The sequence below is a fragment of the Thalia democratica genome, chromosome 3 (genome assembly GCF_965202585.1).
Source record: "Thalia democratica chromosome 3, ktThaDemo2.hap1.1, whole genome shotgun sequence".
NCBI classification, from domain to species: domain Eukaryota; kingdom Metazoa; phylum Chordata; class Thaliacea; order Salpida; family Salpidae; genus Thalia; species Thalia democratica.
In genome coordinates, this window is record NC_139167.1 from 59758616 (window position 1) to 59902794 (window position 144179).

At 24.6% G+C, this 144179-nt stretch overlaps 2 protein-coding genes and 1 long non-coding RNA gene across 3 annotated transcripts; all 3 read left to right on the forward strand.

The window, feature by feature from the left end:
- Positions 1 to 18173: 18173 nt before the first annotated feature.
- Positions 18174 to 20830, forward strand: LOC145831429 (uncharacterized). Its single transcript, XR_014369673.1, has 4 exons — positions 18174 to 18315; positions 18719 to 18823; positions 19266 to 19364; positions 20590 to 20830. It is a non-coding gene; the product is annotated as an uncharacterized LOC145831429 (long non-coding RNA).
- Positions 20831 to 42301: 21471 nt separating this feature from the next.
- LOC145832713 (serine/threonine-protein kinase stk11-like) lies at positions 42302 to 77423 on the forward strand. The gene is made up of 10 exons (XM_082940026.1): positions 42302 to 42652; positions 43064 to 43310; positions 46746 to 46831; positions 46980 to 47097; positions 48229 to 48402; positions 62152 to 62284; positions 65186 to 65322; positions 65682 to 65867; positions 69045 to 69135; positions 76149 to 77423. The coding sequence occupies exons 1-10, from the start codon at positions 42328 to 42330 to the stop codon at positions 76566 to 76568; spliced, it is 1917 nt and encodes a 638-aa protein (XP_082796152.1). The 5' UTR covers positions 42302 to 42327; the 3' UTR covers positions 76569 to 77423.
- A 5252-nt stretch (positions 77424 to 82675) lies between these two features.
- On the forward strand, positions 82676 to 84769 carry LOC145832465 (leucine-rich melanocyte differentiation-associated protein-like). Its single transcript, XM_082939780.1, has 5 exons — positions 82676 to 82773; positions 83170 to 83380; positions 83732 to 83898; positions 84181 to 84293; positions 84597 to 84769. The coding sequence occupies exons 1-5, from the start codon at positions 82676 to 82678 to the stop codon at positions 84767 to 84769; spliced, it is 762 nt and encodes a 253-aa protein (XP_082795906.1).
- Positions 84770 to 144179: the final 59410 nt, after the last annotated feature.

Sequence of the window (144179 nt, forward strand, 5' to 3'; positions counted from 1 at the left end):
TGAAGGTTTAAATTAACATAGTTTGATTCTTATCAAAACTTGTATTGAATGTTTCTTTAAATAGATTAAATTGTATAGTTATAAAGTTTATTATAAGTAAATTATACATTATGTTTCATATGGTTTTATTAAATTTTTAAAAATTGTGTAATTATTTAAGATTTTTTATTAATTTATAGATGATCGTGTTGAAAACATATCGACCAGATAAGCTGAGTCAATTCTTCTGCATGTAAGTTGATTACTTTTATTTCAGGTTAAGTATTATTTTTTTAATTTTACTATTTTGAATAATTTTAAATTTTATTACTCAGATTCATGTCGTAGGTGATAGTTAGCAGTTAATTAATAGCTTTAAATTACAGCAAAACAAATAATTTATTATTACTTGCTTGTATGATATAATTTACTTCTTGAATTTTTCTCAAATGTTTATTACAAAGTAAAAGGCTACATTGGTCACGTTTAACTAAATATTTATGCCTTTAAGGTAGACTAATTCTATATTTATTGGGATGAAACTACAAGCTAATTTTATTTAAATATTATTAAGACAATTGTTTTTTTAGAGTTCAAGTGTTATTTCCAAACTTTCAGCCTACTTAAAGCATTTGTAAAACTTAGGCTAACTCAGGTTAGTTTGTCTTTGTAAAAATAAAGCTTTTCGTTTTTATTTTGAATGATATCATTTATAAATCTTACGTCATATACTTATAGAAATTCTACCTAGTAGCTAGCCTCACGCGATTGTGTAAAGTTCTATGTAAATAAGACAGCTTAGAGTAAAAAAATTGAGTTATTGCTAAATATTTATTTTAGCTCTAAATATTGAAGATATTTGTTGATATATTTCACTAGATAAACAACACTTTTGTTTCTTTTCATTTTTATAATTCCCTTTTTTAAATAACTTTTCTTGTATAAAAACATTAAAGATAAGCATACTCACTTTTTAACCTGCATACTAAAATTATAAACATTCATTTTTTTAGGCTTTAAAATGTTTTTCTACATATTTTGTAAAAGCAAATATTTACATTCATGATCTTTAGTATTAAACAGGAGATGCACTAAAACTTCTACCAGGGTTGTTTAAGAATCTTAGGTTTGTAAATTTTGAACTAAATAGTGACAAGTCTATTATTATTTTTTAAATATGTCTGGCCCGTAAATTATTTTTAAAGTTAAATTTTTCACCGTCAAAAATAAGAGGATGTCAATTTATCTAGTAAAAAATTTATGTGTTTGCATTACTTTATCATTAACTTACAGCTATAGTTGCCATAGTTTTTATCAACTTTTCCCTTATGTTAGTTTTGTTATAATAGTTGAAATGTTTTTTGTCAATAAAATTATAATATTTTTTGAAGTTCTGGGTATGTTTAAATGCAATCAAACATTCAAACAACTTTTTGTTAAGCTTTATAAAGACGTATTCGGATTTTTTTCTTTACATTTATACGAAAATATTTAAAACAGTTTACAATTATCAAAAGTTTGATGTCGTTACTATAAGCAAATTATAAAATTAAAGTAAAAATTGCTTTAGTTTAAATTAAAATTCAATGATGGCGAAAAACTAGTTAGAAGTCAGCACAAATTTTTTGCCAGGTTCATTCGTAAACACACCGATTTTCTTCGAATGCTTTTGACTTTGCTTGTGACGTAGCAAGAATTTTAGCCTTAAATTTTTTAAGTAGCTTGTATATATTGCTACTTACTTTGTAAAAACAATCAGTTCCTAAAATAAAGACAATTCCTTATCTACATGTTTTGGAGGGAGCAAAAAATATATGTCAAGACTTAATGCAAAGCTCTCTTGTTCCGTTAACTGTCGTTTAAAATAATAAAATACATTATATCTAACTAAAGTACTAAACTTTAGCAGCATCAATTTTTTCAATTTCTTACTATTGTCCTTCATTATTTTACTCTTTTGTTTAACTACAACTTCATTTACATAATTACTAAGTTTATCAAAGTCTTCTAAATTTATTTACTTGCGTATATCAAAATACTGAAAAAAGGTATTAAATCTAAGTTCTACTATTAAAGAGTTTAACAAAAGCTTTATCAATTACAAAAAATCGTATCATGATAATTTAAAACAAAAACAAAAGTAAGAAATTTAAATTAAAATATACTTGTGAACTATACTGCTTTACAGTTTTAGCAATACTTTTGTACTTTAAGTTTTGGTATCTGAGTAAATTAAAATACTGAAAAATTATATTAAATCAAAATTTTATTATTAAGTAGTTTTACAAAATCTTTGCCAAGCTAAAAAAAATACATATAATAGGTTAAAAAAAACACTATACAAAAGTCTTCTTAATATGTCTATCCTATAAGTCTACCTTATAAGTAGGATTAAAAGTATACAGGTGGTCTGATATTTAAGAGAAAAATCGGACAAAACTCGTGATAATTGGAAATAAAACTTGACTGAAACACCCATTGAGATAAACTGTATTAACTATAAGAGAAAACACTTAAAAGAGATCTTTCGTTTATTTAAAAAATTTCAATTAAACAGAATCTATTGAATTCATGAGCAGAATCGTGAATGTTTTAATAAACTATAAACTTAAAAAATTTTTTTTTTTTTTAATGAGATTCTTTTTAGTATATTTAAAACTTTTAAGTAAACTAACTGAAAGTATATTGTTTACAAATACTATTTTAAAAAGTAGAAGTAAATTAAGTAATAATAAAAAGAAAGTTAATAAATACTAAATTTAATTGATTCACTTAGGAATCGGTAGGCATTTGGTGGTCGCGGGCCAAATATAGAAAATAAAAATATTCGCGGCCGCAGACTTAGTTTCAGTTTTTGCCATACACTTAAACCTCACATTATCCTGGGAAAATAAACAAATTTACCAGTAATTTTTATTAAAAGCCCTTTGTTTTTGGTCTTTAGATTGAATTGGAGAATATCTAGTGTAAGTTTAAAAATTATTTTTTTTGCGGGCTACATTATTATGCTGCACTTTTATTTTCATGAGCCGCATCTGGGTAAAGCTTTTCTTGTAGGAAATCTTTAAAGCAACTTTTTTTGTTGTGCGGTTAAACTACTAGTACTTCATAATATGCAACTATATTTAACTGTCTTTGTTTGAGATAAGTACAAACTAAAACTATTCAACTATAATAACATAAGAAAATCTAATAGTTTCGAAATATATATAGTTACTTAAAATTGATAAAACTTTATAAAGTATGATAAAGCAAAACTAAATAGTCTACTTAGCAATTAATATGCTTTAACATTTAATTTTTGTATTTTTCATTATTTAATTGTCTCATTTCTAACAAAATACAAAAAACTTTTTTTTTCCCATCAACGATGTAAAACATACCTTTTTGTTTCCAAGGTTATACTTTAAATGTTTTGAGTCTCTTATAAAAATAACTTTTATTAAAAATATTTTTAATCTGTTTTGAGCAAGTAACTTGAAAATTTTATTCGATTTGTCTAAAAAGCTTACAATTAAAATTGCTACAACAGCTGTAACTTTTTAAATTTTGTTTTGAAAGTAAAATTATACTTTCTTCATTTTTCAACTTTCACAACTATCGAATCATATAGATGTCTACTTTACGGAATATTTTAATTAAAAATTTTTATAACACAGAAATATTTTAATAAAAAGATTTTGTTCGTGCTTAAATTATTTTGTAAAATACCGTAAAGTAATGTTATAAAAGCCACCTTATGATATAACTAAATTAGATGCGCCCAAACTATTAATCTTAAAAGTTTTAAGCAATTAAAAACTAAATAGTTTACTAACTTTACACTCTTACTCTTAAGTAATTCTAAAAAAAAAAGAGTCAAATATTGTTAGAAATTATAATCAAGAAGTTATATATTTCTACAACATATACAAATAGTTATCTAATAAAAGTATACTTATGATAACATCAATTATAGTTTAAAATAAAAACTTGCAATAGATACATATAAGGATTATAAGACAGTGAGACTTTAAAATCAAGGTATTGATAGCAGTTTAAAATACAAGTAGTTTGTTGGAGACTACATTAAAACAAGTAAACTCTCTGCTCTTGATCATCGAGTTCTAAATCAGCATTGAACTTCAATTGATTGAAAGAGTAAGCAGTAATACTTTTTCTACAGATTGGACACTCTTTTTTAACACTCTTCAAAATTTTATCAGCACATTTACAACACAACGGATGTCCACAGGATAAAACGACAATATGAAGGTCTTCATCTAGGATCTCTTTGTAGTTATTTAGACAGACAGAGCATTGATTGTCTTGAAAGAACTTTAAAACTGAACTGCTTTCTTCAATGTTTTTCAACTTTTCATTAACTTCAGACTGAGAAAGATAATCCACTGGTGAGTCTAGGTTATTATTGCTGTTTTGATTAACATTACATGAAAAATGAGGATCCACTGGGAACACAGTAACATCCATTGATTTTTTACCATTACCAGTTAAATCGTTTTCTTTTAGTTTCTGGAAACCTTGTGCGATTTCAGATTTCAAACGCTCCAAATTTATGATGCCCAAATATGTCGGAGAAAAAGTTTGCTCGAAAAACTTGATGAGATCAAGAACGCTTCGCTCTTCATTTTCGTTGTACACATTGACTGAAACAAGCTCCAGATCATTGAAGTTTACATCGTCCGACTTGATCTCCAATGTATCCCAGGATCCTTTGTAGCTCCATCTTTTGATTGTAATTTTTTCTAAAGTGTTCGGCATTGTTTTTAATACGTTTTATACTGTTACAAATGAAAAATAAAAAATTTAAGATTGTAAAAGTAGCTGAGACATGCAATTTTTAATTTTTTTTAAATGTTTAATTTTTATGTAGAAGAAACACTGTATTGTTTATAAATATAAATATTTTATAGTCGGAACAAATTTCATTGAAAGTAAATAAAAGGTATAATTATTTAACATTAAGCTTTGTTATTATTGCTATCAAAGTCTAATTATATTAACAATCAAAAAAACTGTTTATAAACTATACATGAGTGAGTTTACGATAAAAGCACAGCCTGTTATACTTATACTTATAATAAAGGTAGCTAAATATGAAACTACAACTTATTTATTTGTATGATAGAACTAGCGCTTGAAAAAACTATTTTATTAAAAAGCACAAAATAAAACATAATTTAAAGCAAAACTAGTTTTTTTCCTTTTTTCTAAATTTAATGAACTCTTTCATTTTAGTTTTATAATTATTCGCTTTTTTGTTTGTTTTAATCAAAACTAAAACTACAGGCTAGGTGAAACATTCTTGATGAAAAGTTTAGTAAAAAAGCATGAAGGCAAATAACACTTTTCATAATCAATTTCCATTTAAAAATTTTCTGATTAAATTTTATGTGTATTCAGACTATTTTCAAGAGCTTTTAAAAAATACTAGCTTTATTTTTTATAAGTAAAATATAAAATTTAATTAAGTTTAATTATAAACTATTGCAAATTTAAATATTATTTATTTTGTAAACTAAACGTTCGTTTAATTCTGGCCAATGATTAATAAGTTCTAAATTTTTCTTGGCCTAAAACTACTTTTCGAGATTTATTGTTGAAAACTATCAAGAATTAAAAATATAATACTTTGTACTTTTTGAAAAAGTCAAACAAGTTGTTAAACTTCGTTTTTAATTTGATAACAATATTTTTAATTTTACAAAATTAGTATTTATATAGTTGTTGCCGCAGCTTATAATAATTTTTATACTATAAACACAATTATTGTATATACTAATTACTCACAGTTTAAGAATACCAGCATAAAAACGGTTTTAAGTTAAGTTTTCAAATAATTCAGTACTAGAAGTTACTTTAAAGCACATCCACTAAGATGAAAAAAAATATTAATTAAATTCAACTATACGTTTTTCTAAATGTTTATGTTTTGAAATAAACGAATTCCATCAAGTTAATTTCAACTACTGTGCTTTTAGTATAGAATATCTGAATTTATATTGTAACAAGTACTTAGTGAAACTAATCATAATTAGTTCTATTGTTTATATTTAATGCAAGTTCTTTATAAATATTAAGTGATATCAAGTATATTAAAAAGCTAAACATTCGAAAACTTATTTTAATTTCTTTAAGTATACTGATCTATCTTGGATAAAAGTCGGTCAACGTCTAATCTTTAAATTATTATAATAAAAAGACTAAACTTAATGTCAATAAATATCTAAGGAGATAAATTGATACCATTAGAATAAACTGTGAAAGCGAGCTAAGTTACGGCTAATTCTATTCTAAACTCCATATAGTTTGACTTATTCGCTTATCTTCTATTAAACATGATTGATGATAAAGTTGTATCAAATGCTGCAGGAGTATTTTTCTACAACAAACTTTCAATCAAAAATTGCAGCCTATGTCTGCAAATTGAGGCCTATTCTATATGCTTAAAATAGGAGCTTGTTATGAAGTTTTAAACTAAATTTTATAACAGCAGTTGAAAATACTTAAAGCTTTTAAGATTTAATAATTTGAACTAGACCTTGATATAATCTAGAAATTGACTAAGTTATGCTTGTTTAAGCTTCTATGTTAAACAGACTACAGTTTATTGTACAGACGATAAACAGGTATTAATAGTTATACCTAATTATTTATAACTACTAAGCTAGTATAGAAATTGTAGCGATGAAGTTTAATTTTATTATCAAAGATGATCTATTAAAAATACTTTTTAATTTTTTGTATTTGCATATAATATTCATACTCAAACTATTAATCGCATGTATCTGATAAATTTATAGTTTTAATAAAATACTAGTTTATAATACAAACGGTATACACAAACACATGTTAATAACATTTATGTTTTTTATTCTAAGTAAATTTTCTTTTTGCTTCATTTGATTCAGTTTTACTGTTTTTTTAATATTTTATATCTGCTAATGTACGCTTTGATAAAATTAAAATTCTGTAAAAACCTGAGTAAATAGCATTAGCTAACAATACTAATAGCTTGTACTTTTAGAAAAACGAAATATTCTGTCGAATTAGATCAGAATTTTTTTTAAATTTATTTTAATAAAAATGACAATAGTTACATGCATTATTTTTATCATAGTTTTTTAAGCTATTTAAGTACAATTTAAACGTAATTTATATGTTTAAATTAAATTTTAACTAAAGAAGATACTCAATACAATGTTTAATTATTTGGTCATATAATAAACGATAGCTTTTTACAGCTGTTTCATATATGAGATATATATGTCTTATATAAATATTTCATAGAAGCCTGAGAAAAGTTTTAGTTTATTAGACATAATATGCAGAATTTTAGAATTCCAAAAGCTTATAAGTATTGCGAGGTAGAAATAATGAATGTTTTTGAGCAGTAAGTTGAGTTAAAAAATACGCTGCTTTTCGTTTTGTTGTTAGTTTACGAACTTATGGATTATGAAAAAGTTTGAGTAATTGTATCTCATATATGAAACGGCTGTAAAAAACTGTTGGTTATTATATAGTTAAATATTTAGTTCCAACTTTACTGTCAAACACTATTGACCAAAACTTCAAAAAGAACTATAAATAAATGAAATATATATATACATATATATATGTATGTATATTAATACAACATAGCGTTTTAATTATACTAACTTTTCACTGTTCTGTTAGACAGAACAGCTCTTTATTTAATTTATTACAATAGTATCTTAAAAAATAAATCAAATTGTACATAAAACTAAGCAAAATATATAAGGATTGTTACGTCACTAAACAAGTCATTTAAAATATAAGAAACACAAAGTTTGCAAAAACATTCAAAACTATTTAAATTAAAAGCTTGAAAAATGTTAAACATCTAACTATATAAAATTTTAAAGACAAAAATCGGTAAACGGTTCCTGGAAATAGTTAGCCGAAACTTTAGCCCAACGCCTTCATAGAAAAAATTTTCAATAGGCTTGTGCATGCCTAATATGAAGAGCCAGATAATGTCTCATTATCGCAAAATGGTAAAAGATAAGGCAGAAGAACAAAAGCAATACAACTACGGATATAGATACACGGTAGATACCAATTGTTTATTTACAAATTTTATCTATAGAGCGACGGTAATAACATCAGAGAAAAGTAAGCAGTATGTTGACTCATTAGGTTTATCATTCAAAAGTATGTGTACACGGCATAAATGTACTTTTAACAACAGTAAACACAAAATAAAACTACGCTTTCGAAATATACTTGGGGTTTGAAAGACTTAAATAAAGAGATTAGTACTAACTGGGAAATTTTAGCACAAACAACATAAAATTTAATTTAAAACATGGCTGCACTTTCTGCAATATAATAAATACGCAATCTCAAAATTAAACTCAAATATAGCTTTAAATAAACGAAATGAACAAATTAGTAATTTAAAACAGTTTTCAAGCATTTATTTTATATAATTTTGAACGTTTATGCAAACTTAGTGTGTCTGATATTTTCTAATGACTTAATTAGTGACGTAACAACCATTAAAGTTTTTTTCTTAATTACATGTACATTTTGGTTTATGTTTTAAGCTACTAAAATAATCAATAAATCAGTCAATAAATCTAATTCAAAAAATCTAAAAGTAAAATAATCATTTTGGTCTAGATAGAATCATATCACACTCAACTAATTTTCCATTAACAAACACTTGTGACCATAACTTGCTTTCACTAAAAATTAAAATTGAAAATAAAATAGTACCTATTGCTAAAAAAGTCTCATATGACTATAAAAAAGCAGATTTTGAAAGCATCAATGATTTCCTGTCAAAAATTAATTGGACCTCTTTATTTAAAAATTCAGAAAATCTCCAGCATTTCTACGATCAATTCATCAGCTCAATCCAAATCTCAATCAAACGTTTTGTTCCAATTTTTTCTAAAAATAACAAAAGTAAAAAATATCCATCTCATATTAAAAAGTTATTAAAAGAAAAAGCGAATCTATACAAAAAAAGTAAGACAAATAAATCACTTTTGATAAAATACAAAAACAAGTCTAAAGAATATCAATTAGCTGTTAAAAAATACAACTTTGAATATGAAAACAAATTCTGCAAAAACCCAAATTTAAAAAAGTTTTATAGCTACGTGAAATCTAAACTTAAGTTAAATAATTCCATACATCTCTTATATGATAATGATAAAAACAAAACAGTAACCTCAGATTTTGAAATAGCAACACTTTTTAACATAAATTTTCAAAAAGTTTTTAAAAAAGACGAGAGTTACCAGTCTTTTAAGCTACCCCAAAAGAATTGTAGTAAGATGCAAAATTTTTTCATAACCTATGAAGACATTATAAGTTCAATTAACCACTTAAAAGATAAAATCATAAGAACGCCAGAAAACATTCCACCCTATTATATCAAGCATGTTATCCAATCAATAATATTTCCACTTTCATTAATATTTAATTGCTCTCTAGAACTATCTGATGTTCCTAAACAATGGAAAACATCTTTTATTATTCCTGTGCACAAGAAAGGTAATATACACGATGCATTAAATTACAGACCAATATCTCTAACAAGTGGCTTTTCAAGAATTTATGAACATATTGTATCTGTAAAAATTCTCAATCACCTCTTTGATAACAAATTATTAACTAACAAACAGTTTGGTTTTGTTCCAAACCGCTCATCAACCATTCAACTGTTAACATGCTTACATTCTTGGTTAGTTCCTTATCTCAAAAATGAATTTACTAAAGTAGTTTATACGGATATTCAAAAAGCCTTTGATTCAGTATCACACAAAAGATTATTAAAAATTTTAAATCAGTATGGGCTACATGAAAGCTTAATTGATTGGTTTGATAACTTTTTAAATAATAGATCACAAAGAGTACTCATCAATAATACGCTTTCTGACTCTTTAACAATCTACAGTGGAGTACCACAAGGTGGTGTAGTTGGTCCCCTTCTCTTTTTAATTTATATTAATGATATTTGTTCAAACATTGATATTAAAAGTGAGTTAAGCTTATTTGCAGATGATGCCAAAATCTTTAGTCAGTCAAATACTTCATTACAACTATCTTTAGATAATATTTACATATGGTTAAAAACAAGAAAACTAAACTTAAATCCTAGCAAATGTAAAATTCTAACCATTAACAAAAAAGAATCTTCTCCAACTGACCTCTTAATCAATAACATCAAGTTACCAGAAATTAAAGTTTTTAAAGATTTAGGAATTTATATTTCCAAAGATTTGAAATGGAATGAACATATCAACTATTTATATAAGATTGCAAAAACTACATGTTATCAAATATTGAAAAGTTTTAAAACTAATTCTGCTTCAATTCTGACAAAACTATTTAAAACATACGTTCGCCCTAAACTTGAGTTTAGTACCCAAATTTGGTCACCCCATTTAAAAAAGGATATTAACAAAATTGAATTTGTGCAAAGGAGTTTTACCCGTCATATTTGTAATCGTTGCAACATATCTTACACGTCATATAATGATAGAATGATTAAATTTGGATTGAAATCACTGGAATATAGAAGATGGGAATTTGATTTATTAATTCTTTACAAAATTATCAATGGCAAATATAAAAGTTTTTTTAACCAGTTTTTTAATTTTTCCCAAAATAAATATCAACTAAGAGGAAATAATTTGAAAATAAAATGTAAACATGATTTTCAAAACAGTCAGTGGCAAGGCGCATTTTTTCACAGAGCAAAAGCTATGTGGAACAGACTACCTCAGGATATAGTATCTTGTGAGAGGGTAGAACAATTTCGTTTAAAGCTAAAAAGATTTGACTTAAATACGATAAATACCAGTAAAATTAACTAATTTTCCACTGTAACAAAAGGAAAAATATTCGTTTCCCTACGCCTCCCCCCTACAAACTATTAGTTTACTTATATATTTTGTAGTTATGAATATTGTTTTATAAGCCATGATTTTAGACAAACTTCTTTACTGTGTATACTAAGTAATATATAAATTTGAATTTTTTGAACTGAATTTTCAATTTAGTTCATTTGTTTATCATATTGTGTTTAACTTTGTGTTTCCATTTAAATTATGTTTGTATATATATATATGTATAATTTATCTTAAAGTTTTGAATATAAGTTTATTTTCTTTTTCTCTTTTTGTGTGTCCTGTTTAAGTGGCTCAGGTTTTGATGCCTGAGTCCAACATTGCACAATAAACAATATATATAATATAATAAAAATAAAGTAGACCAGTTTTTTTTAACTTTTCTTTGCATTGCTGTTAATAAGTATGCGTATAACTTGAATATTAAGTGATACAAATCTATTTATAAACTTTTTTTCTTAACATTTCTTTGTAAAACAAACTCTATGAAAATAAATACAAAACTTCTAAAGTTTTTTATGATTTATAACTTATAAAGTAAAAAGCTAACAAGACTCTTGTTTAAACTGTAGTAAGTATTAAAGTGATCATAGGTTTTATGTTTTTTCTCATACTTTAAATAAATCACAATAAAACGAATAAAACAGAACTATTTCAAGAGACAGTAAGCAAATATTAATTTAGCTAACATATGTTAATTTATTTACAGATGAATCACAATAGTATGACCAGATTCATCAGGTCGATTTCCAAATCTTATCCGAAACCGATTTGTCTAAGCATGTTTAGGAACCCCTGTTGTGAATTGTAAAGTTAATAAATTTAAAAACAATGTTTAAATTTCTCAGCTTACCTTTAAGCTTTTTTTATTCTACTACCACATTTTTAAGTTTAAATGATTAAGTAAATAGTTCGATAATACTCGAACTAGTATGTTGTAAGAATTTCTTGCTCTAAAGCTTAATTAGTTTGTATTTTGGATAATTCTTTTTGTCTTAGTGGGATAATGTATCTACTAATCATTTTTTATAGTAGATAATCTTTAGGGTCAATATTTTTTAAGCAGCTGTTCAAAGTTTCAAACTTGGGTGTTATTTTATTCAACGCTAGTAATAGTAACAAGATCTTAACGGTTTATATCACTAAAGATTATCTGCAGCTTAAAAGCTACTTTAACAAATAGAAAAAAAATTGTTTATCAAAATACAAATCAACAGTACAAATTTTAAATGTACTAACAGTGAATTATATCATTTCTAAAATGTACAACAATCAATTAGTTTACTGTGAAATATTTTAAAAATTTAATGAAATGTAAGTTATGTATCTGGAAAGACCATACTGTAAGCTACTAAACAACTAATAACTAGCTTTTATTCATACTTAATTGAAAATTTGTTATTTAAAGTTTGTTTACTAAGTGAGGACTTATACGTAAATGTAAGGTTTAATATAATTAAAGTATATATTGAGGAAACGATTAATCTACTTATTACAATTTTTCCACTTATAAAACGAAAGAGTTATTTTCCAAGAACTTAAATTGGTTTTGTTACTTATTTTTATCTAATCTATTTTTTTTTGATTTTAGTTTATTAATTGTAATTTTTTAAATGTTGCAAATTATAAGATTATTTAATTTTACTGTTTAGTAAAAAGCTTGGAAAACTCGAAAATTAAAAGTAGTTTCTACACTTAAGTTTATTCAAAATTATAATGAAATATTGTGTATAATAATGCTAAAAACTACATTATAAATCTTACTTTGTTCTCATCTGAATACTAAATTGAGTTTTAATAGTTCAGTACAAAACACTACATACCGATCGTTTCACAAGAATACAATTACTTTATTTTGTAAATGTTTGTAAAGAGTTTGGAATTATTCATCACTTAAAAGTTTTGACAAATATATTTTCAAAATCACTTATAATTATACTATTTACTAAATTTACATAAAAACTGGGTTTCCATTATTTGTTTTTCTATAACAATATCTATGTTCTATCTATACATATAACTTTATATTGGTAAAGCTATAATTACTTTCTAAATTGATAAAAAATGAAGTTTAGATTAGAGTAGGTGATAGTTTTTAACGGCTAACCAGATTTTATACAATAGAGTTCTTAGTTAAGTTTATTTAAAATGTTTCGCAGGCCGTATAATGTTCACTATGTATAAACAAAAGTTAAAATAAAACAGATTTATAAAGCTAAATTGTATTAAAATGATTATTTAACTAGCAATACTGTTTACTGAAATAAAAAAGGTCACATTTTAAAGAACTTTTAGTAAAATATAATCTTACTTATTTTGCCAAACTTGAAATTTAAAAAAATTAAGCGTTTTATATATTTCTGTCTGGCTTGACGAATTTAGAACGTGGAAAATACACGTCATCAGCATATCTTAAATACTATAAGTTTAAGCATCTTCTAATAAAATATAATTGAAAAATTATCTTTCAAATACTATTATGTTTTTACAGTTTACACATAGCACTTATAAAAGATAATTTAAATTACAAAATCTAAAAAACTTAAAAGTTTACTTTAAAACAGCTAGCTTATAAATGCATAATGAAACCTTTAGCATGTTAAACTGACTGGTTTATGGCTTATTTTGTACTGACTAACAAAAAGACTCTATGTACAGCAATGTTTAATCGAAACAAAAAAAATTCAAAGTTGTTACTTAAATAATTTTTAAACTTATACGCACAAAATACAACTTAATTACAACTTTAACGTTACCTTATATAAATACAATAATGTTGACTACAATGATTAGAGATACTGTTCAAGTTTTTCAGATTTGTTATTTAAAAATACAAAGCCAAGTAACTGCATACTACAAAACTTTTTTTCAAATAAGAGAAAAAGCATGTGAGTTTATGTTGTTGAGATTTTTTTCTCTAATTCGACTTAAAGTAAATTTCAAAGAATAGATTTTCAATAACTAAACTTGAAAAATAAAAAAATAAGTTTAAAGAATTTGGTAGTTTTCTAGTCTAATTAAGTTTTATTACTCGTTTTGTTATAAACAAAACGTTTTGTGTATACACTGTAAAATCAGTAAAATTTATTTTAATAAATTTAAATTTTATTTATAACAGGTGGAGATTCATTATGGACTAAACCTGTTTCAAGAAAAATAAAGTATTCTGTTTCCCAGTTCATCTTAACGCAATATATTTAGTCGTTTTTATTTTTATTTCGATTTCTTTATGTTTAGCTCCATGAATAGTTCTGTAAACATGTGTTAAGCATGTATTACTAAATTTTAAACATCGTTAATAAAATACGAAAAACTAAAGTAAAAGGTTTAGACTTTGTTAATTTTAATTTGAATTATTTGTACAAAAATGTTAAAGACATTGTTTCTATTTTTATTCATGCTAATTAGAAATTTTTTTAGAAACCGTTCATTAAGTATCATTGATTTAGCTTATTTAAATCCTAATAAATAAAGGTAAAGTATTCTTCGGGTATTTAATTATTAAACAGTACACCAAAAATAGTTTAGCTTTTACTAAAACTTTTAGCAGTGTATAAGTAATTTTTAAGGATTATTAGTTGTGTTAAGATTAAAATTGACAAATTAGTTAATAAAACTGCCGTAAGCAAAATAATTTTATTCAAATTTGCTTTTGAGACAACTGTATTTAATAAGAGAGTTCATTCATATCTATCAAACAAATGTTAACAGTTTTTAAGAATAAAATATTTATAAAGTAACAAATATTTCACTATACTTATGTTTGTTAGTTTTAACATACTTGAAATATTACTAAAACGAGTTTGAACTAGTATGGTATGTTGGTTTTTATTTAAAATTAGTTAAACCAGGTTACTAGTACTGTGTCGAAGCCATTTATTCTTTAATATTAAAAAAACTAAACCTCTAACACCATCTCTAATAAATAACATAAAAAAAATCATTTAAAAACCGACAGAGTAGAATAGTAAAATAAGTAATAAAAATTTTTTCGAAACCTAAAATTTGTCTTACTCAATTTGATTCAATATAAATTGACGCTTTTATTAATGCTTTAACGTAGTACAACATTCAAAAAAAACAATTACTACATGTAATACAAAACTTGTGTGTGAAAGTTCTTAATTCTTACACCAACTAAACAATTCGATTCATTTATGTAACAGTGCAAGTTAACAATTTATTATTTGAGTGGTCGAAAATAAATATATTAAGTATTAACAGTTTAAAAAAATAAACAATTGACCTTGGTATGAAATAATATTCTTCGTATTTACTGAACAAGCTACGCAGTTTTTTAACAAGAATCTGATCTGATTTTCGAGGTTGTATTAAAATTTCAAGGAATTAAACAATTTATCATCTAGTTATGTTTTATATGATTCGACGATTAACATTTAGAGTAAATACGTTTGTAAATGTTAATTGAAATACTAATTACAGTTTCTTATGTAACGTAATCGAAAGAAAAACAATTTGATAAACTTTTACGTAAATAGCACAAACACTTTTTAAGAACTTTTTTGAAAAATACAGTCTAAGTATTGATGTTTAATTACTTTTGAATTACGTTGATGATTTCCTAAACTGTGGTATAAATAGAAGAAAAACAAAATTAAATAAAATTTATAATACTGTTTTATGCTTCTTATATACGGAAAACAATTGTTACTTATTGTTTAGTTTAAACCTTACTTCCAAACCTAATTAATATAGTTCAAGCCGTTAACTGTTGTCTTAGAATTAGTTTAACTTAAAATAAATAGATAATTATGTCTATAAAGTTGTATTTTTCTATAAGTTTTAAACAACATACTGTTTGTACTTATCTTTAATTTTTAGCTGTATAATAAAGCTTTAAAAATCATGGTTTGTGAGCTCTGGTAGTTTTTTTTTTATTTCCTTACCAGAAAATGTCGAAAAAATTATTAACAATAAACTACTTTACATTTACTGGAAGTAGTTTATTTAATTAAATAGAAAAACCCTTCATAAATAGTTTGTTTTGTTATTTGCTGTATAGTGGAATAACCAAAAACATTAAAACGATTTTAATTGTTAGATACTGATTAAGATTCTAGTTAATTCAAAAACTACTAACATATAAATTTTTTAGTGTTTTAAAAACAATTACAATATTTTAGCTCATAAGTTATATAAATATTTTAATCAAAAAATTTCTTAAATTAAACTAAATCAACAAATTTATTTTGACATAATTGATAGTTTTTAGAAAACATATTGTATCATTATACACTTTTAAAAAAAGCGTTCAAACTGTAGTAAATGTAAGTCTAATCGAATTAACCATATTAACAAAAAACATTTGAGACAGACCCACAGAGTTTTTTGTTTAAAATTATAAGTAGCCAGGCAAACATTGTTTAAATTGTGTATAGTATTTCATAAAAAAAAATCGAATACTGTACAAAAGTTTTTTTTAGGCAAACTAATAAAATCAAAATACGTATTGACTGCAATTAGCAACAAAACGGTAAAAGTTTCATTTAAAACTCTTTTACTTAAATATTAGTGCTTAAAAATTTTTCAGCGAATAAAATTTCAAATTTTAGTTAAACTGTCAAAAAAATTTCCCTTTGAAAGAATGTACTTTCGTTTTTTATTAAACCTTTAACTTCATTCAGGAACTAAACAAGAAATTTTTTTAGCTTGCCACAAACATTTTTGGCTTTTAAAAATGTACAATATAGGTTGTTTTTAAGTAAAGAAAGCTTATAAATCTTCTATTTTTCCATTGGTTGACGATTACATAAATATTTCCTGACAACTAACAGTAGACATATAAAAAAATTCAAATATTTTAATTGATCGCCCGTTTTACCAAAACTACTTTCGTTTATTGTTAAAGGATTTAAAAGATTTTGACTTCTAAACAAAGCTTTTTGTCATTTCTAAAGAAGTTTTAGTTTTTATATCTTTTAATGGATAAAAAAGTACGTTTGTTTATTTAACTACAAAAACTTTTAAACCCTCTAGCTTAACACAAAAAAGCCATTGCACAAATATTTTGCTGCAATCAAACGCAGATAAGCCTCAAGCATGCTGATTGATCAATCACAAAAAATCCCCTTTTAAAGGAAACTACTTTCGTTTACCGCAAGTTCAATACCGCAGGTGCTCTTACTTGAAGTTTGAGTAAATGATTTTTTCAAGTGCACTTATAATCATCCAGGAGGGAAATTTTCCAAATGATGTAGGTTTAACAAAATGATGTACTTGACAAAAATCTCTAATTTACACTTTAGTAACGATTTCATAGAGGCAAAACTTTTAATAAACCATTTATTACGAAAATAATAGGCTTTTTTATTTATTTACTTATTTACCAGTAAAGAATATTACGAAATATAAAAGAATTATACGATTCCTAATAGTTTGTTTTATCATAATATTGACTGCTGAATGTTATCAAATTTTATCACCAAAACGTGAAGAACTCGTAACATGAAAATTTAAATTCTATTTTAATCAGTCTTGAGTAAAATGCAGCATTATCTAGTTTTTATGGAACAATTCTACATATAAATACTTAGATAGAGAAAACTGTAAAATTACAAGTAGGTTAATAAACTTTTATTAACTTTTACATACTTAACTTAATTTACTCAAAAGCTTCCTGAAATTTTGCATATGCCATTTTTTTAAAACAAACAACTTTAAATTGCTAATAAAGCTGTTTATTTAAACGTCGTTGAAATCTAAACTGCATTTGGCTTTTTTTCCAACTTTTAAACTAACTGTTTTATTTAAAATTGTTTTTATACACTAAGTTAGCACAAAAACTTTACTAATGCAATAAAATGCAGATCAGTTTTAGTGATACATTGTGAAATGTATATCAGTTTTTGTTTTACCGAAAAAATAACAGCTGAAATTTAAAAAACAGGCTTATTACCTTTTAAAACTAAAAGAGTTGAAATGTTTTTGTCACAAAAAACTTTATCTTAAAGAACAAAAAGATGGTGTTTTTTTGGTTTCAACGAAGCATTGTATGTTAGACTCTAACAAATAACTACTGGATTTTTCAAAAAATCCAAAAAACATGTTATATGTTAAGGGTAACCAGCAGTCTAGCACTTGTATAACTATCATTAACTTTAAAGTACGTACGTAATAATAACACCATAATACGTGTACAAATCACATAATTACACTTAAACTTTCGTCAAACTCAACCAAAACTTCAACAACTTCCCTCATCATGTGATGTACGTCATCTGTTTGAAGAAAGTCAATCAACCGTTTAAATACGTTCAAATATCAGGAAGCAATATGTCTCGTGACTGCAGCGAAAGAAAAAAAAGGTTGAAGTATAAATCGCGTTGCGTTGCAGAGGTTTTCACATTTTGCAAAGTTGTTGCTACTGTTTGAAAGATGAAGTTTTCAGTTCTTTTGTTGGTAGGACTCGTTGCCTTGCTGATGCTTCAGAGTAAGTTTTAAACAGATTATTTTATTTAGTATTAAGTTGATAACATGCTATATTAACATACACAGCTGACTTTTGTAGGTATTACTTTTTAAAAATTAAATAACTGTGTGTACTTGATTATGTATTTAGTATATATAGTTATTGTATTTAGTATATAAAAAATAAACCTTTAAAGCATTGTACGTAAAATAATCTTTACCAAAATCATTCATGAATTTAACTTTTGTAAACTTAATGGAAAACCACTTTACTAATTAAATATTTGCATTTCGATTTTAATTTGAAAATTTTATAATGTTTTTAATTGTATGCTACTTAAACATGATAATATACATTATATCTCAGCTTTGAACAAATCCACCTTCAATAGTTGTTAAAACCAGTTCAATGTTTTTTTTTGCAGCCACCGAAGCCAGATCGAGGTCGGCTAAAAACAGATGGTGCAAGACCAAGTCGAACGGACAACTGAAGTACACGTGCAGTAAGCTCAGGAGCCAAAAAGCGAGAAGTCAGTGACGTAATAATAAGATATGACGTAATGTTTACTCGTATATGACGCAGTAACGTTTGCTGGTATCAAAATTTGCTGTGATTTTGAAAAGAACTTACGTCATGCTAGATCTTAAAAAATCTTGTTTTGATATTGTTGTAAATTTATTATTAGTACATACCGTTACAAAGTGTAGCGTGTAGTTACATAGCGTGTTATTCTTTGAGTTTTTTTTTATTGAGTTTTTTTGAATGAGTTTTTTTCTTTTGTCAGCTTTCTGAGCTCTTTCTCTCTTTCTGGAAAAAAAAATTAACAAGTTTATTCAAAAATAAAAGCGATAAAAATTAAATAAAGCACAGTCTTTATTCTACTTGTTCATAATCATACCTTTGATTGTAAAAACTTACACTGCAACAAAAAATTTACCATGACAAGTATCATAAATAACTGTTTATTGCAGTGAGATGCAGAATACAACAAAGAAGCTGCGGCAAAACAAGTCTGATGTTTGAAGAAAATCCTGCGAATGAGTACAGGCCAAACGACCAATAATACACAGGTTTCTTCATTTTCATAATTGTCATTTTTACTCGGCGTTACGTCACACTACAGTGCTTGTTTTGCTGATGTGTGTTACATAGTTATTATTTAAGCACAACACGGTTTCAGCTAAAAGCGAGTATAATATTTATCATTGTAAAATTATTACTGCTATTATTACTATTATTAACATTGCTTTATTATTATAACTATCAACATTTATCATTATTATTAAAATTACTGCTATTATTACTATTATTACTATTATTAAGATTTTTAACAATATTAATGTTAATATACTATTATCATTTAGTATTGTTATTAATATCATCGTTGTTATTATTATTACTTATTATTATTTTTATTTTTGTTATTATTATTATACATAATTTTTAGATTTTTTCTTTAAGAACTGACGAGGTCTTTGACCGAAATTTACTTTGCGTAATAAAGTCTTGAAACAATAAATGTAAAAATATAGCGATATAATTATCTTCTAAAGTTAAATCAAAGTTTATAATTTACTTACAATTAGTGCAACGTTCGTGAACCAATATTTGTATGGCTTAAAAACTACAACTATAATAACAAAGTTGTAATATTCCAACTACTTGAGTAAATGTGCAAAAGAAGTATGTACACGAACTAAAGCTTTTAAATTTTAGAAATTTGTTTAGAAGTAAATTTAAACTACATAACTTTTAATTTTTTAAGTTTCAACCTAGTGTAGCAGTATATATTTATTTTTAGTAGAAACACTTCATTGTTTAATAATTTAATAACTACTATTAGCAACTAAAACACACTTTTACAATTTGTTTAAGTATTTTTATTTTGTATCAACAGTCATATATATAATGTTTTATACCTTAAAAATTTACAATGCGTAACAGTATAACGAAAATACATTGTTATTAGTTTAAAAATACCAATTTAGAAAGCATTAAAGGTGTAGGCGTTAAGTTTATAAGAACAATTTTTTTTTAGTTTAAGCTTGTATAGGTTTATCATTTTAATCAATATGCTATCATAAAAGTTATTGAAAACGTCGTTTAGCTTTCGTTTAAACTTGAAGTTATCATACGTTTAAGAAAAATTAACTTATGTTTTTAAATTTTTATTTTATTTTTTTATTGATATAAGACTTAGTAAATAAGTATACTACATTCGTATAGGTACTAAAATAAAAAAAAACTTGTTATTTATACGGTTTTTCAACTTAACTAATATTATTTTTGTTTCAGGTTTTTTGTCAAGAAAAGAAACCGTCATTTATGAACTACTTTTTTGTGTTCACTTTTTTGTTACTCTTATGACTTGCGTGTCCTAGTTGAACTTATAAACAGTTTTGTTTTTCAATTAGTTTTAATAAACTTAATTTTTCAAAGCTTGTGTTACTGTTCATTCACAGTAAACTTGCTTATTTGTATTATTCATAAACTCATTAGTACGCCTTCAAAATTTTTAATAAAACAAATTATTCAACTTTTTTGATTTATTGTATAAATTATATAGATGCTATTAGTATTCCACTTATGTATATAAATATTATAAGCTAACCATACCATTTCTTGTAAGAAACTGTTTTTTTTTATAACTAAATATTAAGTACTATTGAGGTTTACTCTTTCGCTAAAGATTCATATACAACAGTAACTTTGATTGGTAACAAAAATAAGTACATATACTTCTATAGAATAGTTATCAGTACACATATAATCCAAAAAAAAAAAAATAATTAAAAATAAGTAATTTTAAAGCATAGGATAAAAAATATGCAAAATATTGTTTTACAAAAGTCTTGCAGTTTTGAATATAATAAAATAACGTAGATGAAAATCTTAATATGTAAAGTATATTTGACGCATATGATTTTACTAGCATTCTTAATTCTATATTTTATTGTATTGAAAAATCTTGCCATTAGTTTAGAGCAGCGGTTCTTAACATCATTTTCATACTTTACCCTTTTCTGGAAGCTATTACCAAATTAACCCCTAAATATACAAGGCATTGTTTATTTATTAAATTTCTTAAGATTTTTTGAAACTTGTAATTTTAACTCATAAAGATTTTAAAAATCTAAGAGTTTTTTAACTAAAAAAAAAATTTCAGTACTTACTTATAAATAAAAAAGATATTTAAAAAACATTAATTAAATTTACTCGTAGTAGAGAAAATTTACCCCCTTAAACAATGTGTTTACCTCCAGGTTAAGAATTGCTGGATAGATTATTTAACATTTTTTGCACCGACTCTTACTTAACTTTTAACTTTTTTTTTTACTTATGAGCCCTTATCGACCAAAACTTGGTTTAATTTTGAGGGTCTACTACTGTTGAAATTAATAATTAAAAAGTACACAGACGAATAAGTTTTATTAACAAAGTTGTTTACGGTGTGTAGGGCGTGTAAAGAAAAGTATAAGGTATTTGTTTATAATGTTTAACAGGGGAGTTAGTCTCAATATAAAATTTATGCTTGTATAAAGTAAGTATTACGCAAGTAATGACCCCTTTTTTTTAAAGTTTTATAACAATACAGTTGAACATTTAAAACACGCATTATCAAGTATTAATAAAACTTAAATTAAACTTCTCAGTATGTCTAGATTTTAAAATTTATGTGACTTTTTTACAAACTGCTTGAAAATTATATACTTTGTTTGATGGTTTGTCGAATAAATTTGATAAAAATTTTTTGATGTTTTTCAACTCAAAAATGTCAGTTACTCTCTTGAGTCATGTTATTTCCTAAAATGAAAGTTTGCTAACTCATACATGTAGTTTTCGTTTAATATTGACTACTTAATAACTCAAAAAAGCAAGTGTATGTGTTATTGATTAGTACAAAAGTTATTCGATATTTAAGTTAATACTTTGATTCGACTTTGAATAAAATATACTAATTGAGTAATTTTATCTTTTATTAGGAGTGTATAAGATTTTCGCAAAGTATTAAACACTACTTCAGTTACAATTATTAAATTTTGATTTAAGCCTTTAAGTGTAGGATTTTGGTTATTAACGTTTGTAAATAAAACAAAAGGTTTTATATTACAATTTAACTTTGGTGTTTAAAAAATCTAATAGACTTAGTGAATTGCTACTGTTTAACTCTTTATTTAGGTTTTATAAACTCTTAACACGTTTTTGTGGTAATTTTTTTTGTGTAGAAACAATTCGTTTGTAAAAACTGCCAGTTTTACTCAAATTCATTGTAAAAGTTACTCATTGCTATTATGTTTTTCAAAATTTTTTTTTTCTAACAAAAAATAAAAGGAAAAGACAACTTACTGTTCATCCCATCAAATAATTATGAAATAGCTGAAAAAAAAAACTTGACAAACAATTAAATTTAACATTTTTTATAAAAGAATGATTTTAGATATTTAGTTAGTTTAGTAAATCAAGTGGAATCCAGCTAACGAAAGGTAAAACTGCGGCCCGCCAGCATAAAAATACGGTCCGCTAAATCAAATTTTGATACTTTCACTAGATTAGGGTTCGGAAAACTGCAACTCATGAAGAGTAAGGCATGTATCGACCCACAAAAGATACAAGCTGCCGCCCGCGAAAAAAATGTATAATTTTCACTATTATTTCAGGTTTAAAACAAAAAATGATACAAAAGTTCATAAGTGAAATTAAGGGGAAACTTGAAATTCACACTAAATATTCTGTGTTTTTAAGCAAGGGGCAAAAAAAAGTCTTTTATATGAACTAGACAATTGAGTAATCTTCGTGAATTAATTGAAATGCTGAAGCCCAGGCTTGGTAAAAAGCAGGGTTTCTCAGAGTGGGGGGGGGGGGGGTCATGAGCTGTAAAGGGGCCATAGAATGACCACAAGGTCATAATTTTAAACTTTCACTAGATATTCTAATTGTTGATGATGAAGAGCTTAGAACTGAAAAAAGATCTTAGGCTTTTTTAATGGTAGTTTTTTTTAATAATTTAGTTGGAAGGGGCCATAGCTTTTTTTAATTCAGTTTAGGGGGCTTTTTGAAAAAGAAGTTTGGTAAATCCTTTTTTAGAGTTTTAAAAAATCCCTGGCAGTAGGTTTTAATTTTTTAATGAAATAATATATTGTATGTAACAGTATTTTATAAACAAAACTAAATTAATGTTATCACAAATTAAATGAACATTAATATAGAGAATTTAATTGTTTACAAAAAGTAGGAATGCATCTAGTGTTGATTTATGTTTTTAGTTTTATTAAGGTTAAAATTAATGTTTATTAAATAAATTAGTTTATAACAAATGTGTAAGTGTTTAAGTTTAAGTTGTTTTGGGTAAGTAAATGTGAAGAACAATGGTGTAATGCTTATGTGTTTATTCTAAAAAAGAGTAACAGCTCAGCAATTTAGGGGTAAAATATAATAATAAGTTGTTTTTTTTTACTTTTATATATCTAGTCAACTATTGTTTCTAAACTATGAAAAAAATGTAACAATTAATGATTTTAGCTTATCAGATATTTTTTAGTGCTAACTTTAAATATATCGATTGTTTATATCGCACATAAAGCATAGGCTATCAGTTTTTTAAAATACGATAGCATTAAACTGCACATGCTAAATTAAGCTTAAATTACTTTAAGTTCGCATTAGATTTGTCCTAATTCTGATGATATGTTATTTCAAAAGTTATCAGTTTTGGTGTTTTTATTTTCTGTTAAATTAAACTATTTGAAGTTTGATTGTTTATAGAAAAAAACTTGTTATCTTAATTCTAACGTGTTTAGACTGAACATTTGTAGTTTCAAATTAATTAATACGCAATAAAAGTAAACAGTATAAAACGTTTTTAGTGTAATTATACTTCTGAAAACTGTTTTAAACTACAAAACTAATACGGAATAAAAAAAGCTTGATGCCTAAAATGTTATTCTTAGTAAAACTAAATTAAATTAAACTGTCTTAATGCTTTTCTGTGTTAAACTGTATTAAAATATTTAACCTTAATAAAAAGATATAAGTTGATTTGCAAGTAGTTATTTTTACTGTTTAGTTACATTAAGAATTATCTTTTTTACACAACTTAAATCAATTAAGAAAAAATAAACAAAATAAGAGTTTCTAACAATGATAAAGCATTTAAAAAGTTAATTTTAGTTTTAACAAAATGTATCTTTGTTTTGTTGGTTTGTTTATAAGAGTTACTGCTTTTCATTACTTTTCTACAAAGAAAAACAAGCATAGCAGTTTGAAAAGTAATAAAACTGCTTTTAATGTCAAAAAAGTAGAAAGTATGGTGCGAAGAAGCCAATCAATGCTGTGAAATGTGTAAAAAAGGATTAGAAAAATAGCAAAGGGTCGCTGATGGAATGTTATGTTAATAATGATAAAATCTGTACAAACATGGCCTAAAGCAGGGGTCGGCAAACTGCGGCCCTTTAAGTAAAAATCTGCGGCCCGCGAGCTCCTTTTCAGCAAAAAATATACATTTTAAAAACAAGAAAATTCATATTTTTTGTGATAAAAATTTACATTTAGGCTCTTAAATTAATAAATACTCTTTATTAGTGGTCTAACATTATCAATTTATATATTTTTGATCTTAAGTAATATTTTTCTACTGATTACTACAATTTTTTTAGATAAATGCGGCCCTTAAAGGTTTTTTTCTAAATAGTGCGGCCCGCGAGCAAATTTTTCTAAGAAAATTGGCCCGCGAGTCACATGAGGCTGCCGACCCCTGGCCTAAAGTCTGCTTGTAATGCAAAAAGTAGATGAAGATGATGACTACAAAAATAAAAGTAATTGTGAAAACAGCAAATCAGATTATGATTTGTCAACTTCGAAATAATTAACTGCAATGGTTAAAAATGATAAACATCTATTAATTAGGATTTTTAAGGAACATTTCAACAAAAAAAAACTCGAGTCAAGTCAGACCACTAGACGAAAAATCACAAAAAAATTGAAGCTAAACATTCCAAGTTGAGTTTACTGGGATTACTCTTATTTCAGCAGAAACTACTACGAACTGCCGTTATAGCAATAATAAAGTAAGCTGTGAAGTAAAATTCCAAGTTCATCAAAAAATCATACTATCCGATATCTTTTAGGAGTAAAGTTTTAAATAAGAGTTTGCCAAATTTTTTCAAAAGGCTCCTTTAAAGAAATTTAAAAATTATGACCCCCTTAAACAAGATTTCTCAACAAACTACCATTAAAACCGCCGAAGCCCTTTTTTCCCCTTCATCATTAACTCTAGATTACCTGTGTAAGTTTTAAATTGTGGCCTTGCGGCTCCCCTTTTGCAGCTTGTGACTCCCTAAATCTCCTTTTTTTTCATAATACCTAATATAAGTTTCAAAACTACGATTAAAAACGCCTAAGACCTTTATTTTTATGGCGCAGTTTAGGAAATCCTGGTTAAAATTATATACTGAAATTTAAAAACACATAAAAGCAACATCAGTAACTTATAAAATATTTACCGAAAGAAATAATACTTTTTCATATAAGTAATTACTATTATAGGAAGGTTTTTGAACGTATTAAAATACCATTTGCAACTTAATATCTATAGACCATTCATTTTGTGTTATATTTTATTACACAAAGATTTTCAAAGCTATACGAGTTTCATTCTCAAAAGATTTTAGTTACTGAACAGCATAAAAATAACTTTAAATTATAACGTATAAATAAATTCAAATAAATACAAAATTTAGAGATTGAGCAAGTAAAACTAAAGGTATGTTTATTAATAGATTAAACACAACATTAATATTAAACCGGCCTACACCAGCAAAAAAGTTTTTGACTACTTCAGCAACAAAAGTAAATGCTCGGAAGTATTTCACGCAAATGTTATTTATAAATACACCTGCTCTGCAGATCAGAGTATCTCTTGCGTTAAAGAAACATCATGGCAAATATTCCGACAAATTACAGACCACTGCGGAACAGATAAAAACAGCGCAATATTTGAACATCTTTTTAATTGCACATCCTGTCAAAACGCTGACATATCCTAATTTAAATACGCAAATAGCATTAAATGGAAAATCAAAATTATTAGCAATCTATCAATAAACATACCTTTAGTTTTACTTGTTTAATCTCTAAATTTTGTACTTATTTGAATTTATTCATACGTCATAATTTAAAGTTATTTTTTAAGCTGTTCAGTAACCAAATTTTTTTCAAATTTCATTTAAAATTTATCACTTGAGAATGAAACTCGTATAGTTTTGAAAAGCCTTGTGTAATAAAATATAAAACAAAGTTAATAATCTATTGATATTAAGTTGCAAATGGTATATAAATAAGTAATTATCTTCTTAACAAAACTCCTTTAAAACCTCCATACATATGTATTTATAGTACATATATTTATTTTTATTTCAGATAAACTTTAAAGAAAAATATATAATTTGAGTTTCAAACTTATACTACATCGTTGTAAGTTTTTAAATACTACAACTTTCATTAAAAAGTCAAAATATGAATAATCACAAGTTTATTTTAAGTAATAAACATTAATAGTTAACTTAAGTATGTGAAACAGCCTCTAACAAAATTAAATTAAAATATTTCATTATTTATACATATAAGTGAAATAATAAACAAAACTAAAATGGTAGATAAACTTCCATAATATGACTAAATTAAAAGAAGTAAAATTTGCTTTTAGTAGTTTGAACATACTTTATACTTTTGAAAACCATTACAAATTTTTAAACTGAAAGTAAACTATTCAATTCAAAGTCAACATAACTACTGAAAAGCATTTTGATTGCAAGTTTAAGTTGGTATAGACACCTATGTTGTTTTTCACGTAATACTGCAGCTGTAAGGTTAAAGTTTCTAACGGTTAGCAAAACAATATGAATACAGTAATCACAAATGAAAAAACCTGATACAGTTCAAAATCATATTGTACAGAAAACTCAAATTCTGAAAATTACTTTGAAAAACACTGTAGAGTTGTAGATGCGCTTATGAGTTTTTTAAATAAAAATTAGGTTGTACTATTGCTTAAAATACTACCTTAATTAAAATTATCAAAAACTAGGAAAATATTCATTTTTTTTAGCTTTTAAAAATGAAAAAATAAGCTTGTAATTTAGTAATAATATAGCAATAAGCAAGTTTATAAATTTATACTAGTTTTTATTCGAGTTTTTCTTAAAATTTTTCCCCGATCTCGCGTAAAAAGTAATTGATGCTTTCTTTGTCAAATTTCGCTCCGTTTCTCCTATAAATGATAAAATATCAAAGTAATCTTTAGACAATATTACTTTAAACATAATGTTAGTGAACACTAGTCTAGAATTGAAAATAAGAAAGTATTTCGATATATGTAAAAGTTGTTGTCATTTAATAATAACGCTCTAAGAAAAATGTGACCACTCACTCTGATAACAAGAAAAAAACCACCAGAAAATTCTTTCCGGTGACTTCAAAGGTAATAGTATTATAATTATCAAGTGAAAATATCGGAGTACCATCAATGTGAGAGTTCCACTTCTATTATTTTAATCAAATTATTAATAAATAATGACAAATACATAAGCTAAATTTAGGTATAAGGCTATATAGTTAATTACCAATAAAAGTAAACTTTTATAAAGCTTGAAAACGAAATTACAAAACTAAAACTAAAAGTTCGAGATCAAGTTTTAGTAGAAACTTATGGATAAGAAACGTTCTGTTTGTTGTTTAAGTTTGAATATAAATTAAAACTAATAACTTTTAAACACACTTAACTTATACACTTTCTTTTATTTGGTGTGAAAGTGGCAGTTCTAATTATGTTTTAATAACAAATTTTTTATTACTTGTTTATTAAAAGCTTTATTAAGTAAAAATTTCACACAAACTCTATAACTAAAAAATAAAAGCGGTTGTTAATAATGTTAAAAAACAAGTAACTTTAAAAAAATTTAAGTCACACTAACTCTTTGGTTTTCTTTTAATAAAAGCTATTCATAATTATCAAGCGAGTGGTAAAAGTTTAACAAGTAAAGACTAAAAACTCTGTACAGTTTTTATCTAAAACTGTTCAAGGTAACCAAATTTACCATAAATTTTTTAAAAATACATAGTGCTAACCTCTCTGCTTATCACAGCATAAACTTCACAGATGCTAGGACCGTTACCAACCCCATAAACTAGAAAATTTGCACTATACACGCTTAGATCACCGGAGTAAACTTGCTCAGGTTCTTGCGCAGAGTAGGAGCCGTTCCCGTTGACTTCGGCATAACTTTTCACCTTTTATATAAACAAAATAGATCACTGTGATTACAAAAAATAATAAAAATTGCCTACTTTAAATTAACCTAGCTTTTGACTAAAATTATTCATTGTTTTTATTAATGTGTTCGAAACATTTGAAGTTTCGAGTTTTCTATATAAAATATGGCAAGCAAAATGTTTGCGCTTTCTGTTTAAAACTAATAGAAAACTCGAGACTAAAAATACAACTTTGTTGAACTTTGATAGTAAAAATTTCTTTTTAAGAAAACTCTAGTAACGTTGATATATTAAGCATTTAAATAAATCTACAACTAAATTCGCGATAAAAAAAATAAATGCTTTTCTTAAATTGTGAGAACTAAAACAAACAAACAATTACTAAATAATATTTTACACAGATTTAAACTTAGTAAATGTTTAATTAGTTTTCAAAATAATAATAGAATTCGGTCAAGTATACACGTTTTTTAACAATAAAAAAACAAAAAAGCTTAAATACAAGCGTAACGCATGCAAAAAATATTTGGCAAAAATTTTATTTATAGTTGTAATTATAAAGACGAAGTCTATTTACAACAGCATGACTTGTTAAATATAATTTTTTGTTCAACTTTTCTTTTTTTATAATTTACTTTAAAATATTAAAATAAGCAATAAATTAAAGTACCATTAATTCGGCAACTGTAAAATTTTTATTTTGATTTGAATCTCCAACCCATAAAAGGGCCATGAACGGGTGACTTTTTATTGTTGTGAATGCAGCATTTAATCTGGCACGCTGTTAATTTTAAACTTTGGTTAATCGTGTATTAAGTATAAACGTACATGAAGTACGAACTTGTTTATTTGTTCTCATAATAAACTTATTTGGAAGCAATATGTTTAGATAGTTTTCATACAGTATATTATATTTATTTGTCATACAAGCTTGTTTATTTATTGTATTATAATATATAACTTATAGTGTTAAAAAACGTTTGTATGAAACAGATGATAAACAATTATATAGATATTTGTTCCCTTATATATAACCTGTAGAGTTTTCCATATTCGACTTCTCGTTCATAAAACAATTCACGAAATGCATTGTGTCTAACATTAAATCCTACCTTTAAAAAACAAATTTTACTAAACTCAAGTAAAGTAAATTTAAAACCCTAATCATACTAACAAAATTTTCGTGCTCACCTCGTCCACGCCGTAATACATACCTTCGCCAAAGACTTCAATAAAGTTAATTGCATCTGGAGAATCATATTTGTATTTATAGCTTGCAAAGTGCCGATCGCTCTCGTACATTTCCCAAATATCCGAGTTCAATGCATCACGTTTTATAAGCTCCAAAGTACGAGATGCATTAACTGTGTTTTTTAGTAAATCGTTTTAAGTTTTTTAGTTCTTTTATTAATGCAACAGACATCTGTTTTTGTATTTGTTCACATTTACTTTGTCAAAGTTCTACAGTTATGTAGTAAAAAGATTCTAAAAATATTTTTATCCATTCTAACCGCATTTAAAAGGTTGTGAATGAAGGGACGGCACGAGACGTGACCTGATGCAAGTTCTATTTACAGTTCCAACATCAGAAAAGCCAAAATTACAAGACAAAATTGTGCTTTCATTATGACGTAATGACAACGTTGAGTTTAAATTTGTTATAGCTTCTAAATGGCATTCTGCATAAAAAAAAAACGTGTTTATTCTACTTTAATATGTCTAATTTTGTATTGTTATAAGTTATTAGTAAACTTTAAAAATTAACTGGTATTTATTTTTTTTTACTGACTTATTGCTGTACGAGTGATCATTTAAATAGTATTTCATTACACAATTTATCGAGATTTACTGAAGATAGTTATTTACAATAAGTACCAGTAGTGTTAAAAATAGCTATTTACTGATTACAAAAAGCTTACTCAGGTACTGAATTTACTATATATTCTTTTATTTTAAGTTTAATAAATAGTAGTGAAGTTTATTAGTTAAACATAAAACGGTTTGTATAAATAAATACTTCTAGCCAATAAAATAAGTTATGAAAACTGAGGGTTTAAATTTTACTGTGCATATTTTATTCAATCGTTTGCTGTTCTCATTCTTTTTTAACACTATTTTTATAAACTTAAAAATTGATCATATCAACTAAATCATCAGACCACAAGCCTTCGGTGGACTGAGACCATTTACGTCCTTATTGAAACGGGTCCGATTGTAGCGTTAAGGTGTTTCCCCTAATACTTGCTGAGTCAGCAATCAGCAATATTTTAAAGAATTTTTTAACTTTAATCTTATCTCACCCAACTTACCCAAACATATTAAATATTAATCAATTTTTTTTAATAATAAAATTTAGTAAATGTTAGGGGAAACACCTTAAAGTTTTAATAAAACCTGTTGAAGTGTCGACGAAACTCGTCGGTCAGTTGCAATGGACTTCAGGTTTTTTTGTTGCGACTGACTGATGAGTCCTGATAAGAACGAAACCTCAGTCTCAGTCTACCGTAGGTTTGTGGTCTGATGATCGAATTGTTATGATCAAATCTTTAAAACAGGGGTTGGTAAACTGCGACCCGCGGGCCAAATGCGGCCCTTGAAGACAAAATATGTGGCCCGCGAGGTACATTTCACTTAAAAACATACTTTTTTAAAACAATAGAAAAAAAAAATTAGTGATAAAAACTTGCAACTGTGGTTTAATTTAAGTAATTATGCATTACTAGTGCTCTTTTATAGTTTTTATTGTCACATTTTTTTAGTTTAAATTAGTATTTTTGTAATAATTATTACAACAATTTTCTAAAATGTGCGGCACGCGAAGACTTTTTTCTGCATAGTGTGGCCTGCGAGCAAATTTTTGTAAAATAAATTGGCCCGCTACTTATATAAGGCTGCCTACCCCTGCTTTAAAGGTAAGTTGAGCTTGTCTCACGGCTTGTGAAAGTCAAGAACTATGCTACTTTCGCCGATGTTGACTTTTTAGTACTAAGCTTATATCATTTACAGCGTATATATCACATATCATAGGTATTAAGATGTCACAAAGCTAATTAGTTGATTGCTTACCAGATTGTTCTTCGATGTAGAGTGCTTGCTGTTTAATAAGTTTACTTTGTTCAGCTAAGGCTTTAGTCATGGTGTTCATTTTTTTCGACTGTTCTTCATTTACTTTTATTTGATCATCCAAATTTTTTGACACATTTTTTAATTGGAGCGATTGCTCTTTGATGAAAACCACAAATCTCTCGTTTAAAACTTCTATCTCCCTTCTGTTGCTTTCTCCTTTGTCTCCCTTTACTCCTTCTTGCCCCTTGAACCCCTTTTCTCCCTTCGGTCCCCTTGGTCCCTTCTTTCCCCTGAGTCCTTTCTTTCGTCTGGGTCCCATCTTTCCCCTGACAACAGGGTACGGGTGGTTGGGGACGGTTTGACTCGTTGTTATGGGTCGGTAGGATATGGGGCCGGATTCGCAGACAACTCGGAGACCGGATGGCGTGGTTTGACCAGAAATGCAAGCGGCGAAGCTCACGAGCCACCAAGCGGTTAAAAAAATCATTTTGAAATAAAAACTGAATATGTGAAAGTTTAAAATTTGTTTGGTAAACATACGATTTGAGGAAAATGAAGTATGCATTAAATGTGCTGTTATTTAACTTATTTTTTTTCCTACTTCTAACTTTTTAAACTGTTAGCTTAAGCGGTTATTGCATAGAGGTTTTTTTTAACCTCTTTTTTTAAAGTGTTTTGGGTGATGTAAATTAAATGTATAAATAAAAGAAAACGTTACAAGTGTTCTGTTTTTTGAATTAAAACTACTTTACTTCTTTTAACTGCTTAAACTATCATATTTAAGTCGAGTTTTAGCTCTTTTTAGTTGTTTAATTGTTTATTAAAACAAGTTTTATTTTTCAAATAAGTGTTTGAATTATTGGCTGGATGTTAAGAAGTGACTGGTAGAAACTTAACACCGTTGTAAGAAAAACCACAAACTAAAAAAAAGGCTTCATAATAAATACTTTTTAAAAAATAATGTAAGACTAGTTTTCCAATTCTTGTAAGCCGTTAATTAGTAAACCATTACTACGGTCAAAAAGTTTGCAAACGCCTCAACTACACTGATGTAATAGTTGATATGTTTATTGAAATTGCAAATAGGCTAAATTATTAATATAATCTTCAAAATAAATAGATTTTACAAGAGTTTTACTATAAAAATAATTCTTTTAAAAACAATTTATTTTAAGAATAAACTAATTTAGTTTACTTCAACGCTTACAGAAACTTTTTACTATATACTAGAACCGTGCAAGTTTTTTGTTTCTTATTAAAATCTAAAATCTTGATAAAATATAGGTTTTTAGTTTTATCTTTAACTTAAGACTGCTTAAACGTTGATTTAAAACTTCTAACAAAACTTCTTAAAAATTCACTAAATCAACTTCTTCTGATTGACTTTACTAACAAAACAATTTTTCTTCTAAACAAATATAAAAAATAAGAAACAAATACCGTTTTGGAAAAAAAAAGTGAATCTTGTGAAACAACCTCTGTTTTATAGTAAAATAAACTTTTGAAGTAGCTGTAAAAAGTCAAGTTCTAGGTAAGTTTTGTAATTTATAGGTCATTAATTGACCAATTCCAATAACTTTAATACAAAGTAATGCATACTTTAAAAGAATTACCCTTAGTTTGACTTTTACTACTAGTAATTTTTGTCGAAAAGAATATATATTGTAAAACTTGTATTAAATATGTTTAATAAAGTGTATCAATAAACGATTATTTATTTGATACTTCCCTATCAGTATATTATTTGAAATGATTTTAAATTGATAATTCTCGTGTAAAGCCTTCTACTAAACTTCTAACGGCTCTTTTTACTGATAGTTTATTTATTTTTAAACAAAAAGATTTATAGTTTAATTTAAATTATTTTTGTCTGTAAACATTATTGTTTTGAATTTATACTAAAAACATAAGATATTTTTGAAATATTGAATTTATTATACTTGCATTATGTATATTAGCATTAAAAATAACATATTATATGTTTTTGATTGAACCTTTTTTTTAATAAGGAAAAATATTTCAAAACTACAATAAGATAGTTAAGGTAAAGCTTCTTTAAAATAGTGCTTCTTTTAGTTTTAAAATTTTTAGTATTTCATGTTAATAAATTTTTTTTTATTTTAAGTTAAACTTTAAAAACTCTAATTTCAAAATTAAGCAAAGTTTTTAAAATTTATAAATAAATTAGTTATTATTATTTTTATAAGCTCAGTTATATTCCTAATTTGTACTACTTAAACTGCTTTTTTCAATGTTTTTGAAAACTAGGGCATTTTTTAGGTCATAAACCTGTTTCATACTAAAACTATCTTTAAGTTTTCTGAATAACAATGAAGTTCAAGGAATTTCTATTTTTTGTTAGTTCAGGAAATTATAAAAGTTTAATAGGTATAATTGAGTGTTTCCCTACATTTATGTGCTTCAAAAAAATTATCACTAAAACAAAACTTGACATATAACTTAAGCATCTTCTGAAAAAAAATCATACATTATAACATTAATCAAACGATCGATTAACTTCAAAATTTAGTTTTTTTACTACCTAAAAAATACCAAGTTGTAAGTAAACAAGTTTATTGAAATGTTTGCGTGGTAAATTTCGAGGTTAAACAAATATAAAGTGTATTTTAAGTTCTCTATCTGTTTTAATATTTTTTTCACTTACACTAATAATTTTTTTAATTTTTTAATTTGTAAACAGACCAAAAGTGATCCTGCAGCATTCAACAACGCTCTGGTCAGCCAAAAACTTTAAAGTAATTTTAATATTTTTTTCAAAAAAATTATTGCAACTTCCAGTGCCAATTGTGTTTTTTATTAAAAAAGTAAACAAGCAGCTAATTATAAACATTAGACTGCTAAAATTTTTCACAATTAAAAATAGTTGGTTTTTAATGCATTGCTAACTACATGAAAAATTTTTTTATAAGTTGAAATATGTTTTTGTATATACCTTTTTATAAAATATAATATACTCTTAAGAATAAACTTTGATTAAATTAAAAATACTTTACTAAAATACTAAACTTACTTTTTTCCTCATATTAACTTGTTAGAAAGTGGTTTTGAAACATATGAAAAGAAAACGAGTTATACAAAAAAACGAACTAGATAAAATTAATACATTTTTTTGTTTGTGGTTAGTTGTAGAGTACTTGGTTTATTTTAAATCTATTTTTTCTACATAATAAATACTTTATTTCATCCTAAACAATCTCTTTATTGTTTTAGAATCCCCTTATTTATTTTTTTCAAGATTAATTTTATTTAATCACGACAAAAGTACAATTTCAACAAGTTAATTTTTTTTATTTAGAATAACAAAAACACAATCGTAACAGAAAAAATTACTAAAAAACTTAGTTCATAAGAAGTAAGTTTATATGACAAACTGGAACAAAGGAAGGTTATGTATAAAATTTATTAACAGTAATATACTATATAGTAATCAATTATTAAAAAATTATACATTAAACTAAAACAAATACATTTATATAACTTACTGTGATAAGTATTAATCTGGTTTCTAAAACTGAAGCTGTTAAGATAGAATATCCTTAAATATTACTTAACAACAAGGTAACTCCTAAAAAATTAATCAACTAATTCGTGGAGCTTGAAAATTTCTTGTTAATAAATTAAAAAAGAAAAATTATTATTAATTAATATATAAATATTCACATTGAGCAAATGCTAAACATTCTTTTTTAATAATTTTTTTTGTGTAAAACCTTGCTTTACAAGAATCCTTAACTCACAATTCTTGTAAATTACCTCATTTTAATTCAAATTGAAAATTGTAATTGTTTAATCTAAAACACAAAGACTATTTAAAAACAACGTTTCAGACACCAAATTTATCATAATAATAATACCACGACACTCGCTAGCTTTATGATATAGGTGTGAAGTTTTTATGACGTCACACTCTGGTTGTGAATGCAGCTATTTACCATGTACACTACTGAACACTTGCTACAACACCTCATATACTGTACATTGCAGCAAATATTGTAAATTTTCTGATTCTACTTGTAACAAGTTTTCAAACATTACTACATAATTGCTACAGTATTTCACGTATTTTTGAACAAAAAGAAATTGTTGCGCAGAAATTGTAAACTTTCTATTAAACTTTGACTGTATTTGTAGAAAATTTCAAAATATGCCGTAGCTGTTCATACGTGTTTGTTGTGTTTGGCTACAAGTGATAAGACAGGTGAATACTGTTTAAAGGCGTAAGTTTTGATGTTGTTTAAGAATTTTTAGAGAGTTGAATTTTCGTTTTGGGTTGTTTGTGTTTGTAAACAACTATATTATTTGTAGTTTACGTTTTATAAAAAGATTGCTTAAGATTGTGCATAAAATCTTAAGATGTTTGAATAACTATTGAATATACAAGTAAATATTTAAATAAAATGCGTTAGGAAAGTTCATTAAAAAAAAGGTTATGAATTAATTTTTGAAACTATGTTGGTGTGAAATATATTTAAGTTTACAGTAACTGTTTACACACTTAAGCAAGTAAATTATAATTAAAATAAGATAACTTTATACGGCTTGAAACTAAAAACAAACGAACTACAAACATAAAGCCACATGAAATATTGTAAGGTACTATACTAGATAACTAATTATTATATTAAATACAAAATATAAACTAACTGCAAGCATGTATAAAATAACAATACAGACTGTAAGGTATATTTATAAAATTAATATTATATAAGACCAGGGGTCGGCTAACTGCGGCCCGTGGGCCAAATGCAGCTCTTAAAGCAAAAATCTGCGGCCTGCGAGGTACTTTTCAGCTAAAAATGTACTTTTTTAAAACAATAAAAATAAAAAGTGTGTAATAAAAACTTAAAATTAGGCTTTTAGTTCAATAAATACTGTTTACTAGTGCTTTATTATTGCTTGTTTTGTAATATTTTTGGTTTAAAACTGTATTTTTATAAAAAGCGCGGCCTGCGAGCAATTCTTTTCAATGAAAATTGGCTCGCGTGTCACTAAAGGCTGTCGACCCTTGTATTAGACTAACTGCAAGCACTTATGAAATGACAGAAATACTTTTACTTAAATATTTTAAATAAACGATTAAATATATAAACAAATTAATAATTAAACTAACTGCAAGAATTTATGAAACCACAAAACAGATTACAACCTAAATAAAAAAAAAAAGTATTAATTAGACTAATACAAGCATTTATAAAATCACAAAACAGATTATAATCAAAATATAATAAATAAATAACAAAATGTATCAATTAAACTAACTGCAGGTTTAGCTTTACTAACTGCAGATAAGTTTACTAACTGTAGTTTAAAAAATCTAGTTTATGTATTATTTGCACATTTGCTTTGTGTAGTCAATATATCAAGGTGGCCACTAATTTTTTAGAAATTTTTACAGGTTTTTGAATATCTTCCAGGTTTTCGAAAGTAAACTTTTTAAGGTCTTTTTAGCTTAAAATTAAATTCAAGGTAAAAAATAAATTAAATAGTATAAAAAAATTTAATAGATACTGTAAAGCTACTTTGAGTGTTTTTATTGATAAAAAAGTTATTTGATGTCAACAATTTTTTTTATTATGTAGTATTTACTATTTTATTGATAAAAAATAAAATTTATAAAATATTTTTAATTTAATTGTAAAAATATAAAAACTTCTCTTAAAACTCAAGTTTTTAACAGAATAAACATAATTCTTCAATAAAACAAACTTTTTTTGTTTGTTTCACCATAAAACCATTTTTTGAAAAAAAAAGCTAAACAATATCTGATATTCAAAATAGTACAAACTCAATTTATTTTTAACATAAACTTTAAATAATTCTTACAAGTTTCGAAGATTAAAATGTTAAATAATTTTTAACATCAAGAATTTTGTCGAAGAAACTCTTATTAAACAACCTATGTCCTATACTACTTAGATTTCATATATCGTAAATACAAAATAGAAAGTATTTTTGTAAGCTAAACTTCAGTCTGAAGCGAAAATTTAATGTTTATAATTAATAATATATAATTTTTTATTGCTTTCTTCTTATTTTTTTCTGAAACTAGATTACTATTTTTCATGAAAAAAAAGTAAACAAGTTTATTTATACCAGTTAATATATTTCTTAAAGTTTTTTTTATGTTACAAAATTTTGTTGAAGTAAATTGATAACAATTTAGACAGTTTATACAACGCAAAAACTAATATTGGTTTTTTATGATCAAAAATAGCAGTAAATTAGTGCTAAAAACATGAATGGGATAGTTTTTTTGTTTTAATTGTTAACTAACGTTTGACAAATACTGGTCAGTTTATATTTCTAATTCTTTTGTGTTTTTATCAAGTATGATAGATAAATTCTGTTTTATTTTTGTTACTGGTAAAAGTATTTCAAAGTTACGAAGTTTTTATAAATAATCAGAAACTTTTTTTAATAGTGCTGTTTACTTCTTGTGCTTAAATATCTACTGTTATTTATAAAACCTCAAGTTTAGCTTTCCTTGAGATTTTGGTTTCTTGGACTAATATGGTGAAATTCGAATTGTAAGAATACAAATTTTGCTGAGAGAATTCCAAAACAAACAACATTCATTATTATGAATAAACTGCTGAGTAAGAAAGTTTAAAATGCTCTTCTCTCTTAGCTGTCTGCATTAAAAGTTTATAAAAGAAATCAACATATCCAGTTTTATGGTGTTTTATATAAGCTCAGCCAATCTGTAAAAATATGCTTGAATGATTTTACTCGGTGTAAAAAATTATAATGGTATTAGTTTTTAAATAAACCTCCTCTAACACTTAAATAAATCCTTTTACTACCATTGGTTTGTTTAAAAAGTTTGAAAAGCTAAAGTAATCTGAAAATTAACCAAAAAATTTTTGTAAATCATAAACTAAGTTGTTTGAATGAGGAAGACTTAAAAAACAAAATTACTGTCATTTCTTATTTTAATTCATTATGAAATTTTTCAGTTTTTTTATAGCAGCACCATCAACTTCAGAGTTTTTTAACAAAATTTTTTCCACAGTGCTCATATTATGTTGAAAACTTCCTGTTAAAATGGATTTAAATAAATCACAAATTATACATATTTTTAAAATTAAGTAGAAAATTACTCATAAGCCATTTTTTCAAAGTTATTAAGTTTTGTACTATGTTTATTTTTATTTTTTTGTAATTTTACTTATTAATTGAGACTTTAAAAACAACTGCAAAGGATTTTTACTTTAAAGTAAAAACAATAATAATAGGTGTAAAAAGTTTCAATGCTAAATGTAACTTTTTAGATTTTAGATATCTATAACCTTTCTCTAGTATTTAAAGTTTGATCATTTCAAAAAAAATATCTATCAAAGTTAAATCATTAGTTGCATGTAAGTATATCATAATATTTATCAAGTGGGAACACAGGTTTGATTTGAAAATTTTGACAATTTTAAAAACAAACCTTATTTTTGACAATTTAATGTTCATACAATTTAATAAACTTATATAGATATTGTTGAAGACCATCTATTTTAAGAAAATTAGTTTAATATTGATGCTTTGCCACTAAAATTATTGAAACTTTCCACTGCAATTTCCTCTTATAAGAAGTCAGTCAATGTTGCAAACACTCACTTGTTTAAAATCTAAACATTTGAAAGTACAAAATATAAGAATTTTTTTCTTATTGTTTATTTAGGCTTTTTCATAAGGAAGTTATAAAAAAATTAGTTTTATTTTTTTTTACAGTTATATAAAAGTAGACATGAGTATATTTTCCAAGTAAAAATTTCATTTCAGATTTGTATAATATGCACTAAAATACACAACAGAAAATTAGACATTTAAATTGCAAAATGAGATAAATCAACAACCATACCTTTTTCTTTAGCATTACAAAGTTACAAGTTTTGTTTAAGCTCATCCATTTATATTCAATGTTTAATAATAATATATGTCTTACATGTTATTAATTTAGAATACTTGTTATATATTTTGTATGGCTTTACAAAAGCTTTACTTTTAAAAGTGGTTTTCAAAACGTCATTCATTATAAGTTTTTTAGAATGTTTTAGTTTTAATTTTTTCTAAAACTGTGATAAAACTTTTTGAGTGTTCATGTACCAATGTAAATGTTTTTTAATTTTAACTAAATTTAAGTTTGATTTTTATATAGTGAAATTATTTTACAGAATTTTAGTTTGCACTTGATCTTGATTTATCTAACTAATTTTTTATTATAAGGCAAACTATCTATTAAGGTAATTTAATGTAAAAACATTTAAATAAAGTTTTCAACTAGTTTCAAATGTTGTCTTAAACACACTTATGATGATCATATCAAAGCAAAACAGTTAAGTGTTGCTTAAAATTTGAACTTTACTAATAATTTTAATAAATTAATTCTTTAAAGCAAAAAAAGGATTTAGTTGTATTAAAAGTTTTTTCAAATAAAAGTTTCAATTTTAGAATAAAGTTTTAGACTAAAACTTTTATTAGAACTAATCTATTAGTTTTACTAACATGTCTAACTTTAATTTACTAACCTTTTAGTATTAATAGTTATTCAAAAATAGTTTATAAAACTTTCAAATTAATTACTTCATGACTTAAAGTTTTAGGTATAAATCTATCTATTTAAAAACAATCTTTTTTTTGTAAAAATATATTTTAATTTTTATAAAAATTATCAAATAAATTCTTTTCTTTCTGAATCTTAATTTTTAGTACATATTATCATTTTTCATTTTTAATCCCTAGTTTAAAAATTAAGTCCATAAAGTTTAAAAAGATAAAAATAAAAGTAGATTATTTTTTGTATAAGTTTGTTTTTCTTTGTAGAAAACTCATTCATAAAACAGTAATAAAAATTAGAAGTACTTATAAAACAAGATTCAGTGTTTAAAAAGACAATAATTAAACATATGTTATATAACCCTTTGAAATTAAATTGTTAATCAGTTTAGATTCTCAAGTAGGTAAAGACAAGTCCAAAGTTAACAGTTTGCAGAATCAATTTTACATATTTGAATGAATTAGTCAAAAATCTTCTTAGGCATTGACCCTTTTACTGATTTAAATTCTATACTGTTGTAAATGTTCACTGTCTAAAATTATATGTTTTCACTGAGTTAATTGTGATTGCAAGTCTCATATGAGTCAATGTTTTTATTTATTTATTCTACAGAGTTTTTTTGAATTTTTTTATATAAGTTGCACTGAGACTACATTGAGTGGGTAAGACAGGTTTTTATATCTATTTTACATATTTTTTAAAACCTAGCTACTTGCTTAGTATAACAGCTTTTTTTAGTTGTAAGCAAATTTTGAGATATAAACCTAAAAGGTTCAATGGTTTTTAAAGAGCAAAACATCAGTGCTAGTTACTTAAAATTAAAAATTAAATTATAAAATAAAATTATTTTATTTTGTATTTTAAATGAATTATTTTTAAACTTCATAGAATAATGTTTTTAAAATTATAATTAAATTCTTCAATGAATTTAAAACCTTTTTATAAAGGTTTTCATATATTACCTCAGCTATAGCTTTTAAATAATATTTTAAAAATATTGATTTAATTAGTGCAGGATCTCCTATAATATAAAGTTTTTTTTTTAAATCATTTGATAGAATAAATGTTTGCTTCTATCATAAATAAATAAAAATTTTTAAAAAGAACAGTTTCTTTTTTCAATATAAGCTTAATATGGCATATTGGAAAACTTTTATTATTAATACACTTAACTTATTTTTTAAATCATCATGTTTTGTATGTGTTGCAATTTTTTTAAACTCTATTCTAGATTCTCTACTAAACCTGATGTTTAAAGTCAGTTTTCTAGTTTTTATGTTTTATGAAAGTTTAACAAATTAAAAACAAAATCAGAAAATGCATAGTTTTTTTTTGCAAAAACCTCAAAAAAATTGATAAAACTATGTTCAAACTAACTAAACAAAAATTTGAAGTATAGTTTTTAAATTAAAACAGCTTTTAAGTTGAAAAGTAGTTTCTAAATGTAATTAGTTTTATAAACTTTAAATAAAATTTAGTACTGATTGTTCAGCAACCGAAGTAATTAGAATATAATTTATGTTAGTTTTGAAAACTTAAATAATGAATAATAAAATTTTCCTAAAGTTCTTGTTAAAATAACTTACTAGATATTGTACTAAACCTAAGAATTGTTTTTACTACTTTTTAATAGTTTCTAGTTATGCAGACTCATTTAAATTTTATAGTGATTCTAACAATAACTATTGTTTTATAAAAGTAACAAAAAATATCTTGTGTCTCATTAAACTCAATTATTGTTTCATAAAATTATATTTTTAACTATAATGAGAATAAATACTATCTATTTTATGAAAAGTAAAATTTATACTGCAAATGTTAAACATGAATCAAGTAGTTGTACTTTTAATGAAAAAATGTTGAAAATACTTAGTGTTTTGCAAACTTGTGTTTGAAGTAAAATTATATTTAAAAGATCTTTCTGTAAAAAAATATTAGTTTAAGGTTCAAATGTATACCAATGCTTATATTTTGCCTCAAATTTCTCAAACATTGGTATACATTTATAATTTGATAACAATAATGTTACTAAGAATTCTAACTATGACTTAACTAATCATTTTGTAAAACCAAGTAGCTCATGATAAATTTTTCGTGCCAGATAATTAATAACTAATATTTTAAATCATAATAATATGACTGAGGAAGCAATACCAACATCATTCAATATCGGCAACCCCACCTTCCAAATGGTGGAAGCCGCCAATATTGACCAAATTGAGTTCAATGAACTGGCCAATCAGACATCTTTGTTCAGTCAACCAACCAATGATGCGCCAGTATTTGCAAGCAGCAGGATACCCTACATTGAAGATGAGCAGTTTAGAAATGAGATGGGAGTTGTTGAAGAGGGGACCAATAATATATCTCTCTTCAAGCATCCTGGTGACAGAATAGCAACAATATTGGTTGATGATGATATGCAAACAAATAGTGGGAGATCAAAGTTTAAATCTACTGGTGAGTAAACTTTAAACGTAAAGGTTTATTTGGTTTCATTGAATGTTGAGAACAAACACCAACCAAATAAAGGTAAACATTTAAATATTGTTGTTCAATTATGGTGAATTTTAAGCTTTTTGAAAATTACTTAAACATCCAGCAGTAGTATATGTTTATAAACTTTTGTAATTGTTACTTGTTCTCAATTTTCATTTTATGTGTTACAAAAATATTGTAATTGTTGTTAAACAAAAATTTTGTAATAAAAGTACATAGGTTTCTTAAGTTCAAATTTATCAAATTTTTTAGTTCATAAACAAAAGTACAGTTATAAGTAATCGACTTAAGCCAATCAACCAATGTTCATCTAAAAGTAACATGAAAAAAAATCAATTTGTTCAAAATTCCACATTTTTTATAACTCAACAGAAAAACAAATACCAACAATTGAGATATCTGCCGAGTCTTCTAACCACCACAACATACAACAAAACAACTCACCCAATCACAACCTCTCAATTGGCAGTCCGGCCAATCAGAGGACGTTGTTTCAGATGGGCGGCTCTGATGACGACGAGTACAGACCGGACGTGGATGAGGAGCAGAACTTTGACGGGGACTTCAACGGTGAGGAGTTCATGTGGAACCCTGATCTCAACTCTGGATTGTTTACAAGGTTTTTTTTAGATTAATATTCTGTTAAGTATTAATTTTTTTTGCTTATTGTGTTACATTTTTGTGAGTGTATACACAGGTTTTGGTTGCATTTAAAGTTTATAAGGTTTTTTTTAACCATTACACTCATGTTATTGTTTTTAAATAAGCTTAATATTCAACTTTATTTGAAAGCTGAAAGTCTAATTAATAGCAATTGAAATTACTCAATTTTGAGATAAAGTCAAGTTTGTAAAAAATTGATTCAAGGAATATTTAAAATGGCCATTTTACTGGGAGTACAAATTAAAAATCACGAAATCTGTCGCCTAGGTTTTTTGATGCTAAAGACATCAAATTTTCTGGAAACATTTTCTTTGATTCCAAAAGTAAGCATTTCAAACTGTAAAATATTTACATATTAAACAGCAATTAGTAAACAGTTTAATGATCTTAGTTTGTAAAGCAATAAAAAAAGGTTTTTGTCAAACATCAATAAAAGTTTTATATTAAAAGGCATTACAGTGTAATTATTGCACAAGCACAAATGACATCAAAGTATTTTTTTTCATGTATAAATAAAATAAATAAAGTTTGCAGCTTTATTTTTTGTTTGTCATGTTTGCACTTATGTTGTAAAAAGTTGTTTGAAATTTTGTTTGCATATTAACACTGTAGGAATTTTGAAGACATGGAATTTCACAACATTTTATGTTTGTGCAAATCTTTTGGTGAGTAGGTCAAAAAGTGTTTTGATTTACTCATAGCATATCTCAGACTTATTTTAACAAAGTTGCATTAGTAACAGTTTTATAAACCCAGAATAAATTGGTATTGTTTTGACATAACCTTAAAGTACTTTGAAAGTGTTATCCCAGTATACTAAGGGCATAAAGGGGATGAATCACTTTTTTCAGAATTTTGTCTTATTTCGTTAAGTTTTAACTAAGCTACAAGTTGCTTTATACAGATTTTTAAAATTCAAAATAATTTTTGAGGTATAGCCGGTCAAAGTAGAAGACTACAATAGGTTTCTTTTGGGAGGCGCAAACTAAAAAGGCAAAAAAAAAAGACTTTTTCACTAAAAATAAATCTCCTTCTCTGTTTTTTAAAATAATTAACTCAAAATTTTAGGAAATGTTCCTTGCAATATTTAGAAAATTCTGTTCGAACAAAATTTGTAGAAATTAAAGAATAAAGATTTTATGCAAAAAAAAAAGTTGTAATTATCTCAAAAAACGTAGGTGGAGATAGATTTTTAGTGACTTCAAGTTATTTACGCCTCCCATAGGAAGCCTGTTGTAGTCTTCGAATTTGACCAGCTTTATCTCAAAATCTAATTTAAAATTTAAAAATATGTAAAAAGCAACTTTTAGCTTACTTAAAACTGAACAAAATAAGATCGAATTGTAAAAAAATTGATTTACCCCCATTGCCCCTTAAAATTTGGTTTAATCTGCTAATGATTCTAATGTTAGTTTCTGAATTTACTTTTATAAATTCATAATTTATAATTTTCACAATCTTTCATTCTAAATAATGAAATAAATAATGTAAAAATAAACCTTATTTTCGTTAATAACACCTAATTGATGAAATATAACTTTGTTGAAAAGTTATTATGTCTGATTAAAAATATTTTTTTGATTGAAATTCTAAAAAAAAATTTAATACTGACATGGTAGTTAATAAATCATTTTATATTGATGAATCTATGATTTTTTTTTAGTTCCTATAAAGTTCAAGTAGTTTTCGAAACTTTTATCTAGTTTTTAATATGTCTAACCTTTGGTCTTTAAATAAAACGTATTTTATATTTGTTTTAAACACACAAGTTTCAAATGTTTTAAAGTGGTCATAGTTTACTTGTTCTATTAAATCTTGTTTGCCAAAAGTCTTAAGATTAAATATTTTTGAAGTTGTGTTTGTTTGTTTTATTTTGTTTGTTTTGAACTTGTTTTTAAGTTTGCTCAAGGAGTGTAAGAATGTATAAGTTTAAAACTTTTATATTAATTTAACAGTTTAATTTAAATTAATAAAAAAAATTAACAATTGATGAACCATAATATTTAACCTAAAATGAGCTCAAAACACTTTTTAGGTCATTTTATGAGATAATTTCTTTGTTTTTGTAATACTAAACTATTTTTAAGCATAAACTTTTGTATATAAAAAAAGGAATATGTATTTTGTTTGTAGTTTGATTTTTCTGCAACTAATTTAACAAGTTTTATGTTTTAATTGTTTCTATTTTTTAACTTACTTAATTTAACTTAGCATATTTTTACAATAAACTTTTGTCTTTACGTAGCTAAAATATTCACATAGACTTTTGAATGTTGATGTAACTGCCTAAGTATTTTTTTTAAACATAGAAAACACGTTTAACAGTTCATATTTTTTTACAAAACATAATTGCATATATAACATTTTAATAGTTAATATATGTGTAATTAATATATAAGTTCTATGCATTTGCTTGCGCGTATGTTTTCACATGTTATGTAGGTCATCACTTGTGTTCAAAGCAACATTTTCTCCTGACAAATTAATTAAAGCACTGATGTTTACTAGGAAGCAGCTCATATGCTAACCTATCAAATTTGATAAATTATAGTTTGTCTACCTACTATCTTAACTGTTTTTGTTGATTTTTTTCCAAGGGTGCAGCTACTTTTATTGGAAGATAAGTGTCCAATAAATTTTTAAAACTTGTATTGTTTATCTACATGATAATTTACTTTTTTAAATTTAGTTGAACACTTGTGAAGAAAATTAAAAGTAAATGATATATGGTAAAAGCTATGTTTTGTTTATTTTTCTTATTAAGAACTCAAATGTCTGAACCTAAGGAGCTAAAGGTAAATGATTCAATTTAAATACTGTTTTGTTTTTAGTTTTATACAATTAACTAATAGATGTCTTTTTTTGTTTGTTATAATTAATTTATAATTTAATATTATGTTCTAATAAAGTTTATATGTTTCCTTCGATAGCAACTACTAGTGAAATAAAAATGTAATTTTGTTATTTCTTGTAATTGATTTATAATTTAAAAGAGCAGTTTAATAGAATTTCAACGGTTCCTTCAATAGTTACTACTACTTAAGTTCTATTAATTATTCAAAATTAACTTAGTTTTTTTTAATTTAGTTTGCAAAATCCGCTTATAGTTGATTACTTTTTTTCTTGTACTAACTCCTTGTCAAAATAAACGTATTAATTATCAAGCTTGATTGTTAATACGCGGAACATTTTGTTTTGACTCAGTTAAATTTAATTTCAATCTTCTACTTGATCTTAATTGGTTACGTTGATAAAAAAATAAATACAATTACTGAAATATAAGATAAGCAAATATCTACAATTCAAACTGTCCTTGTCTAAACATAGACGAAATATATTACGTTTAAGTTAAGAAAACAAACGTTTTTCAATTAAAATATTTTTTTTACAGAGTCGATTCAGAAGAAATAATCTTTTCTGCACCAAAACGAGCAAAAATATACGGGAAATATTTGTTCGGAGAACTGCTCGGAGAAGGTTTTTAATATATTTGTTTTCACTAAACTATGTTTGAAATGTTTTTCATACAAACTTTAATTTTACAAGTTTATTTTTAGCACGATAAACTCTTATAAAAAAGGTATTATTGAAATATAATTAATAATAATTTTTTTTTTACTCCCAGGTTCTTATGGTAAAGTCAAGGAGGTTCTTGACACGGAGACTTTGTGTAGGAGGGCGATCAAAATTATTAAAAAGAGAAAATTGAGAAGAATTCCAAACGGTGAAGCCAATGTCAAAAAGTTTGTTACTTTTTTATTTCAAATGTAATACCATTAAAAACATTACAAAGTAGATAATAACAAGTTTTATTGTGTTCATGTTGTATTTTTAATGTAAGCATTAATGGTTACTTAATCCATTAACACGATAAAATACAAATATTTTTTTATTTATTTTATTTTCTATTGAAAGTTTAAAAAATGTATGAGCTTCATTAAAAACATCAGATAATTAGATTTTACTTAAATCTACTGGAATTTATAATATCTCGAAGCAAACTTGAATCAATTAATGTTTACAACTTAGTAAAAATCGATTATTACTGCACTGGTTAAAAGGTTTACTAGCATATTTTTACAGCTGCTCTGTAAACCTTTAGATTTTTTTAATAAATTTTTAGATTATAATTTATATAAAATAAGCACTTAAGTTATAAAAAAAAAGGAATTTAAATAAACATTGAAAATATATACACATATATTTTGAAAACATACTTACTACAAAGCTTTTAAACCATTATTGTATTTACTTGAAATAAAATTTTAATTACATTATCAAGTAAGGCCGAAACTTACGAACATTTTTAATTTAAGTCTATTTGGGTCTTTAATATTTCTGCGCAAGTGTTCCATATATTTTGACAGTAAACACTCAATCAATTGTAAGTACAATGTACTTAGCAGGCTTTCCCAAAATGAGTGGTATTGCGCCGTATGGGGGATTTTTGATCAGAATTTTATGTTTAGTTAATTGTCGAAAAAGTATGTAATAAAACAGTGGAGAGGCGTTTTTTTGATGTTTTTGCCAAAATTGGATTATGAAAATTAGTTTGAATAAACCCTTTTATATAATATCTTCAAAGTTTCTACAACAATGTATCTTTTAAACCACTTGACACAATGTTAAAAAGTCATTTGCATTTAAGTTACATTACAGAAAAATAGAATATGAATGTATAACAAAAATTTCAAAGAACAAAATAATTCTTTTAGCTCCTTGTTTTAATTTGTTATGACTATGTACTGCCCTTCAATTTTAAGGCACTTATACAAAAACTACGTTTCCAACTGAGAAATAGAATTACCTCGCAAGTTGCAACACAATAACGAATGTTACTGTACAATGATAACATAACAAAATAAATATCGCAGAGAAATCGAACTACTTCGCAAACTTCAACACAACAACGTTATCTCGTTGGTCGATACGATGTACAATGAGGAGAAGCAGAAGTTGTACATGATAATGGAGTACTGCGTCACAAACCTGCAGGATATGCTGGACGGAAGCAAGAACAAAAAGTTCCCTGAATGGCAGGCACACAGGTTGGTTGGTGTTTTGTATCAAGTATCTTTAATGTCTAATAGTCACAACAACACATTAATAGGTTGCTTAATTGGTTAAATAAAAGCTTGTCTGACAGGCAGGTTTGTTGGTGTTTAGATTTAATTTGCTGATATGTTGTCTATTTTTATCATTTATTAGTAAGCTCATATGTTTGTTGGTTTACAATTTTTTATTAGTTTCAAGTGTTTGTAGTTTTTATATGTTTTTATGTTTAACCGACAGGGTTACTGTATATATAATTTGTTCATAAACAACATAGATATATTTTGTAAGGCTCGCGGGTTTGTTGATAAATTCATATTTTTTATTATCCAGTAATCTTCCTTTATTCTACCAACATATGTTTCTGTGTGTCAACGAATCAACACACAGAAACATATGTTGGTAGAATAAAGGAAGATTACTGTATAATTTGTTTTTATTTATTTATATTCCAGTGAAGTTACTTTACTAGGATCTTTTATTAGCAAACAATTAAAACTATATTTTGAACAGTTATTTTTTATTATCATGTTGTTATTAAACTGTATTTATTTTTATCAATATGCTAATTTTCATGGCAAAAAAAGGCTCATTTGTTTGCTGTTTTGTAATTAATATGAGTGCAGGGTTTCCACTTTACCTGGAATCCTGTAAAAACCTGGAATTTAGGAAATTTTGAAAAAAACCTGGAATTTTAACAATTTTCACATTTTCAGTAGTGAAATTTCAATTTGACTTAAAACATCTATCAGATAAATAAATAAAAATGTCATCATCAAAAATTTTTTTTATTAAAAAACATATTTAAAGTAGCTGTACAGTATCTTTTCAATGTATTTATACTATTTAAAACAGTTTCTTACCTTAAACTTAACTTTAAACTAAAAATAGACCCAAGAATGTGTATTTTTAAAAATCTGGAAGAAATTTGGAATTCTGGAATAATTTTTGAGAAAACGAGTTGCAACCCTGTGAGTGGCTAGGGTTTGTTAAAATGTTGTTAATTTTGGTAGTAATTTCCTACGTTTGTTAATGTTTATCTATTTACTTTGCTTTTCTGTGAAAATGTTATTGAATTGTGCTTAAAAAACTTATAAGAGATATGTAAAAGTTGTTTATGAAAGTAACAATTTTATGAAATTATTAGACTAAAACTTGATAAACATTGATTATATGTAAAAGTAGTTGATACAACTAGTACCTGCTTTTTATTTAAAACATGTAGATAAATACAATAAGACTTGTCTTAAATAAGATTCCAATTCAAATGCTAATCTAATTAATCAATTTCTCTGTTTTCATTAAAAACAACTTTATATTGATTTTGCTAATTGAATTAATCTAGTCTATCGAAACGTCTGTAATTTTTTTTAAATTGTTCATGAAAGCTACCAGACTATAAACTTTTAATTATTAATTATGTTGATTTTACTAAAACAAGTTGTAAAATATAAGCTCACTTAATGTTTAAAAATTCACATGAGTTTCCAATTACATTGTTTTTGGCTGATATCTGACAAAGTTAATTAATTTTTTGGCGGTAAATTTTTAGATTGTTGTTGATTAAGTACTTTTGTATTTTTAAATTTTGTCTTATCTGTTTTGTAAAAAAAAAAACTATGTTTAGAACCATGGGTTAAGTAATATTTTCGTTTGTTTTTAATAAAACTTGAATTATATAATGTCTGTTTGTTTTTAAATGTCACCAGATATTTGTATATACGCAGAGTTTGGCTATATGTTTGACGTATATGGCTATATTATAACGTTATAGAAATAATATCGAAGCTTTTAGTTTCCATTGTTTTGCTTCATTCTGCCTATAGAGTGAATATTTAATAAGGTTGTACGAATATTTTAACATTTTCAATTTTTTTGAATTTTGACATTTTTTTAATTTTGTTAACTTAATTTCAATTATTTATATAATTTTATTAATTTATGTAATTTAAGTTTTTAACAACATAAAATACTTAACATTTATTGGAATACGTTTTATTTTAGTCTGTATCGTGATAGTTATCATAACACGTTCTACACTAATTAAAAACTCAAAAAAAATTTCTACGTACTAGAAAAAAGTATAAAAGTTTACGTTATTAAAAAGTTTATTTCTTAATGCACAGATGACATAAACATATTTTTTTGAGTTTCAGTTAAAAGGAAAATATAATTTTAAAAGAAATGTTTATAACGTCACTGAATCCATTTTACGTCAATTTTGTATACAAATAAACATTCATTGGATTACAAAAATAAAATAAATATCACTTTTACTTAAAAAGCTTAATTTTACTTTTTACAGTCAGCTAAAGTAAATTTTAGTGTTTTTTATAGAGCTATGCTGTATTTAGCTATTTAGTAAGTCAGTTAGGTTCGATAAAATTTTCTTATTCCTCAACAACGCTAAACAACGAAACTAAATTAAGTCTGAAATGTATTTTTAAATATTTTAAACATTTTAAAAGTAAAAATGCTTTTATGTTTTACTTTATTAATTAAATTTCGAAAAGACTTTTGTATATTTTAATTGAAAACAAATCTTTGTTCTCTAAAGTTTTTAATGCACAACATTCCTATAATAAACAATTTGTTCCACATTGAAATTAAGTATTGCTGAGAAAAAATTTTGAAGATTAGATAAAGTCTAATTTTTTAAATAGTATAGTTTAAATTTTTCCATGGAAATTAATTTTTGCTTCATATAAATTGATTGAAGTAAATTTGAGAATGTAAGATTATACATTTGTTAAAATGAAACTAAATTTAAAAGCGCAAAAAAAAAAGAGTTTAAAACATACTTAATTGAAATTTGTATTCCATTTAACGTTATTTTTTAACAAAAAGTATGGCTAATACTGAAAACTCATTGTAAAAAGGAAGCTTTTACTGAAAACACATTGTAAAAAAAACTTTTTTAAATTTGAATTTACTTTTACAAGAATAGGAATTTTTTTTTACTAAAAGTTACTGTTCAAAAAATTATGGTAGTAAGTATTGCTTTGTTTTAAATCTATTGAACTATATAAAAGTTGTGGTAAAAGCTTTAAGTTTTATTATTTTTTTTTAACTTTGCATAAAGTTTCCATTAAAAATGCATAAATCGTTTCTTATGTGTATTTGAATCATAAAACCTATAAACTTATTGTATAAACTTAAATAATATAACTTTATTATTAAATTTTATAGTTTATTCTTTAAAGTTTATGTTTCAAAATATACAAATTTTAACTTTTAAAAGTAAAATAAACCTTTTAGGAAAACACTAATTGAAGTTTATTAGTCTCTTTTTACATTAACTATTAATATTGTTTCATACTTCCTAAGTAATATGAGTAACCCTTGAAAAATAATCTTATAAATTTATGAAAATAATATTTTTCAAAGTACAAAAGGAATTTCAAATTCTATTATTTCTACCTAATAAGTTGTTTTAATGTTTATTTTTATTTTATCAAACTGCTTTAAAAAGTTTCAATTGTATTGTAATATTGTCAATAGATAGCATAGACAGGAAAATTTTGTTGGATTATAAGAATTCATTTATTAAAAGTAGCATTAAATACTTAAATATAAAGTCATTATATATATTTATCTTCTGATTTAAATAAATTTAGAAATAATTCAATCCAGTAGTACATATTTAATATATACATAATTTTAAAAGATTCAAGATAATAAAAAGTTGTTGTAACGTGTTTGAAATAGTCAAAATGGAAACTATATGTATTTTAAATACCTACCCTTTGTAGGCAAAAAGAATTTGATTATAGTGTCGCTTTATTTACTTGGTACTCATTTCGGTGTTTATATGATTCTGTTTAATAAGCTCTAATATAGTGTTAAATTATATACATTTTTATGTAGCACTTAATCCCCATAACAAACTCCATCTAGTTTGTATGTAAATTGTGCAGTTGTTAACAAAATCATACTAAAAGCATTGACATTTCCAAACTCCATGTTTCATAAGCTTGCCACTACACAAAATTTTCAAAACTTTACAAAGTTTCGTAACTTTCATACACACACAAGTTTCTTATGTAAACCTTGCACTTGTTAGATATTCCTCCCTTCAAAAAGATCGATAAACTGCAATCAATAAAAAGTGTCTGCTTCTTGAAACTTCATAAAGTTTAAATGCACCTTAATGATACAATTACAAAGCTTGAAAAAGTTAACTGGTATTTAAAAATATAAGTTTTTAGAGCTTTATGGTTGATTAAAATTTATCTGTCAACGTTTTTTGGGAATTTAAAAATTAAAGCAGATACACAGTAAAGTTTTCTTTAATTCTCATTTTTATATTGACTTTTTATTTACATTTTCAAGTTATTATAACATTATCAGAATTTTAACTCTCGTTGTTGATTGAACTTTTTTAATTAAACTTGATTTACTTAGTATTACAAGTCACTTTTTTAAAACAAAACATTAAAAAAACAGTATTTTTACACAAAAACACTTTAGAGTACTTATGTACATTAACTGAGTCAATTTTATTTTTTAATAATGAAGGGTATCATTTTTCAGGATGTATTTTCTAGGTTTAATTATTTAAATGACGCATACTATAATTGTTTTGACTCATACATACTGTCTATTATAAGTTTTATTTATGTTCTTACAAAGTATTTACTTAAAATTTTTCGCATTTATTATTTATGTATGATAAATGTGAATTATTAAGTTTAAATAAGTTTTAGACATGTTTGCAATGTTTGTAGTTGTTTTATATAGTATGTTTGAAAACTTATCTCAAATGTTGTGGCAATTTTGATTGGTGTAAAATTTTAAATTATTTAAACGCTGGAAAGTACGTAAGTGTTTTTTATGTGCGTCAATATAATTTTCGAAAATGAAATTTAATTATAATTGCAAAACTTATGTGTAACGTGGGTTTATTTAACTTTTCAGAACTTTTAAAATATTTTGTGTCTTTTTTTGTGTCAAAAAAATTATTTCTATAATTATAATCACTAATTATAAGTAAAGTAACTTTTTTTTGCAATTTAGGATAAAGTTTCAAATTGATAAAATATACTTTATACTTAATGTTTTAATTAAAAAAAATTGAAATTGAACAGTTTAAAAAAAATCCAAAAAAGTTATCATCAATTAGTTTTTTTAAGCCTCAACTTATCTTTTTAGAAATACTTGAGATCTATCATATGAAAAACATACAATATATTTTTTTTTACTTTTGAGTTTTTATTTAAATTTTCCAGCCAATGTCTTGAAATACGTTATCATTTAAACTATATTAAACTGGTTTATCTATAAAACATCAGATAACAATTAAGTAATTGTTTAATTTTAACTCACATACAATTTATCTGTATATACAGTTAATTTTAATTAAAAAAAATTTCAGTTTCCTCTTTAAGCACTTTTGTAATGTTAACTATTTTTTGTACGAGTTATCAGTATTTTTTAATAGCAACTAATTTTGTTTACTGATGTATTACATATTTAGTTGAGTTTTATTGAAGAGTATTGTAAATTTTTTGTATATTTGTTTTATTTATATATCTTACTACAAAGAAGTTATACTTGAAAAAATTAACTCAACTAGTCTTAATAATATTTGCCTTAAACATATTCTTTGCTTATCTTTGATTTAAAGGTAATAAAGTTTTCACAAACTTTACAAAAAAAGGTTTAAACTTGTGTTGGTTTAAAATATAAAAGTGGTTGATACCTTACTACATTTTTACTTAAAAAAATCACTAGTATAAGGACATGTAAGGACATAATTACTAACACAACATTTTGCATGATTATGCAATTAACTTAACAAAATTACAAAAACCATACATTTAAACTAAGATTTAGTACTTTAGGGAGTTATATCTTCAGAGAATATTACGTAAAAGCCCAAAACCACTTAAACCAATATAAAAAGGTTAATATCAGTTAACACCTAGTAAACCATTTATTACACCCAAGTAAAGTACAAACTACTTTTATTCTATTTCAAAAATATTAAATGACACGAATATGTCTTAAAATAGAAAAAAATATATTTTTTACAAATTTTCATTAGCTTTATAGGTATTATAAACTTAATTTTAATTTTATTTTAATTTTTTTATAAGAACATTTTGTTAATTTTGTTTTAGTTTTGTGGTTTTATCTGTACTGATCAATAATAAATAAATTTTTACCCATCAAAAATTTTATTTTATATGGTTATATAATATATAAGTGTTAAATATGAGAAAAAACCTAATATGTGTAACTTTATTCCTATACAATATCAAAATAAAAATCGATAATAAAAAGTTTTGCAAGTATCAATAAAGTAAAAAACTGAACGTTATTGGAATTAGTACAACAATAGAGTCTTCAGTTTTGTTGGTTTAAAAATCTTTGATAGTTATCAATGATAAAGCAAAATATTTTTTTGTTTAAAGTCTTTTGTTTATTTTTAATAGGCTTTGTCGTTTTCTATTAAGTAGAATACACATAATGTCATTCAATACTACTCAAAATCACAAAGTTTTCTACAATTACAATGCTTTGATTTAGTTCAAACAAAAACTTATCATTAAATACTAAATTACAAATTTAAAGTTGCAATTATAACAGCATCGTGTTCGAAAATATATATTTTGTTTCCTTTTATCCAAAATAAGTTAAAACGTAAACAACTTAAAAAGTTTTATTGCTTTGACCATCTTTTGAAATGTTTCAAGCTAAAAAAGATTGTTTTTATCTCACTAAACAAAGGTGTAACGATAACAACTTTCAAGATATGAATAATTTGCCAATTGCAGAATATCTGCAAATGTGCTGCAATCACAGTTGCTGCAATTTACTTTAATTTAGCAGTCTGGCTTTAAACTAACCACTTATTAACTGTTAACACTTTTGGTTAAAATGAAATTATTCCAAGTTTATTTGTAAAAACATTTTTTGAGCTTAATAACTTAGTTTTTTATATTACTTGGAAAAATAAAAACTATTCATATTCTAAACTTTTGGTATTGTTTTTTATGGTAAATTTAAAATTTTCTGCCATTAGATTAGACAAAACAGCTCTATTACAATTAGTAAATTTGTATGAAAAATAAAATTGAATTTCTCTATTTTACTTTCAAAAAAACTGATAATTTTGTCATAAAAGCTTTATAAAACTTATAAACTTAAAGTGTATTTTAATATATATTGTATTTATAATTAAACTAACTTTTTTATTTTATTTAAATTAGATTTTTATAATTATCTTTTTTGTTATAAAATTTGTTTACATAATATGTAAATAATTAAACAACAACTCCCTTAAACTAAAATTTCTGTTTTTTTTTAATACTAGTATGATCTTTCTTTTATTTTTGTAAATGTCTAAATAAAAGCAAGTATTCTTTTTAAAAAAGTTTGAGCTAATTTTATAAACTAAACCAAAATCTAGATTATTTTTTGGATTTTTCACTACAAACTATTGTTATTCCAGGTAATATCTGTACAATTTAGTTTAAATTAGTTAAGTTTTTTATGTTAAGTTCTTTTATCATTTGCTAAAAAGTAAAACGTTATATAAAAAAGTGACTAAAACAATTTGTTCTTTATATATTTTTCATGTAAGTAAACAGAAATTTGTTTTCTTATTGAACATTTAAAATTATAAATTTTTATTTATGCCAACATAAATAGATAAATATGTTTTAAAGGTGTTTTTTAAAATTTCAACTAAAAATGTAAAAAAATGATTTTTTTTTTTTTTCAAAACTCACGTAAAACGTCACTAATATTCAAATGCATTGTTTCCCACTTGCACTTGAAGCGCTTTTGATGCTTTGTATGAGCTTAACCTTTAGGAGCTTTCGAAAACCGCGCAGCTGTCTGGGTTAAATACCACTTGCATTATACGTCTGATGTGCAATACATAGTTTGCTCTCTGCTTGAGTGCTATAGTTACTGTTTGATTATTGTTTTGATGTTTTTGAACAATTTTGACTATGCTGTCCCTTTTTGTTGACACCGTTATGGTATTTAATTAAAGTACTTTAATTGATTGTTTGATTTTTTTATACCACGTGCAATACAGTTAATTTAAATAAATATGATTTTTTAAGTTAAATATAGTTTATCTGATTTTAATCAAATTCATTTGTTATCTTTTGATGGGATTTTGTAATTAATTTTATGGTAACGTATTTTAGTTTTTGATTCACTGAAGTACTAGTCTTTCTTATTTGCATTTTTGTTTAACTTTTTAATTACTGTCAGAAATTTCAAGTGACTAACTAATTTATATGATATTTAGATATGTTTTTATGTTTGTGTGTGTTCTCCTCTTAAAAGTTGTTTTAAAGTATTATACAGTTTAAGATAAAATGTAAAATAAGTATTCAATTCAAGCGTTAGTTAATTTTTTTTAATTTAAAACTAACCAAAATACTTATATTTTATTTGCCTATTGATTTCACACTTTGTATTGATTAAGTTTTTAATGAATTTAATTAAAAAATACCATTCTCTTAAACACTTTAAAAAAATCTGAGTTCACAGACTGGCATAAATTAACCTTCCCTACGTTAGAACATAACAGCTGATAGAACAAAATGTCAAATAAATTAGTTTGGCACATTCTAGGGTGTCTGTTAACGCCAAGCTATTAATATATATAAATTTGCATCCATGCTGATATTTACATATTATGATTTGACAATTCACACCATAACTGCCAAATATTAGTTTTTATTCATTTATAAGTTGTAAATACTTTGTTTCTTACATTTTAATATTCACGGTAAACTCATATAACTGATATCTACTAGTTTTGACTTAAAATTTGACAATTTATAGACCTTAGGTCAGTATATATCAATTTAAGTTTTTATGTTTTTTGCCCGTCTTAAAATTGTAAGCCTACTAAAACTATTAGCTAAAGCGTAATTACATTACAAATTTTTTTTATAAAAAATAAGAATATAATGCAACTGCTGCTGAAATTTATTCATCTACTCATTACTTTGCAGGCAAAGTTTCTGTTAACACTGTCTTGGTTAACATTTTTCTTTATAGTTGACGCAAGTTCACACCATTTAAAGTGAAACTTGTGCTTTGACTGTAAGTAGACAAAAAAAATCTTAGTGATATATACTTTTTTTTTTTATACTTTGTTGATTTTTTTTCTTAAATTAAACATTTTTTTCTGTTTCAAACAATCTAAGCAGTAAAATAATCATTTAAAGTAGAATAATAAAGTAAAAATGTTTCTATTTAACTTATTTCAAATTTTTACAATAGTGTGCTGTTTTTAAATTACAACTTATACATTTGAAAATTTACAAATAACTCTGTCTGTTAAGAGCTTAACAATAAAAAAGCTTTTGTGACTTTTTTAAATGTCAAAGTTGACTTTTTGCAGACATACTGTCTGCTAGAGTAAAGCCAGATATGTTATATGTGTATTAACTATTAAAATGAGATTCAAAAAAATATCAAAATTTGAGTTATAAAAGTTTAAGATATTAAAAAAAAATTACGCATTTAAAATAATGTTTTGTAATAAGCACCAGAATTAAAATAGTTATGTAATATATAGTTTGAAGTTACATGTGTTTATATAAATTACCTTATGTTAAAAACTGTCTGTTAAGACAATATTAATGTTTTTTACGCATATTATATTTGTTGTTTAACTAATATAATATAACGTTGGCTGAATGTATTTACATTTTATATACTTTTAAGAACTTGGTATATTTAAATTAAGTTAATATTGGATTTTTTGCTAGCAAGTAGTTAAGGCTAGACTAAATATTGAAACAAGTTTTTCCATATATTATCTTTTTAATTTACGTATTAAATGTAGTTCATTTTGTTTGTTATTCTCTGTCAAAAGCATATGTTGTATAATATATTGGTATTATTTTTTTTTCTCAAACATAAAATTTAACATATGCTAAAATAGAATATTAAATTATTTAGTTGGCACCTTTTATTATGTCTCTGTTAACGCTATTCCAATAATATACATTATTTTTTGATAAATTTATTTCATTTTGGCTGGAGTTTTGTTGAATATTTGGGATAATGTTGTTTTCAATGCCAATCTTCGCAACAAGATAGAAAGTAAATTTATTGTGCTTAATTTTTTGTATTTTTTTACGTAAGGTGTTTATAGGTTTGGAAATAAGTAATATTGAAAATGAAACTTAATCATAAATTCAAGTTATGCATTTATTTTGTATTTATAAGTTTCGTTGTATTTTTTACAGTTTATTTAGTACAAATGTACAAACTAAAGTTTTCAATTTCTTCAAAATTGCAGTAACTTTATTTTTTAACGTTTAGTTAATTATTTTATAATTTTTTAATGTTTAAGTATTTTATTTTCTACAGTGTGTCTAAAGTTGTAGAAAATTTTCATTTTAAATTTTGGAAATGACATACTTTTGAAATTGTACTTTTCTTAAAACACAAGTACTTTCCGGTATTCCAATTTTCCAGTAAAAATTCATGCATTTTAAGAAGATGCAGACACAACATATTTTTCGTGTAATTGTGAGGAAAATCCATAAACACAACTTTCACCTTTAAAATTGATCCCTTAATAAGTGTGTGCGTTTTTAGTGTGAAAGGCTTGCACCTTTCTGTAATTGTATCCTTTGGGTGTTTCATCTGAAGTTCATTTTTTATTCTGTGTTAAATAGTTTTTCAAAAAAAGTTTATCTTAATCGTAGTTTTGCAAGCTTTATTTTTATCTTATTAGGCTTCTATGTTGAAAAAGAGTTGATCTGTATCTAATATAGTATTGAAATTTTTAATAATTTGTGTAGTTAGTTATCAATTATATAATATCCGCTTCTGGTTTAATGCACATGTTTTAGAAAAAAGTTTAATTACTAAAGGAAAATGTTAACACAAATACTTAAAATATTTATTATTGCTAACATATAGAATAATACATACATTAATTTTGTGATCTACCACTTTAAAAATGTTTTACAAGTGTCATACTGATAAAAACGTTTATTAAATAAATAAACTAAGCAACTGACATCACAGTATTATAACAACTTTTGAAAAAATAGCAAAATAAGTTCAATGTGGTTTGTATAATATTGTTTGCATACGTTGGAATTTTGTTTGTAGCATTTACAACTTACAACGCTAATAAAACAACTATAAGTATCTTGTATATAAATACATTCGTGTATTATTTTTTTGGTAGACAAAATTATATATTTTGTAATGTCTCCATATGCAACTTTCTAAATACTAAAAAGTATAAGTCACTTGTATATCACTAATTGTTATTTTTAATACTTATATCTTTTTTGATAAAGTTACAGAGCATATAATTTAAAAAATATTTGTAAAGCTAATTATTTACTTCAGTTGTTAAAATTTAAATTATATCAAATTTAATAACACTCTTTTTTACGAGTTATGAAGTTAAAGTTATATAAGTTTCTAAACCTTGGTCAATATTGATTCATTATTTTTTCTTAAAATGTTGATTTTGAAAATAAACTTTGTTCCACATTAAAAATCGCTGAGAAACTGTACATAAAGTTCATGTAGAAATTAACTTAAAGTTTTTGAAGAAAAACATGATACGCTTTTTTGACAAAACGTATTTTAAACTATATCTAGGTCAGTTGTTATTTAAACTCGCAAATTCATGCCGAATTTAGTATGTAAACAGTTACAATGCATTTATAACTTTATGCAAACATAATTTGTGATAAAAATAGTTTATAATGTAGGTAAGTGGCTCTTGTGAATAAGTATGATTTGTTGTTTTTCCCTTGCTAGTTTAAACATCAAGTTACTTTGTAGTTTTAAAAGCTTTATTAAAAAGATTTTTCCTATGTATGTACATAATAAGAAAATCTTATTTATTAACAGCAATAAATTTGAAATATAAGTTGTTTTGCAAAAAGCTTAACTTATTTTATTATTATATTACTATAAAAATAACCAAATAACTTAAAAAGAATACGGTATATTAATTTATTTGGATGACCTATATAAAACAGTTAAAATGTTATTATATGTAAATTTGATTACTTTTAAATGACCATAAAAAATTCTCATATAAATTATCTTGTTTTTAATCTGGAATTAGGTGTTATAAACTCCCACTATTTGTTTTGTTCCCACATAAAGTATTCATTTTTGTTGATGTTTGGTTATTTTATTGCTTTTAGTCAACTTATTTGATACTTAGATACGTTTTTCTGCATTACAACATAGTTTCGGTAAACTAAGTAACTTAAAGCATTACTTAATCATTTTATTAATTAGAGAGTGTGCTTATTATTGAAAAATGTTTCTGCACATACTTATTGCAAATAAGTAGGTTTTTTCATTAAGTTCCTAGTTAAAATATTTTTTTGATGTGTTTTTTATAAATAGTATTTTGCATGTCTATTTTTTGATAAAACAACATTTTAATAAATTAAGCAATTTGAACAAAGCTTTAATATTACAACTTAATTAGGCAAATATAACTTTTTTTAACACCTACCTATACCAAATTAGCTATTTCTTATTGAACTTATTAGCTTATACTAGCAACAAAGTTCAAGTTATTTTGTTTCTATTCATAAACTCCAGACAGTATTTTCGTGATGTAGAAGTTTTTGTTCATACTTTTACATAAACAAGTTTGTTTATAAAGCACCCCTTAACATTTATTTTGTTTTATGTGAATAATTTTATGACTTACAGTTGAACTAAAGTTTATTATTTGTATTTATTTTAAATATGAAGTATTCTTAAAAGCATATATTATTTATTGATAAGTATACTTCTAGTATTAAGTTATATGTCGATATGGGCAGACTTATTTAAAAACGTTAAATAAAATCATTAAAAAACGCTTATAGTTTAATTGGATTTTCTGTTATCTGTTGTTCAATAAAAAATTACTAAATTAAACGTTTCTTTTTGGCTACTAATATTTTTTTATTTCTTTTGTTTTTTATGAAGTATTCTTGGCATAAATTTTTCCTGATGTATTAGCCAAAATGGATTTCAATTTTTTTGTGATATACGTTGAGTTTTTACTATTTAAAAACAGACTTTTTTTCTTTTAATATTGAAAAGTACAAGTTTATTAAAACTAAATGTGTTAAAGTATTTATTAGCTCATTAGTTTTTATTTCCAAACTTTTGAGTATTTCAGTTTAGAAAAGTTATAGAATAATATTTTATACTACTGCTTCCACAACAACTTTTTATTTCCAAAAACTTCTAATTTAACTCCTTACAAGTTTGTGTGTGTTTTAATAAATTCTGAGTATAAACAACCTGTTGTTTTTTAACAATAACTTCGTGCATTTAATCACACGTTTGAAGTGCTTGTTTCACGATATACTTGATAAAAATGTTCTTTTATGATTTATTCCCTTTTTCACAAAAGCTTAATAGAAATTACTTGTTAATTAACAAACAAATCTATATACAGTAACCTCGTACAACTATTCTTTAACAAAAGGGTTGATCATGCCAGTTCGATCATCAGACCACAAGTTTCAGTAGACTGAGACCGGTTTCGTCCTTATTAGGACTCATCAGTCAGTCCGAAACTTGTGGTCTGATGATCGAATTGGCATGATCAACCCTTTTGTTAAACTTGAGCTTGTATCACGGCAAACGAAAGTCCAGGTTTCTGCTCTGCTGACTTTCGCCGATGTTTTTGTTGATTGATACAACTATTCTTGTGTCAATAGTTTGACAGCTTATTATTATAATATTTAAATTCAATATAGTTAATTTCACAGTTACTTTGTGCAACTGATAACCGGGTTGGAGTATTTGCACAGCAGGCACGTTGTGCACAAGGATATAAAGCCTGCTAACTTGCTGCTGAATACTGATGAAACTCTGAAAATATCAGATCTCGGGGTGGCTGAGGTAAGATTGTATTGTATATATATATATATATAAAATAAGGTTATTATTCAAACTTGAACACTTTCTACTGAGCCCACTTGAGGGGTTATATATATGTAACAATTCTGTTATTTTCTGGAAGATCTGTTCTGTTTAACAGATTAGTGAAACAATTGTACTTGTTAAACGTTGTGTTTTATTAATATATTTTATAAATACTGACTTGAAAGAACATCATTTAGTTTTACTTGACTTATTTTCTACTATTGTTTTTTCCATTTCGTTAGGGAAATAATTTCTATGTTAACTAAATATATATTATTGTTAAGAGCATTTACTAATAAATTATAACACATATAGAATTATAGAGTCTGTAAAATAAATTCTTGAAAGAATAAATTCATTATTTTTCTTCTAGTAGTTGAGATCTCTTTTTTTGCTTTCTTTAAACCAAAGCATATAATATGTAAACTTATTAAAACTTTAAAGTTTTGCTTGTTGTTTAAAATGTTGTTTTTTAATTGTAGTTTTATTAAACATATTTATTTATAAATGTTTCATTTAAAATTTTTAAATTACTATTTTAACTGTTTGTTTAATGTAATTAAAAAACGTTTTCTACTAAAAACCGTTTTTAATACATTGTAAGATACAATTAAAACAGTTGTATAAATTTACAAATTAAAGTCTTGTTTACAACTTGTTGGTAAAATTTGGTTCAAATTGTGGCATTAAAACTGTCATTTTAAATTTACTACATCTAAAATTACCACATACTGTATACGGAAAAGGTTTGGTTAAACTTTTTAACTGGTTTTATGGTAAATTTATTTTGATCTATCACATGATAGAGATGTTAGATAAGAATCTAAAACTTAATTAATTTTTGTGTAATTCATTAAATTAATAACTTAATCTTTACTGTCGCAATAGTAAGTATTTTGTAAGTTATTTTTGTTACAGTGATTGTTACTTTATAAGTAGCTTAATAAAATAAAACTTTGTGAAGTCATTTCTATGGTCATTAATCTTTTTTTGTCAATTTTTATTAATTTTAATTTACGTTATAAACTATTTCATTGAATTTATATGACGTTTGACTGGTCATGTGAATTAAGGTTTCAATTTTTAATCATCTTATTTTTCTTAAATCCTTATAATGAATTACTGGGTATAATTTTAATTTTATAGTAAGTTGAACTAAAAGCTTTCATGAAACTTCATAAAATATAAATATGCTGATAGAAGTAGATTGAAGCGAATTTCACGTAAAACTTGTTTAAATATTCATGCTGGCGCGTCAATGGAAAACGGATTTGTTTTTTTTTTCTGAGTCAAAAACCTGATTAACCTATTGAAAGAAATCGATTTGTGTGTAAAAGTTTCATAGAAAGAAATCGATGAGGTTTTTTGAAAGGTTTTCGAAAACAACAACAACCACTGGTTATAAAAGCAAACGTTCTGAAATCTCAACTGATAAAATACAATATATTTTTAAACATAGACAAACAATTGTATCATATTTTTTTGGCAAAAATATAAAATGCGTATAAAAAATACAAATTATAAGACACGACAAAACAAGGTTTTTTTAATGCAAGCTTGTTCAAGTTAAAAAAAAAGAGTTAGTTATTTGTATATTGTTTAGTTAAGAAAATACTATATTAACTATACTATATTATAGTATTAGTGAAGTTTGATATAAAATCATGTTTTGTTTTAATGTAACTGATACATCATGCATACATATTTAAAGCTTTCATCTTGCTTTTATATATAAAAACAAAAATTAAAAACGCTTTATAATAAAAAACGTTGATTTCTAAAACTTATATATATATGATTATTTATTTGTATATGTAATTTTATCCCTTTTCTCATAGCAATTCTTAGCATATAATTCATACCCTGAAAGCGATATAGACCATTTTTAAAATAGTCAAAAGTCTTAAAAAGTTAAAATTATGGAAAGTTGCTTAAAAGTTTTTAAAGAGTAAAAAAGCTTCAATGTTTTTAAAAACTTAATGAATTTTTAAAACAGTTATAAAACTGCTCTAAAAGTATCGATAAAAAAATATTTAATGTAAAAATGTTTATACGATTTAGTATTTAATTTTAATTTTTGTGATCTAAGCATCTAGTTACAAATGATCTGAATATAGATACTAAAAATACAAAATATAAGTTCTTTCTGTTTATTTGAATAGTTTGGTTGCAGCGTTTAAAATTGATTATTTTATAAAATTTATTCAATAAATCGCTTAAGGAAATCACGAGATGAAATTTTTGTTAAGTCATTTATGTGGTCATTAATCTCACTTTGTTGGTTTTATGTTGGTTTCAAATCGATTTATAAGCTGAATCATTAAAGCCTGTCATATGAGTTTAGTTTTCAATTTATAGTCATCTGTTCAATATTATATGTGAATTCGGTTTCACAAAAAAAAATCCTTTACTATAAGATATTTACAATAAAGAAAATATTTTTAATGTTATGTTATTTTTCACAAATCATTATGTTTGTGAATAGTGTTATTTCAAATAAAGTATAAGTAATATTGCCATAGAATATATGAAACATGAGATATGTAATGTAAAATATTCTGAAATATATAATAAAATTTATTTATATCAACATATAAAAGACGTGTATATGAAATAAGGTGCATATTATATCATTATTATATTGTATTATCACAATATTTGTAACAAATAATAAGAATAAGTAATATTAATAATATTCACACAGGTGTTAGATATGAACAAACAAGGAGATACTTGTTACACTTCCTAATAACTTTAAAAAAAATAAAAAATATTAACAATATTTCACAGGCATTAGACATGTACAAACAAGGAGATACTTGCTACACTTCCTAATAACTTTAAAAAAAAAAAAAAATATTAATAATATTCACACAGGCTTTAGACATGTACAAACAAGGAGATACTTGTTACACTTCCCAAGGTACACCAGCATTCCAAGCACCCGAAATTGCCAACGGTGAAAATTCCTTCTCCGGCTTCAAAGTCGATGTTTGGTCCTCCGGTGTTACACTGTTGGTTGTTTTTGTTTAAAAAATCATGGTCTACCCTGTGGTATATGTATTTTTTGAAAGTACGTAGAAAATAGCAACAGTACACAACTGCTTGTATGAATTTAAATTATATATCATATATATTGACTGAGTCGTTTGAAAGTATTAAGCAAAACTCAGTTGAGATGATATGATTTGTTGGTGTTTGTCAACATTTACTTTTTATAATATAGTTAATTTAGATAAAGTCAATTTAAAGTAGCTTCTCATTAATAAATAAAAAAAACTATTAAAATCCGCATACAGCAACTAATTTTAGTGCTTAAAGTCAAAAAATACCTATTAAACTATTGTCAAAAGTTAATTAAAACGATTTACAGGTACAATTTCACCACCGGTAATTACCCATTTGACGGAGCGAACATATACAAGTTGTTCGAGTGCATAAGCAAGGGCAAGTACACGATACCGAGCAAATTGGACAGCAAACTGCAGGACATCATCAGGAATATGCTCATGTACAAGGCGGACAAGCGGTACAATGTGCAGCAGATCAAACAACATCAGTTAGTTTTGTTTATTACTGTTAATCAATCTAATACTTTTAAAATATTGTCTTAGTTGGTTGTTGAATATACAACAGATCAAACAACATCAGTTAGTTTTAATTATTACTACTAATTTATTTAATACTTTTAGAATATTGTCTTAGTTGGTTGTACAATGTGCAGCAAATCAAACAACATCAGTTGGTAGTGTTTTATATTATGAAAATTTATATAAAACTTGTAATTAGTTTGATAAAATTCAGAGTCAAAGTAGAGTTGTTGTTATGTCATCGTAAAAAACAAAAAAAAATTAAGGCTAATGAAGAGTTACGTAAATTATAAGATAAACTAGGGGTGGACAACGCATGACCTGTGAATAGTTAAAAAAACTTACAGCAAGCAAATAAGATTATATCAGGTTTTTACAAATTTGCGCTGAATTTGGTTTTGGTACACATTAGTGATATTTTTCATAAAATTGAATTGTTAAAGATATTATTAGTATTTTTAGTTTGGTTTTTAAATTACGCGGCCTGCAAAGAACTTTTATGGTAAATATGACTCCACGACTTTATAAGTTGCCCATTCCTATATTAGTCCCAAGTTAAAAAAAAATATCACATATCTGCACAATTATAATTTAGTAGTAAACGTTTTATCTATATTTAAATTAAACCATTTTAAAAATTTTTGTTATTATGTAGTTTAATATATTATTACCGTTTGTGTTTGTTAAATAAGTTATATAATTTGGAATACAGTTGATGGCAAGATGAACAACTTTATACAGTGCTAATTGTTTGTTTGAATAAGATTTAGGAAAACTTGTGTGAATGTAATTTATATTTGCATATGGCGTTACTAAACCACTTTACATTATGTTAAGAATTACTATATACTTTTTGATCTAGTACAATTTTTAAGTACTTATGATAACAAACTAATTTATATACTATTTGCAACTTATTATAACAAATTACTCATTTTATTTTATATTTAATTTCACAAAGCTTTTCAATACTATACTAGTTTCATTTTCAAGTTGTAATAGTTAAATGACTTGAAAACAATTTGGTTAGTAAAACAGTTTAAAAAATAAGTCTAAATTATGACGTATGAATAAGTTCAAATAAATACAAATTTTAGATTTTAGCAAGTAAAACTAAAGTAAAGATATGTTAAATAATAAGTTGTTAATAATTTTGCTTATCTATTTAATGCTATTTGCGTATTTAACTTAGGTCGCTCTTCCTCAATCAATATTGATTCCAGGCTGTAGAGTTCGCTTTGTTTGCATCGTTTCAAAACTTTAAAGTTACGAACTATGTCAGAGTTTTGACAGTGTGTGCAATTAAAAAGTGTTGAAATATTGCACTGTTTTTATCTGTTCCGCAGTCGTTGAAATAAAATATAAATTAAAATGAGTAATCTGATAATAATAAGTTGCAAATGGTATATAAATTAGTTTAAAAACCTTCGCATAATAGTACTTATAATAAACTAAATTATGTTAAAAATTAATTTAAACAAAGAAAAATCTGGTTTATTTTAGATAAAATAGTTGCCATAAAGTATTTATAAAGAAAGTTATTTTGTTAAGAATAATTATTTTCTCAAAAATATTTCAGTTGATTAATATTTATTAAAAAAACGAGGCTTTTATAAAATATCCAAGTATTTTTAGATGTTTCTATTCTCTTAAGCTTTATTTAAATAAATTCTATATATTATAAAAACATCTATATTTGTTCATTTTACAAAAAAAATACATATCACAGTGCTGTTTTTGAAAATAATTTCTCCTGTAAACATTTTATTTTATTACGTTAATATTCTCTTATCAGTGTTATCTATTAGGTTTATTGCTTCATTTTTATTTAAAATAACATTTTTATACAAAAACGCATTCTTAATTTATACAGCTGATTTAAATAAAGTTTTTAGTATATTTTTTGTTTGATAGTAAACAAATATAAATTAATTAAAAATTAAAAACTCTAAGTTGAGCAAGGTTCTAGATATTTTAAATTATTTATCTATCTTATGATAAATATTTCTCAATAAACAAAATTTCCCTAAAAAATTTTTTTAATATAAATTACAAAAATCACTAGACAAATATAATAAAAGAACGTACAAAATTTTTTTTGTTTCGTTTAAAATTCATATACAATATTGTTTTATTGTCAAAGGTAAAAATATTACTTTCTCTTATTTAAATGGATTAAAAATAATAACTTTTTTACAATTGTATTTCAATATTAATAGTTCAAAGTAGTATAAGTAATGTCAAATAATATCTGAAGTATAAAACCTTCTTAAAATATTATATTTAAACTATTTTTTAAGTTGCAAAAATTCATTTAAATAATTATTTAATTATAACTTTCATCAATTTCTAACAATATCTTAAAAAAAAATTGCGTAGTACTTTATATTTACTTAAGTATTTGGAGTTTATATGTTTGTCTTAATTTTTTTTTGTAAAGAAAATATCCGGAGTTTTTGTTAAAAAAGTACAACTAAATCTTATGTTTTTAAAAATACTATAAACAATTATTTTAATTTTGTATCTATTAATTGATGACTTAATTTACCATGAAGTTTATTTGTAGCATTGAAAGAATTGCGAAATGTATTGAAATATATGTGTGTGTAATACTTTAAAACAAACAATTACTTGAAAGTAATCATTTCTATTTGTTTTGCTTTTATTTTCAATTTTTTTATCTGTATGTTACTTATAAACTGAAACTTTTAAAATTTCAATAAAAGCACTTGTATAATTTATTTTATCAGCTGATGAATTTAGTTATCCAGCTGACTTTTCAGGAAAACTGTATTTTCAAGATAACATTTTTTAGTAATTCTAAACTCATTAAATAACATTTTTGAAATTGTAGTTTGTGTACTATATAAATTTTTGAAATTGAAATTTACTATAAAAGGTATTTCTAATTTAAAATGTTTTAATTTGTAATAGAAAAAAGGTTTTAGGATAGGTATGTGTTCAAAATAGTTTACATTATCAAATAGTTCTTTTATTAGAGCTTTTGCAAGAACAAATTTGTTAGTATTCTCACTAAACATACCAATACTGCTTTTGTCTAAGTTAAATATTTTTGTTTTATACTGCTGAGTTTTTATTTTGACAAAGATGTAAACCTATGTTTGAATATCAAATTATATCTACAGTTGGTTTCGTCGGAAGTTAGCGAGGTTGCAGCCTGCGGTACCAATTCCTGAAAGTTCCTGTAAAGATATGACTGTTATTCCTTATCTACAGGTACGTAAATTAATATGTATGTATAAGTTTGTTTATTAAACCTGAAAGTTCCTGTAAAGATATGATTGTTATTCCTTATTTGCAAGTAAGTAATATTAATATGTTTCTTTGTGATTGTTTACTATTTGCAAGTGTGCATTGTTCCAAAAAATGTGTTTTTGTATTGGGTTTTAAAAAGAGTTTCCGCCAGTGGTGTACTCAAAAATAATATTAAGAGTAATTAAATATTAATCATAAGCAAGTTGTGAAAGTTTGTCAATATACTTTTTTGTAGTCCTTGAACTTTTCTGATTTATTGAATTTTATCTCTTTCGTTATTTAGTATTTTTTGTGAAGTCGATTAAGTATCTGTTTGAAATTAAATATGAAGTAAGGGTGATAAAATATTTTAAACTTTTACAGTTTAGTTTATAGTAAGTAAATTCTTCCGTAATATGATTACATGTATAGTTGTATTAATTACCATTAATCATACACAACAACTATTTATATAAATACTTTATTAGCTTTAAGTACTTATATCAATCTGTATTTATTTTACTACTTAAGCATTTTGTTGTTACAGTTGAAATCACAAAATTGTTATGAATAAAATATTCAGTTGGTTTTAACTTCAAATATCAGGATGTGTATGTTTTTATAGTATTTACTATCTACTTACTAAATTTTTATGAATATGTTTACTGACAAGTTTCGTTTTTACAAAATATGAAAATATTTCAAGATATATGTTTAAATGAAAAAGTGTTTAAGTTTTTCATTAAAGCTGTAATTTAACATAAAGTATAGCGAACATATGATATTTCTAATTTGTGATAGAGAAAGCAATATCAATAAAAACTAGAAGTATCTAATAAATAATTAAATGAATCATGCACGTAATTTAATAAGCAGTTCTTATATACTTTTATTGACCTGGTCAAATTTTATTATTTTACATAGATTAAGAAATATTCACTATTTTTTTATGTTTCTAATTTCTACATAATTATTTTAAACTGTATTTGTCAAATTGGCTTTATTTAAATGTTATTTTTTATTCAGTGACACTTTATCAATGAAACACTATTTCTTTATTAAAATGTTTCATTCTGATTTAAAGTAATTATAAGAATAATAAATAATTTAAGTAATAAGAAGACAATAGAATAAATTTGACTCAGCACATAATCTAACTTAACTACCAACTTTGCCTTATTATAAGAATTACTCAAAAATATTATTGATTAAGTTTTGCTGGACTTAAATTGATTTATTATTTCCAAGACTCCTTTAAGAGAGCCACTCGTTGCTTTAAAACTATTGATAAAGTCAAAAAAGAATATTTTTTAATGTTTCTCTAATTAAAAAAGCTTCTAAAACTAGTGATAAATATTTAGTCTAAATAATTAGTTATACAGATTTTCTTTTTTAAACTACGTTAAATAATCATTTAGCATTAGTTTAATTAGATTTGAAAATACTAAAAACCACATATTTAGCTTTTTAAAGTTATAAACATTAATTAACAATATTGTGTCCTGAAGTATTTGGATTTATCTTAGACTCTTATTTCAAAATTTCATCAAAATATTATGTTTAATACAAATTAAAAAATTGTACTCAGTTTTCAATTTGTTTTTAACTAAATTACCCTTTTTTATGCTCACTTATTTTTTAATAATTTATCTACTTAAAACACATTTTATTTTCAAGTATTTAATCGTTGCATTAAAATTAGAAATAAGCTTAAGATAAAAGCAAACGCATGTACTATAATACACGTGCCAACTCATTCATACTCATTACGAATATAATAACCAACAAATTAAATATAAAATGACCAATAAATAAATGACCACATAATAATATTATATGTTGCTTATGACTAACATGTAATAGTTTTAATTCACAATCATAAGATTGACCATTGTGGTTTATAATCCAAACTTGAAGCGTAAAGTCTTATTCTATTTAATACTAGACATGGGTTCAAATTGAATTGTGAAACTTTTGAAATTTTTAAGCAAGTTATTGTCAAAGTGTAACAAAATATAAGTAACATAAAAACAACAGTCTAATATTAGTTTCACTAGCCTTGCATGTTTTAATAAACTAGTTACAAGCAGAAATACCAAACGGTTTAAACTTACTGACCACAGTACTTTAGATAATCTCTAACGTATGTATACACCACAAGGCTTTGTTTAATTAATTTGTACATCCATGCACATATTGCGAAATCAAGCTACTAATTTGAACATGATTTTAATGATTGTACTTATGTGAGTATTTAATTATTTTATGGATGTACAATTTGCTAAGTTGAGTGAAGTTTTTAATTTGATATAAGTTAATCACTAGTTCAAGTTAAAATTTGAGATCAACTGTTATTTCCAGCATTTTTGTAAATATTTTTTTCGTATTGTGCTAGGTTAAGTAATATTTTCAAACTCAATTTAAGTTTTAGGGAAATCTACTAACTTACTACCACTTAGAGTAGAAACTTAAAATATTACTTTATATTCAATAAAAAATTTAAATTGAAAACAAGTATAAATGTAAACACACATATCTAATACAAAAATTGATATGTAATAAAATAAGCTACTGTTAAATTGTTCCACATTTACTATTGTTTCAGCCCAAATTAAAAAGTCTAACAAAAACTTGAGTTTATATCACATCATTTGCATATATGTAGGACCAGAGTAATTTATAATCCTTTTACATTTCCACGCATATTATCACGTCATAATCATCCACGTTCTGACGTCATATAGGAACGCAGACGCAGCACGATATGGTGATTAATTAGTTGGCGCTTTGTTTAGCCAGCCACGTTATATTAAGGATATAATACTGCACTGTGTTTTAATATGGTGCTTTTTATTAAGTGCCAAGTATTGAGCTTCTAGTTTTCAGATGTAACAATATCTAATAAATTATATTAATTTTGTTTTCTCATAAACCTTTGTTTGCGTCTACTGGCACATAGTTAAGTTATTAGGTTCAAGCGTTTAAACTTCTTTATAAATTCTTTCGCAATCCTTTAAAAATTATTACAAAACCTTCTTAAAATCTTAGTAGCCAATGGATAGATTTAAATAAATGCCAGTAAAATCTTAGGAAAAGAATTAAGTCAATGATATATGGGTGCATTTGTTGGCAAACTCTATTAAAATGTAAACATATCATTCCCTGGGCAAAAAAAAAATTTTCTGTTATTGGCAGAGATTGTGACTCACGAAACCTTTGTTTTGTTGTTTTCCCTTTCAAGTTCACGCAGCTACGTATCGATGCTTGTTTTTGACCTTTGCTTTTAAAACTTAAACCCTGTCACAAAAATTGAATTTACTTCTCTCGAACTTTAACTATTTATGTGGTATAACGAAAAGCAGTATAAACAGATCTCACTTTTATAAATTTCTATCTAACAACCAATAAGCTGTCTTTTTTACTTTATATTCGATTATTTTTTAATCCGATTGATTAAGAACATTTAAGTGCTTAAATATTTTTACCAATTTGTTATTCCTTTTAGAGGTGAATAAAAATATATCATTTTGCACGTGGTCCTTCAAAATAAAGTTTGCATCAAAAAATTTATCAACTACGCGTCATGACGTTGATATTATGACGTAATAATATATCATGTGGAAGTGTGTGCATGAGTTTATAATACTTTAAATGTAGTTCTGTTTCAAGTTGAATGTATTTAATTCATTAAAAAAAGCACAGATTTTAAATCATAAAAAAGATTAATCTTTTAAAGTTTTGAATGTAAAAAAATGTGATGTTAAATCATCCAAACCTTTTTAAAGGATTTTATGTAGTATCATAACAAAATTTTGAAACGGAATTACATTGCAGTTCAGACATGCTATATACTTTAATATGCTTATATATAAATTGCTTATACATTTTAGTACTGTAGTTTTAGTGTTAAATTTAAGTACTTTTCTCAAGTAAATATAATACTTTGATGAGTTTAGATTTTATTATTTAAGTTTGCTGCTAAAAAGCTTAAGTCTTTATTTCGATGACCTAAGAACTAGATTGTTACTTAAACAATTCTTAGATCAAAAATGTGTGAAATTTGTAAAAATATGTTTGACGTAGTTACTTGATAAGTAGGTGCAAAACTATGTTTTTACTAAGTTTTTACTAGTAGGTATTAGATATTGAAACAAAGTAAACTAATTCAGATTAAAATAAACCTATGGCTAACTAGTGTAATTTATACATTTTCTCAATTCGTTAAGGTCAATAATGCACACGTAACAATACAACGATTTATAAATAAATCTGATTAAAGAATCGTGTTTTGTACTTTGTTTCTTAGTATTTATAATTTTTAAAGTTTTATTGTCAAACTTAAGTTAAAAATTAATTATATATTTAAAACACTAATTTTATAAAAATTGACTGCTGAAGGTTTAAAACAAAAAGTTTTTTCATATTGTATTAACTTAAAACTTGGTTTTTTTATTGGGTTTCATTGATTCTTTTCTGTATAAACTAATAGTACAACTACATTTAATTTTTACAAGGTTTGTTAAGTTTTGTTTAAGTGAAAAGTATAGCACATTAATATGAAAGTTTAAAACAAATTTAGAAATAAAATACAAACATAATTTAACTTCAACTTACAGTGTTTGCTTTTACTTATTCCAGTTTTTGTTTACAGTAACCTCTCGCTTATTTACGCACATTGTGTCCACAGAAAAAATGCGTAAAGATATGAGAGATCGTAAAGATACGAGAGGTACCGAATATACATACTATAATTGCTGTTTTTTGATATTGCTTCTAGTTAAAAGCAGACTGAGGAATTTTCCAGTTTAAACAATTTGTTTACTTTATTTACAAACATGAAAAAAAAAAGTTAAAGTTATACATATATTAAAAAAAAAGGTTTTAAATGTATGTAAAATAATAATACTTCTAGAAAAAATTTACTTATTTTAATTAAAAGTAGACTTTTGCTTTATCTTTATATAAGTGACTTATTTGAAACTTAACATTTATGTTTTATTCTACTTAGCAAATTAAATTTATATTTAAGCATTTGTTTACAATTAAGAAATGGTTTGGTGTCTATATTAAAATTTATTTCTATAGTCTTTTCAGGTCTGCCAATTTACCTGGAAAAACCTGGAATTTGACAATTTAGGCAAAAATAACCTGGATTTGAAAAATTTAAAATAAAAACCTGGAACTTTGATCAAAAAACCTGGGATTTTTAACAATTTTAACATTTTCAGTAGTGAAATTTCGATTTGACACAAAAAATATATCATATAAATAAATTTTTTTTGTCATCATAAAACATTTTTTATTAAAAAACACATTTAAAGTAAGTTAACAGTATCTTTTCAATGTTTTTAAACATTTAACAGTTTCTTATATAGAATTTTATTTAAAACTAAAAATAGAGCTAAAAATGTGTACTTTTAAAAACCTGGAAAAAATTTTGAAAAAAAGAGTGGCAACTCTATCTTTTAAAATTATATGCATTTGGTGCTATAATAGATTTCTTTTTTTGAATAAAAACATAAGTAAAATAGTTAAAAAAAAGTTGTTTATGTTACTAAAACTTTTTTTATTTGACCTTTGCCCACATAAGGATAAACTTGTCTAGCATTGTATTAAAGATATATCAACTAAATGTTTACCAATAAGTCATGGAACAAAAATTTAAAAGGTCTAAAGATACATAAAGATTGAGCAAGAATTTAATAGAATATTTAAAATTAAAAATATACAATGAACCTATTTTGTGCAATACTAAAAAGAAAATTTTTTATTTAATTTTTCAAAATTCTAAAATGCGTAACTAAACGAGAGTGCGTAACGCCACGAGTGCGTAAAGATGCGAGAGGTTACTGTATATATATTTTAATTTTAAAACTTTACAAAAAGTTTCATGGTTGTCTAACGAATGTAGCTAAGTTTAATTGAGTTTTGTACCACTAAGTCTTTTTATTAGTAACTGGTACTTGCAGATCACAAGTTAATTTAAAATGGATTAAATATGATACCCTGCAAACTGATGTAACGCTAATGTGTATGAGCCGCTTGATTTTTTTCAATTGTGCTTTACATATTTCTTTTTGAAATGAGGAAATTTAATTGCACCTTTAAGTATCGTTGGATTAACCTCTACACCGAATCTTTTCTCTATTCGAAAATTCTCTATTTATTATTATTTATTTATTTATTAAAAAATATTTCGAAAATTCTCTATTTTTTATAGCTTTTGTGTTTATAAAGCTAAACTTTAGAAAAATTACTCTTTAAATTGTAGATTATCAAGTATAAATTGAAGCATTCATTTAAATATTTTTTTCAAAAGTTAACTTAATTCAAGCAAGTCTAAACTAAGTTTTTAGGAAGCTGAACAAAAAAGCTTTCACTTATTGATTTTGTTGGTGTTTTATTGGGTTAGGTAGTAAATATACTGCGTTCAAATGCTTAATAAAAGCTTGTTTATCGAAAATAATCGGTTTAAATCGTTTTAAGTTCTTTTGTTGCTTTGAATTTTGTTGTTTAAACAGCAAAAAAAAATGCTTTTGTAAAAATGCTTACTAGTTTTTCAAAAGACTTAAAATTGTTTTTTATAAAATTGTTTCAATTTAAGTTAAAAATCTGTCCATTTTTCTTGTGTAAATAAGTTGGAACTTTTTATAAAACTTTACACTTTTAATTCAACATAATAATTTTTTAAAATATAATAGTTAACAATAAATTAAGTTGAAGTTTTTATAAATGTTTTACTAAACTTATCAATAACACTTTTTCAAGTTTAAGTTCAAGTTTGCGGTAGTTATAAAGTTTATACATTTACGTATAACTACTAAATTACTTTTTTATTTAAAAACATTTTTATGTAAGTGTCAAAAAGTATACTGTCTTGTTTGTGACATCAAAATTTTTTAACCAGTTGTAAAAAACTGTGTGCAAGTTCAAAAAACTACGTGAGGCTGTATTATGAATAGTAAACTAATTTGTAAAATTTTATCTATCAACAGGAGCTTCACGGTGGCAACATGGAACCCCAGCAACAACAACATGCAGGCCCCATAGAAAACCACCCCCACCCTAGCAACCGACCCCACGACTACTTTCATCCCAACACCGAAGGCTTGATGCCCCCTCCCAAAAAAATTCCCCCACAACAAAACTCGCGGAAACCGTTCAAAATAAACTTCCCCAACATTTCCGCCCCAAATGTGGCCAGAACTCTCTCTTTGCGGAAAACCCCGAACCACAACCCCCAGAAAGGTTCTCTGAGGTCATTACCAAGCAACGGCGACCACGGCGACTTGAAAAAGTTGCGGGGGCAGAGTGTTCCGGTGATTCCCCGCGATAAGAAGTTGGATACCAACAGTCAGAGCAGTGGCAGGAAAAGTAGGAGTTCCAGTTTCAGACAGAATTGCGTCATTTCGTAGTTGGAAATGATAAAAAAAAAACAGTTTTCTTTTAAACTCTTGAATAGTTAACAATAAATTTACATAAAAAAAATATTTATATATGATAAAGTTGATAATTGTTTGTATCAAAACAAAAAATACAACAGTTTCCAGCAAAGTTTTAAGTACTATGAATTCGGTAGCAATTTAAAAACACCCCTTTTTTGTATAAATATATTCTATATTAGTTTATATTGTTTTGTTAAGTTTAATATAATAGCTTTAAAAAGTAACTAGTTGAGGTATAACAAATGATCGGTCTACTATTTCCTTACTTATATCTTTTTGTATTTGTGGTTAAGCTTAATTTTGAAATCAGTTAAAGTTTTTATTTTATTCGTTTGAATTGATAGCAATTATTTTGAATAAGTTTGTGTCATTTCAAGGGTTTACAGTTTGTTTATAAATCCTCTTTTTTATAAGATAACCATCTCAATAATATTTGTTTAATAAAGTATATGTAATATTGTTTTAAATAGTATTTATTTTAGTTAGAAAAATTTTGTTCAAAACAAATTTGTTAAAATTTAGTACAAGGACTTATAAGTTTTATGTAGCTATAGAACCTAGGTTATAGATACAAGTAGATTTAAATATTATATTTCAAATGTGTTTTAGTTTCATAGTTCCATATAAAACTTGGTGATACAATGTTTGTAATGAATATATGTAGTTTAGGACATTTTATTTGTTTTAAGTAACTCTTAAACTTCTTAAAAGTAATACATTGCTGTTTATTTTTTAAGTAAGTGAGTTTCCCTAAATAAGTTACAGCGTTTTTCAAAAGTTAAAAAACAAAAAGGTTTGCATATTCCTTTTTTTGTAAATATAAAGTATTACGTAAAATAAGTATGTTTTATGCATAACACTTCTGAAGGTTAAATAAAATCTTAGAAAGTTTTTTTATAAAACTGCACAAGTTTTATTTTTTTTGAATTTCAATTCGGCTACATTAAAGTTTAGCTGGTTAAATATTTATTATTTTAATTTCTGCCAACATTTTCAATATCCAAAACTTTTTGGTAAAATATTAAGAAAACAAACGACTGCATTTTTGAAACTTGGTTTTACTTTTAGTGCCAAAATTTTTTGAACTCATAAAGTGTTTTGTTATTTTTTGTATACATTTTTAAACATTTTGTTGCTCAAAATTACATCTGATTTTTTATCAAAAATGTTTAGTTTCTACAAAACAAGTTTTCAATACACATATTTTTATTTTTTTTTACAAATAGTTTTGATCAAATTTTGAGCGATTTTACTTTTTCTTTTTATTTTTCAAACTCCGTTCAAACTTAAAATTAGTTATAAATTCAGCATTTTATTTTTGTAATGGTTTTTTTCAAACTTCATTGTAAAAATTTGGCATACAATACGTTTTTCTTATTGAAATTTTTAACTTTTTAAGTCGGTTTTTGTTTTAATTACTTTTTTTTAGTTTGATACTATACATTTTCTTTTCGAATATTTTAATATTAGTTCGAAAACGTTTTAATTTTGATGATTGAAATTTTTTTTTGGTTCTAAAGTCGATTGTTTTAATTAAAGTCTGATCTAGAAACCTAGCTAAAATTATTATTTTATACTTGCATTTAAAACCTTTTTTCTCATTCAAGTTGGATAACACTTTTTTTACAACTAAAAGGTCAGTTTATACACAAAGTATTCAAATTTTTTTAGTAAATTGAATTTAGCTGCTAAAGCTTTATTTTCATCGGTGCTTAGGTAATTTTGCGTTTTGTTTTTATAATTTTTATTTCTGCGTTGTATTTTTGAAATTTTTCAAAGTTCACAAGGTTGTTTTAAACGATTAAAAAATTTGTACATGAATAAGTTTATTTTGTTAAAATATAAATTCAAGTTAACAAGTTTAATCTGTCTTTTTACTTTGATTTTTTCATATTTATTTAAAGAGATTATTAGGTTGTTTTTGTTTACTTTTTGTTATTTAGTTTTATATACGTATCAATAAACTTGTTTTTTGAATTTGCCTGGAATATTTAGATAGCTTATCAAAAACAGATAAATTTTTTTATGTTTATATAAACTTTAATTCTTTCGATTTATTTCTAATGATTTTATTTAAAAAAATAGATTATTTTAGTCTTGTATATAAAAAAACTTGCAATTGAATACTTACTATGTATAAACCTAGTTATTTATTTAAAACTCTAATTGAAATATCAACTAAATATAAGTATAGTAAAAAAAACTAGGTATACTTTGTATAAATATCGAGTTGAAGAACTATTCTGATGTGTGTTTGAATTTATTTCAAGCTATATAAAGATTTTCAAAGAAAAAAGTGTTACAGATTTTAATATAACAAACATCAAATAAATTGTAAGGTTCTAATTAAAACTGTTGAATAGTTATCTGGATAAAATCCAAAATAAAACTTAACTCAAACAAAACATTTTGCAAGTTTTTAATTAGAGTTTTAAGGTAATTACCCTTTTGATTTTTGGCAAAAAATTAAACCAAATAAATTATTAATAGAAAGTTCAGTTTCTCTACTTAAGTAAAATTTTTAAACACTGTATATCTGTCTAATGTGTAATATTACGAAAATATTTTCTACTTAAAAAAATAGACTGTTACTTGTTTTTTTTCTAACTAACACAGTAAAAATTTAATATTCATAAGTAAAAAATTATACTAAGCCAAATTTTACTTAAAAAATACTTTTAGGATCTGAAAAAATCATCTTTATAACAAAACTAATAATATATTAGCTGGAATTTTAGTAACTTTAAAAATTTAAACTAAGTATGCAAACGTACAATTTACATATGTTTATTGTAATTACTTTTTTGTAGATTTATACAAACCCTGCTAAATTTATTAACCCAATTAAGATAAAATTGTTAAATATAAGACTTAATTTTTTGAAATCAATAGTTTTAGTGATGATATAATTTCGCATAAAAAATTGTATTAGTTATATATAACTGAAAAAAAACCAAATTAAAAAAAACAATATAAAAAAGGTAGTTTTAAACTTGTTCAAAATACTTAAAGCTAAGTTTTAGGATGTGTAAATATGATAATTCAAATTTCTACTGAAATATATTTTAGTTTCAACCTAATAGACAAATGTCGAGAAGCTCAACTTATTAATAAAAGTTGTTTTGATATAATAAGTACCAAACTTATTTTTAGATAATTAAGTAAAAAAACCTTTATAAAAGAATTGACCAAAGTTAAATACAAAATTAAACAAAAATTTTGAACTTATTAACTTATTAGAAAATACTAAATGTTTAAAAGATGTGATGTACTAGAACGTATAAAAAAATAGTTTTGAATTAAATGTTATATATAAAGCTTTCTTAGTGTAAGGATCTTCAAATTTCTAACAACAAAACAGTTTACAATTAATGAGAACAATAAAAAAAGAACAGTTTACATTTAGTTACACAGAGTCTAAGTATGTAGTAAAGTATCATGTTTTCTTTTCACTTCAATAACAAAAGGTGCAAGAAAAACTACTTAAGAATGTTTTAATTCTGGCACATTATGTTTAATGAGCATATTTTATGATAACTTTTTAAATACATAGAAGTTACATATATGATAAAAAATTAAATTCTTTCCTATTTAGTTTTCAATTTAGTTTACTAATATTATTTTATTTGTTATCATTAAGTTATTTTGTGTGTCTCTCTAAAAACTTTATTACTTGTATCTAACTTTATCTGTTTTTATTCTTTTCTAAAGTTTTGCTATTGGTAAAAAGTTTGTGACAAGCTACTTGAAAATATCTTTGTTTTTTCAAACACAGCGTTTCTCATTTATTTCTTAACTTTAAAAGAAGATAGCGCTTTTTAGGAGAAATAAAACAGCTTTACAAACTAAAATTAATTACTTTTCTAAGTTATAACAAGAGAAAACCTACTATAGAAGTAAACTTTGAGCATAGTTGCCAGATTTCAAACAATTAAAAGATACATATTTTAAAATAAATATACGTTTGATATAGCATTCTGATTCTGGCTACTCGTTTTTGGACTTGTTTAGTTTTTGTACAAACTAGCAATTTCGGAAGTATAGCTTTTTATTAAAAATAAATTTCTACTATATCAAGTTTTTTATGCAAGTAAATAGTTTATTCACCAAAAAATGGCTCAAATTCCTTGTCAAAGGACCTGGTGTACGAAATAACTATTCGGTTGTCAAGTCGTACACACGTATACACTTTTATGTTTTATCCAAGACAGATAATAACTTTTTGACAAAACTGCTTCTATAACGGGTTTGCAACACTTACTTCAATAGTATTTGTGACCCAGATTTTTTAGAAGAAAGTCTTCTTGGACACCATTAATTTTCAAAGTTAATTTAAAAAATAGTAATAATAAAACTGTGAAAAACTGTCGTTCTTTAAACCCATAATTTGAACCATAATTAAATCAAAAATGTATTCGTAAATATTTTTAGTACAAAACCCAATAAGTTTAAAGTTTTTTTTTAAGCTAGATACTTTGTCACTGATTTGGCCGTCTGAATATGGTCCACTGGCCTCTCTGGTAAAATGTGTATACTAAGTCAGAACTTATAATTATACTACAATCATTATAGCTTTTTAAAATGCTGAATTTAAGAAATTAAATGATGTTTAATGTTTTGTTTCGTAGTTTTTTTTTAGTGCTCATTGTTAAGTAACAAAAACTATTCCGTATACAGTTTTGTTAGTGCACAAATGTTTCAAAATTAAACTATTTTTTATTTTATACTACTTATTTTGAATACGTAGAGTTAGTTAAACAGTACAATAAAGTAAAATATCTAATAATAATCCTACTTGTCACATTTAGTTTCTAGTAAAAACTTTGTTATACAATTCTTTATCGTAAGTCTCTTTTTACAGCTATTACTGTTATGAATTTATGACTGTTTTTCAGCTCAGTATAGTTTACATTGTAGTGTGGTATCTAATTAGATTACCGACAAGTTTTTTCGTGCACTAAGGTCCTTAGACCAAAATTTCTTTGAGCATCTTCATTTTTCGGTTTTTACAATAATTTTTAATAGTAGTAGTACTTCTTGAAGCAATCAGAACAAAAGTAAACACCGCAAGTAGAAACTTACAATGACAACAAAAAAGCAAGAAACTTTAAAACTTTTTTAACTTAAAATGTTATAACATTTGATTTGCGTGATTAAAAGTTTAAATATTTAAACTTTGTAAAATAAAAACTAAAGATTTGTACTCTTTTGAACCTTAAAATGTGATTGCTGTTAAAAGAAAGTTTATAGTACATAACTTACATAACTTTAGTTGTAAAAATAAACAAATCATTTATTCAGTGCATTAAAGCTTTTTTACAAATAGGTATGACACTTCAATTATTTCATGCGTTATCTGAGTTAATTATTAACTTATTGCAAGTTCATTGTAAGATCAAAACAATATGCATTTGAGTACTGTTGCTTTGTTTGTTAAAACAGCTTTTATAACTTTTGTAATTAGCAAGCACACACTTTATTGTTTTTTTTTCTTTGATAAAACATGTTTTTAGTTTGTTGTATTATAATTTGAGCAGAGCTTTATACTATACATTAATAATGTTTTTCTTGTTTAGCTAATATTAAAGTTGAGAGGTTGTTGCTTTGCTTTGAAAATGCTTAAAACGAATTTTGCATTTAGTCTTTAATTTTCTTAATAAAAGAAATTTAAAAACAAAAGTTTTAGTCTTAAAATAGGTTATGTAAGTAAAGCAAAATTAATTTCACTTAAATATACTCGTTTAATTGTTAATTAAATTGAATCTAAGTATTTTAGTTTTAGAAAACAGCATAAAACTTAATTGTAACAAATATGTTTTACTTTTTTGTTGTAGTAGTATTATATAAAAATGTTGTAATATTTATGTTATCTTTAAAATAAATATATATAGCTTAAGATAGAATGTAAATAATCTTTATAACAAATAAATAAACGAGCTAAAACCGAACAAAAACTGTAAAAAATATGTAAGTAAGATTTTTTAAATTGTATTCAGTATTTAGTTGGAATTTATGCAGTAAAATTACACTATAACAATTAAAACAAATAACGACGTCATCGTAAATTTCAAACCATTATGACGTCATCTGAAAGCAGCGCCTCAAGCGGATGCGAGTTTGGAAATGAAGAAATGGAGGAGGAAGGATTGCCTTTACTTGAGGAGGGAGATACTAAGTTTGTTATTAGAAAAATATATAAACTGCCTAAAAACTAATAGCTCTACTATTGAATGCTAATGAAGTTGTATATTTAGATGAAATCAATTGATCTATAACCAGTTCAAACTGTACATAAGTCAAACACAAACTAGCTTTTGAAAAATTTTAACACAGATTACGATAATTATTTTGATTTTATAACTCTTTATTTAAGTAATATATTATAATAATTTGTATACTTTTTTATAACAATTTTTTATCAACAGATATGTAATCTTTTTGTATTTATTAAACATGTATAAATGTACATTTAAAACTGATACACACTTTGTAAATATTTTTCGAAAAAATTTACCATTTATAGATATATATTGCATGCACAAATATACATATTTATTTTTTTTTTAAACAGATATACATTCTGTTACCAGCATGCGAGGTCGATACCTCAGTTCCTGACTGAATATTCAGAGAACCTTATAATACTAGACGTGAGCCACAACCAGTTTTCAGATCTGTTCGAACTTGTTCACTTCAGAAACCTGAAACACCTGGTTTTAGATAATAATTTACTCAACGACGATACCAAGTTTCCACCACTGCCTCAACTTGAAACTTTACAGGTTGTTTTAAAATAAATAAAATTAATTACTAGTTTTTTTCATTTAGTTTAGGTCTGCAAGTATGTATGTACTTAATTTAAATACAGAATTATATAAAAAAAATCGGTAAACTATAATATTTCGTTATTTTATCATTATTTATCTATCTACCAACGCTTTGAAAAATTAGTTATAAAGTTTTGCGTTTCGATCATAAAAAAATTATAATAAAGCTCTTGAAAAGCATTTAGGGTTCTTTCTTGCTTTCTTTTGTTCAGAATGATTCTTAGTTTCATGATAAAAGTCAGTCATTTCAACGGATCATCAGCAAATTTTAATTAAATGAAAAAAGGCAATTTAACTTATTTTCAGATGAATCACAACAGTGTGACGAGACTGGCGCCTTTCATCAGATCAATTTCGAAATCTTACCCGAAACTGAAATGCCTGAGCATGCTTGGCAATCCGATGTGTCCGGGAGGATCCGCTTTAACCGGATTGTTGAAGGAAGGAGAAGAGAAGGATCATCAGCTTTACAGGTTGGAAAAATAAATTTCTTCCTAATTTATAAAACTTTACAAACGTTATCTCTTAAGTAATCAATAAAGATTCAAGTGTACCTGAACAAAAATAAAAACACTATTTTTTTATTATTGTATTAATCACTTATAGGCGCTTAGTATATTCTTTTTATTGTTTTTTAAAGAACACCTCAAGAAAATTATTGCAATAGGTAGATTGAATAATTTGTAGCTTGATATTTGTAGATTGATCTCTTAAATTTTTTGAAGAACTCTAGATAGCTAGCTTTTATTTTGTAGGTGCTACATAGCCTCTAGAATAAAAACTTTAAACTTTTTGGATTGGAAGCCAATAACATCAGATGAAAGAGTGAAGGGGTTTTCAATGTACAAATGGTCTGATTTCGTACCAGGTAAGACAAATATTTAACTTTTTTAACTTATATTAAAAAAAAATATTTTCTGTATACTTTATGCAAAATGTAGTCTTAAATTTTGTTGAGAAACTAATTTCATTATGATCTGTTCTCATTTAATATATCAATGATGGCTCACCAAATTAAACTAAGACCTAAAAAATTTTGTTATAGTTTATTTAAAACCTTTTTGTTTTTACCTAAATACAAAAACGCTGCATAAAAAACTGTTAAAACTACACAAACTACAAACTTTTACAAAACTGGTTAAAACTTAACAACACTTATTTTTTGTAACAGGTGTAACAGAGAAACCTCAAAGCATCTTCAGTAACGATTCAGACGAGGACACGTTGGTGAGGGTTGAAGAAAATGATGATGAAAACAAAACGTCAGTGGCGAGCAGACAGAAGAACAAGTATGTGGGCAACAGGAGCGAGGGCAACAGATTCATCACGAATCACGATCTGTGACGTCATAATTAGATTGCGATCTGTGACGTCATAGTTAGATCACGACTTTTTACTTCATAACTTATTCTGCTCTCTGACGTCATACTTGATCAACTACGATCTGTGAACTCATACTAGAGACTTGTGACTGAGTCAATATGACATGTGATGTTATTAAAAAGTTTTTAAACTCACGTATTTTTTCGGTATCAAATTATTAATAACTATTTTACTTGTTATTTTGAATTTTTTTTTTGCCATATTGTAAATTTTTTTCAAAAATTATTTTGCTTTTACTAGTGTTTCACTGTTCTGATAGTATATCTAAAATTGATTTATTATAAAAACATTTCTGCTTTGTGTTAATGATTTACGGTTTTAATAACTAATTTTAATTAAAATGCATATAAAGTATTAAATAATTTGTGAAGTAAACTTCTTTTTTCAATAAAAATTCTCAGCCAAAATTTTTTTATAATTTAAATTGCTAAATATACAACTATAGTTTAAGACACAAGAACTGAAGAAGCTAGAAACAATTGCGACTAGATTTAATAGTTGTGGTTTTAATTATTCAGCATGTTTGAAGCTTTGTTGATTGTTTTGAATTTCCAAATCAACTTGTAAATCAAACTTCTTTTCAGCTCTTACTTTTAAAACAATTCTTATTAAGCTTTTAAACAGGTTTTCAAACTAATTAACTTGTTTTGTTGTTTATTAATATATATTTTGAATTTACGAATAAAAGGCTGTATCTTATAACATATTTTGTTTTATTTGCTTTTATAAATATATGTTAATTTTTAGATATATTTATTTTTATGTTTAAGTTTATTTAGTTAATTGCTCTAAATATCTAGCACGTATCAAAAAACTTAAACTTAAATTAATAAAGTTTACCTTTTTAGAAACTTTTTTATATAGTGTACTATCATTACTTGTAAATGAATATTAAACTAAGTTTATTTTCTAACACAATCTAATATTTGGTTTTATGAAACATTTTTAATTTATTCTACTGCTATAATAAAATCAACGACAAATACTCTTGTATTTTATATTTTTTCATAAAAGATTGAAAGTTTTAGTTAGTTTTACGTTCTATCTTAAAAAGCGTACACTTATTAACAATCGACATAAATTGTTAAAGTGTTATGAAATATATTTTCAAAAAAATCCATTATTTTAAAGTTTTACTTTTTCCTTAAAAGTTTAAGAACCTTTTAAATATCAAAACAAGCAAGCCTTAAAAATATTTGATTGTTTTAAGTTTTTAATAATTAAGCAACTGCAAGCTATGTTAATATTACGTATGAATATGAATTTGAGAACATGTTTTTCATGAACTTAAATATGTTTAAGTACTACTTTTTAGGTTAATTCAGTTTTTAAAGCAGTTTTAAGATTATACTTAAAATAATAGAAAAATTTTGTTTCCTAATAAAAAAACTTGCTGTAAAATGGAGTCAGTTGCTACCGTTTACTTTGACTTAAAACTCGTATATGCCTTGTAATATATATATATTTATTTATTGAAGGGTAAAAAGAAAGCGCTTAAAACAATTGGTCTTAGGACCTAATGTACAAAATATTCTTCTAGCATAACCCAAAATATAAACTTTTTATTTATTACGGAATTCAAATCACAACAACTTCTTACACTAAGATGACAGCTAACCCTGCAACTTCGTCAAAAATTTTAACATAACAAAAAAAATAAACAAACTTAGATGAAAAGGCCTTATGATATAAAAGCTAGAATGTTTTGTGAAGTGCTCTAACGTATCAACTTTCTTGCTTGTCTACAATTTATTTTACACAGCACTGACACCATTGGTCATATCAGCAAACGAGAAATTTATTTTGAAATAATATAAGTATTTAAAAATTTATTTATACAGATTTTTTTTTGCTCAAGTCTGACTGACTAATTTCGATGATCACGAAATTCTGATCACCTTTACAAAAAAGCTCACAGCTTGGTAATCCAAATAGTATGGTTAATACAGCTTGAGTAGTTTTACCGATTATATTTAGTCAAAGTTAAATGCTTTTTGGTATTTTTAATTACGATTTTTTATATATAAGGAATTATTTTAAAAGCTTTTAAAAACTAAAATTGTTTGTTATTATTTTCAAAATGTATACATATATATATATAATAAGTTAAAAGCTTCTACAAACTTTATGGTGTTTACTTAATGAAAAATAAAGTTAAGCAAAAACATAAAAAAAAAATTTAAAACTGTTAAAATAAAACATTTTTATTAGAAACAACTGTTCATAATTAAAACAAATATAAACTTTAAAGTAAAAGTAAACAACTGGTTTTAAATTAATAAAATTGATATATTAGTCATAGTGATCGAATCCTTGTGTTTTGTTACTAATCAATCACAAATACTCTACAAATAATAAATATACTGAGGACGGGATTTGGGCCGATAATATAACAATATATCGCGCATGACAATGATTGTAGTAACATCAAATTGATATACATTGAATTCGAGTGTTACTAGCTTATAAATAAATAGTTAGTAGCTCTAAAAATATTATTTCACTGTTCTTATTCAACTTGTTTTAATTTTATGACATTAATGTTTAATATATATAAACAGTGTTTTATTAAAAATGTTTAAGAAGAGAGAGATATCAAAGTTCAATTATATAAGGCAATTTCTACTCAATCTTAAAAATAACTCTTACTCACGGTTGTTACTGTCATCGATGTATCGTCATAGAAACGGCTTTAGATGTAGTATTAAATTTAACAGAAGGAAAATAAGTAATAAAATCCGAGTAAAATAATGTAGTCGCAGTTTTGAAAGTAAACTGACTTTTTGTTGGCCGAGGGACTTTTCTAAAGCAAAATTAACATTTTTTTTTTAGTATATCGAATTTAGAGTTATACTAATTATACTATTAAAACAAAGTAGTTATTTATACAAGTTAAGTTATACTTTACAACTTTTCTAATTTTTTTAATTTACTAATTTAACTTACTTACTATTTAATTTACTTTTCTAAATTTAACTAATTTATACTTTGTTGTATATTGATCTTACAGAATTTATGAAATCTTTTCTTTATTTAATATTTAAAATGTTTGTTTTTACTTTTTTCTTTTACAAATTTATGTTAGCAAAAGCAACCTAAGGTTTATTAATAAATAATACGCACAACTGAAAATCCAATTTAAAAGAAAATGTGAATAAAACACTAGAAAACTAAAGAAAATATTTTATTTAATGTTATTTTGTTTGCAATGGTTTATTTTTGCTAAGTACTAGACAATTTATTTTAAAATAGCTAGATTTGAAGCAACATTTTAAAACTTTTATTTACTTTGATGCTGCTTTATAGCTTAAAAATCAATAAAGCAAACAAACTTTAACTTTCGAATTTCGAAGTTTACAATTTGGTTACGCTCTAATTAACTTACATAACTTTGATGATTTATATAACTTATTAATAAAACAAAGCAATTTGTTTCAAGTTTGCAGTACGGTATAGATAATGTGTTTTACTAGATTTTTTTTTATTAGCAACATTTCAATAAATTTGTTATGTATTACATTTATAAAGTCTCTATTGTTATACTTTTCCTGAATACTAAAAAACATATATATATAAAAGATCAAGATTTTATAACTTTTTTATTGAAGCAAGTTCATACATAGTAATTGAATGTAATTTACTTTTGCTGCGTTTTAATTTTTTATTTTATATGCAGCTTTTTATAAAGCAACTAAAGTAAAAACTTATTAACAACTATTAAAACTAAAATTAGCTTTTTAAAGATATGTATTTATTAATTAATTTGATGATAGATTATAATAAAAAGTTATATTCTTGTTTAGTTTTTTATAGAAGACGATTTAAAATTAGAAGTTTTTTAAATTTATTGACACTAAAAATATCTTGTTTTAACTATATAAGATACAAACAAATTTTGTGAAAAGTTTTTAATCATTTGTCACCATAAACAACTTTAAACTTTTAATTCTAAAACACTAGTACAGCTAATCTATTATTTTTTTATAAATATACTTGAAACCTGTAAAAGTTTTTTTAAAACATGTGTTATAAAAAAATTAAACAAAAGCTCTCCTAAAAACTGATGAAATTAAAAAATTATGAAAAAGGGCTCAAAAAAAACAAAAACCGTTTTGCGATGAGCACTACTAAAAATAATCTGTTTGCTTATCATGAGTGTTTGAGCTCTCTTTTAATGGTTGCGTTGTGGTTGCAATGAGTTCTTTCTTAACTGTCTGGGATGTCCATTAAAGATCGAATCCCAATGGTCAGTACCCAGTAGGTTTATTTTTACAGCTACTTTTGATTTACTGTCTAGAAAAAATTTTGTGCTTCTAAAACACCATAAAAATACCCTGTGCAAAGTTTTAGCTGATTTAAAGAAATTTTTACCTTGGAACCGACCGGTTTTCTAAAAACCAGCCCAATGCAGAATGTATGGGATCAAAAAAATGTGACTATTTCACATGTGGCCAATTGTCACACAAAAATATTGTGAACAAGTTAAAAAGATTTAAAGAAAGTTTTATGGTGGAGTTTCTTGATTTTATATATATTTTATCACATTTTGTAACCTTTCCAGAATTTCAGTTTTCTTTTCTAACAAGAAATGTGACCATAAAACTTTCTTTAGGTCGTTTTGAGTTGTTCACATTGTTTTTGTGTGATAACTGGCCACTTGTAAAAAAAAAAACTCAGCTAAAAATTTAAAGGCACATTTTTTTAATCCCATACGTTTTTCATTGGGGTAGTATTTTTAAAATTGGTGGTACTAAGATGAAAGTTTCTTCAACAAACTTAAAGTTTTGTACAGGACAGGACTGCCACAAGGTCAGAAAAAGTCAGCAAAAAATAGGGGTATGGTCAGGTTTTGTCAGTTCAAATGTACAAAATTTCTTATTTTTCAAAGCCTTCATCCGGTAAAAATTAAAAAACTATCCTTTATAAAACTGCAAAAGTTTTCTGTTAACATATTGAAAAACTAACCTACTTTAAGTAGTTTTTGTATGCTTTTTAGTATTGATGATTTGCGGCAAGGAAAATTTCTAAGTGAAACTTTGGTATATCCACATAAGTTCATCTTGCAGAATTTTAAAATCAAGTTGTTTTTTGTTTTAGTAAATAATTAAGTTCTTTATATTTAAGCACTAAGTTTATGTGTATATGTTATCTCTATATATTTTTTTCAAAGTTGTTTAAATTTAAGTAAAAGCAGATTATGATATTAAATTGTAATAAATGTAATGGAAGTTAGATAATTAATTTCATAAAAAAAACTGTTGTTTTAAGCTGTATAAAAGTAAGATTGAAAGCTTTTTAAGTATTTGATTCTGTATTTTAGAATAAATATAAATTAAGATTTTGATTAAGAAAGTGAGGAAAACTTTATTAAAAAGCCAGGAAAAGTCAAGAAATTGTTTTCAGCTTGGTCTGTGGCAACCCTGACTGGGTGTTTTAATGGTAATTTCAAAACATAAAAACTTTTTCAGCCAGAAACTCAAAAGCATCTGTAAAAGTAAGTTATGTTATTGTCAATACATATGAACAAAAAAGACAAAAACATTTCAAATTTCATTTACAAACTTTATTGGGTCAAAGTTCTTTTACTTTTACTAAAAATAATCGAATTTTTTTAAGATAGAATTGATTTTAACAAAATAAAATACAATTAATATAATTTATGCATGTTTAAATATATATATACTCAACTATTAAATACTTAAGTGATTTTATTTTTACACCAAAGTATTCTAAATATTAAACAGTTTCCTTTAACATTTTCTTGCTGATTAAATATTTAAACAAAAAAAGAGACCTTTTTAATTTAGTTTTAAATCTTACCTTACATAGTATTTTTTTAAGCAAAAGTAAAAGGTTTGCCAAGCAGTTTTATATGGTTTTTTATTAAACAGAAACTAGTCAATTATTTCGAAATTAAATGAAGAACAAAAACAAGCCCAAAAGTCCTGCAAGTCCAATAAGCCTGAAGAAGCAGCACTGGTATGACGAACTGTCCTTGAAAATAAACAGAAACATAGCGAAAAAGTACACCTCTAAATTTGCAAATTACACCCACACAAGATTGAAGGGTTACCTGGTGCCCTTGACCTCTTACACGATACAAACAATCTACCAGGACAACCCATACATCTTCAAGTTGATTGGAGTTGAAGATGAAGACATACAAGCTTTTGTCGGGGCTTACTGTGGCGAAGGTGACAAAGTGAGGAGCAAAGTGGCCTCAGCTGAACCTAAATCAAAAGGTGAACGAGAAAGAAGCATCAACAATGAAAGTTCACTTGGCTCTGATAGAAATAATGTAGTAGATGAAGTTGTCACCAATGAAGCTGATACAAACAACTTTGCTACTACACAAGACCACTTGATCTCGCAAAACAACAAAGATTATGGTGTTTTAGACTTGTCTTTCAAAAAAGTTGGAAGGAGCATAGTTGCAAAAGAATATAAAAATGAAATGAAAAGTGTTTCATTGTGTAAGGGAGATGAAATAAATAAAACTCCTACACTAAACAAAGTTGGAGAAGAAATTTCTTCATTTAAAAAAATTACACCCCATTTATTTGAAACAGTAGGTAAAAACAACATAAGTTTTAATAAAATGAACAAAAGACAGGTAACTGCAGAAAATAAAGCACAACTTGGCATAAAGAGTAAATCAGCTAATAAATTAAGTAAAGATTGTAAGTTTTCTCTAAAAAGTCCTCCACAGGGAACTACATCACCAAATGTTACAACAAAAAGAAGTTCTGTTTTAGTTCAGCTGGAGAAAGAAAGAAGCACACAATCAGCTAGTGTTGTTACAAAACTACAAATAAAGCCAAAGAAAAATATTAAGAAAAAAGACAACAGCAAAAAAGGCAGTATTTTTAAAACTACGACGAGCAATAGTTTCTCAGGTGTTGTGCTACCAAAAAGTGATCAAGAAAGTAGTTACACTCAACACATAACAAATACCATTGCAGGTACTGATAAAACAACAAAGTGTCCTGCAGAAAATAGTTTAGAAGTAACCAAAACTATTAGTACTGCTAAAAATCTGCCAAGTAAAAAATTTTTACTTACAACCAGCCCTTACAACAAAACTACAACTCCAAATCTTGATTTTACTAATATAAAAGTTCCCAGTAACAGTAGAACATTTGTAAGTGATTCAGTACACAAACTTGTGGGTCAGAGTTTTCCACCTGAAAGTCAAATTCATCACGGATCATTTCTCACATCTCCTGTTGTTGTTAGAAAGGAAACTCTAAAGTCATCTCAACCAAAAGAAGCTTATGCCAGCTTGCCAAGTGAAAGTGTTTATGGAAAGACTAAGAAAAAGCGCCGTCAAGGCAGACTAGAAGCCAACCCGTATGTGAGGAAAGAGTGGGGAAAGTATAAGGTGTTCAAAAAACAATTTTTGAAGTCGAGAGATGAAGAAATAATGTTAAATTCACCTAACTTGAGAAATAAAATAGGAAGTTCACAAAAAATAAGCTCTGTCCTGTCCAAATATTTGACAACTGCAGATTTTACTAAAAGTTATAAAAAATCTGATCAATGCTCAATGCTAAAACAACCAAACATAAGTTCACTAAAAACTAATCAAAACAATGAAAAAGTAACTTTGCCTAAAATAAGTTCAACATGCTCAAAACCAGTCACCACTGCCATAAAAGAACCACATTCAATTATAATGAAAGATGCAAAGGAAACTTTAAGTATACCAAAAGCTAGCCAAATCAACATAAAAAGTTCTTCACTTAAAACAAGTTCCACCTTTTTAAAAGACAAGACCATTGCAAAAAACGGAAAACCTGTTGAACCAAAACCAAGCAGTGGCTTGCACGGTCAAAGTTTCAATGGTTCTAGAAAAACTATTACTAAAAGTTCAAACGGCTCCACAAGTGAACATGAATCAGCAAAGAAAAGATCAGCTGCTGTTGATTTACCATATGCTAAGAGGTTCAAGAGTGTAGATGAAAAAGGTTCCGCTAAAAGTAAGTTTTCCAAGAACATATCTGTTTCTAAAACTTCCAAGAAATTTACTGAAGCAAAACCAAGCAGTACAATTCAAAACACTAATTCTGAAACAATCAAAAAAACTACTAATGTTAGTAAAGAGTCAAACGGATCTATAAATGAAAAAGATCAAAAATCTTTTGGTGATAAAACTTCTTGCAGAGATAAGTCTTTAAAGAAAACAGACATTTGCAAAACTCCTAAGAGTTTAAAAATAAAAATTAGTGAAGACATAATCAAAAACTGTTTACATAATTTGAACATCACATCCAAGACCAAGCAACAGTCTACAGAATGTATCCCTGCCAAAAGTAAAGTTGTTTCCAAGAAGTTTGAACCCAAAACACTTTCTACTACAACTTATACTGTTGACAATTCTTCCATGACTAACCCTGTACCTAAACCACCTAAAAAGTTAAAAAGAAAAACAGTTTCAGACAAGGATCCGGATTTTTTCCATTCCAAGCTCAGGTTGCCAGGAGAAGTGCGAGCTTTTTACTTCTCCAAACAAGATGAGCTGAAAATCACGTGGAGGGAACCAATTTGTTCAAGAGATTACAGTTACAACTTGTACATTCTGCAAGTAGAAGGTGAAAAGAGAGCCCCCAAGTTACTGTACAGCGGTAAAGATCGTGAATGTATCGTGCCAGGTTCGAAATTATCATCAAAGTTTCAGCACGACAATGGTGTTCCTAATCAATTTGAGCTTTGCTCGTTCGAGGACAGCTTCGAAAGCATGCCAGTGGAATTTACTTGGCCATCTGAAGTTTTGTGATGAACATTTTGATTTTTGATTGCCTTTAATAGACGAAGCTAAATTCTTATCACTTTTAGACTGTTTTGTCTTACCTAGAGTAAGATAATTCTAATTAATCAGGGCTTTGGGCTAGGCCGAGGTTATCAAAGAGTATCTTTCAAAGTTTTCAAAAACTTTCATGTTCTTCAGTTTGCACATATTTTCCTGAAGGTAACTGAATAACTATCAAATCTGTTTCAAATTAGTCAATAATTTTAGTAAAATTATTTTTGAATTGAACATTTTGAAGCTGGGTGCAGTTTTATTAAAATTACAAGGAAAAAGAACTCGTTTTTATGTATGAACTTTGAGATTTTATTTTGAAAGTATATTTTGAATAGAAATTTATTAAAACTAAAAAAGAAAAAAAAAATTTAATAAACTCTTTTACTTAATGTTTCCTTCCAAAATAGAATGTTTTTCGTTTTAGTAATTGTTTATAATAACATAATCGAAAAATCAAGTAGTTTTTACCTTTGTTTTTTTTTAATTAAAAATGTAGTTAAATAATTTTATTGTTTTAAAAAATATATATGTTGTTTTCTCTTAACTTTTTTATTTTTTAAAATATTACAATAATGTATATTAATGTTTACTAAATATTGCTAATTGGTGCATAATTACTTCAATTAATAGAAATCTTGCACTACTTAATTAAATTATCTTTGTAATACTTTTGCACATTTAAAAACTCTTTTTAAGCCCAAAAATTTATCTGAATAAAGTTTTTTATGTGTTAATATTTTGACAGTGTTTCTTACTTATTCATTTCATCTTAAAGTTTTAAATTAATTCAATTTTTTTTAATACTGTTTCTAAGCATCATGTAACATGTTAGTCCTTATTGAATTTGTTGTACTGAAAAATGATCAATTTTTTTATTTTTTACTTTAAATTATTAAAGTCACAGTTTTAATGAAAGTTTTAGATACAAAATTATTTTTATTGTTGTAACTTAACTTATATCATCTTGGTTTCTTAACTTAATTACATGTCAATTTTGACTTATAAGATTTTTAAAATTAAAACATGAATAAAATACCAAAAAAAAACTTTTGTTTTTTGCAATATAAATAAGTACTATTCAATAAATATTTAAAGGTTATACCTCTCTCTATTATTAGGGTTGCCACACATACTTAAGATAACTAAGGACATTTTGAAGTTTTCTTTAAACTCAAGCTTATTTGATTTTTTAACTCAGGGTGGCTCATGCTAGTTTAGTTGTTTTGTAAAAAAATTCAGGCTTTTCTATTCTCAGGGACAGTTTTTTTCAGATTTTAGATAACATTTAATTAATATAGTTCTAATATATCTTTTATTATAACCAGTTTTAATGTTTAACTTCTTTTTTATTGATTTTTTTATGGCTGAAAAATTCAGTATAACTCATAACAGTTTAAGGTCACTAAGTTTTTTAGACTCAAAAAGTGGCAACTCTGAGTAGTAATTCAAAAATTAGTAAATCAAACTACAAAATTTCCAAAAGTAAACAACTATTGTAAGCACGGTTTTGTTAAACTATATTTTTTCAATTACATTCCATTAAAATAAATGTTTTGTATAAATAAATTTAAACCAAATACAAGTATAAAACATTTTCAGCAACTTTTTAAAAAAATTGTACACTAAATATCTAGGAGTAGAAAGAATTTTCTTAATACAAAAACAGTTAAATTAAAATATTTTAGTTTGCTACCTTTATGTTAATGATATCAACTTTGAATTTTTATTATAAAACCAAAATTAAAAATGTGGTACAGTAGTTACTTTAATAAACAAAGGAGCTTTAAAGTTAATAATAACCAAAAGCATCGTGTGAGGTAGAACATTGGTGCAAATGCTCTAACTAAAAAAAAACTTATAGTGCTATAAAATTGTTATAGTGATTATTTTCAAACAAACTTTTTTTTGCTAAAAATTTATTGTATTTTTTTCTAACTTAATTGTTTTTAAAATATCAAATAGAAAGGTTTTTATATACTTGTTAAGGGCATAGGGCGTCCAACTTTTTTGCTAAAAATAACATTTGAACTTATACGAAAGCTTGAAGTATAAAAAACAAGCCAGTTTTGTAAAACAACAATCTTATTTAGCTTTTGAGGTATTGTAGTTTTTATAAAAACTTTACGGTACAAACGTATAGACTAAAAATTCTAGGATCATTTTCCTCGGAAATTTAAAAACCACTAAACATCTATGTTATCCTTGATTTTTAAGCTAAAGACCTCAAACTTTCAAGAAACGTTTTTTTATAGTTTAAAGACTTTGATTATTGGGAGTTTTTACATATTAAAAGATTGAAACTTTAGATAAAAAATAAAAGTTGGATGTTATTTATTAAACTTTTTATTTTCAAAATTAAGAAAATTTTTGCATTTAATCTTTTTTAAGTTTTATAATTGTTTTTCTGTTAAAATTTGAAGAAGATTGCTTAAAAAATGAAGAAGATATATTTTTTCTGAAATGTTTCTTTTTTAGGTTTTTAGCTTGAGCCTTTTATTTGGAACCTATTGAGGTCACCGACTTTGACCACTCAAATCTTAAAAATTACTATGAATTATTTCAAGCGGTTAAAAGTTTCTGATAGCTCAAAAAAAAGACTATGAATTAAGATTAATTTGTAAAAATCAACGTGAACCCCCCTACGCCCGTATTTTTCACACCCCTAACAAAAATACCACGAGTTAATACCGTTAATAACTGTGTTTTTCTGTTGGAAAAGATCAACTAAAGTTTTGGCTTGTTAAGATTTTTAATTCTTTAGTTCATTTTTTTAAACTTGTAACTTAAAATGTAAACGTAATAGGAAAAGTTTTTAACTTAGTTATCAGAATTTTAAATTTAAACATACACAATTTGTGTAAACATCCTTATGGTGCTTTTTTAATTTACATTAAAACAAAGACAAATGTTTCATAAAAAAAAAATTAAAAAACAACTTTTAATTATTAGAAAGTATATTAAAATTAAATTCTGATATTAAAATATTTTTCAAAAAGATCATAGAAAAGGTTTCAAAGTAAAATTTGTAAAAGTAAAGTTTAAAGGGTAATTAAGAAAACAGCTAAGTTTGAGTATTTAAGAAATTTACAATGTTTTAAAAACTTTATGATATGTATGTTTTGTATAGAAAAAAAAATCACTACAAAAAACTAGGTTGTAAATTCTTTTTCAAATTAATATTAGTTGTAAATAAATTTCAGGGTAATTATTAAATTAAAATATTTTCGAGTTATGATAAATACCTTTAAGAATGTATATGAAAAAAAATGCTATAAATACAACTTATAGCAAGTTTATCTTTATTTTAATAAAATAAAACTTTTTTGTAAATAGATTGCATCAAGCCAAAAACAAAAAAAATGCTTAACAAAGTTTAAAATTGTAAGTAAGTATGTAAAAGGTTTAATTAATAAATATAAACTATTGTAAATTTCAAGTTAAACTAACATATAATACTTTTTTAATTTAAGGTTTAAACAAGTTTTTGAACGAATTGCAGGGAAACTAAAAAATTTTGAATTCAAACAATTTCTAACTGCTTCGAATTCATAAAAGCTAATTGTATTTATATTAGACAAAAAAAGCAAATTTCTTTATTATTAATAACACTCAAAGAACAAAAAAAATATTAGATCGAATAAATTAAAAGGAAAAAATTACTGTTTTGGATAACTTATATTAAATTATATTATATTCAAATTTACCCAAAAGTCCAATTTAAAAAATTTTGTAGTAAAAAAATACTAAAGGAGACAAAACAAAAATTAAAGTTAGAACATAACAATAAAAAATTCAACATAATATTGCAATGAAATGTAAAAACTTTATGACGAGCTCTTTAGAAAATGTTTAAGAAAATAGAAAAAAATTAATAAAACACAAACGTTAAACAAAAAGTGAATACTTATAAGTTTTAAAGTTTATTTTATCTACGTTTTAAGAAATACTCAGAAAAAAAAAAAATATTTTAATTAAAAAATAAGTTGTGGTAAAATAAATTAAAAATACAAGTAGAAGTTCACAAACACTAACTATTTAAAAACAATTTGTATTTAATAGAAATTTTAGTTTTGTTTGATGTTTTCTTTCCTAATCTTCCGTTCCACAAACTGAAGTCGCAAGCATCTCCCTAACTTTCATAACTGTACATTCCTAAAAAAACAAATAAAATGATAAATAACAACTAACTTTTAAAGTATGAGTAAAATGTTTAAGTACTTTAAAACACGATAATAAGTAAATTTGCTAGAAAATAGTAATATTTTTTTTTTACTAAACAGCATCTTACTCTGAAATACTTTTCAGAATTTTTGTATTATTTTATTAGTACTATACAGTTTTTAAGAAACTAATGTTTTTAAACTGGAAAATTTTTAAAGAATTACATTTAAAACTTATATTAGCAATTATGATATAAATACTTTACTAAGTATATGTACTTTATAAACTGAAAGTTTAAGAAATAATTTATAATTATTTGAATTAGTGACTTAACTGAAAGCATATAACTAAAAAGTCAATTTTAAAACTAGAGCTTAAAATATTGTTAGAGTTTTTTATTTTATGTTTTAATAAAGAATGTGATTTTTAAGTGTAAAGCAAAGTCAAACTATTTGTGAAAAAATTCTAAAACAATTAACAGTACTTGCTAGGCCTATAAAAAATTTACACACATTTCAATATAAAAGATATAGAGTTGAAAAGTAAACAAAATAAATTGGCTCATATTTTTTTATCTTCTTGTAAACCTTAAATGCATAAACCTCTTTTATTTTTATTTCTTACTTATACTTGATTATCCATCATAAAACTTTAGTTTTTATGTGAACTTTTACTACATGTAGTTTTATATCAACTATGTATCTACTTTACATTCCATAGACTTTCTTAACAAAATATAGTTTTAACAACAAAAAAATTTTTAAATAGTAGTTAAATAGTTTGACAAGAATTATAAGGCACTTTCAAAGCTTGGTGAAAGTTTTTACACACTACAACACATAAAGAGTAATTTAAAAATAACATACAATCTTATTTAAGTTTTAAGTATGTTTTACTTTTTGGAAAAAATTGGTTTGAAAATTTAAAAATATGCTACTTTGAAGTAAATTAATAAACTTTTAATTGGGAAAATTATTTGTATGCATAAAATAAAAACAAATTAACTAAACTGATGAGAATTATTTTTCATAAAAGATAGCTGTAAGAAAAAAAGAAAAAAAAAACTTTTAACCAATTTTAATTTAAGTTATGTTTAAAAAAGTATATGTTTTTTTTGTTGTCAAATTTGCATGTGATATATTTAAGATTATCAAACATTTGTCATAAAAAGCAGTGTTACCAAATTTATAAAGTAAATTTATGAAAAGTAACTGTAGCATTAAATAGTTAGTTTTGTGCCCAGTTGTTTAAACGGTGGCTTAAAGTTTCACTACTTTAAGTCTTTTCGCGCTAACATTTTTGTTTTTATGTTTAATACTTGTTTATTACCATGTTGAAAAATCTAAACTGAGCTTTTAATTGTATAATGCGAATTCTGTTTTACAAAAGACCATCGAATTATTCATTTTACTTATACAACTCGACTTTCAAGTTTTTTATATTAAAATTTAAATAATATTAACAACTGACATACCTAATTTAAGTAATATAATATTTTAACTGTCAATAACATATAAAAACTTAAAAAAAATATTTGTCTAATAGAAAATAAATTGCGTTTAGCCGAGTTTCAACAAAAATTATATCGCAAAAATGTATAACTTTTTATAAATCACATAAAATTAACAAATTTATTATAAAAAAACTTTATTCTAGAAATAAACAATTTCTCCTCGAAGTTAAACTTTAAAGTGCCGATAATGATAAAACCACCGTTATTGACAGTGTTGTACAAAAATTGAGAGTTTTGTTTCAAATTATACATATAAAAACTTACTATTTAATTATGTGTAAAATAACTTTTTTTTCATTCAACGTAAATACTTTAACATTAAATTATTGTGAACTTTAGCCAATTTATTAGCTATACATAAAAAAACAGTTTATTTGTAATTAATTCTGTTAGTATGTTTAAAATTTTGAACACCTTGACTTTTTCAGACTTCACACTTCTTAAATGCTGTGCTATATACATTTAATTTTAACTTAAAATTTTGTTTAAATTATACTAACAAACTAGATCTATAACACTTAATTTTTTTAAGTTGGTTTCAAATTTTTAAAATATGCTTAGTAAAGTTAAAATTTCTAGTTAAAACTTTAAAAGAGACAATTATTTTGTGATATTAGTCAAGCATTCCAGGTATAAGAAATGTTACTAGTAGCCTAAGGCAAAGTTAATGCTATTTACAGTTAACTCATTCTATGTATTTCAAGGATTATTATAGGAAATTGGCAAAAAGTTTATCTTAAAAAAATTATTTTTACAGGCAACAATTTCAAAATTTCGTGCATAAAAAGTCAGTTATTTCTTCAAACAAAATATAAAATGTTTTAGAATTACAATATTAGTGTGACAAACATAACCCGAAAAAAAAAGGTAACAGTTTAATTTTTAAAATACAACTAATTCTACTACCTCATGAAATTAGTTTTTTAATCTAGTTAATTTAAATAAATATATTATTGGAGAGTTAAAACATTATTACATTTATAACTAGTTCTGTAGACACTTGTAATTGAAAAATTAAACTTGCATATTTTAGGTTTTTTGTAAACTCAAAAATTGTAACAAAAAAATGCAAAAATTTCCATGACAGCAGTTATACAGAATCTTAATTCAATGAAGTTATCAGCAGCAACACATCATATTAAAGAACTGCTTTCAGAAAATTATAAATGTTATTATATAATATATTTAATAGAAACATTCCTAATAGATTGCGAATAAAACAAAAATTAAAGCATGATTTTCATAATTCATTGCACAAAGTGTGTATTAAGGAAAACAAAATGAAAAATTTTCAAATCATTAAGCTACGTATATAACTTTTTCGATTCTTGTAAAATGGTAAATGTGTTACAAAAAGTGTCCTTTAACATCAATATGTTCAAAGCTGGCCAGTACAATTTATTTTAGAAATCAAGATCTGGCCAGATATTGATACAAGAAAAAAATTTGGAACTCTGCAAGACAAAAACTTACAAATAAATAAAATCCATTTGCAGAGACTTAATATCATTAATAAAAAAAATTAAAGCTTATCAATTAATTTTAATAACCTAAACAAACCTACAAGTTAAATTTCTCATTTAGTGAAATTTGATATGGCCATCTACAGGAGTTTTTAGCCGTTTTCTGTAACAAAAAAAAAAAAAAATTAATATGCAATTTTTCATTTAAAAGGTAGATGTAAGAAAAATGCATAACTGGATAGTTTCGTAAAAAAACATTTCTTCTATGATAAACCAATAATATATAAAAATTTACACTTAAAACACAGTGTTAACTTTTACAAAAATGAAAAATCTTAAACAAGTTAAATTTTAAAAGTTTTTAAGGATTAGTAAAACTTTTATTGGAAAAGGCAGTCCAGTTCGATATTTAATAGTAATACTAAATTAATTGTTATAACTATTAAGTAAGTAAACAACTATTATTATCTGAGTACTTTTTTAATAATAGCAAGTGATAAGAAATAATAAAAATTGAAAATTAAAAATATTTATAATATCTTCTTTAACTATAAAAGTCCCAAGCTAGTTAATAGTAAAAAGCTCGAAAAAACTTGAGCATTATAAAATGACAATACGTTGAGAACAAACATTTATTAGTACTACTGAGGTTTCACTGTACAATGTTACATCACTATGTACCCGAAGAGCTGCTTAGCAGTGAAACCTCAGTAGTACTAATAAACATCTGTACTGAACGTATTGTATTTTTTTTTATAAACTTGTTAGATGTTTACCATTTCTGCCTCTTTTTTATATAACAAGCTCTATATAATTTTAAATTGCTGAAAATAAAATTCAAATAAGTTAAGCTAAATGAAGATTTACCTTGCTTTATTAAAAACTGTTAAATTTATAAAATTCTAATAAAATACATTTTTTAGCTTAACAAAAACAAAAGCATTTTTTAAAGGTATGAATGTTTAAAGCTGGTACTTCTTCTGAGTGAAAGGTTCAAACCTAAAAGGTGTCAAAGATATATTTAATTACAATATATTTTCACCCTCATCTTTTAAATTACCTTCTCCAAGTTTTAGATTAATTTGTATATTATACTTGATAATTAACGACAGTAAGTTTTTTATTCTCTTGATGATAAAAGATTTTTTTTAAGTCTTTTTTAAAAAACTGCTTATGTTCTTTTATACCATATATAAGGAGTAGGGAGTACAGAACATTTTTTTGGTCATATTGTTGATACATTTAAGTCCATATAATCTAGATGTGTTATTGCTTCATTATAAAGAATCTGAAAAAATAATTAAAAAAAAAGTCTGCCACCCAAAAGACTTATTTCACCCCCAAAAACTTCATACTTTTCGATTTTTGACTGAAACAGTTATAAAAAAAACTTATACATGTTCTAGACTTATAACTTAAATGAAAGCTTATACTTATTGAAATATATTTAAAGACATATTAACTGCTTTTGATGAATTATGACGTCATAATCACCCTAAATGTGAAAAATTTGTCTGTGAAATGTAGGGATTACAGCACAATTTCTTGGTCATATTGTACAACTCAAACAAGTACATATAATTTAGATGTTTTTTGCTAAGTTAAAAATAATCTAAAAAAAAATATAATTTTTCCGTTTTAAATCACTTTCGTTATTAGAAATTATGACTATTGAAAGCACCTGTCTAAGAGTAAAAGTTCTAGACTTATATATCATAGAAAGTGCAACTAAATTTATTAATATTAGTGTAATTTTGTTCTTTAAACTTAATAATTTTTATTTAATTAAACAATAAATGTTTATCTGTATTTATTTTTCCTTAGCTTTAAGTAGGTTATTGTTTTCAAATTACTATTAGTTAAAGTTTATAAAATGTTGTACATCTAAACATAATAAAACTTAATTTGTAAGTTTGTTTAAATGTTTTAATTCTCTAATTTCAAAGCTTTTTATCATTTTTTTTTTAGTTTTCAACTCGTAGCAGTTAAATTGTTATTATATCTACTTAATAAAATGTTCTAAATAAATATAATTTCTAATGACGGAAAGTAATTTAAAATGTATTCTATATATACATCAACATGCAATTGAAATGAGATTACATCAGTATTATCTTTCTGCCTAGCTGACTTGACACATATTATATTCTAAATCAAAGAAGTAAAACGGCAGAAGAATTCGCTTTTTATGTTAATAAAAAATTAAGACTTTACAGACAATATTTGCATAGATAGTGTAATAATGACTTCATAATACAACAAAAGCAGTTGAAATGTCTTTAATTTATTCCTATAATTATAAGCTTTCATTTAATATATAAATTATAAGTCTAGGACATGTATAAGTATTTTTATTACTGTTTAAATCAAAAAAACAAAAAATATGTGATTTTTGGGCAGCAACTTTTTTTTTGCAAAATTATAATTTATTTTTTTTGGATTCTTTTTAACTTAGCAAAAATACATCCGAATCATATGTAATTGTTTGAATTTTACAATATGACCAAAAAAATGTGCTCTAATCCCTACCCCTACATTTTACAGACAAATTTTACACATTTAGGGTGATTATGACGTCATAATACATCAAAAACAGTTAATATGTCTTTAAATATATTTCAATACGTATAAGCTTTCATTTAAGAAATAAATTATAAGTCCAGGACATGTATAAGTGATTTTATTACTGTTTAAGTCAAAAAATCGAAAAGTATGTGATTTTTGGGGGTGAAATTAGTTTTTTGGGCTGCAAACTTGTTTTTTGAATTTTTTAATCTTTTTTAGATTCTTTTTAATAAAGCAAAAACACGTCCAAATCATATGTACTCATAAGTCCAGCAAACATCACCCAAGTACTCCCTACCCCTACATATATGGACCATTTTAGGAAAAAATCAAGTATCTTGCTTTATAACATAAACATATTAAGTTAATAAAAAATGACAATTAAATAACTCCATTAAGTAAGTTTGAGTCAGAAGTTTACACAAAAGTGACAAACTTTCAAAAACTTTTGGCTTTTGAAAAACTGACTTTCAGTTCATAGATTTAAGCTTTCTTTTTTTAACTTAATTTTATTCTTTGTAAACAAATAACAATAACATCCAATGACCTTAGAAACAAAATTTATAAACAAAAGAAGTTATCTGTAAAACAATTTACTTTTATCATAAACTTGCTTGTGTGATAAATTCAAATTTTTACAACAGAAATACAAAAAAAGATCAATTTCATTAAATTAGTACCTCAACATAGTTACAGTAGTACAGGAAGTTTGTAGTTGACTTCAGGGTGGTTTAGCTACATGGTCCTATTGAAGTGAAGATTGGTCTTCCCTACATTTTTTATACAATTATTGGTGATAATTAACAAGAAGTTTATATAGTGAATCTCAAGTGATATTAAATATTTTTCTTTAATTTTCTAATAGAAAGGCTTTGTTTAAATTAAACAAGTATTATTATGAACTACAAAACTTAAATATAACAACTTGCTGACCTTGCTTAGGACTGTAGGTTCAGCACAAAAGGTTTATAAAATTAATTTTATTGAAACATATTTTCTCTTAGATCTTTTAATTTTTCTAAAATTTTAGACTTTGTTATCATTTACATTTTTAGCTTTAAATGCAGTAATTTTTATATTTCGTTTCATATTCAAAGAAGGATTTTTTTAGTATTTTATGTTAAAATAACATTTATAAATTTCTAATATTACATGTTTTAGTTTTAATTTTATGTAAGGAACTTTATAAGAAAAATTAAGTATTTTTCATAAAATATGTAGATTATAAAATGTGTAACTTCAGTATTTCAAGTTTGCACCAGAAACTTTACATAAAAGTGAATATATTTCAAAAGTAAATTTAGATTTCTAGACTGTTTTAAAACTGACCTATAGTTCACAGTATTAGCTCTCATACAAGAACTTTTATTAACTTTTGTTTTGTAAATAAGTTGCAAAAATATCCAATGATCTTAAAGATAGACAGTTTTTTTTAATAAAATAAGCTTCTTGGTAAAAAGTTATATTACTATTACAAACTTACTATTCAAATAGTCAAGTTGTTACAAAAAAAATAAAAAAAAGCAAGTGACTTCATTTATATTAACATTACAATTTGCTTGTGGCAATAAAGTCAAATTATTACCACAGAAGTACAAAAAAATACATTTTTTGAAAATTCTAACTGAACTTTTTATGGTGATGTAGACATTTTGTTGTTGACATCAAGGTGGTTCAGCTAAAAATGTTCTAAAATCTATCAAGGTATTATTTCTTTGCTTAATTGTCTATACTAATACTGATGACCTGGTACAAAAAAGTTAATACAAGTAATTGTGTTTATAAGTTATAATTTTTAATTATTTTTTACTACTCTGTTCAAATGAAATAGTTTTTTGAATTAAACCAGTATTGTAGTAAAATACAATAAATAATAATAATTATACAATACCCAAATGTTTTATTGGTTTTAAGTTTAGTAGTATATATTTCATTTTAAAAAGGCATAAAATAGCAATGAAAGCTGTTTTAATGAGACAAATCATTTAATAAAACATAATTAATGATATTATGAAAATTTGCATGTTTTTTAATATTTTTTTGAATATATTTAATTTATTTTAAAGTTATATTTGCTTTTGAAAACTAAGTGTATTAAATAAGTTATACTTATAAAATGTAAGATTAAGAAGATTGTAATATAAAAATAAACAACACTGTGTTAATTATTTGTTCTTTATGCACTCTATTTTCACTCAAAAAATAAACTTAGTCTTAATAACAACATAGTTTTAAGTCAAATTTATATTACATAGGTGTTTTAAATCAAAAATCCAACTTTTATTTTTTTATCTGAATTTCAATAGCTATAAATAATGAATTTATAAATCAATTTTTTTCTTTATCTTTTTAATAACACAATAAAAGGTGAAAAAAGTAATTGTGTTGTTAAATTATTATTTTTTACTCTAGTTAAACTGAAAGACTTTATTAAAACTAAACAAGGTTTGTAATGCGATACAAAACATAAATATAACTGCTTGAGGACCTTGCTTATTTTCTTAGGTTTATTAGTGATGTATTTTCAACTTTTAAACGCATAAAATGCAAACTAAATTACCAATTTATTATAGTTTTCTTTTATAAACCTTACAGGGAAATATTCAATTTTTATTTTTAATAAAACTATATTGTGTTAAAAATTAAAATAAATATGTTTTCTTACTACACAATTTTATTAAATTAACTAATATAGTACTATACACTTTTTTATTCTTTCTGCATTTAGTTAATACTTATGAAAAATTTTAGTAACAACAGGGTTTCCAAAAAATTTATTAATTACTCATATTCAATGTTGAAAAACAAAAATTTGTTTATACTATTTGAAATAAATTAAATCAGGTAGAAAGAAGGACTTATAAAGAGTACTTTAACCTAACTTTTTTAAATTTTTCCTTGATGTAACTCAAAAATTTATTAATCTTTGTGTAGTTAAAAACTAATATAAATAACAACAACAAATTCTTTGAATTTAAAACTTAAGAATCACTGATTTGCTAAAAAACTAACAAACTTAACATACTTTTTTTTTTCCTTTCAACTTTTTTTAACATGTATGTGTGTGTTTTTTTTTTTTTTTTTTTTCATATGTTTTCATAGATTTATATTAAGATGATAGTGTTTGCTTAATATGTACTATAAGAAACAACAGGGTTTCCAAAGAAATTTCCAAAAATTACAATGTTGGAAAATAAAATTTTAGTCTATGAGCTATAAAGCAGCACTTTTAAATTGTCTTAATATAAACCTTTTTTTATAACTCTAAAAATTATTAATATTAGTTAAGTTTAAAATAAAAATAAATAATTGCTACAATTTTTTTTAACAAATACAGTAAGTTAAGAATCTGGTGTTAGTAGAACTTCTTTCAAATTTTTGTGCACAGATGTGATTAAAAATTACCAAGTAACTTAACACAACTTTCATATTTTTCTTTTAATAAAAACTAAATGTTAACTTTAAATGATTATATGTTATTTTATATGTATATATAAACTGAAACTAATATAAAAGTATTTGCTACTTTACAGGGTAAAAATAGCTTAGTGTGGGAGTAACTTTATTAAACATCAACTTTATAAATAGAGAAAACATAGGACTTATGAATGCTTTGAAAGGCTTCTTATTTTTAATTACTTAAAATTTAAAAAAAACAGATACCATCAATAAAAAGACAATACTGTTTCAATAATTTACATTGCAAGTCAATGTTTTTTAATAAAACAGTATTTTTTTAGTTTTTTGCCATATTTCAACAACTTGTTCGGCTTCAGTTTAAGACATTTTCAGTTTTAGTTAAAAAAAGGAAATTGTTGTGAGCCAGCTATATTTTTAAAGCTTTTTTTTTGAGCACAAACATTGTACAAAAAGCAGTGTAATTTTTTTAAAAGGTTTTTAAGCTTCCATTCTAAAGACTTAACTCTATTTTGAAAGATTACATGTAAGTTACACTAACTGGCCTTGGCAACTACATTTTATCACATTCTTTACTTAAAGTGTTAACCGTGACTAATTTGCTCTTGGACAACAAACCAATAGTTGGATCCATTTACTGCAGTTAAAGATTATATTGATATTGCTATAATGTACAGCGTCAAGAAACATAGTTTTTGTTTAATAACTTAAACTTTTTTACAGAGTTATATCTTATCATACAATTTTTTTTATTTAAAAAATTAAAAGTAACTTTTGACATACAAGGGTTCAAAGTTTGAAATTCAACAGGTTTCTAATGGATAGCACAAATCATAAATGGACTAAAAACACTATTTAGTATAAATATGTCTAACGCTTGATTTTTCAAAATATATACTAATATTAAAAAACCTAAAAAAAATTTGAACTAAAATAAGGTATTGTTCATTTTTGATTACGTTTTATCTATTAGTATCTTAAAAAGTTGAAAACTTGAAACATTTAAACTACTTAGAGAATGTTTTCTAAAAATATAAGGTTTGTAGCTGAAGTTAAATTCCAATAAATATAACAATGATAAAATATGGTCAATGAAAAATTTATTTTTACAAATGTTACTATATTTCAAAACTTGATTTTGAGTTTTATATTATTTAAAACTTTTAGTTAATTTTTTAAGCTTTCACAAAACTTTGAATACTAAGTTTTGTAAAGAAGTGTCTTGACATCTTACATATTTAATTGATTTACTGCATAGCAGATAATATGGAATTAGGAACAATCGAACAACTGATTTAGATTATTAACCAGATGATAGAGAGGGTTGAAAATATGATTAGTAGTTCTGCCTTTTTTAACTTTGCAAAAGCAATGACATGTACCAATATTGGGAAGCGCTTAGTTCCATCAAATCAAACCCAAGAAGCGTTACCAACCAAGGGTTAGGGGTACAGTCAAATTAAAAAACAACAGCAAATAAAGAAAAAAATCAATAAAATGGAAAGAGAGAATTTTTCTTAATGGTAGGGAAATGGTGAGTATACCTTTAACAATAGCAAACTTATACAAAAACTTTAATATATAGATTAAAAATGTTGCAATTACTTAAAACAAAAAAAGTTAAATTGCAAAACATCAATTATTTTTTGAGCATGAAGTTAAATTTGGTATGATTTTAAGTCTTTGTAGTTGTTTCTGGTAGATAAAGTGAGTATTTCTGGTAGAACTACTTATATAGTGGTTCAGTACATATGAGTAGTTTTAAGGGTAAAAAAGTTATAAAAATTAATGAATTATATGGTACTTTCAACATTTTTGTAAACTTTTCTTAGATAATAAGTATCTTAAACTAAAACTGCTAAAAGTACAATTAAACAATAATATTTGTTTTATATAGTTGATAGTACAATTCATTAGAATACTGTATGATAGAACACATTTAAGGTAGCTTCAAATTCAAGCCAAAAATAAGTACTAAAGTTTAGTTTAAATATAAGTGTTTTAATAAACAAGTAAAATATTTTTATTTCATATTTAATTTAGCCCGGACTATCTAAACTTAAAATAAACTTTGTGTATATGAAAATGTTTGTGATAGATGTTTTTACTCTAACAAACTTTGTTTTTCATAAATACTAGTCTGCTTAAGTATGAGTAGTTGATTTGTAAACTGATAGTAAATCAAATCTGAATTTTTTTTAATATTTCATACTTTGCAAAATAAATTTACACATTTTATTTTAAGCATCGAAAATACACAAAATTTTTAAATAACTAAGCTGACTTTCTTGAGAAATTAAGCTTTTAGTTATAAGCTTGTAAACTTCAACTATGGTTTAAGTTTTACATTAAGATTTTTTTCGATAATTGCTATAAAGTATGAATTTTAATAACTTAGACAGTATGATTATTTAAACTAATGTTGTAACTACAGAAAACTTAAAAGTTGTCTGATGTTTTCATAAAATCTTATCAAATTTAAACATACATACTGCATATGTTATTAAATTTAGTTTAAAATTTAGAGAATAACTTGTTCATGACTAAAAATTTCCAGATGAGTGATAAGTTTGTCTAATTTACTTTTATTTATTGTTTTCCTTACAAATGTTTATTATTTAATTTATTGAAAGTTTGTAATCCATATACAGGGTGGCCATTGGCTTTTCAGAAATTTCTTCAAACTTTTCTGAATTTCTTCCAGGTTTTTGAAGTACTAAGTATTAATTTTATTTTTATTTAGTGTATGTGTCTACTGTTTTAAAATTTCAGGCTTTTCCAGGTTATTTAGATTTCTCAAATTCAAAGTTTTTCAAGGATTACGGGTATAGTGGCCCCCCAGTAAGTAATATTTCAAAATTTTGTGTTTTAGGTGAATGATTTTTTACTGATGCTTTTTTGGTTATATCAGCTGATTTTTGCTTCACTTTAGTGGCAGTGATCATATAGCTTGATTAAACTTTAAAATTTTTTTTACTTAATGATTTTACTAGTTAATTTTGTTAAAGTTATCCAAATGACATGCCACAAAGGGTTTTTCATTGAAAATAAAATTTATTTATTTACTTTTATTGAATATTTTAAGGCCATAGGGGAGAGGGGGTCCAACATTATTTTTTACAAAAGTTAACTTTGGCTTTTATATGAAAGCTTTAGATCAAAACTAAAAGCCAGTTTTTATGGAATTTAAAAATATCATTTAACTTTTGAGATATTTTTTTTTGTATAAAGTTTCCGATACAAAGTATGTATGCAAGTTTTTTTAGGTCCATTTTCTTGGATGTTTTAAAATTCACTAAAAATCTTTCAAGCGTTCTTCAAACTTTCAGGAAATGTTCCTTATATTAAAAGGAAGAACTTTTATTTGTGAAGTTGAATAATTTTAAAAAATAAAAACACTATCAAAAAAATTTAAAAAAAAATTGTTTTTTTTTTGAAAAAATATTATTTATACAAAAATTTTTTTTAATTCCAAAATAATGTTTTTTTGTTATTGTATAAAGATTAGAATGTGAAAGTTTGAAGAAGATTGTTAAAAAAATGTAGAAGGAGATAGATTTTAAATAAAATATACTTTTGTTTCTGTTTTAGTTTTGCCTTCCTATAGGGAGCCTATTATGCGACCCAACTTTGACTGGTCATATCTCAAAAAATAATTGGAATTTTTTAAATTGATAAAAAGCATCTTGAAGCTTAGAAAAAACCCTATAAAATAAGATCAACTTGTAAAAAACATGATTTACCCCCTATGGCCTTAATATCTAAATATTGAAATTACTTGTGACCACACAATTAGATCCTTGATGTATTTTTTGTTGTAGAGTTGGCAAATACTTGCTTGGGGGATTTGAGCTTTATGATTTTCTTACATCTTGTGGTTTCAAGTTTTGAGATTTTAATCTTATTAGTGTTTGCCAAATGATGTGTCACCAAGGGTTTTTTTTTTAGATTAAACATATAGTTTTTACTTTTTTGGTTACTTTAAGTTAATTTTAAAAGAGCAGGTAGAATTACAGGTTATGAAAATTGCTTGTTTGACCTTGAAAAAACATTTATTGCTATAGAGTAGAGGTGGGCAATGTACGGCTCAGCAGGGCCCAAAGAGTGAATATGACCGGCCCAGGATCATTTTTTATTAAATTGAATGAAAATGACCGCCCAGCAAGCAAAGTGAAAGGCCCTCAAAGGGTCAATATTACAAAATTTTTATAAAACTTTGCATCATATTTTTACAAATCAAAACTGCAAGAATTTGACTTTAAATTCATGCTAAAAAATGACTTTGTAAATAAGTGTGTACTGATAAATAGACCATTTTGTCCAAATATTTTGTGTTGTTCTAACTTAGTTGGAATATCACTTTTTCAAATTAACCCAAGCAAAGTGTTTTTACTAAGTAAGACATTTTACATAAACAAAAAGATATTTTACATAAACAAAAGATCCTAGTGAAATGAGTTCTCTGGAATATAAATAATGTAAACATAACCTTAATATAAACTTTACAAAACATAAAAAATGAAAAATTTTAATTCATAAGAGTTCATTATAAAATATTTATTAGCTTTAATAAGTTATTAAGGCCATAGAGGAGGGGAGTTTTTTACAAAACATAACTTTGACTTTTATTTGAAAGGTTAAAGTACAAACTACAAGTCAGTTTTTATGAAGTTTTAATTAAATTCAAAAGTATCGATCAACTTTTGAGATATTTTATTTTTGGTAAAAAGTTTCTGATACAAACTATGAACCACAATTTTTTTTGGGTCAATTTTTTTTGAAAATCTTTAAAATCACTAAAAATCTATCTACTCCTTCATTTTTCAAGTAATCTTCTTCAAATTTTCAGGAAATGTTTCTTACATTATAAGAAAGTAACCTTACTTATGAATTTTACTAACTAAAAAAATAAATTTTATTACAAAAACTTTAAAAAAGGAGTCTTTTCTTTTTTAAAGGTATTTTTAGTCAAAACTGTTTAAAGTCTGAAGTAACGTTTTTGTGTTATTGTATAAAGGTTAGACTGTTAAAATTTGAAGAAGATTGCTTGAAAAATGTAGAAGGAGTAAGATTTTAAACAAAATGTTCTTTTTTTTGCTGTTTAAGTTTTCCCTCACCATAGGGAACCTATTATGTGTCGCTTTGACCGGTCATATCTCAAAAACTAATTAGAATTTTTTGAATTGGTAAAAAGCAAATTGAAGCTTAGTAAAAACTATATAAAATAAGATAAACTTCTTATTACTAACTAAATACTTGACTAAACTTATCCCCCCTATGGCCTTAACCTTTTTTTTTTAATCACCAAATGTCTGCTAAAAAATAAACTTAACTATGATAAATATATTATAAAAACTTTATTTTTAGAGGGTTGCCACTGGTTTTTAAGAAATTTTTCATGTATTTTGAAGGTACAAGCTTTTAGATCTAATTTTAGTTTTCATTCAAGTTAAGGTTAAAAGGTATAACAACATTGAAAAGATATATTTAAGCTATTTTAAATGTGTTTTTTAATAAAAAAATTTGACAATGATAAAAAACTTTTATCTTTATGACAGATTTTTTGTGTCAAACCAAAACTTTACTACTTGACATGTAAAAATTGTATAAAATTCCAGGTTTTTTAGTCTAAACTGTCAATTTCTAGGTTTTTCCAGAATTCCAAGTTTAGTGGCAACTGTGTTTTTAGTCATAAAAAGGTTAACTACTCTATAAGCCAAATAAACTGTACTGAGTAACCTCAAGTGTCCAGATTTGATATCAATCCTTAAAAAAGAAATAAAAAAATGTTAAAACTAAAATAATTAAATAAATGTCATTCAAAATCTATAAAAAAGTTTAACTTTAAAATAATAAAGAAATATAAAACTATCATAAGCTTTTTCTAAAAAACAAAATTGTCCCAAGTTAACTAGAGTTTAAAAAAAGATGTTGAAATATCTTGAGTTCTCCTGAGGATCCTGATTGTGTGGCAACTTAAATATTTTTTAAAACCTTTTATAAGTTTACAAAAAGAAAGCATAATAAGCTTAAAGTTGTTGAAGTTCATTAACACTTTATTTTTATTCAAATTCACACTGGTGGTAGTAAGTAATCACATAATTGGATTGTTGATGTGTTTTTAATTGTAGCACTAGTGAACACTTGTTTTGAGATTTGAGCTTCAGATTTTTCAAACTATGTGGTTTTTAATGTTAAGATTTTAACCTCGTGAATGTTTGCCAAATGACATGTCACCAGGGGTTTTTTCAACTAAGGGTTAGGATGGGTTAAGATTAGTTTTTATTTTTGTTTTGGCTAAATAAAATAAAAGTTCTGCTTTTTTTTTGTTTTTGTATAGATTTAATTTTGTTTTTCAGTTAATTGGTTAACTTTTTATGATAAATTTAAAGATTAGCAGGCGGAATAACACATGATGAGCCCAAATTCACTCACTTGATCTTCAGAAAACGTTTATCATTGCAGAGGGGAGACTTAGTTCTGATTTTTTCTACCTTAAAAACATATATATATATATATATATATAATTTACTACTCATATTCCATTTAAAGTTTTTTTTAGCAGAGAAACATCAGCCTTACTTTTCCCTCTACAAAAAAATATTGTTTTACAAGTAAATTACATCACATGTAATTCCACCTGCCCCTTTGAAATTAAAAGTAAACTTAACAAAAGTTTTAGTAAATAATCTTTTAATTTAATTGAAGAAATACTGGTGAGTTTATAGTGATGTACTAAAACCTTGTTAAAACTAAATCTTAAGTACTCAACTTAATAATCATTAACTTGGCCAATTGGCATTATTTGTAATTTTTAAGAACTGTCTAAACTATAGATCCAATTATTTTCCTTATCTTTAAAGATAACTAAGATTTTAATTAAATTCCAGAGAACACTATTTTGTCTTTAATTTAAAAAAAAAAACCTATTTAATTGGGGTTTGAATTTTCGACTTGAGCTTCATAAAAAACTGCAGTCTTATCAGCCTCAAAAATGAAAAAGTAATCTAAAAACATGGTTTTTGAAAGTTTTGAAAACTCAAAAAGTCAATCACATTCACTGTTCTCAACTAATTTAAACACAAAAAGTCTTAAACAACAGTTTATGATTTGTAATTATCAGAACATTTATTTTTATCAAGTATAAACGCCGAAAGATATTATTTTTTTCTACCACAAAACAAAGCATTTTTTTGTCACAAATTAAGTCATTGTTTTACTATTTTTTCCCTAAAAAAGCGGACATGTATTTTTGAAAAGCAATCACGTTCACAGTTTTCGACCAATTTAAACACAAAAGTTTTAAACGATAGTTTATGCTGTGTAATTATTAGAACATTTAATTTTATCAAGCATAAAAACCGAAAAGTATTATTTTTTTCCATTACAAAATTAAGCATTTTTTTACTAGTTTTTCTTTATAAAAGCGGACATTTTTTTTTAAACTAATCACGTTCACACTTCTCGACCAATTTAAACAAAAATAGTCTTAAACGATTGTTTATGCTTTGAATTTATCAGAACATATATTTTTATCAAGTATAAAAACCGAAAAATATTATTTTTTTAAAAACGTAAACAATTTTTTTAGATTTAGTGCGGAATTGAGAAGTGCCGAAGCAGGTTCCACTTGAAATGTGTCGGATTAAGAACCAAACCAACAAAAGGGTTTAGTTAAAGTTGATTAATGTGTCAAAATTTATGATTGTTTTAGTTTATGCATTTCGTTGTTTCGTTGCTACTATTTAAAGTTGAATTAACGACGAGTTACTTTTAAATTTAAATTTTATCTACTGGTTTTACATTATTAATCATTTCCTAAAAATCCTAAGCTTCAAATTTACTTTAGTATTTAATTATTTGCAAAAATAAGGTCTAAATAAAAATTTAACGACTATTTGTCTTTGTATTCTTAACTTATAACAAATATTAGGTACAAACTGAAATACTTGCTGTGAATTGACAATGTTCGCTATTAAAGAACTCCTTCAGTCTGCATTTTATCAAAAGAATTCAAACTATATATTTTAATGTCATTATATTTAAACAAAAAGGTTGTTTTAAAGTTAAATTATGTTTATTATAAAAATACTTACTTAAGACTTTTTTTAGTTATAAAAATATTTTTTAGCTAAGTTGAATGTTTCTTATAGATAGACTTAAGAATTAAATTTGAAGTTATTAAAGTATTTCTATTTGTTTTAAAGCTTTGAATTGTGATTTAAACATTAACTTTAGTCAAACTTTCCTTGTTTTTATAATATTGAAAACATATACTTGCAATTAGTGTTTGTATAGTGCAGCAATAGGAGTAAATATAATAAAACTGCTATCTGCCGAATTCAGCAATGCGTATTGTGCGTAGAATGATAAAGCTATAAAACAAAAAACTGCAGTAAAACCAGTTATATATAGTATATTGTTTTTATCTATCTTTAAGTCTTTTGTGTATAGTAGATTTCCATTCGACGCAGTCGTCTGCTAGCAACTACCCTAATCAGTTCTTAAGTTGAAATGTTTATGCTGTATCTCGCTAAAATATATTGTTATAAGATGTAATAAAGTATTTCATAAACTATTGTACAGCTTAAAAATAAATTAGAAAATTTTTACTGTATCAAACTGTTTACTAATAAAAAAGTAATAATTTGGTAATAAATCATTATAATGATAAAAAATTGATTAATACTAATAATCATCTTATCAAACGTTTATTAGCTTCAAACTTTTATTAGCATTGGCTTAAAAGCTTTTGTTCTAAAAATTCCATATAATTTGTAATTCATGGTTTTAATCAGAGGTAGGTAAAATGCGGCCTCAACTTTAACTTAATCTTCAAAAACTTTTAAATAATAAAAATTCAACAATATGAAATAAATGTAGTCATAAACTAATATCTTAAGTCATAGTTTTTATTCTTTTAGCGTATTGTGTATTATTATTATTTGGTTATTGTTGCTCGGTCAAAACAAAAAATGACAAAAAAGCTGCCTTTGTTTTTTTTATAAAGTAGGCTCACTTTAAAGCAAACTGAAATGTGTCCATATTTCATTTACTTGTGAACAACGTGCCTTGAAAATTGTCAGCACTTAAAATCATGTAAAAAAGTTGGTTGTCAAGGATTTAAGTATGTGAATTTAATCATTCAAAAAATTTGCAAATTTTTTCATTTTTGAGACTGGGAGTTTTAAAGCTGAAAAGACTTTGGTCCCTTAAAAAAAATTTTGGAATTTTTACCTAAACGGATGTTTTAGCCAAAATATGTAATTTTTTTTTAATATTCTTCGTTTGCTGTGTGCTCAAGGATTGTTGTTTTGTTTTTAATTTCTATATTTTAATAATATATACAAACATTCCAATATATACAAACAAGATTGTAAGTTTTAGTAAACTTCAATTTTCTTATGGTCACTGTAGCTATAAAAAAAAAACTGTAGCAACTAATTTTAATACACTTCATGTATTTATTCTTTCGAAAATTTATTTTACAAACTACGTTTCGGTCAAAGACCTCAATAGTGCTTAAATAAATCTAAAAAAGATATGTGAAAGTCATGGAAAATAGCATTTAAATAATTAAATTAAAATAGTCTTTGACCAAAACTTAGTTTGTAAAAAAAAATTTTGAAAGAATAAATTTATTATTTCTCCTCCAGTAGTTAAGATCTCTGTATTAATTTCTTAAAATAAAAATATATAATATTAGTTCACTTCATTATAACTATTTTAAATGGCCGACGCTTTTTTTATTTATCTAAACTGTTTTTTTGTAAGACATGATCCATGTACGTTTTACTAAAATTATTCTTTTCTGAACATGAAATCCCTCATATTTCTTTTATTTTAAATGTTGTTTCTTTTTTTTTTTTTTGATTTAAAAGATAAAAAGTTGCTGAAACCACGGAAACAAGCTTATAGTATTAATTTTTTAGTAAAAGCGGGTTTTCCGTAAGCAAAGAATTCTAAACACTAAATAATTTTTAAAATTTTACTTTAACTTATAAAATATTCATTTATATTTTTTTTAACAGACTATGTAGTTCAAACAGATTTGAAATCGCATATTTGTTAAGTATATTTATTGAAAGTCCTGAACAGACGTTAAAATGTATCAGTGGTGTGCGACTCGATAATCGAAAGGTTTTTTCATGCACCAGTTTCCAGGACCAGTTATTATGGGCGATTTTATATTTTGTTGTCTTCGGTGTATTAATAAAGAAATTTACCGTTAACATTTTTTTTAAAATTTGTTTATATTTTGCAATAAAACTTTTAAAATAAAAAAGTTTTTTATTACGAAATAGAAAGTCTTTTAAACTAGCTTAACTAAATAACTTTGAACAATTAAAATAAAATTCTTTTTAATCATCATGAATTAAGTAAATGTAATACTAGAGAAAGTTTAAACAAATCTTAAGTTTTTAAGACCTATTTAACGGAAGTTAAAAACAAGTTAGTGATTAGCTTTTTTTCTTATATTAACAATGAAAACATTTTAACCGAACTTCAAACAATATTATACAGTTGCTTTTGTTAACTAAAATTTAGTTAGAATTCTATACAATGTTAAACTGACACCATGATGCACTTCAAAACAAAATGTGACTAAATTAAAATGGTTATTCACTAAAGAGAATTTTTTTTTATGATTAATAATGTAGTTAAGTTTACTGCTTCGACCAGATCACAAAGTAGTTTTGCTTAAAGTTGGTTATAAATAACAAAATTGTCTTTAACTGAAAACTCTTTTGGTTTATAAATATTATCAGAAAAAGCATAATAACTTAACAAACTGGATTTCGACCTTAGTAGTTTAAAGAAATATGTATTTAAATTTTTTTAGTTCAAGAGTTCTTATTGTTTCTATTAATTGATCTTCGAGAGTTAATATAATCTAGTTTTAGAAAAGCATTTTGCTTAAAATACATAATTTTGCTTTTTTGTTAACCTTTTTTATACTGACTTGGTAAAAGCTCATATTTTTTCTTCTATACTTTTCCAAACTAAAATTTTTGACTTAATAGTTTTTAAATAAGTTTGTTAATAGAAAAATCAAAAGAATATTTTATTTTGGATGTAAACTAAATGTTATTTTAAGTTTTTAGTTCTTTAAACTCAAATGTGCAGCTAGATTACCAAAAGTTCTTACTGAACATAATGTTCTTTTAAAATAATTTTGAGCGTCTGTTTTTTAAACGTGTTCAATTAACATGTTTTTTGTTAATATATTTATGTACTATAGACATGTTATTAAGTATGAAAACACTGCATTAAAATAACACAGTTTTTTCAAATTAATTAAATTATATTACGATATTAGTTATGTTTATAAAAAATACAAACTAATATATTTTGTTTGTTTGGTTGGCTATTATGAGTTTATACTTACTAGTTAACGCCCCTGATAGCTAAAATCAGTTCTAAATTGCGAGATTGCCATTTTTTTAAATCCTGTTTTTTTAATTTATTAGTACAGATTATTTTTGTATTCATACTTTTTAGTTAATAAATTCTGTACAAAACTTTTTTTTCAACTGTTAATATTTTGTACAAATAAAACAAGTTTTCTTATATATAAATTAACTGGTGTGCTTTTAATTTATTCTTTAATATACTGTAATGCTAACAAATTACTGTTTTAATGTATTTTACTGTTATAAAGTTTTTTTATTTGTTTTTTGTACTGTATTCATTCATTCAATTAGCACCCAAAAGAGGCTGAACAACAAAATATATCCTTTAAATATGGCCGGACATAAAGAGAAGCTTTCTATATTTATATTTATGAATAAAGGGGGCAATACTTTGTTTTTCTTTGTGAACAAAATGATTTTTGAGTATTAAAAAATGTCTTATATAAATAATAAAAACATAGTTCTTATACAGAAGTAAGAATTGTAAAACAAACTATGTAGAAATGGAATCTATGAAAAATAACACCTGTAAAAAGTGATTACTAATGTAAAGTAGTACTAGTGCAAATTAAAAAAACCCACACTATCTAGATATACGAAAGTACATTGTTTATTTTGACGAAATAAGGTTCATATTTTTGATGCTTGACTATTTTATTCAGACAATTCAAACACTTAAAAAATGTTTAAAGGGTCATAACTCAAACAGTAATATATTTTGATAAATAAACCAATTATGTAGGTCTTGTTAATATATACAATCATTTTGTATTTTTCGCAAAATAAAGAAAGTTTAAGATATGTCTAAAAGAACTTTTAAAATATAAAAATTTCCTGTAATATTTAAAAAGATTTTTATATTTTTTTCTTTCTGTTTTTTTTACTATTTAAAATCTTATCAAACAAATCTACAACCTAATTTTTAAAATTCAATAAATTTTTGTAATATTTGAAACGTTCTTTATATAAGTTTTGGTTTTTTTGTTTTATACTATCTTAATGTCATTAAATTAATCTACAACCAAATTTATTAATATATATATATATATATATATATATATATATTACTGTTCTAGATATGGTTTCTTAAATATTTTTTAAGAGTTTAAATTGTAATATTTTATACATACTTCGCGCATAACTTCACTCATGGGAAGTATATATTATTTGACAATAATTTTAATTTAGTTGTAGTAATGCTCAAAATGTCTTAATTATCAAAAAAAAAAAAACGATACTATAAAAAACATTTTAATGTTTCAATGTTTTTGAGATATAACACTTGAAAATAAAACTGATTAAATAATTTAAAACTAGAAAATTTATGTTAATGGGTGTTCACATAATGCAACCACTAATTAAACTAACTATAAAAATGTTTTAGGTAACTTAAAAAAAATAATAGCTAGTATAATATTTTAAAAAACAAATCAAATAATCTGAATTCATTTTGAGTTAGGTAAAATTGATTTTTCAAGTTAAAGTATTTTAATTTGAAAATATTTTATGATAATAGCTAAATAGTTTTTTTTTTGATTACTTACTAACATAACTTTAATAAAACATTTTAAATGACGTATCAAAGTACAATACAACAGTTTCAAATAGCTTTCCTCTCTTAAAAAGCATCAACTTTCTTTTTAATTTTTCTTTACATGCTGTTTCTACATGATGTAATATGTAAATACTAACAAGTTAATAGATCTACTTAGTAATGAATTACAACACAACACATTAAATGATTAATATCGTTTGTTTTTACACTCTATACAAGTGGTTCTTAACCTTTTTTTGTGTTATACCACTTTTTAAAAGGGTATTACCAAATTTACCCTAAATATACAAAATAGTGTTAAATTTTGAGAAAAGGAGTATTTTATATGAACTGTAAGCTTATTAAATATAAGAAACTATAAAGAGTTTATTTAAGTTAAAAAAAAATTACAGATAAAAGTTAAACTTTAAATAAAAAATAACTTAATAAACATTAATTTACATAACCTGTAATATAGAAAGTTTACCCACTAAAACAAGGGAATTTTCCTCCAGGGTTAAGTTTACCCCAGTTTAAGAATCGCTACTCTATACTTCTATCTATTTCGAAAAGCTTAAGTTTTACGTAAATAAAAAATAACAATAGTGTATTTTCTCGAAATATACGTTATAACTAGACAAAGAATAACTTGTAATAAAAGTTCTAAGAATAATTAATTGTTTAAGTAATTAGCTATAAATTTAGTTTTGAAACTAAATACATACTTTTCAAATATCCAGACAAGTACTTAAGCTTTAAAAAACCAAAGTAACTTACTATAATAAAAAATAGGTTTTTGTACAACTATGCTGTTTTTAAGTCTCATATAAGAATTTTAAGATTTTTAACTTTTTAATTTGACTTAATAAATATTTACTTTTATATGTTGTGTCGTCTTTTATGAAATGTTGGTGTAAAACGTAAAATTGTACATACATTTGACGTTAGTATATTTAAAACAAAGACTTAAGCTTTAGACATCTTTTTCGATAAAGCTTAAGTGTTTTATATTACTTTTGATTCTTCCAGAAATTTGTTTTAAAACTAGCATTTTCAGATTTACGTTCGACATCTTACAGATCCAGTATCCGGATTCGACCAAAAATTCCTTTTTTCAAAACAGGTTCAACAGGATAGTAATTCAAAAACAAGATCCGGACAAGTCCTGGTCACGAAACTTTAACAAGTATCTTGACCCGGATCCAAATACTAGGAACCGTGTATATTACTGAACTTACTTTAAAGAAAGTTCTAGAGCAGTGGTCTTCGCAGATGCTTGAAAAAAAGGTCTAGGGAATATGTGGGAGGAGTTTTGAAAATTACACAAAATATTAACAGAAAATTTAAAGTTTAAGCTAAATATTCCGGTGTTTATGATAGAGATTAAAAAATATAAAAGTTCTTAGGCATATTTAAGAAAAATTCTTACATTTTTAACTAAATGATACTATCTACTGGATCTATAGTTATTGATCAAGTAGATCAATATTTTAAATTATTACACGAGAGAACATTTTTAATATTTAAAATATGTTAAAAAAGTCTTATTGCCTTTTTTCCTCAAAACTTTTTTAAGATTAAAAATTATAACTTTTTTAAAACAGGGTTCCAACAGGGATGTAACAGAATACTAGTTTGTTTTCAACAAACAATACCTTTCTATATAAGCTGTTAGTAAAACTAATAATCTTTATGCATTATGTCTAAAACCTTTCCCTTATTAAGTTACATATCATATTATAACTTGTTTAATATGATATGTGTAGCATATCACTTAAACTGCAACATCTTAAATATTAAATTTAAACTATAAATTTAATTGCTGAAATAGTTCAAATTGTCATTAATAAACTCTAAATTAATTATGTTATGTAATCCGCTTAGACTTTCAAATTTTAGTTGCATTGTTTTACAAAAAATAAAAGGTTACAGAACTTGTTAATTTACCTTAAGTATAAACTTATCTCATTTTAATTTGTTGCAAAATTTTAAAATAAAATGGGTAATTTAGAACCGATTCACAACTTAAATTGGTTTAAGCGTTAACCATTTAAAGAAACGAAAGCAAACTGCTTTGATTAATATTGTTTATTGAACGACAAAATTAACTTAAAAAGTTTGGTACAAAGACCTGATGTACAAAAAAACCTTTTAGTTATGGAGTTGTACACCAAAACATTTTAACGTCATGTCCAGAATATTATTAATCCTAAAAAGGGAAACTACTTCTAACATGTGAAGAAGACTGAATTTTACAAACTCACTCAAAGAAAGCAGAAAATATGTAGTTTAAGTTAAAAAGTATAATCACCCCAAGCCTAAGATAAAACTAGTTAGCATAAACAAAGCTGATATTTAAAGCTAAACTGTTAAAAGTTCTACATATGTAGTAGTTGACGTTGCAATGTGATAATACTAAGTTTAATCAACCAAGTTTTTATATAAATATTATACAATAGTTCAAAAAACATTGATGTTAACGAAAATAACAATTCTTACCGTGAAGTTAACTATAGTTAGTGTATAATCTAATATACTTAGAAGATTTTTTTTTAAATTGAGCTAGTTTCTATATTTACTTAATATAAATTTATGAGGTCAGTTATTAAGTAGCTATTACCTATTATATAGCTATTAACTTTCATCTGCGGTATCCCTTAAAAGAGCCTCCGTAACAGGTGTGGCAGTCTCAACAGAAGCCTAATTTGTACTAGTTCTGAGTTGATTCTTAGTTGATCTTAGACTGAGTGCGAGATAGTTATAGAGTAGTTCTTACAGATTGGAAACAAAAGTTTTTATGAATTTATGACGGATATCAAATCACACCTGATAAATCGTTTTTTTTTAATAAATTCTAAGTAAATTCTTTTTTCTAAGTAAAATTTCATCTATTTCGTGTTCATTGAAACCTTGAAGAGAACACTCGCCAAAGAGAATAAAAAACAACAATAGAAGTGCATTTCTCATGATTATTATGAAGTGACATCACAAAATAATGATGAAAACTTTCATGAGGTACCTATCAACAACAGTTTTTGTATAAAGAGGCATTGGAGCCCTAACTAGCTGCCATCGCAAGTGTAAACATGTAAATTTAAAGTTGTAAATAATTATGATTAGTTGTTATTTATTGTATGGTTCCTTTCTAAACAATTTTTTTCTTAAAAGTGTCTTGTTTCGAAAAATTCTATTAGTTAGCTATTAAATCATATTAAACACGTCTTGAAACAAATGTTTCTTAGATATTTTTTTTGTACATCTTGAATTAAATTCTAGATATATTCCAAAATAAAGTTTTTTATTATTATTTTGTGCCTAGCTCTTTTGATACAGTATTTTGACTCAATTTGTTATGCCTAGTTTGTAAAGAGTAACATTAAGTATGATGCAGTATAATCAGTAATTATTTAGGTTAAGTTTATTAACATCTAATACTATGAATGTAAAACATATTATAGCAATTCAAGTCCTCTCAAATAAGTGACTCCCAGTCTCTATTAAAGTTAAAATTTATCAATATTTGGACACTTAAATCAAAAAAAGTAAATCTTTGGATACAGCCTACATTGCAAAGCATACAGCCGTTATTGCCTAGCATGTAAAATACATCATTGACTTAAACATCCTATTTAGTTTTAAAAACTGCTATTGTCAAATAACTGCACAAACACTTGTTTTAAGTTTTATTCTGAGAGGCAGAACAATCGATATTTTGACACAAACTCATTTTTACTAAACCATTTAGTTTTAGCAGCAGTAAGTGATGATGTCAGTGACCTTCAAAACCTTTAAACTTACAAAAGGGATCGGCAAACTAAAATTCAAGGATCAAAGATAGAATTAGTTAGAATACCACAAGAACTAAAATTACAGGTACCCTGTTTTATATATTAACTACTCTCTAGAACAATCATAAAACAAACCTGCACTGAACACGTCAATATTTAAAAACTGATTGATTAGTCTGTATATACTATTAGAATATACTGAATAAAAAACACTACTAATTGAGAACTTTTTTTTTATGAATAGAATTTGTTCTTAATTGCTTACACATAATCTAAATTAAACTAAACTTTAAAATTTGATAAAAAACCAAGTTTTAGAATATAAAAAAAATACAATATTAAAAAATAAAGTTCTTACTATTTCATAATGTTTAAGCTTTAAGTTTTTAGTTTGGTAGCAACTATTATGTCAAATTTAACTAGAATGGGTTTTGGATATTATCTACTGAGAACATCAAACCTACGATAGCAATATTAATTTATTACTGCCTTACAAAATCTAAATAGTAAATTTAGTTTTCTTAAGTTATTAATTATAAAAATAACTTATCTTTATAAGTACGAAAAGCACATATCCGCAATAGTAGTCTTAATTTATCAGTAGTTTACAAAATTTTAATAATAAACCAACTTTACATTTTTATAAATTCTAATTGTAAAACTAAATTATCATTATTAGTAAGAAAAGCACATATCTATGAAAGCATCTTAATTTATTAATAGTTTAAAAAATTAAATAGCAAATTCACTCTATTTTTTTAATCTTTAACTAGAAATTGACTTATCTTTGTAAAGAAGTAATTTTTGTTTTAAGTTGTTTTAAAAACAGAGATGCTTAGTAAAATATTTGGTTATTTGTTTTGTTTCTTATTAGGTGATAGTTGTATGTATAACTGTTTTTATGCTTAGGCTCATTTAGTATGATATTTTTATACGACAAACAAATATTTTTTTAATTTTAAAGCTATATATTGAAAGTTCTAACTTTATAAATTTTGTTGAATGTAATATTTACAATTAATTTTAAAAATCTAAGCGTTTTTCTGACTTTACTTTAATTGTTTTTATAAAGGCTTAATTTTAATAAAACTATTCAAAAATAAATTAATCTAACATTAAATTTATTATACCTTCATTAAAATTTTATTCTAAAAGAATCTAAACTTAAATAAAAAGTTAATTTAAAAATAGCAAACATTTACTCAAATAGCAATATAAGTTTAGCATTAAAACACAACTGTCTTGATAAGTAAATTATTTTAAACATAGTTTTACTTTTTCTTAGGTACATAATATTCAAGTTAAAAATACTAAATAATATTAATCTTATATTTTGATCTCTTTTACGTAGTTTAGTCTTTATCTCTACAAATTGGCTGATATATTTTAATTGTTTTTTGTATAAAGTTATTATCCCCCTAAATTATGCTTTAAATTAATAAGACAACTACTTCATTTATTATTAAAACTTAAACTGCTGAAAACATAATTAGCAAACTAAAAGCATAATCAAACATTAAAACAAAGTACAAAAAACTATTTTTTAAGCAGTACTAGTTTAAATTACTTTAACAAAGTCAAACTGAAGTAGATGTACTATACTGTTCTTTTTTATTCTACCAACATTTAGTAATAGTTAAAGAAAATACATAAAATATTTCCAATAAAATATCAGAAACTAAAAGAAATATATAAAAGTGATTTTTAATATTAAAACTTTTTAAATTAAAAAAAAAAACATTTTAGAATAAAAAATTATAAGAAATGTTCAATACACTAATTTAATACTCAGACAATATTTTCAATTAGCAAAAAAAGTATTATTTATTGTAAAGTGTTTATTTTATTTTGTTGCTCAAATTTTTTTTATTAATAAGAGTAATTTTGTTGATTAGTTATACTGACTCAATTTACACAGAACAATTACAGTACTAATTGAAACACAACACAAAAGTTTCAAATTACTTTTACTCTCTCAAACATTATTAAAATTACTTCCTGTGTTTTTATTCTCTTTCAACATGATGTAACATGTAAGTAAAAGCAAATTGAGAGTTCAATGTAAACCGACGCGTATAAATATGACCTTTTGAGTTATAATTGGTACATAAGTGGCCAATCACATACATAAAAAGTTGATATTTGATTGACCCCTTATGTTATTGTATTAATTACTTTTCTCTGTTTTTAATTTTTAATATTTAGTTGTGCTAACGTTTTATCTATAGTTTTCGGTGTTTGATTTTTTATTGAAATATAAGAAAAAAGACTTAAAACTTATTATAGTTTTAAAGACTGTAAAAAGTAAGCATTTCGAAAGTGTTAAAAGAATTTACTTATTATTATTTTGTGGTATTTTTAACTTTGATAAATTTTTTGCTTAAAAACCTAAAATCCTTATTTTATTAAGTTGTAATAACAGTGCAAAATTCCTTGCATTGTCGTTGTTTTGAAGAATATTAAGAGTTAGATACGCTTAAATGCACGAGCCAATGAGAATCATCTGATGGAATGTTTCAAACTAAATACTAATGCAACGGGGCGTCAAGGCGTGACAGGCAGTGTCATGTAAGCAGTGAGTCAGTTTGTTTGGTGTGCAGCTGGAAGCAACAACATATCTTAAACTGATTTGTGAATGTTTATTGTTATTATTGTTTTATAGTTAATATTTCAGCTGGTGTTTTATTGTTTAATATTTAAGCTAGGTTTATATTTTAATAGTTTATTAAACCTTTTACAGTTTATTGTTTGCTAATTTTTTTTTTATAATTTTTAGTTAGTTGTTTTAAGTCTTTTGATATAGATTTAAATAGCTTCCAGTTTTCAAAGTGTTATAGTAGTAATTTATAATTTTGTATATGCTTGTACTTCTTGTTGTGTTTTATATAAAAGATTCATCACTCAAAACTGTCTGTCTGATTTATATAAAGTATCCTATAGTAGCATTAAGTAGTTTAAAGTTATTATGTCCAACTTTAATAATATAAATGAGAAGTATGAACAAAAGGGTCAGGTTGAATATTTGCCCACAGGTAGTCAATCTGACCCAACTGAACTTTAGATGTTGGGCCACCAAGATCCGAAGCCCACAAAGTTAACAATATTTCTTATTTTCTCTAGATATTATGACCTCTAAAATAAGAATATTATTATATAAAACAATATCTACAAATATTTAATTTTGAAAAAAATTAAATGGCTATATGTAGTACATTTAAGTAAACCATGTTTTATTGTAATTATTATTTTTTATGTTATTTTTTGTGCAATGTTAGACTCAGGCATTGCAACCTGAGCCACTTAAACAAGACAAACAATGAGAATAATAAAAAAAAAAACATTTGTATTCAAAAAAACAAACAAAACATCAAACACAGCTAAACTTAAAAAACTCATTAACAAGTTTAAACTTATATGATTGATATAAGAGTCGATAAATTAAAACTTACAAAATTAGTTATACAAATATTATAAAATTAAATTAATTTTCTGTCAAGGGAAGCGTAGGGAATAAAAACTAGTTAACATTACAAATATAAAAATTAAGGAATCTGTAGCTAATTTAAATGAGATAGATATTATGCAAATCTTTGTTTATTTGTGTATGTATTGTTTTTGTGAAAAGTCACTGAATATTGTTTTAGTTTATACTACATAAATTACATCTTTTTAGAATTAATTGAAAAATTTCCACCTTCTCACATGATACTACATTCTGTAGTAATTTGTTCCACATAGTCTCTGGTCTTTTAAAAAATGAACCTTTCCACCGACTGTTGTTAAAACTATGTTTACATTAACTGTTTTGGTTATTTCCTCTTAATTATAATTTATTATAAGATAAACTAAAAAATTGACTGAAAAAAGACTTATATTTGCCATTAATAATCTCGTAAACCATAAATAAATCAAGTTCCTATCTTCTATACTCTAGAGACCAGTCATGTTATAATCAAGATGCCAGTTAATTACAGCTGTTAATATCAGCTGTTTACTATAGCAACTAAAATGCTAAAGTAACAATTTGTAGCTAACTTTTTCACATTTTTTACCTTATATTGAAATTTCATTAGTTATTTTTTTTTTACTTTTGTTTTAATAAAATTAGTAAAAAGTTAACTTTTAAAAATTTTAATTTAGATTGTACTTTATTATTATAACATTTTGTTTGTAAAATTAAAACAGTATATCATATTAATTTTATACATAAGCTCTTTCTTTTATAACAAAAATAAAGTTCTTTAGCTTAATGCTTTAAAAAAAAAACTTATAAAGTACAAAAAAAAATTTTCTGTGATTTTAAGTTTTAATTAACATTTTTGTTTATTGACTATAATTTTTTGTATCATGTGTTTAAAAAAAATACATAATTTCTTCAAGGTACCACAAATTTAAATGTTTCAACATCTTAATATATTTATAAAAGTTTTTAAATTTTAAATTTTAAAAATTTTCAGGAAAAGTTCTTTGAAATATTAATGATACGGTTATACTTAATAAAAAAAACAAATTAATATCAAAATGTTAAAAAATATATTCATCCTGCTATGATCTTAAAAATCTTTTTTTTTTCTTTTATTTCTCATTAACAACAATTTTTAATGGGCCATAATAATTTTGGTTAAATTCAATCTATAAAAATAGAACAATTAAACCAACGCCAGGCTTTAAAAACAAGTTTATTGTTAATGAAAAATTGTTTTTAGATTTTTAAATGTAGTTAAAATTTAATAATATATATTATTTTTATAAATAAAATTTTCAATATAATGGTGAAACTATTTTTCATCCTTGTTATTAGTGCAACATAAACCTTGGCAAATTATTAATTTTTAATTTAAATTAATTTATTTTTAAACTACATTTTAAAATCTAGAACAGTTCAATTTATTAGAGAAAAGATTAAACATTGCATGTAACATATTGAGGTGAATATTTTACCCTTATTTATGTAAAAATATTAAAAGACAGCTATTCTACAATATACTATAAATAATTAAACTTAACTATGAAATTCACCTCTTTTATAATTTTTTTTTAAATATAAACAATTTTGAAAAAATTATAAACAGGTAAATTATACACATAAACTTATACCCAAAACACTAAACCTAGTGTTAAATTAAAATGAAATAATTCATTCACCTAAAAAAAACAATTAAATTTTAAAATATGCTAGATAAACTTATGTGTATTATCATTGTTTTACTAAGAAATGCTACAGATTATCAAACTGCATACAAAAACTGCTTGTTCAAGTAGGGTAGTTTTAGAATATTTTAATAGAAACATTTAGCAGTTTTATAAAGGATATTCATTTAATTTTACAAGATGAAGGCATTGATAATTAAGTAATTTTGTAAAATTCTTGGAAATTTTTTCAATTTTAATCACACTTTAAAGAATTTTAATTAACCTTTTACCATTCAAAGACTTGTTTTTAAATATAAGGAATTTAGTAAATTTAAACTGACAAAATCTGGTATTTTTTAATATTTAGTTAAACTTCCTGACTGTTAAAAAAAAAACCTTACCATTCTTGTTATTTGTCTTTTTTTTCTGCTTTTCCTGAGTTTTCTGACTTTTCCTGACCTTGTTTCAACTCTGCTTAATTTACAAAACTAGTTGTAAAAACCTTGAGTTGTACACTAAAACTTTCAGGTATAATTTTTTTTTAGATAAATTACCTAATTATAATAAAAAAAGACTCAATAAATTTGCCACATTAAAAATTAAAAATTTTAAATAGATTTCTACTTAGCAAATAGTAGTTTCAAGTTTGTAAACAAAAATAATAAATTATATTCAAATTACTTTTAAGTGAAATCTATGTCTTAATAAAATAATTTATAATGAATCTTAAAAAATTATAATAATCAAACTTTATTTTCAAGTTTAAAAATTCAAATAATTTGATAAAAGTAGGATATAAGAAAAAAAAATTTGTCTATTTCATCTAATTTTTGGAAAAAAAAATCAAATAATAAATTAACTTAACATCAATTAGTTCCAAAGCTACAATGTTTTTAGTTTATTAACCATTTAAATAAGTGGAAGATACTTTTCTTTAATTTTTCTAACCAAACATTACCTACAACTATAAGGTTAAAAGGTAGTTATGATTAAATTAACAATAAAGTGACTAAAATTAACCTTATGAAAATAAAAAACATAAACTTACATTTAAGGCATTCATATTTATAAAAACAATATGGTTTTAAATATGTTGGTGTAATTGAATATATGAAACTTTTATGTTCTCAACTTGTAAAATACAGCTTTTTCTTTCATAAGAAATTTTAATTCTATTGCCGGGGATTTTATTTTTTTATTCTACTGCGGGGATTTTGTGCTCTGCGATTTAACATCTCTAGTAGAGACCTCAATTAAAGTTTAACTAATCTATCATTGTATCATGAATGGGGTATATTATAACGATTGCATGTCAACCGGGTAATTTTTTTTGCACAGACTCAATTTTGTTGCGGTATTTTTTTTAAAAGTTGACCAAATTTGTGTATTGTTTTCAAGCTTGGGAAGGACGTGTATTTTAAATAGTTTTGTTAAAATAGTAGCTGAATTACTTTTAAAACTGTTTAATATTTAGTAGGATAGACTTGTGCAGCATTATATATATATAGTTTATGTGTTCGCTCTGTTTTAATTTTTCGAAGATATATATTTCTAAATCCCTAAAAACTTTTACTATTGGTATCTTAGTTTTATTGATAAATAGGTCAATCGTCAAAACGGTTTGTTTTTCTTAATTCTTAGAATCTAACATTTAGTAGGACTTAAATCGAGTTTTTTTTTGATTTTAACCATTTGTAGATATTACTTATAGTAAATTGTAAGGAGATATTTGACTCACTAAAGATTTTTTTTGGTTCTGCAAAGAAAATCAAACCATTTTTAATATCTAATGTCATTATTGAAAATTACAAAAAGGAGGGGACCAATTACACCACCTTTCGGTACTCCACTGTATATAGATAGGGTCTGACAGCGTATCATTAATGACCACGCTTTATGATATCCTACTTAAGAAATATTAAACCACCTTATGAAGGATTCATGTAGTCAATACTGACTCAATATTTTTAATAATTGTTTGGGTGATACTGATTCAAAAGCTTTTAGGATATCAGTGTAAACTACTTTAAATATTCGTTTTTGAGATAAAGAACTATCCATGAATGTATGCATGTTAATAGTTGAATGTTTGACGAGCGGTTAGGTACAAAACCAAATTATTTATCAGATAGTAAATTATATTCAAAAGGGTAATTCAAAGTTTTTACAGATATAATGTGTTCAAAAATTCAAGAAAACCCACTAGTTAAAGATATTGCCTGTATAAGTTTTTATTTATACTAATCTTTTAGGTAAATTACATTAATACAAAATATAAAAGCATTATCTAAAACCGAATAAAATTATATGTAAAAGAGTTATTCAGTTTTGACTAGCTAAAGTACTAATGATTAGTTAATACCAAGAACTAAATAGCATATTTTAATGTTTCAAAAGAGTGATTAATCTATAATATGTTAAATGAATAATTTATATTTAGAAACTAAACCATACTACAGCTATGCAAAAACATATAAAACGTATCACATTAAACAAATAGTAAAGTGAGTTGTGAATTTATAAGTACACATAATTAATTTATTTTTTTTTAAGTACGCAGCAACGAATAAAAATGACTATTCAAGGATAATGCATTACTTGTATTCAAACAAAGTATCCAAACTACTTATTTTATGCTTAAATTTTTGAGCATCTATTATAATTAATTTAAAAGTTTTTATAATGAAAAAAATAATAAACAACAAATGCTTCTTTTAGTTGTAAAATATAATTTTATGTTGACCACACTCTATTATTAGTTGTAAAAGACTTCTAGAACTTATGCTCTATACCAGGGGTCGGCAAACTGCGGCCCGCGAGCCAAATGGGGCCCGCGAAGGGTAAATCTGCAGCCTGCGAGCAAGTTTTTTTTTTGAATGGAATGCGGCCCGCAAAAGAAAATTTTGCAGCCCGCGAGCATGTAAATGTGGCCCGCTGAGCAAAAATATATTTTAAGTAAAATTTGTTTGATAAATTTAGTTTTAAGTTCCTGTATAGCATTTGAAAAAAGTTAAAAGACTTTACTGATTTAGCTTAAAAATGTGAGAAAGACAGGTTAGCATTCTAATAGGTTTTTTTTCTTAATTTCATAATAACTTTCTTCTTACAACAGTAAATTATTTTCTGAAAAATTAGTGTAAAAAGTGTTTTACATTATTAAGATAGTTATATAATACCTATTTGGAAAAAACTAAATGAAAATGTTTTCCGTTTTTTACAAAAGTATTGCACAGTAATTAACTAAAATGTCATTTGTTTACAGTTTAGTTTTTTTTACACGTTTTTTATACCTAAGTTTCTATTACAGATGTGTTATTTCTAAATGTTATATTCTAGTTTAAACAAAAATTAAAGTAAGACAATAATAATAACAATTATAATAAAAATAACAATAATAATAAGAAGAAATAAAGTTAATTTTATTTTGGGTTTGACACCTTTGATTTTTTAGTAATTTTCTTTGCATTTTAAATTAATTCCTATGCACACCAATGAACAAAGATGCTTATACTTTAAACCATTTTTTATTTAATACTCAACGAGATAGAATTTAGTTTATGCATAATTTTCTAATATTATTGTTTCTACATGTTTCTACATTATTGTTTCTACAAAGTGTTTACAGACACAATTAAAACAAATATATCACATAAATTAAAAAGCATTTTGATTTTTCAAACCATGTTTTTTGGCAATTTAAGTTGATTTTTATGCGTTGCATACTAATATAAACAGTTGCTGTTTTTTGGATCTACCTATTTAATACAAACTAGATTGAGCAATTGTAATTTATTAAGTTTGTACATTTTTGACAAAAATAGTTCAAATTCGATCAAATAAACAAAAAAAAAATTGCCACACACTCAGACTATGACTATTTGAAGACTTCAAATCTCAGGCTAATTTAGTCATTTTTCAGTTTGTGGGTTGAATAAATGTATGCTAAATGTATGCTAAATGTATGCTAAAATATCAGGCTAGTTTTGGTCACTCGGACTGATATTTTTTGCTTTAAAGAGTTGTAAATTAACTTTATGATCTATGTTTTGTTCAATGCACAGTGTTGGTTTGAATTAAAATATATTTAAAATTTTAAGTCTTTCAGCTAATATATTTCGAATTATTATTTATACTAATTGGATACAAATAAGTGTTAACAGTTAGTGTTGCCAAAAATTTTCGGAAAAGCATGGAACTTGACAATTTATACTTAAAAAATCTGAAAAAGCCATGAATTTGAGAAATATCGAAAATGATTATTGTTTATTGAACCACAAAAAAATCACTTAAAATTAATGGTCTAAGGACCTGGTATACGAAAAAACCTTTCGGTTATCGAGTGGCACACCTTTTTGGATACCTTTTAACTTCTTGTGAAGGACAGAAAAAACCTGGAATTTTAAATAAATTTTAAATGTAAAGTAATGAAATTTCAATTTGACACAAAAAATGTACCATATAAATATTTTTTTATTAAAAACACATTTAAAGTATCTTAACAGTATCTTTTAAATTTTTCTTTGCTATTTAAGACATATTTTTTTCATTTAATTTTATTATATACCAAAAACAAAAGCAAAAATTTGTACTTTTAAAAATTTTATATTGGTGCATTGCACCTTTGCTTTTAAAATGTCTTTACTTATTGTTGTGCCTTGTATTGGAACTAAACCTGGAAATTTTTCTAAAATGTCAAAACTAATAGAACCACCTGTATTAAAAATTTAAAATTAGCAATATCTGTTGTATCAGTTCTCGCGTCTTAATAGATTCATTTAAGTCTTAATTTGGTTTATGCTGCTTTATAATCTTCAGACATTTCCTAAACACGACTTCTTATTGATATTGAAGAAATAAACAAAAATATTTTACTAACGCAAACAAATTTTTTTTAAATAATTTTTCTACTCTCAACGGTATCTTTTTTTAGTAATTACTTTTGCTACTTTAAAACTTGCCTAAACAGTTTTTTCTGATCAGTCTGTAGTTACTGAAAATAATTGTGCGCGTTGTTGAAACTGACTTAAGCTATTTGATTTTCTTTTTTCGTTTTTAGCGTTAACTCCAAACTAAGGTATTATAGTTCTTATAGCTGGTCTTATAATTCACCTCTTTTTAAATGCAATATTTTTATTGCAGAGACAGAATTGCTATAATGCTCAAAAAATAGGTTTTTCTAACTCATTAATAGCTTATCAAATTTTTATACATTTGTTACAAATGTTTAGAAACTTAATTGTCCATTCAAACTGAGTTACAATAATTTTTTTAGTTGCATAACTAATTCACTGTTAATAAACTTTGGTATTTCTTTATTTTGTGAACTTTTTTCAAAACAGGGTTGCCAAACAAACAGGCTAGATTAAAATTTTTTAAAAATTCAGACTAGGTTAAAGCTGTTTAAAAAAATTTTATAAAACCCAAGTGTATCTGAAACTTTTATTTCAAATACTTTTAATAAATTTTTGAATTCTTAAATAGTTTTTTTTGACTGTAGTGTAGTTAACTATTTGTAAATTTTTGTCTGTTTACATATTATTTAATAATAATGATGTTTTAGCTTTGTATTTAAGCTTTATTAACAAAAAGTCTTATCTATTTTAACTTTTAGTAAACTTTTAATATAACTCAGACATTTTTGGTTTCAAAGTGGCAACCGTGTAAAAGACTAATTAATGACTAAGAAGGTATCTTATTAACGTATTGCAGCATTAATTATAAAAAAAAAAGATTTAGCTTATCTACAGTAAAAATAAGTATTAATTTTATTTAATTAACTAGTTACTGAATTTTCTAAAAAGTGCAAACTACTTAAGACACAAAAACTATTTTCGAAATTTTACATCTTTGAAAATATGAAAAGGTGGTTCATAATATAAAAAATGTATAAAAGTGACCCTTAAATGTTTTTCAAGCTCGGTCTTTATAGACAGTCAGGTTGTAAGTAAAATATGAAAGTATTTTATTAAGTTTAACTTATTAAGAATTTAAGAAGTTAAATATTTTGTTAAGAATAAATTATATTAAACAATATAAATTATAACACAATAGATATCTATATATTAAATAGGCATTCTATGTGTAGCTAAAAGTCATTTAAAGTAATTAAATGAATAAAGGTAAAACTATCTCTGGTGTGACCAAAATTAAAGCAAAAAGATTACTCAAAAATCACTAAAACTAAAACTGTGGCCCGCGAAGACTTTAAAAACTTGTAATCTGGCCCGCGAGCACCAACTGCCTGCCGACCCCTGCTCTATACTTTAACATATGATAATTAAAATAATTAATACAAACCAGACAAAAATGTTTATATTTATTAAATTTTGTTTTTTTATAAATAAAAATACTGGTATAATCTTTATCTTGTGTGTACATTGAATAAAAAAACACAAAATTAAAAAAAAAAATTAAATTAAGTTAAGCTACTGTATAACGTTTTATAAGTTGTGAATTTAGTGAGTCTAAGTATAAAGAAATGTTATCAAATGTTAAAGTTATTTTTTAACTTTATATTGTAAGGATTTTTTCATTGTGCTTTGCAACTTTAAATTTGTAAATAACGGGGGTCAGCACTTAGCACCCATTTGGTGGTTGTGGGCCAAAATTTAAAAATAAAACTATTTGCAGGCCGCAGTTTTAGTTATAATTCTTTATGATAGACCCGAAAACAGTAAGTTTCAAAATTTCCGTAGAACCTACCTAAAACATTGTTTTAAGACATATTCTGTGCAAAGTTAGCTGTTTAGTTTGCTTTAAAATATCTGTTTTAGACAGACTTGTTAAAAAGAACACTTTAAAAAAAACACTATTTTGAGTAATGTTGTTTTTTGAAAACCAGAGTTGTTTATATTATTTTTAATTTAATATTTTCTTCGTATATTTTTACTTTCATTTGGTTTAACAGTAAAAAACTACGTAATAATTTAAGTATACATAGTAATTGTTTGGTATGTAAGCCTAAATTTTTATTAATATGCTTGGACTAAATTGTTAGTTGACAAGCTATTTACGTTTAAATTCAAATAGTTTTTTATAAAACTACCTTGTAGCAACTGACAGAAATTTTTGAAACAACGCTTACTGAAAAATGAGCATAAAAAATGATTTCAGATGACTAGAAATAAATGATAAAAAAATGTTGAGCTTTGAAGCAACTGAACATACATGCTAAGTTTCTTAGCAAAGGAATGACGTTTTACTAAGTTCATTATGTTACATTTTGTGTTTTTCTGAATGTTTTGTTTCTGTGCTTTTGGTTAGGTTTATTTAGTTATTCGAATTAGTAACACTGTTTAATTACACTTAGTTATATATAAAAACTAAAACTTGTGTTATACGCTAATAAAAATTTTCGATCAGTGAAGGTTTAACACTAACTAATAAACTCATCTAGACTTGTATCGATTTTTTTTGAGAAAAATAACTTTTTTATAAAACACAATTTAACAGTATATTTGTGAACTAATTTAAATACAACTGCTTGTCTTAATTATCAAATGATAAGTTCTTATATTAAGTTCACCTTATAAAAAATTTCTGAAAACAGCAACTTAGGAAGTAGTTTTTTTGTTAGAATTTTTATCCTTACCTATAATTAGTTTAGTTTAAAATTGTCAAAAATTGAAGCTTTAAAAAATAAAACTATATTTTTAAAAGAAGCTTCGTGTAAGCAACCTAAACATATAAGAAAATTCTTAGTAAGACTTAATCAAAAATTATTTAAAAAATGCAAAGACACAGACTTTTCTAAAGTGGTTTTAAAAAAGTGCGGTTACTTAATACTTTGTAATTACTTATGAAAAATCTTATAATAATGCTCTAATTGTTCTAGTCATGACATTAAACTGTATCCAGGTATATGAGTCAATAACCGAAAGTATTTTCATATACCAGGTCGTTGGACCAATTTTTTTTGAGCGCTTTTTACCTCGTTCAATAAACAATATATTAAAACACAATGAAAAACATATTGCCAGTTTACTAATAGATTAACAATAAGATCGGCAAACTACTTAATTTATCTATAACACATTAAAAAAATAGCTGCCTAGTTTAGTTTATTTCCGTAGTTTATAAACAAGTTTTAAATCTAATTTCTGAGAAATAATTTATCAACTTATCAATCATTGTATTACTAAAAAATAATATATTAAAAAACATTATGATCAAGGAAAAAAAAAACACACTTACAGCAAAGCTAACAAAATTTAGTTAATAGCCTAATACTTTTTTTTCTATAAAGTGCTATAAACTTTATTAAAACCGATATTTTCAACACTTATGTTTTTACAATTTTTTCAAAGCAGACTTTGTGGGTCCCTTAGAAACTATTTCAGATTTTAGGTAACTATAGGTCCAAAAGGCCACACGGTGCTCGAAAGCCAATATATTCTAAAGAAGACGGCGAAGAGCAAAAGCAAAAAGGTATTAGGCGTAAATAAGGGTAGTATCAAAACTTATACTAGATATTCTTGAGTTAATGATGATTGCAAAAAAAAAGTCTTAGGCTTATTTAACATTAGTTTTTTGAGACAATGGGCATTTTCTGTTTTATTTATTCTAAAGGGGCATTATCAAAAATAAGTTTGAGAAACCCTTGTTAAAATCCTTTGTAAAAACGTTAATAAATCTGAAACGTCAACAAAAATGCTTTTTACACAGAAAAACATATAAAAATATATATTAAATATACAAATTAAGTCAGATGTAAGAAAAAGCATACAGTCGATATCATTAAACACTTTTTTTGTCTTAATTAAGAGAAAATGAAATGTAATCAATTTACTGTGCAAAGAAAACTTGTAAAAATTTTCACAATTTGTTTAAAAAAAAAACCTAATTATGTAATAAACTAACAGTTGTTAAACACGTTATTTGTATTTTAAAACACTAAAAACATGTATATAAAACGTTAGAGGTCAACTATTTTTTGTTAAAATTGTTATTTTTTACTACTAAGTGTGCAAAAATTTAGTTTACTAGTATTTCACATTGCACAGGTTTTGGAGAAGTTTAAGACCAATGATGTAACATAAAAAACATGAATATCATTAATAAGATCGTCCTGGACAAGATATTAAACTGTTTCTTTGGTGTATGATTTAAAACCAAGAGGGTTCTTTGTATTCCAGATCCATGGATTAAAAGTTTTGAGCACTACTTTTCTTTTCATTTAATAAACAATACCTTTTTAATAATTTTATTAAAACTACATAATTATATGCCATGTATTATTATTATTATACTGTATCTTCAATAAAACTGTACAAGCGGTTGTAATTAATACTGATATAGGATATACAATCACATTAATATAACTTACATTAGAGTGTTTTATATTCTATCTTAATTTAGATAAAATAAAAATTTAAATTAAACCGTCAGCCTTTGGCGACGCGTCATCAGAAGAGTTTTTAGTTTTAGCATTAAGTATTAAACTTTTTTACTATTACAACATAAACTGTAACATTTGTATGAGTATTAATAATATAAACGATCAAAAATTTAACTTGCCAATAGTTTGATAATAAGCGTCTCAACGAAACTAGCATGCATTAAACTGTACAATGAAACAATAACAAGAAGTTTCAAAGTAGTTTTCTTTGTTTAACTGTTATACATCAGAAAACACACAGAGAAGCGTTAGTTAAATAAAGAAAAGTACTGTGCAAGTTGATTTAATTAAAAAAAATGAAGTAGTTTAAGCTTCTTCCACGTCTTACAACTAGTATCATTTTTAGCCTATAGCTTTACTAAAAATACTCTAAAACATCAAAGTTACAAAATATTTACTGTGAACTCAAAGTTTTTAGTTTGGATGCAAAACTTATATATAGCTTTTAAATATTTTCATCAAATTAGAAATACATACATTTTAAATAAATACACCTCTTTTTTTGTTATTTTATATTCTGCTAAAAAATTTTTTTACAATAAAAATAAACACAGTAATACTTTAATACATGACAAAGGAAAAAATATAGTTTTTAAATAAAATTTAAAAATGTATAAGAATTAGAAGTAAATTGTCTAAAAAAAAGACTTACACTTTTCTTATTTATTGTAGAATTAAGTACTAACATAAAAACTTTCAGATTTAGCTTATGAAAATAAAAATCTAAGATTCACCTAAACTAGATAAATGTTGTAAATATTTAAAGCTCATTTTTAATAAAGTATTTTATTAACAGAAAACACACTAAATTAATTATATTTACTAACTAACTTTTATTAAAAAAAATTATGTTTAATCTTTAAAGTAATACTTCGTTAAAAAAGGTCTTTTTTTTATAATAATTTATCACTAAAAACTAATGTTAGTTAAAATCTCCAATACTTTCTATTTACTTTATTTTTTTTTATTTTGGTCATGTCCTGGTAGTATTAACTATTTTTAAAATTATATTTCTAAATTTTGTTATTTATTTATACTGGTAACTTATTGTTATTAAAAACTGTCAGTTAAAAAGCAGCTGCTTAAAAAAATATTTTTATAATACTATAAACAGTTTTATATTAGCTCATATGCGAATAAATAGCGTTTTTAATGTTTGTTAACAAAACATTTGTACTGACTTTTTTTTAAATCTCAAATATTTTATCAATGAACGTTTGTTATTTATTGAGTTTTTTTTTATTTATGTTTTTTTTTCAAAATATAGTTACCTTAAAAATTAAAACGAAATAAGTAAACCTTAAAAAAATTATAAGCTAAACTTTTTGAGTTATAATTAAATAAAAAAATTAAATAAATAGTATTAGTTATATGCTGAAGATTTTAGTTTAAAAATTTATTTAATATTTATTTGAATTCTTTTTTTGAAAAGATTGTTTGTCTAATTCCTTTAAATACTTTAATACCTCAAAAATTTTTTCTGATTATTTAGTTTATTTTACTAGTCATGGAAGTCATAAGGATTTGTACGCATTTAATTACATTTTTGTTTATATACATTTTGTTCTTGTAAATAGAGTCATAAATTTATTTTCTCTTCGCAATCTCAACAACCTTTTTCTGTAATGTTTAAACTTAAGAAGTTTGATTCAAATTTGCGTTTTTTATTTAGATAGTAATTTTTTTATTATACAGTTTCAACATTTTCTTTCTAATAAGAAAAATGTAATAGTTTTACATCATAATGGTTTCGAAACATGTAGTTATGACATTTTTTAATTTTAGTTTAAACAAGGAAACAAATTTCAGTTGAACTACATCGATCGAAACATGTTTTTTTTTTGAATAATATAAACAGTTTAGTCCACTATTTTAATTATTAGTCATAGTTTGCTGCTTAGGTAAAGTTAAATATTAAAAAAAAATATTAGTTTTTATGAAATATTTAGTGTTTTTAACGCGTCCTTTAAAGATTTTTTTTTTATATTATCTGAAGTCTGAACACATTTTTGTCAATGATTTTGCTTATTTACCTTTAAATAAATAATAAACAGTTGATCTTTAATAAAAAATATAGCCCGAAAATAAAAAAATAAATGTTACAGTAACAACCAATTTTATTAAACTATAGCTATGCTCATTGTTATTTTATTAATTTATTAAATGTTTAAACTGAAATTTATACCGTCAAGAATTTCTTTAGAATAGTTTCCTTGAGAGAGATTCAATAACTATTATTCGAGAGGTTTTTTAAATCATTGTCTTATTAAAAGATATCAATAAATATTTTGATAACATCGAGATGTATACACAATAATATCAAAGCTAGCAAGATATTACTTATTAAATTTTTTTTTTTTAACTTTGAGTTTGCCGAATGTATGCAAATTTACAATTAACTTGTCAAATACTGCAGTGTTTAAACAAAACTTTGTGATAAACAAAGATGAGATTTTTCGCAAGACTTCCCTACTTAATATCTCTGCAAGACTTATTTAATATTAGTCTGAACTACTTAGTATGTTTTAAAATGAAACATTTGTACACATTTCAGACCTAAAGTACGTATTATGTAGTTAAACGAAACTAAAGTTGACAGTATTAAATTATAACATAAGACACAACTATTTTTCTGTAAGTTAATATTTATATTATTTATATATATGTAGTTATTTATAATATTTTTTATATAAAATGTAAATTTCAGTATAAAAATAAAAAGGGATAAATAAAATTTTAATGAGTTCGTTTACATAATACTTAAATTTTTGATTTTACTCGTGCTTAGATGTCACTAAATATTAACTAAATTTATAAATGTTTTTGTTTATAGACAACTTTTTTTTTCGCAGTTTAAACATAAAGTGCTACACTTATACATTAAAAACCAAAAAGTGTAAATTTTGACAGTAAAACTGTTTAACTTCATTAAATATTATAACGCTTAATCATTCCATTTAAACTCATTAGTCATACTTTCTTCATTTCCATGGAAAATTACCAGATGGAAAGTGTTCTCTTCATCGAGGTTCAACCACTCACCTTTAACAATACACCTCAAATCTCCACCTTGGTAAAGAAGAGTTTTATTACCTTTAGTTTCGATCAAGTACATCCTGAATTGGCATCTAGCTCTACTATAGTTTCGCCACGTTACTTCAAGCTGATTATTTTGCCTGTTGTAATCAGCTCGGGCTTCATCAGGCACTCTGAATCTTGAAGTAGAAAAATCATCACCTGACGGTCTCACTGCTATACGTCTAAAAACTAATGGACTGTTGTTATCTAGTTGCTCTTCAGGTTGTTCTGAAATTCAGCAAATCTTTTTTTTAAATCTAACCAGATTCACTCGCTTTTGCGTAGTCAGACATTTTATTAAATTGATAGAAAAATAGTTTATATAAAATAATACTTTGGTTAAAGGATTCCGTTAGTTTGCCAAAACAAAGCTTTCAAATAAACGAAAAATTTGTTTCTTGTTTAAGTTAGACATTTTAGATTTCCTGACAAAATAGGTATTTAACTGTCAAAAACAATATACAAACAAAATCACGTTTAAAATAAAAAACTAGTTTTATAAACAAAACCTTTTAAAGAGAATATAAAATGTTTTAAGGTTTATGTTCTTATATTTATTTGGAAATAAGTGAATAAACTATTTTACTTATAAGTAATTTTGAAATAACTAAAACATCAATTAGCTCAGTGTCCATTATTATGTGTAGTAGATCAATTAAATGTAGATTTAAATACAATAAAAATAAAATATTTTTTCATTTACTGTTGTCATGATCAAAAACTAACAAAAGAAAACTATAATTATTTCAACTAAATAAAAAGTTATGAAAGAATATAACTATTGTATTAGTTAACTTAATTTTATATATTAATCATACAAAGTTCAAATAACTATGATTAATACTTATTAGTTTTTTGTTATAACAAAATTTTTCTATAAAACTTATAAAATACTATAAAGGTTTTTCTAAAATTGTTTTGATCAAGAACTAGTAACATTATTTTTTACAACCTAATGTTATTTATATGTATTAAAATTGCTAATAGATAAAAGGTTAATGGTGTTTGTGTTTTGGTAATTTTTAATTTAGTTTATTGTAGCTTATCTAAATTATATTTGTGATTAACTTCTAATATTTATTTGTTAGTTTTTAAAGTTACATTAAATTACCTTTCTAACAAACTAAAACCTAATTAAGTTGAGTAAGTTTAGAGTACTTTGTTATAGTATTTAAACTCTTACAAAATTTTCTGAAAAATAAATAGTTTATATAGTATTTTTTATGCTACATTTTCTATTAGTTCGAAGAAGTCGTGTATTAAACATATATAAGTTCCCATGGTAATTAGTAAATTTTAAAGTTCAATTCTGTAATTTCGTGATATTTCGAACAGCTTTCAGATTTATATATTAACTAATGAAGTTAATTATAAGTGTTTTTTAAATTACACATCAACTTGAATTCACTTTTTATACGAGTTAAGATGACTGCTAAAATTTAGCAAGTTGATTTAGTTGTACTTAACTTAAAAGTATAAAGTCTTTTTGAAAGTGGGCTATTTTAACGTACATTTAAATATGTTGTTAATTTAAAAAAACCTTTGTTATCTTTAAAACTTTTACTTTTAGTAAAGTGTTTATTGAATAATAAAGTAGCTTTGTACTACAAATAAACAAAAAATTTAAGTTAAGTATTTTATATCTTTATGTAGGCAAAATAATACTTATTTTTGTTATGAATACCGTTTAAAGAAAAAAGTAGAAAAAAACTTTAAGAAGCAAGTAGTTTTATTATTTTGTTTTTATTATCTATTATTGTATTTAATCAAACACTTAATTACAACAAAAAATATTTAAACAACTTGGAATTTTTATTTCAGGTAATTTAAAATGGAACCATCACATTAACTATATTTACCGTATTGCATCAATTTTATCTTTTCAAATTCTAAAAAGCTTTATATCTACGGATTTGATAATTCTTAAAAATTTTTACCTAATTTACATCCGTCCTAAGATGGAATACAACACACCTTTATGGTCTCCATGTTCTATAAAAGACATCAACCAACTAGAATCTTTTCAAAGAAAATTTACAAGATTAATCTTTAATCGGTGCAACATTTCATATACGTCTTATATAGACAGACTAACAAAGCTTAATACAAAAACTTTAGAGTACAAAAGACTTAAATTTGATCTTATAACTTTTTTTAAACTGATTAACTATAAAACAACTATTGATTCTCAAACTTTCTTTAAACCTTATAAAAATAATTACTCACTCAGAGGTAACAATAGAAAATATACATGCAAATATTATTTTAACAATGTTGGTTGGCAAAAATATTTTTTCTATCATTCGGTAAAAATGTGGAACAAACTTCCAAATCAACTAGTATCGTGCAAAAAACTTAAACATTTTCGATTAAACTTAAAAAAAATTGATTCAAATAAAATATTTACCAGTAAAATTTATAAGTAATTAGTTTTGTTCATCTCTTTAACCATTGATTTGTTGTGTGGTATGTAGTTTATTGGTAGTTTAATCTGTAAGCTACACCTTCCCCTTATAGATTTTAAGTACTTTTCAATTTAGACTTTGGACGGTCTATTGTTAATATGCTTTGAGCTTTAGGTTTTGAAATTATTGGATACTCAGTTGATTTGTAAGCTAGATTTGTGAATTGTTCCTGCCACATGTTTGAAGTGACTTTTGACTGAATTTTCCGTGGTTAAACTTTGAAAACATGACGAATGGTAAATATTTGCTGAGATCGATGTTCTGCATCATGAAGAGTTCTGTCTAAAGTTGAAATAAATGCTGTTTTGAAAATTCTTGTTTTATGGAAAGTGGTCTTCAAGATGGTTCCTAGAGTTTCGAGACAGGTTCTGAAGAATTTTGAAAGGATATGCTTGTTAAAGGGATTTGTTGCTGTCGAATGTATAATTGGAGATTGGTGACTTTGGAATCGTTAAATATTTTGGTTGTGAAAGTTTTAATTTATTCACTTTGTGTCATGTAGAAGTTTTATGTTTATGTTTAATTATTCACTTTAATTTGTTTTTTCTTTTTATATGAGTGTCTTTCAGTTTAAATGGCTTAGGTTTTAATACCTAGATCCTTCGTTTGACAATAAACTTTAATAATAATAAAAAATACT

Bases quoted from the DNA above. Each gene is read 5' to 3' on its own strand.
- LOC145832713 (XM_082940026.1), top strand. From the start codon at position 42,328: ATGACTGAGGAAGCAATACCAACATCATTCAATATCGGCAACCCCACC. The intron at 42,653-43,063 runs GTGAGTAAACTT...ATAACTCAACAG, and splicing joins ATCAAAGTTTAAATCTACTG to AAAAACAAATACCAACAATT. The intron at 46,832-46,979 runs GTTTTTAATATA...TTTTACTCCCAG, and splicing joins CGGAGAACTGCTCGGAGAAG to GTTCTTATGGTAAAGTCAAG.
- LOC145832465 (XM_082939780.1), top strand. From the start codon at position 82,676: ATGACGTCATCTGAAAGCAGCGCCTCAAGCGGATGCGAGTTTGGAAAT. The intron at 82,774-83,169 runs GTTTGTTATTAG...TTTTTTAAACAG, and splicing joins CTTGAGGAGGGAGATACTAA to ATATACATTCTGTTACCAGC. The intron at 83,381-83,731 runs GTTGTTTTAAAA...ACTTATTTTCAG, and splicing joins CTCAACTTGAAACTTTACAG to ATGAATCACAACAGTGTGAC.